The 143885-nt window shown below is 41.9% G+C and overlaps 2 protein-coding genes across 3 annotated transcripts in view; one reads left to right on the top strand and one right to left on the bottom strand.

Annotated features, from left to right (window-relative positions):
- Positions 1-6920, bottom strand: part of PTGS2 (prostaglandin-endoperoxide synthase 2) — a 7913-nt gene extending 993 nt beyond the window's left edge. The window contains exons 1-10 of the mRNA XM_054212965.1: positions 6754-6920; positions 6171-6287; positions 5902-6045; positions 5305-5448; positions 4742-4923; positions 3825-3908; positions 3390-3636; positions 2139-2425; positions 1830-1977; positions 1-1689 (exon numbers count right to left, since the gene is read on the bottom strand). The exon at positions 1-1689 is cut by the window's left edge and continues 993 nt beyond it. Of these exons, the coding sequence (XP_054068940.1) occupies positions 1283-1689; positions 1830-1977; positions 2139-2425; positions 3390-3636; positions 3825-3908; positions 4742-4923; positions 5305-5448; positions 5902-6045; positions 6171-6287; positions 6754-6844 (1851 nt within the window). The 5' untranslated portion in view covers positions 6845-6920 and the 3' untranslated portion in view covers positions 1-1282. The remainder of the gene's footprint in view (positions 1690-1829; positions 1978-2138; positions 2426-3389; positions 3637-3824; positions 3909-4741; positions 4924-5304; positions 5449-5901; positions 6046-6170; positions 6288-6753) is intronic.
- A 36271-nt stretch (positions 6921-43191) lies between these two features.
- On the top strand, positions 43192-128640 carry PLA2G4A (phospholipase A2 group IVA). Of its 2 annotated transcripts, XM_054211871.1 has the most exons (20): positions 43192-43408; positions 60708-60816; positions 60993-61091; positions 61253-61392; positions 68387-68468; positions 83893-84041; positions 87743-87856; positions 91168-91205; positions 93349-93490; positions 100494-100630; positions 105333-105555; positions 106888-107002; positions 110541-110678; positions 111006-111098; positions 113778-113849; positions 115846-116088; positions 121476-121660; positions 124096-124291; positions 124499-124656; positions 126092-128640. In XM_054211871.1, exons 4-20 carry the CDS (start codon positions 61342-61344, stop codon positions 126221-126223), a joined length of 2268 nt encoding a protein of 755 aa, XP_054067846.1. In that variant the 5' UTR covers positions 43192-43408; positions 60708-60816; positions 60993-61091; positions 61253-61341; the 3' UTR covers positions 126224-128640. The 2 variants fall into 2 exon arrangements, with proteins under 2 accessions (XP_054067846.1, XP_054067845.1); XM_054211870.1 differs by lacking the exon at positions 60708-60816.
- The last annotated feature ends 15245 nt before the right edge of the window (positions 128641-143885 follow it).

The following is a 143885-nucleotide window of genomic DNA, read 5'->3' as shown; positions in this document are numbered from 1 at the left end:
TATTTTGGTACTGGATCAGGACAGGTATGTCCAGGAGATTTTGTGCTAGCTAGCCAGTTTTAATTAAGCTTAAGTCACTTACTTAAAATGCCTCTGTTTATAAGTTAGAAACAAAACATTATCCCTCCTTCCCCCAATAAATAGAACTGTAAGTAACAAGTATGGCTTGTGTACTTAGACAGAGGTTACCTTCAAGTCTCAGAGCCTTGAAGTTTTGCTAGATCTATTCTGTGTTCATTTCTCTACTGTGTCTGTTTACACAGCTTCTCAATTTTCACTATTTCCCCAATAATCTCTGTGTCTTGGGTACACAAAGCTATACTATAGTCACATCCTTAACTAAAGCTATACTGTCCGTTTGTCCTTAAAGTGACAGAGATTAAAGTTATACTATCAAGTAGACCAGAAGATTACAGCTATGAAAACAATACCAGTACTTTGGACTAAGTTTAAGACCTCCCCAAACTTGCACGATAAAACATCTCTATCAAAACACAAGCAGCCTTGTACTGCAGCCTGAGAGTCAGTTATTTCTACACTCAGTACCTTATTATCATCCTTTTATACAAACAATACTTATGTGACATATGCTTCAAAACCAAGTAAGATGCAACAGAAGTTCTACTTTCTTTAAATAATTAAATTAGTAAGTATAATGCCACATGAAAGCAGATTTACACATAAAAAACAAACATAAGTTACTATACAAAGTGCCTTATTTGCAATGAGGGAGAGGTAGTATCAACCACAAATGCAATGCATTTTCTGACCTTAAATAAATGAGTCTCAAGTATAATTTTTTTTTTTTTATAATCTTGGAGTGCTTATACTGAAGTTATAATCTTTTTTGGCAGTTTTCATTACGTCAATTTTTTTGTACTTTTAGTTCAGTTGCCTATTTTCAAGTTTAAGACTTTGCTGAGGCAGTAACTTGCTTTTGTAGTGTTATGTGACCTACCAAGTGAAAACACAGAAAAAAAAAATCCCAAAACACCACCAACACCTTTTGTCAAGTATTAAAACAACATTAAAAAAGAAGTTGGAACCTTTATCCACTTTGGAATACATAGTTCTGTTACAGAAGAATTTTAACAAGGGATTCACCACTGCAGAGCTCAAGCACAGAAAATCCCTTTTGTAAACGGAAGCCTTACTGACTAAGGAATCTAGGGCAAGCCCCACAACGAAGATGCTCAAGTTTTTTTTGTTTGTTTTGAAACACTTTAAGCCATAAATAGAATAAATTATATAGTTAAATAAATAAATGGATTTTTTTTTTTTTTTACAACTCAGCAGATCGCTCTTTCAGTAGTAGTGTGGGGTTGATATCTTCCATTGCTGTTTTTGAGGTACTAACATTAATAGTTGCCTCTGTGGGTTCAGGATTTAAGATGTGGAACGCAGTGAAAGGACAGCCCTTCACATTGTTGCAGATGAGCTTCTGTAAGGAGGCAGTATTGATTATTTCAAAGCCCACTTTTCCACCGAAGGTGCTAGGCTTCCAGTACTCAGGGGAGCAGATCGCGTTTCCCATCAGTCCTTTCAGCGAGAACGGTGCTCCCATCTCCACCATTGTTTCACCAAAGATGGCACCTGGTCGTGGCTTTTCTACGAGAAGGCCTGGGTACAGCTCCATAGCATCAATGTCTCCATACAGCTCTTCCAGTTCAGCTGCCATTTCTTTTTCTCCTGTAATTATTGATGAGTAAAAACTGTAAGTGGAAAAATCTTATTTTCATTGCAAGACTATCCTGTTCAAGCATTGCAGGGCTCCATCAGTTATTTTAAGAAAAGTGTCTTTTTTTGTTAGAAAGGATGAAAGTTGTTACCTGTAAGTTCTTCAAATGATTTGAACGGTTTCAACATGAAGCGTTTCCTGTACTCATTCAAGGACTGGTATCTCATTTGTCTGCTTTGGTCAATCGAAGCCTTTGCTACCTTCTGTACTGCAGCAGGAACGTTTTTCCCACCAGCAACCTATTTAACAGAAGATGAAAAGTAGTAAGAACTCCTGGTAAGAGGCACGAGGAAGTTGTGCCTTTATAATATATGATTAGTTTTGGATAGCTTTATTCTACCTTGTCCCACTCCCCATTTATGTCTCTGCTGGTTCACTAGCAACTTCAGAAAGTACCTACCCTGCCAGCACTTTGCTTGGAGAAAGACTTCACCATATGGGAAAGGCCGTGTTCCAGCATTATGGAGTTGTTGTAGAGGAACTGCTGGAAAGTGTACTCCTGGTCATGTATCTGGAAAGTGTCAGGCAGAAGTGGATGCCAGTGGTAGAGAGTATTGAACTCAGCTGCAATTCGGTTCTGGTATTGAAATCGCTGGTTGAACAGCAGCTCAGGATCAAACTTGAGTTTGAAGTGGTAGCCGCTCAAGTGCTGTACATAGTCCTCAATAACAATCTTGATTGTCTCTCCTGTTGGTGAATGAAACAAGAGAAAATATTGGTACTGGTTCCCTGAGAAACTTTAGATGGTTACCCTGCTCTGAGAGAAAATACCATTTCTGAACTGTTCTAAATAAATACTACAGTGATCAGGATAACAAGCACTTCAACATTCTGTAATCTCCTTTAGAAAATAATTCATATATTTTATGCAACCAAGTGGTGGAACACTACATAAGATCCCAGGAGTTTTTGGCTGTGGTAGAAAAGTGTTTTCTATAGCCTGCTTCCCCCCTCAAGATACGCTTCCTTGTATGATCCACAGAACAGCACACATCGGTATCTACATTGTGTTCATTTATACAACATTCTCTAGGACAGAGGCAGGGGATAATGACAGAAGTTGGTATCTGAAGGGAACTCTCAGTTTCTGAGCCACTTAATACAGTTGTCTTGGTTTCTTGTTTCAGTCAGTTTGGGCAAGGTCTTTTTAAGCATCACCATTTACATAAGATGAAATACCACTGAACAATTAGACAGGAGAAGTATTAAGAATTATGTTTTACGTGGCTTCCTGAACTTTAGACTTAATCACAGCCTCTCTCTTAAAGCATACCTGAACTGACCCAACCCTAGGGGAAAACAACCCCACAAGATCTGAGAGTCTGAGGTCATCCAGCCTCACATGCTTTCTCTCTGAGAAATGAACCTTCGCTTCCTGCCTTTTCACTGCTTTCAGTTGTTTCCCTTAGATAAGGGAATTAAATATCACTTAGCTCGGTTTTCTTTAGTTCTGTCTTTAACACAGCTGGGAGGAAGCTGTATCTCAATACAATCTCAGTGGCAGGCCACAAAGGCTCAGATGTACACCCTCACACGCCAATTTAAGTAATAGCTTTCCCTCTTACTACACCTACTGCAACTGCAGCAGATAAAGGGTAGAAGCGTCACACTCAAGAGGAGGTTAGAGCTGCATGTAGTAGAAGTGACTCACCTATCAATATGAGTCTAGTAGTTTGGAACAGCTGCTCATCATCCCACTCTGGATGCTCCTGTTTCAGGACGTCACAGACCCGGTTGTGTTCCCTCAGCCATATTGTAGCGTACATCATCAAACCCGGGACCAAACCAAACACCTCCTGCCCAACAGAGAACTGCAAGTGTTCAGGTATGTGAGGAGGGTAGATCATCTCTGCCTGAGTGTCCTTCACTGTTGGTGGATACATTTCTCCATCAATCATCTGCCGGGGTAGGGAGAAAGATATAAAGAACAAAAGTCATAAGCTATGATGCTTATGAGTTAAGCTGCATTGACTTTAGTACTGACTTTAGGCTTACACTTTAGATCAACTACACTATGCACAGAACACTAGTTTTAAGAAGTATGTGTCATCCAATAAGAAGGCAGGAATTTTGAGATAAGACATGCCTGGTATTTTAGCTTTCCATCTTTCAGAAGTCTCAGTTTAAGTTGTCTCTCCAGAGTCTCTCCATAAATATGGTTCAAGTCAACCTGTAAAATAAAAGCATTTGGAACATGAAGCCAACTTGCATTTTTTGCTATTTTAGGATATGTCCTACTGCTATGAATAGTTCAGCCCTTAGATGTTTACCTTTTAATCATATTATTGTTACCTTGTAAGTATCATGCACTGATATTTAAAGATGAAGCCAAATTATTTCCTGGCACCTGGAGCCATCTCTACACAAAAGCAAGTTGTTAAATTGACCAGCAATTTACAAGGACCCTGTTTAAAGCACCGGCAGCTTTCTATTATGCAGATGGCTCTTTGTAGATACAAATACATTTTATAGCTTTGGTTTAGACATACACATTACACTTCTATTGAAGAACTCTTTGTCCAAAGGCTGCTCGTTTTGTAGATAAATATCCTAAATCCAAGTCTGCTTTTGAATTTCTTTTTAAACCTAAGTCTCTTCAATTAGCAGCACATAAAATACTTTACAGGGCTGGATACAGCTCTTTGCAACTGACAGAAAGAGTCCACAGAAGTTCCAGATACTCGCTAAACTAACATGCTTTAGATGAAAGTAGGTTCTTGGCAATAATAATAAAAAAAATTAGAGATCACTGTGCAGATATTTTAAACAGAACCACATACTTTGCAGAAGCGGTTCTGACCCAGGAAGAGATGCTATTGAGTGCTGGAATTTTGCCTCAAGAGAAGTTACAGAAGGGGTAAGCCCATCAGTTTGTGGCAAACAGTGCTGCACAGTATGTGCACCACGTTTGTGTACCCTGACAACCTGTAAGATACCATTCTAGCTGCTAAGTAGCTCCTCAGAACTAAACGCTGTATTCAAGTTACAGAGCTAACATCATACCCCATGGCCAAGAGCTTTGATGAAGCCAGGTCCTTTCTTGTGGTCCGTCTTGAAGAACTGATGAGTGAAGTGTTGGGCAAAGAACGTGAACATCACATTTGTGCCTTGTGGGTCAGGAATAAATTTTTTCCTTAGCAAAAACTTCTCCACAATCAGTTTTGAATCTGGGAGCTCTTTCTTACCTGTGAGAGAAAGAAATAGTGAGATATTCAAGACAACTATGTTTACGCAACACTTAATTTTGTTCCTAACAACAAAAAGGCTTAACACTTTCGATGTATTATTGAAGTATAGCAGCATACAAATAAGGGGAATTATCTGCTTTTCTATGCTTGCTTTCTTGATTTTACTAGGAACTTCTGAATTCCCTGTTTTTAGCATGTAACTCAATGAGAACCAGAATAGTTATCTTTTAGGTCTTTACACAGTGTATCCAAGACATGGCTATTCTTAAAGCCAACTACACTGAAAAGAAGTTACAGACAAGCAGCTTTCGTGGCATTTTATAAGAGGATAAGTAGAAATTCCTAGAATTATGCATTACACATTTGATTTAATCCTACCTTTAACACCCATTGGTGTTGGGCAGTCAAGTCCTACTGGTGGAAGACTTCTTGTGTAATAAGAAAGATTGGAATAAGCTTCCCAGCTTTTGTAATGATAATCGCTATTGTAAGTTGGTGGGCTGTCAATCAAGTGTGATCTTGCTGAAAAAGAATAGCATATTTGTGGGGTTTTTTTAACTGTACATTTTAGTCTCAAAAAGTAAATCACAAGGCCAGATCTCTTCCATATATTTTGGCAGCAGTCGCGTTCACAAATTCCACTCATATCAGCTACTGATATTAAATGGGATTACAGTTACTGAATAACAGGATTATCAACTGGATCCAACTATTAACATGAGCAATTTGGTGCAAAGTTTATGGTAGCAAAATCTTGGATTCTATTAGAAATTAGAGCAAAATGCATTTCCATTTCAAAGCATGTTTCATAGAAGTCTGCACCATGCAGAAATCTTAAGTTTTGGTTAGAGTGTTTTTACCTTAGTGCATTTTAGCTTGCTAACTTTATATATGCACCAATCAAGTGCAATATTCTGGTGTCCTACAAGTAACTTCTGCCAATTAAGAGGACTAGATGAGAGAACTCATACTTACACATTAATACATATCTCATAATAGTATCTCGTAAGAAGGGAATGTTGTTGACAATATTCCAGGCTCCTTTGAAGTGGGTGAGGATGTAGTGGACAGTATTTGGCGAAGGTTTCAATGTTAGCTTCAGCCACGTGAAGAATTCCGCTGTGAGCATCAATGGAAAGATTGTTGTAAATTAGCTATTGAGAGTAGTCTGCAATCCCGGAACTGAATTCTCAAATTTCATTTCCATGTAAAAAAAAACCAACCCAGAGATTTAAGATACTTACGTGTCGTACAGTTTTCCCCATAATATCCTGTCCTTGTGCAGTCACATTCGTACTGATTAAATCCTGTCGTCATGCATACTCCTCTGTTCTGACACGGGTTTGAGCAGCAAGGGTTGGCTAGAACGAACGCGAACACTCCGATTACCATCTTACACAGCTACAGTGGCATTCTCATCTCACTACGCTGGCTTTTCAAACTTAAGTAGACAATCCCCTGAAGTTTAATGCTTATCAGGAAGACAGAGAGCGAGTTATCTGGTCACACGAGCCTTTGGGCTACTATAGGTAGGAATTACTAAGAAAAGCACAGGGACTTGTCTGTGTCTCCTGGCAGCCACGACCCTCCTCAGAGAGGCTGGATGACCTCACGCAGCCCCAGGGAGGCCTGACACCTTTTTTACCATACATCAGCTATTCGAGAAATCACAAGAGAACACAGAACACGAAAAAAATAGTAATAATAACGAATTAATCCATTCCGCATCGGAAAAGAAGAGAGAAGAAACCCCCACGCGTGGTGCGACTGGCGTCCACCGGCGGCGGGACGCGCTCCTGCCGCCGTGAGAGGCCGGAGGGGACTCACCTGCGTGGCCGGCAGCCAGCAGAGCGGCCAGCAGGGCGCAGGGCAGGATCATGGCCCGGCGGGGCTGTGCGGGGCTCTCGCTGCAGCTCATGCTCGGAGGGTACTCGGCGCCGAGAACCCAATGCCGCTCCCAGGTAGGCGCCCGCCTATTTATTCCTGGCGCCGTCAGTGACTCACCCCCGTCTCCGCCCGCCGCCGGAAGCTATCACGAAATGGGGGATTTCACTTTGCTTTCGCGCCGGCCCGCCCCTCCGCCGCTCCCACCTGCCGGGGGCCGCGGCCCTCCGCCCGCCCCCGGCTGCCGTCACGCTGCGGCGGGGGGCGTGAGGTGGCGGCGGGCAAGCGGCGGGGCCGCGGCTCTTCCCGCCGGGAGCCCCGGGGGGCGGGCGCTGAGGGGAGCACCCGCCCGGGGTGGTGGGGGTGGGATGGGGGGGCTGCGGGGACCCCCGTCCCGTTGGAGGCCCCCCCCGGCGGCCTCGGGGAAGCGGAGGCGGAGGAGGGCCTCGCAGCGCCCGGGCTCGTCCCGTTCCCCTCGGCGCCTCCTCAGGTCCGGGAGCCTCCCCGGGGCCTCTTGGCGGCGGCCCGTTGCGCCGAGGGAAGCCGGCGTGTGGGGGCTAGAGAGGGGCAAAAATTACACACACACCCCCCCGAGCTTTCTGACCCCCCCAAACTACCCGTTTTCCAATTGATTTTCTCAAAATGCAGCTCGTTCCTGCACCTGCCTGCCCTGGGGCTCTGCCGCCGTGGAAAACGCGCTTTTCTGACTGAAAAAGCATCATGAAAACTCGGCAGGAGTTTTCCTCTCTGCCCGGCCGAACAAATGAAATTAACCGGGCGCAAAGCGCGGTACTATTTGTGCCCTGCTGGCCCTGGGTTCCCCCCTTTGTCCCACACAGCACTGAGCGATGCTGGGAACGGGGGTTTGAGGTTGTTAATGTGGTCATTTTAATACGTTCATTGAAGAAGTAGTTGGAGAAATTTTTTCCTCCGCATGTGCGAAAGGGGGCTCACTGCACAGCACGTGTGTCGCAAGAGAATGTGCACAGAGAGGAGAAATGAATACTGAGCATATTTAGTTGTATTTCTGTACACTGGTGTTTCTGATGAGACCAAATCCTGTTATTAGGCATCATATTTTGACATGACCGGTGACTTTTCCCCAGTGCTTTTGCTTTAAAATGCCCCCCATGGCTCTGCATAGTGCCTTTGTAAACAAATCTTTTGCTCATTTCCTTGCAGCACAGATTTTGCCATTTGGGGGATGCTTTATCTTTTTGTCATAGATTTATTTATTTTTAAATCAGTACGGTGTACTACTATTTTTAAGCTTCGTTGCGTGTGGAAAATGTATTATGAAACAAGTAGGATGTAAAACAGTTGTGCAACTCTCTTGCAGCGTGATGCTGGGGGCTTGCTGCAGTCGGCCCCTCGCTTGCCCTTGATGTCAGCATTAAACACAAAACGGGGAGGGGGGGAATCCACTGCCCTTTCAATAAAAGTATCTTGTGAGGTTCAGTGCTGGCCACCCTTAAATTGCGAATCAGTGACTCTCCAGAAAGTGGATTTGGTCCAGTTTAAACAAAATCTTATTTTTGTCCCAGAAGAATTGCATTGTGGTGAGTGAATAATTTGTATACATCAGCAGTAGGTCATCCTACTGATGTTTTAGGGAATGTTTTACGGAATGGTGCATGAAAGTCTGTAATCGCGTGATTCTTCCAGCATAGGAAAAGGCATATATTATATAGTTACGTATTTGCACAGATATGCGTAAAGAAACGACTGGGTTGAAGCGGCAGATGGCTGTTGAGGGCGTGATGCTGCGTGAACCATGGGTCACGGCAGGTTGTGGCTACCTGCAAGGCTTGTAGCTGTCATTCAGCCTTACCAGGTGTGAAAGGGGGATGTTTTGTTCCCGCATTACGAGCTGTCATGAGCCAAATGGACTAATTATGAAGCACTGGTAATGTCCAGCAAAACAGGGTATAGAAAGGGATGCATGGTACACACAATGCTGTAGGTCAAGGCTCTGTCTTCATAGGTTTTATATGTCCATTTTACACCGATCTTATTCTGTCTCACAAAGCTTTTATTGATGCTATGAGATAGTAAGACTTTACTGAAAACACTAGGCGAGCGAGATGTTACATTTTAATAAGGTACACAGGAAAATGTAAACCCAGAAAATGTTTCTAGGGTGTAGAACCAGCAACGTTAAGGGGAAGACTGAACTAATTGTGTGCAGCTAGAGAATCACCCCTAACATGATAATATGAAGCTAACTATGCTGTGATTTGGAGGACCCTGGGGATATAGGTAGCTGATATTGCTTCAAGTTTTCAATTCTTATAAATAACCAACGTGCAAACTGAGCAACAGGGCAGAACTTCAGCCTTGGCAGAGGACGCTTCTCCTTGGGAACCTACTCCCATGTTTGCACTGACTCCTGAAAATCCAGGGCAAATGCTATTGTTCTAATAATAATGATTTTTCTGAGATGGCATTTCTGTGGAAGGGAGATTGGGGCTTTTGCAGCTGAAAAAACAGTCAGCACGCTTCACCTTCCACCCTACCCTACGTGTGGTGTGATGGGAGCTCTCTGTGAGTCTGTTTTCAGCTGGGGAAAGTCACTTGCGTGCCTGATAACTGTGCTATAACGGAAAGGATTCTTCAGCTTTCCAAGATGATGGAAAATCAGGGAGATACGATAGTGCTGTTTTTTCTGAAGGATGCCCTTCCCCACTTGTTGTTTTGGGATTGTCTATAATAAAGAACTGGTTATATGTTGGAACGGGAATTTTTCCTAAAATAGTTTGCTGTGGCAGGATTCGCCACCAGGTGGAGATTTTATGCACCAACTAACAAGTGTTCTGTCTTTTTCTTTTTTCTTTTCTTTTCTTTTCTTTTCTTTTCTTTTCTTTTCTTTTCTTTTCTTTTCTTTTCTTTTCTTTTCTTTTCTTTTCTTTTCTTTTCTTTTCTTTTCTTTTCTTTCATATAAACAGTCTTTGTAAAAAAAAAAAATAGTATTATTTTTACTTCTGCGATAGTTATTTTGAGTACCCTTTGGTCCAGATGAAAGCAGCCTGTGAAACAAAGCAGCTTCCTCAACCTCGACATTTTTACATTGGCTGAAATTTCTGGAGGAGTTGATTCCCTGAAAGCTGTTTGTTCCTGTTTCTGTTCACCTGTTCCAATGGCATGCAGGTTTAATGGCATATGAAAAGCTACATATAGAATATATATATCAACTTCACACCTCTTTGCTGAGGTCAGGTTAGTGTTTCCCTAAAGCAAGGTTTCAGCACGGTATTGGCAGAAGATACAGCAATCTGTAACGACCAATGTGCTTCAGTAATGCCACGAAAAGAAGGGGACTAAAGAGACTAAAAGAAAGTGATGGAGACTAAAGGAAAGACTAACGAAAATGTTGTCCCCCAGCACTGGTGCTACTCCCATTTTTGCCCTGAAAATCCAAGGCAAATTGCTATTGTTCTTACAATAATGATTTTTCTGAGGTGGCATTTCTATGGAAGGGAGATTGAGGCTTTGCAAAGTCCATCGCATGTCTTCCTTGTCAGGCATGTACAGCCTTTAAGAACAGTTTTCAAAGCAACAAAATCTTTCCAGCAAATGCATTCCCCTCCCCCCCCCCCGGATTATTTTCATTCATTTTATCTGTAGCTGTGGTTCAATGGGAAGAATAGTAAATTCTTCAATTCTCATAGGGAATATTTGCACCCCTGAAGTGAAATTCGTCTCTGCCATTCTGTGACGTTTCTTAACAACTGCACGTGGAAATTAAGTCATACTTCTGTACAGAGTGGAATATAAGCTGTCCCGATAGTAGGTAGAACCCTACATGACCCGCTTTTGACAACTTTTAAGGAAGCAGAGAGTGTCTGAACACAGAAGGATTCACTGAGTATTACTGCCCTCTTTTGCTGGGTGTTTGTTTCTTATTGTATGACATGGTAAATGATGATAGGCAGCTCATTTTTGCTCTTCTTACTGTTTAGATGATACCCTATTTGAGAATAAGCTCTGTTAATTTAATAACTTACAAACAGTGAGGAGATGATGAGCAGTATTAAATAAAGGCACGTTTCTATTCGTAGTTACAAAGATCCACATCAGAGCCTTGCCAGGTTTATGTTTGCCACAAGCTCAGAGGTGTAACACGCCGTGCATGTATCTACCACAGCTGCTCCAGAGGAAACGCAGCGTTTGTGATACACATACAGAGACGTGGGTGAAATATTTATAGGTAGTCTATAAAGCAGAATGAAAGAAAACACATTTTTTCCCTATCCATTGTTTGCATTTACAGGTTTCTATTAAAACAGAAAAATCGTCCAGCCAATAGATTGTATGAGCTACGTGAAAAGAACATTGGTAAAGCAAAGAATCCTCGGATCAGCTAGTTCAAAGGAGCAAATGTTATTGAAATCAGTGGGGTTGCTTGCACTTAATCTAGTAGTGAATTTATCTTTGAGCCTTTTCAATATGCTTCCAGTGCTTTCCCTTCCTTTTGTGATTGTGGGAATCTCATCGTCATGTTTAATTCCCTGGCAAGCGAGCCAGTTTTATTTCTTCAGTCTGTACTTTTCTGCTCTTTTATTGCAAAATGTGCTCAATCGGAAGTTTGCTATCACAGAAAGTTTTAATACGTTGCATCCGGAGCAAAAACACACTCCGAGGCTGATGGGTACAAAGATATGGTAAAAATTCGGGATGTTCTGAAAACGTTCTTGAAAATCTAAGGACCTTAGGAGGAAGCTGATGCCTTTAAGCTTCTTTTGCTGCCTTCTCCTAATCAGAAATGTGTTAACAGAGGTGTTTGGTTATTGCTTTAAACTTTCAGGTAATCACCCCCTGGTTTGTCTGGCCAGGTGGGGCCAGGCAACTGGGCTGTCAGTTCTCCATCTCTTTATTCTGTGTCCTCATGGAGCTCTCCGGTCACTTGGGTCCCAATTTCATTGGCTCCCCGAGGTTCTGCTGGGAAACAAAAATACACCGTTACCTGGATTTAAAAACAAGGCAGGTTTATTTACTTTTCCAGGAAAATCACAGTAAAAAGATGCCTCATTTGTGGAGTTTATCTAGACTACTTATTGTTGTCTGGAACACAAAACAAATTTATTCTAGTCAAAAAATGTATGAATATAGAGTAAGTGAGATCTGGGAACTGGACTGCCTTGCACTCAACAGAAATACCATGGGCAGCGATTGGCAAAACGCTTGTGCACAGGCTCTGGCTGCTTACACAGACCTCTCAGAGAGACGAGGAGCATGAGGCTGAGGTGGGAGGTGAGTGAAATGGGGTAACTATGGGCATTGACCATTGCTTAGGAAAGTGGGAGCATACCTTATTATCCAAACCATTTTGGGTTCTTGTTTGTGGTTTTGGTTTTTTTTTCCTCCTGGAATTATGCAAAAAAAAAAGTGTACAAAACATAGGCAGATGGCACGAAAAGCTACAGCTGATTTAGGTAAGACCTGAGCGAGTTTGAGCGCCTTTTTTTTTTCTTCCCCTTTTCAAAGGAGCTTACCTTTGCACTCCAGCTGCTGAAGACGACACATAAATCCACTGCTTGTGTTTTATTTGGAAGCCAACAGGAGTTTTGGGGGATGCTTTCTGAGATGGAAGATTGTAATTTCTATCATTAACATCTGCTTGGACTAAATCCCATTCAAGTAACCCTTTCCGTGCTTCTGTTTTCATTTATGTCTCTGAGTTCTTGTTTTAATCCTCCGACATTATTTACAGATTCAGTTGAGAGTCAGAAGCTGGAGTGAACTAAGGCAAAAAGAGCGACTTTACGTCAAATTTAACTATTGAGACCAGATGTGAAATGAGACACCTGTACACCTGAAGACTTCATCTTCGTTGTTCTGCATCATGGCCAGGTTTCTCCCAGGTAGGCCTGTTTGCTTTGCAAATTCTTTGCCAGTTACCTCTGTTATAATGTGGCGATAGGGCATCTACACACTTCATGGTACAGGTTAAACATTGTGTTGTCACAAAACTAGAGAGAAAAAGAACACAATTGCTCATTAATAACAGCTAAAATGTGAATCTCCGCCTTATCCAAGGTGAGGTTGAGCTCTTTGATTTGGGAGGTGACTAGACAGTGAATTCATGTTGTTTTAAATGAAAGTTAATGAATGAAGCCTCAGCAGAATGGCTTCCAGAACCATGTGTTTTGTTTATCGGATGAAATGTATTAGACAATATTATTCTTTTCCTCATTTGCAAACTTGGTAGTCACAAATTCAGTCCTGCCTGACTAGTTCCTGAAAAACAAGCCCTAAATGACTTAAATTCAGTTTGAAGCACTCTAGGACAAACTTCTTCCAAGGCATGTAGATGTATGGAGTATGAAACACAACATTTTTATCCCATATGATAGTTTGAGGCAGAGGCAGAGGCTGACTCTGAAAATTTCATCCTAGCTAGTATCTGTCCCATTATTTTTGCACAGCAAGACTTTTAATTGCTTTATATGGTGAATTTAAAGGAAAAGGACACAAACATAAGCTACTAGTTTTTGGCAGCCACACTCTGGGTCAGATCTATGGATTTCTTTTTTTAATTTCAAATAATTTTTCAGAGACATCGGTTGGATGCACTCATCTATGGGCTTTGCTTCTTATTTGAACGCAAAATATTTTTTATTGTTATTTGAATTAAGAAACGCAAATCTTCTTTATCGGCAGTCAGCTACTGAACTTAAACTGTGAACTTCTTTGCTATTGTGATTCAGTTCTCTGGGTTTTTTTTTAGCAAAGCCCCTGTTTTTTTCTCCATGCAGCCTCAATATGCTTTGTATTTCCTATGTAGACATTTGATCACAGTTAGCTCTGAAAAATACGTCATCAGGTTTTGTAACTCCCTTACATAAAGAAGCATCAGCTGACATTTTATCTGCTTTTTGTCATCTCCCAGAACGGCTGTAACTCATATTAGGGTAATTACTTCTCTAATGCCATTTATAGTAAGCATTGTATATCAAAACAATCAAAAGGCTTTCTTTCTGTGGAAAACCTCCACAGAAAATCCATCCATAGTGAGAAGATTTGCAAATATTTTGTGCCTCATTGCAGATGCTGGAATTTTCTCTTACCTACTTCCTGCTTAACTTTTTAGTAAATTCTTTCATCCAGTCTCACGCTCTTTTGTTGTGCAGCTGAAAGCTGGTCTGTTGTTATGCAGCGGATAACATACTTTGTAATTTTCCATCGCTTTCCAGCACACTGACATTAAACTGGATGAAGGAAACTAGTAGGTTTGACTGAGTAGAAAATTGTTTCAGCGTAATGTTTTTTTTACATAAAACATCTCTTTGGGTAATAAAGTTTATTTAGTTTTATTCATTAGTCCCTTTTCTCATTCAGTTTACAGAAAGTAAACATTTCTGCAGCGAAGATGTTTTTTTCTTTTCCTGCAAGAGCATTTACCAGATCAATTTACAACAGTGTAAAAACTGCTGTTCCATCTAGTAACCTCTGCTCTGCACGATTTTGTAAGGTTTTTCTGCGAATTCATAGTTTCATAAGGTGAGCTGCCTTTAGTCACTGAAAGAAGTCCCCAGATCCTGTAGATATGATATTCATAGGTGTGTACATCAAATACAAGAGCTGAACCCAGGATGCAATACAAATGCTCCTTTGTCATGTAGCTGAAACCCAGTCTTTTGTTGTGGAGACGTATATTGCATCTCTGGTAGAATCACTTGCCAAAGGAGAAAAAAGCAGCAGCATTTTAGCATAAACTGCATAAAACAAACCATGGTAGGGTTAACTGAATAGAAGACTGAACCTAACTCTATTTAAAATGTTTATCCACATACATAACTATATACACTACATATAGTCCACATATATAACTATGGATACAACTATATATAACTATAAATCACCTGCATTCACAGAGTATTATCATCAAGCACTCAAAAAAAAAAATAGCACTGCCTAAGTGTGGCTCATGTACTTCTTCTAATGTGGCCATTTGTCTGATGGGATGCTGAATTTTGTCCTGGAAGGCGTTGGTGCGTGAGGTGATGCAGAGCGATACAGCTTTGTGGGCATTTCCAGTCTATAAAGGTACGTGATTGCCAGTGACTGTGCAGAGATGGATTTATTAACTCAGTTCATTGTAAACTTCTGTCCTTAAAGCAACGCTTAATAGAAATATTGGGATATTTTACAGTCTTAAGTACATGAGTGTAATATCTCATAAGGATTTTCCACTCTCTTAGCTATGGATGAGTTTTTACCCAGGTCTAATATATGGCAATGAATTTTCTATATGTGAAGCTCACATGTGAATAACAATTGTTAAAGCTTATGTGTACAGCGCAGTAAGACTATTTTTTAGAGCGTTAACATTTTCAATACACGATGGGACTTTGGAGATCAACAGCAGAATATCACGAGGTGGATACACCCAGAGTGCGTATTCACCCACACCCATGTTCAGTGGAGATTTATTTCGGTGCGAGCCTGTGGAAGCATGAACTGTCCTCAGCGTGTCCTCCGCTTTTCAACCACTGCCCTGCAAGTATTGCAAAGGCTGCTGTGAGGCTGCTGTACTTGCTGTGATCAGCAAATTAATTTTAAAGTAACTCCATTGGGGGTTGTAGTCTGATCAAACAGGGCTTGTTAAATAATGACATTCAGTGCTTTGAGAAGGAGGCAGCTCCACACTGCAACTTCTTGTGAGCCTTCACTCAGCGCCCACAGAAGATGCCATTGAGGTATATTTTTCATTGAGGACTAGTCGTGGATTAAAATGCTGATATTAAGACGCTGAGTTCATTAAAACTGACTCTAGCGCTTCACAACTGTGAGGCTGGAGCAGTCATCTGATGTCAGACAAACAAAAATGTTCCATGACACAAACCTCTTTGGGACGGACAGTGGACCGTGCCCGCACAAATTATGGTAATAGCTTGCACCAGGGTGGGGAGGTTCCTGGAGCCAGTTGTGCCCAGTGCAGGCTACCCAAACTCCCAAGTCTCCTTTCTAGTTATCTCCATTTCCAGAATTAAATTGGCAGTGTTTTCCAATATTTTTGAAATGGCTTGTCACTTTGCCTCACGTCCAATGTACTCTTACAATTAAAAAAATAGGAAGAAATTAAGAAATAAAAGGGCTGAAATGATATTAAATGAGCTGCTTACTTGTGAGAGAAGCGGACTGAGAGACCAGATAAAAATTGTTCCCCTTGATCGTCTTCCTTAAAAGGCCTTTAGAAACTCAGGCAAGTGGGTAACTTGCTGTAATTATTCATAGTTAGCAGTGGGAATTGAAGGCACTTTTAAGAAATATTGTGAGTTAAACTACTTAGGTTGGAACAAGAGTTTTAATCCAGGAAGATTCTGCCAAGAAAATGCATGGCTCAGGAGAGAAAATCTGGAGAAAGTCCTGCCTTTTTCAAAGCGAAATTAGTGATTGTGAAGTAGACATCACATCATGTTATGTCTTGCCAAGACATATGACTCTAAGCAAAGGCAAATAATTTAGAAATTGTTCAAATGCTTTTATGCCTTTTGAGACAGCCAATTATGTCATGGCATAAACCGGCTGGCTTGCTGCACTTAACAGCAAGGCTCTGGGGGAAGTAATGCGATTGCGATACTCATCAGGAAATAAAGTCTCAGGTTTTTTAATTTCTTTTCCCTAGATTTTTCAATTAGGGAAAACTTATAATGATAAAAAATATAAAAATAGAAAATAATTAAGGAGATACAAACACTGCGGTGGCTGTAGGAGACCAGACCCACAGCCCATCTGGTTTAGTATCTGCCAGGGAAAACACTGAACGTTTCCTTTCGGTGCTTAAGCTGTTACAGGTTTCAGCCGATGTGCCCCGAAAGGAACGTTGTCCGCTTATGGTTTCTATTTGTGTATGTTAGTGAACCAGAACCCAGCAAACTACACCGCTGCAGAGCACCTTGTGCCTGTAGGAATGCCCCTTCACAAAAACCAAAGCGAGGGAATGCCTCCTGGAAGGATGTTTTCTCAGAAATGGGTATGTGTCTTACTTGTTCCAGATACTGAATTGTCAGCATACAGGTCAAAGGATTAACTCATGTCTAGCTGAACAGCTCATTACTGTGTCTAAGAGTAATACCTTTGATCTTGTGAACAGCTTTCATTATTGTACTCCACACAATTCATCCTATATCATGAGTTTGGATGGTGTTTGTTTGTGGAGCAATTGTAAATTTGGTTTAATACATGACTCTCTTCCACTAGTTTTCTGTTTACCCAGAGGAGGTCTCAAAAATATTTTTGGATTTATTTCTCATCCTAACCCTCAGTAAAGAGAAGATAACTCAGACAAAACCAACTGAAAACATTCCAGCTTGTCTTGTTCAGTTGTTTCCACCAGCTGTGGAAATTGTGTGCTGGTGCCACTCTGTGCCTTGCTGTGTGCTCCTTAGAGGTAGTTCATTAAGTAAATGAGGGCTTTGCAATGTGTTTTGGCAATGCATGCTATTTTTGGTTTTTATTTCACATGGCAGTTTTCCTAGGATTGTTTTGGAGAGAGTTGCCAGAGACCTCAGGGCAGTCAGCCCTCGGCTTTGGCTTGAGGCCAGGTTTGGATGGGAATAGCAAGGGTATATTTCACCATTATAGAGTTCTGTCTGGGGAGCTAATTTTATGCTGGTGCCCCTGCGGAGTCATTGCTTCTTTGAGCCGCCACCAGTTCCTTTGAAGTGACTGGTTCCAGACCATTGCAAAGGCTCTCACCATCTTGTGATAGGCCTTCAGCAGTTCCTAGGTCAGCAGATGGTGGCAGGGCCAATGGGGATTACCGTTCTCAGCTCTTGCTGGGAAAAAAACGCCTGGCACTCTGCAGCGTGTGCCCTTCCTCTCTGCTTGATGTTTGTAGGGAAGGGCCGTAGCTCCTATGCAAATAGCTCCCCCGCGGCTCGCTGTAACCACAAACGTGACTCCCGAAAAGCTCCTCCACCCTCTCTCCTGGACTCAGTGAACTCAGATGATTCTGGGTCAGGCCCCTGGGCATCTCGGGGTAGTTGCTAATGGAAGCGTGGATGTGGCAAGGAAGACCTTGTGAACTTCCTCTCGGTGAACTCATTTGAAATAGCTGGCACCCCTGCCTGTATCAATTAAATACCGAGTGTTTTCACGCAAAGTGGTTCTTAGGTGTTGTAACTTAGCTCTTGGGGATTTTGAAATGTTTGTAGACTTTCCAGAGGGCAGGAAAGAGGAGAAATATTTATGCGTAGAACATTTTGTCGTTTCACTTTGCTGGTAAGAATGATTAGCCCCCTTGCCCAAGGCTCCTTATCCCTCGCTCTTTAACACTAATGAATGTAAATGACATAAAGGCAGTACTGTGAGAAGCCATTTGTTATTGTCACACTATGAGCAATACTGAATGGGGAAGAAAAAACCCTAACAAAGGCAAAGCACTTTGCAGAGCAGGAATTACTAGGTAATCTGGATAACAGCCTTTTCCTATTTGCTGCACTTCACTGCCCATACAGTATTATGGTATCAGTTGATTTCTTACCCACTCCCAAACAAGCCTCTGCAGCTCCAAGGAGATTTACATTGCAATGTTTTGGATACTCTACAAGTCTTATCTTGGGGATGGAATATTTTAGTGTTTGCCAATTACCTGGGAGTCCTCCTCAGCACAAGGCAGCGTAAGATTAATGTGAAATAAAGAATTTATGCTCAAGATCAAAATTTGGACAGTTAAAATCTTTGTGGCAAGCAGGAGTGAAACGAGCCTGTATGCAGAACTCCGTCTTCGAGTCCAAAAGGTTTCTTACACTGCTACCACCAGCCCATCAGCGAGATAACACTTACCTGACCATGTAACTGGGGAACCAGTTCCTATGCAAAAACTATGACTTTAGGCTTGCAGTCATCAAAAATAGTGTTGGTTGGGATAATGTGTTTCATTTTGATACCCTAAGCCTGTTTGGATTTCATCCAGGTGAAAAATCTCAAAATCTCCCCTTCCCAGGGTGTTCTGATTCCAACTTAATTAGGAGGGTAATTTTAATTTTTCATCTTGCTAAACTTTTCCTTTTTGCTCAGATGCTGAACTAAAATATTAATAAATTTTTAACCCGTGGCTTAAAAAGAGGCTTTCCCACCTGGCATAGCTATGTCCTTGTCTTAAGGTGAATCTTTTTCTCTCGTTTTGAATTTCACATTTCATATAACCATTTTTAACCATCTTTTTAAATTACCAGTGTCTGGGGATGATTTTGGGATGGAGTCCTCAGCCCTGAGCTCTAATCACAGTCGTGCCTAAGGTCAGGCACTCAAAAACAGGAACACTGCTGGGAAAGGTACAGAACACGTCTGTAAATGTAGTGATCCCTGCCATATCCGTATTCGTATCCAAGTCTAAAAGGGTATATTTGAAGCTTGTGGCAAACCGTGTATTCCACATTTGCATAATTTTTGTTAAAAATACAGCACCTTGCTTTTTCCTGAGTATACACAAATTGCTTTGTTTTGACAAGAGCTGAAAGTATTTCAGTCCAGTCCGGAACACGGACTTGCCCTCTGCCTCATTCCATGCATCTGTCCTAGATTAGAAGTGTGGCTCCCTAGAGAAGTTTTTTATGAGGATGGCCTATGTTTTTTTCATTGTTTGAATCGATGCTGGAAGACAACAGGCACTTTGGAAAACATGAAAAGCAGAAGCTGGGCAAACAGTTTTGCATGAAAACTTGCTGTATTTTCTGTCCAAGAGCAGATCTAGAGCAGAACTATCATGATACAGTAGTGCTGCATGGTTTTTCAGATACAAGATGAACTGTGGCTGAAAAGCATCCAAACTGGCTTTCATGGATTTGTTTAAGGACCCACATAAAGCATTTCATTATGTTTTGCCCTCGACACAGAGTATTTGGGTGATTCCTCTCCTGTGCTCACAAAAGTTATGGAACAGAATATTTGATGCTAATTTGTGCCCGATTCAGTTGATGGATTTCATCAAGAGCTGGATTTATTTGCTGAACTAAATATCTCTTCAAAAGTAACTCTCTGTTCTTGGTAATTGGAGAATGAGTCATCATTTTGTTGATATCTGTACAAAAAGGAGTAGATAACCATAATCTCCTTTTCTCCCAACCTTCTAGCTTGTACCCTCATCTTTTTCCAGTGAGAACAAAGCTGAAAATGCCTGTTTTGAGAGCTAGTATACCTGCTGAGTATTGCAGCTAAGAGGGAAGATACATATAAAAACCTCTGGGGAGGAAAAAAAAAAAAAGGAAACAAACTTTATTTTGCTAACTTGAAAAATAAAAGATAATAATTAACATTAAGGTAAACAACAGTAACAGAAAGAAATGTTTTGTTTAGTTACTGAATAAAGCACCATTAGGCAAATTAGAGTGCAAATTTGAATTGACGTGCAAATTGTACGGGGAATTCATCCTAAAATAATCCATACAAATTTTGCGGTAGTGGTAGCCACCCTTCTTGTTCTTTGAATTCACACCACCTCCTTTTGTCCGTATGACGTGTGCCATGGTTCGGGAGCTGTGTGAGAGAGGAGTGTTTGCCTTCTCTAGTTACACGAACTGTTTGGGTTGTCAAAACCCCCACCTCTTGAAAAGCCTAGGGATTATGGTGAGCTGAAGGCTCCGCAAGACCAGGTTATTCCAGCGTAGCTGGGATGGTGTCTTCAGTTCAGACACTGGAATTAATAAATAATGGGCATGACTAGTTGATAATTTTTGTCTTGCTGTTCTTTTGTCAGTTTGACAGCCCAGACAATAAGGGTAAAAACTTAGCAAGACTGAAAATGATCAGCTGCTTGTCGCTTCTCCTCCCCTGTGTTCCCATTTCCTCTTCGAAAAGGAAAAATGTTGGCTTTCAAAATATTTGCAAACTGCAAATGCGCAGCAGGTTGCTGTTGGCTGGGTGTGCGCATGAATATGATTCAGGTCCCTTTTTGCTGAAGTTCGTGAGAGTGTACAATTCATGAAGAGCAACATACATATGTGCCCTCTTCTATCTCCTCTCTGTGGTTCTGATCTCAACATTCGCCTTGCCAGGTTTCCAGTTTTTCATATTTTATGAACTCTACTAGATAAATACACGTAAGGCTTAATAAAGTATATCGAAGCACAGGAAATTAAAAGTAATTGTAAAAAAAAAAGTAACAAAAAGAAATAATATCAAACAAATTAACATTTTTTGGGAGAGGACACAAAAGTTTATCCACACAGCTGAGAGCTCCCAAAGAGACTACTGATTTGCTTGCCAGGGAATACAATTAGAGAGGGCTAATTTGAGTAGGGTCTAACTACATGCAGGTCACTGCAGTCCACTTGAGTGGACTGTAGGAACTCGAGCAGTGTAATTTAAACTGAGATAGAGTTTTACATTTTTCATACTCATTTTAGATATAAGTAAAAAAAAATGTACGTTTTTCCTTTGGCATACTTGTGCTTTTAGTCGACGATGACATTTGATAAAGGATCAAGTGTGGATAGTTGGGGATCGACTATACAGGTATGATTTGTAACCACACTTTTTTGGGTATAGCTAGGCGTATTTCTGCATAATTTTCTATAAATACGGGCTTGAGTTTAAAAATGTTAACACCTAGTCTAACAAGTCATAAAGAGCATATACGCATCTGTGTATAGCTTTTTGGGGCAACCAGATTGAGAGGAAAATGTCTGAGCAAATGATAAAGGTTCACAGCTATTTGGCATGATGGGGACTCATTACCATCAGTTCCCAAAGGTACAGAAGACACAGCCAAAAACCAGCACAGCCCCATCAACATCAGATGAACAGAGGAGCTACAATTAAGACTTGATAGCCATCCTCTCTTTTCTTTTGTGTCTGTCATGGGTTGGGCCAGACTGGTCACTGAGATGAACGACATAAAATTGGTTCTGTTTTACCTTGAACCAGGACAGTGTCATTGAAGGAAACCTGACCACACAACCTTCAAAACACCTTCTTGGTTAGTGAATGCTGATCGGCCTGCTCCGACACACACATCCTAGTGCTTGCGATCCCGTGGGTATGAGAGTGTGCGTATGAGTAAATGAAATCAGCTTTGCTTTAAAACAAAGTCACCTTCCCCTTCTATAAGCTCTTACACTGAGCTTTGATCCATTGTTACTCTAATGTTATTCCACACTTTGTTTTTCCAAAGGCAGCAGCAGTTTTTCATGCCTATTATTTGGGTGACTTGGGCTTTATTAGGCTTTAACTTTGTCAGAAAAAAAATGTTTTAGGTACCAGTTTTTCAGTGACGAAGTTATTATTCATTTTACTTCTCCAGGCCGTTAAATGCCTTTCAAAAAGCTTCTGTGAACTAATGGTTCTCTTTGTGCTGTCTCGTTACAACTTAAAAATGGGAAAGGTGGAGGTAAAAAAAGGTTGGTCTTGCGAAGGACTTTGATTTAAACACATCCTGTGAATATGTGGCACAACCTTGTCCCCAAGCTTTAGTACACAGAATTATGATGAGGAAAAGTGGTCGGTCATGAATTTGCTATTGTGATGATGTGTGCAGTATGTAAGGTCCAGTCCATGAATTTAACACTCCCTTACTGAATTGGATTAATTAATGCTGACTTGAACTGACATACTTCGCTCTAAAGAGCCATGTGTCTCTATAAGGGTAAAAAAAATACAAGGAAAAGCTTTAGAAATAGCTAAACCTGGAGAAAATTTAATGGGAGGTTGTGGGTTTCTTAAACTACTAACACAAATCCCAGAACAAAGATAATGCAGGTGTATGTATTGTTACCGGTTTTTGTGTGATGCTTCTGTTGCTGTTCCAACTTGTAACCCATTCAGTTTAGAGGAGGGTGAAGATCCATCTATGTATTTCCATGCATCAATGGTAGTTATTTATATTCTGTGTTTAAGATTAGAGATAATTACTTAAGGAGATATGTATCCTTAAGAGCAAAAGCATTGCTCCCTTCTATATTACTAACATGCGAACATACGGATCATATGAATGTGCTCAAGTCTTGACTTAATCACAGTCTCAAAGCTTCTGTCATTTGTGACCAAGTGTCTTGCTTATTCTAACAGAATATGTGAAGAAAAATAGGGTTTTATTTAAAAGAAATCATAATATTAGGAAGCGAGTAATTATTTTGTGTTTCTAGTTTGCCACAAATTTCTATGCTTGCCTTTTTATGCAAGGCACTGCATTATTCTGTTAAGCTTTATCCCTGAAGAGATGAACCAGTTCTTCCAGAACCAGAAGAAGGAGGGTGACTTTGAGATTAAAATTAGGGTTTTGCCATTATCTTCATGTGCAACCTGGTGAGAATTGTTCAGGCTCCTGTGTCAAATTCCTAAGTGTAATAGTGGAGGAACAGGACTTATTTGTCACCTTTGCCTTGCTGTCTGGGCAGGGCACTCTTCTGAGTTCCTGTAGAATTTAACATACCTGGTTTCCAGTGTCCGTGGGAGTCTCTGGTGTTATAAATTGTAAATAATCTCCCTAACAAGATGGTCTGAAGGTTTATGATTGTAAACTCTGTGATTTATGCTTATTGGATTGGCCCTCTTTATACCTTTTCAATTAAGGTTGAGAAGGGATCCGCAAACATTATTGTGTTTGGAGAAAATTTTTTGGGAAGTGCTCACATTGTTTAAATTCAAAATGTAGATGAATACTCTACGTGATACATGGCTGTTGTATCTCTACCTTTGGCAGGGGTAGGTGTGATTTAATGACTCAGCTTTCTGCCTAATATGGGGTATTTGTTTTCTATCAGCAGCACTAGGTGGCACACAAGGTACCTCAGAGTACCTCGCTGCAGGAGCTGGGGTTTACCGTCTGCCTTGGATCACCAGTTGAAATGGTTGCGCTGAGCCTGTGGCTCACACTCCAAGGCCTCTTGCTGTCTATTTCAGCTTATTGCAAAATCCAAGAGATGCTGAAGCAGTTCTTGACGACAGCAATGGCCATTCGCCACATCTGGGTGTATTGTGCCGCCTTCCTGCAAGCACAGTTAATTCTACTCAGACTTTAAAATGAAAAATCACCTGAAAGTAAAGCGCACATAGCTGACAAAAAGCAGCCTCAATGTGGAAGTTCATCCATTCTTACTTCCCATAAGTTACAAGGAAGATGGAGGCTTGGTGGTCTGTGGGGTCACTTGGGTGCTGGATGGTTCTTGCAAAGAAGAGAGAGCTCTGCACAGAGTGAATTCCTGCCGTAGCCAAGTCTGTGAGATCAAGGTGAGGTCCTGGTGGGGAAGAGCATCAGTGGGGTACCACAGGTTAACACCACCACTCTGATAGAAGCTCTTTTCTGGTTCTGTTACATGTCATTCGTGTTGTCTTCTTGTACCTTAGCTTACTAGTGCCAATATTGTAGCGTACTTGAAAACATTCAATTTTCGCATTTCTATCAAGTAGCTGGTTTAGTCCTAAAGACTTTTTTTTTTCCTTTTTAGCTTTTTTTAGCTTTGTGAAGATGTGTATATCTTCATTTTATACTGGTTGGTGCTGAGAAACTCGGAAAGAAACTCCCACCCTCAGCCCCCCTCAGTGCAAAAGGGTGATGGGCATGCATCCAACAACTGCCAGCCAGGTTTACTGAGAGCTCTACCTGCTTCAATACTCAGGAACAACAGGATGGACCTAAAGGGGTGAAGAGCGAAAGTTTGCAGTTGTCTTGGTTACTCAGGTCAGTTGAATCTAAAGCTGAATGTAAAGTTGCAAACGGGTTTCTGATTACTGACAGCCTTGGCAAATCTGATGTATGAAATTCAAAGTAACGCATCTAAGGAGAAACTCTTAACTGTGCTGATTCAGTGACGATACTGAAGCAGCCTCCTCTGAGGAGGACACTGTGGAGCTCCCATACTCTGAATATTTGAAGCCATAGGAAAAAATTGAGAGTGTTTTAAAAACTAATGTAAGTGCCTGTATCAGGAACAGTGTGGTGAGCAGGACTGGGGAAGTGATAATCATCCTGCTGTGCTCAGCTCTGGTGAGGGCCCACTTCGAGGGCTATGTCCAGTTTTGGGCCCCTCACCATAAAAAAGACACTGAGGTGCTGGAGCGGGTCCAGAGAAGGGCAACGGAGCTCATGAGGGGTCTGGAGCATGAGTCTGGTGAGGAGCGGCTGAGGGAGCTGGGGGTGTTCAGCCTGGAGAAAAGGAGGCTGAGGGGAGACCTTCTCGCTCTCTACAGCTCCCTGAAAGGAGGGGGTAGCCAGGGGGCATCGGGCTCTTCTCCCAAGTAACAGGTGATGGGACAAGAGGAAACGGCCTCAAGTTGCGCCAGGGGAGGTTTAGGATGGATATTAGTGTCCTGGTTTGGGCCAGGTTGGCCAATGACAAGATGACAGATGCTCTCCCCACCTCTTGCTCTAAGGAAAGGAAGAAGAAAGATAAAGAGATTTATGAGTTTAGAAAAAAAACGAAACTACTTTAATGAAATATTACTAATAAAATAAAAAAAGAAATAATGAAATATATACAAATATACACAAAACCGTATCAAGCGTCCAGGGAGATGGCACTGGGAAAGTTCCAGACAGGACTCGGTGACAAATGGGAACTGGAACACACTGACCAGGATCAAAAGGCAGATGAGCTGACAGGGTCCTCCTCAGATGTCAGCCATTGAAGAAGGTGAGCCATTGAAGAAGCAGTCCATTGGAGAGGAGCCAACCTGAGCCCTTTGCTCCCTCAGCTTTTCTACTGAGCATGGCAGATGGGCTGGAACACCCCACTGGTCAGTTTGGGTCACCTGGCTTTTCCACGCCTCCCCATTGGTGCAACCCCTCCATGGGGTAAGAGCCAAGTCAGCGGACCCTTGGTGGCCATGGCAATAAGCGTGAGCAAGAGCCACTCTCACTGAACGGAAAGTTGTCTCTGCTCCGCTCCAAACCAGGGTGATTAGGAAAAATTTCTTCACCAAAAGGGTTGTCAAGCATTGGAACAGGCTGCCCAGGGCAGTGGTGGAGTCACCATCCCTGGAGGTATTTAAAGGCTGGGCAGATGTGGTGCTGAGTGAGGGACATGGGGTAGTGGTGGGTTTGTCAGTGTTAGGTTGGTGGTTGGACTTGATGATCTTAAAGGTCCCTTCCAACCTAGGCAGTTCTATGATTTCTGTGATATGAAAGTATTATACTAGCATTTGTTTAGGTCCATCTGTGCTCAGCCCCAGCTTGATGTTTTTTCAGACACGAATTCATATGACGTCCCTCCTTCCAGAAGGACTCTGGTTGCTTACCCACATGCTCTCTGCTGCTTAACAAGTTGTTGACTGGGCATGACCTCTGCTTTTTCAGTTCTGGCTCATAGCCAGCACATTTCCATCTGAAGTTGATCCTGATCTTGATACCTAACTATCTACTTACATATGTCTCATTTGCAGCAAATTGTTTAGCTGTATCTTGTATCTCTTCTAGTGAAAAACGCAGTGCAGTCACATTTATGGCTTAGGTACGTGCCTGTCACTATCCAAAAAATCACATTTCCCCAGTCCTTCAGGCAAATGAAGACAAAGGAGTGGCGGAGCAGGATCACAGCTAGGAAGCTATAAAGGCATCAAGATGAGTCAGCAGATAAATCATCTGAGAGAAGAGAAAAAAAATTAAAGCTGATAACCTAGTCAAGCCATCTTTCCACATGGTTAAGAGCTGGACGGGACTGTGTCACGAATTGTGAACAAGGACTCAGCGAATGAGTCAGCTGAGGCGGGAAACTCTTTGTTATACGGAAGAGTGGCTTGGCTGCCAGAGAGTGATGAGTGTCCCGATGGAAAACATCGTTCTTAATCTTCCACCTTCATCAACAACGATTTGTTAAACCCGAGCAGGTCCAGTTGCATAGAGAAAACCTCAGCTGGTAAGTATTTCTCTTTTGGTCTCTTGTATCTTTCTTGGTTGTGGGTAACTGATATTATACACAATGATCCAGATTGTGTTTGCCTTGGGTTTTGTGCGTGTTACTGGCTCATACTGGACAGATGTACTTCAGTAGATACAGAGCGTGTGTGTGTACACATGTAGCACATTCAGCCACATAAACACGTACTTGAGGATTTTCTGAGATTCCAGTGTGAAAAAACAATTTGGTGTGTCTGAAATTCTAGATCTAATTCCAATCTGGATAAGAAATCTATAGTGTGTAACTTCTGAACGGTCTGGCTGTAGATAAAATTTTAGATAAAATGTAGATAAAATCTTTAAATTAACAACTTTTGGAACTTGTGGTCATTTCAATGTAGGTGTAGATTATTTCAAGCTAATAAACTAAGTGATTCACATGGATGCAGAGGCGTTGGTGTGGTGCTGATGATTTCGCAGTGTCACCGTGCTCTGTGGATACCATTTACACCAGGGGCTTGTTGCACTCAAAAAATGGTAAAATTAATGATGGCAGGTCTATTTCCTGGCCTTCCGCCTCATCCCTTCCTCCTGTGTTTCCATCCAGTCACTTCAGCCTGTGGATGAGAAAACGGCACAGGTATTTCTCTAATTTGGGAAGGAAGTTCAAGAATGTGCACTGGGCAGCAGAATCTGAAACACTGCGTAACGCCAATAAAAACATACAGAGCTCTTCTGGCATTGTCAGAGTCGGCATCGATGAGGAACAGTGTACTTTGCTAGAACAAACAGTTCCCTATTAAGACACAGTGCAAACACAGGGATGTCCTCCTTGAGATTCTTTTAGTTCTGGAGAGGTTTTACTGTGGTGCTAAATTTAAATTGGAAATATCTTTTCCATATATTTATTAGGGGAGGAGCAGTTGGATTTTTCTGCTGAATCTTTCCTCGCTGATGACCCTCTGTGTCTGCCGGACTCCTCGGTATTTTCTCTCTGAGTCATTATGCTTGTCTGGCAGATGAATAAAATGTATTGTATATGTAAAAAACGTAAAAATCTAGCTATAATGAGTATTCCTAGTGTGAAGTAAGGGTGATGTGTGGGGAGTAGGAGTTAGTTATTTCTACGCAAGATTCTCCTAAGCTTCAGTAAGCATGTCAGGAAGTTTTAACTGTAGCAATTGTGAGCTTCAAATTCCTGCTTGGTTCTTAGAAACAGTTAAATATCTTGATGTTTTTACACTGAAGAATAAAAGTTTCAAAAGAAAAATGTGTATGGCAAAAGGGTCCAAGATATATATTTAGGACTTAAAAAGTGAATGAAACTTTCAAAACTTCAGCTGTTGGGTTAAAAATGCCACTTCAGACCCAGGAATAGTAATCCGCCCCTCCAAAATTCTAACATTCCTTCTTAAGGCAGTTTTACAAAACTAGTGGCTAAAGAGATGGCAGCAAATTATAAAACAAAGGTTAAGTAAAACATTGTCAAAAGAAATAAAAATGAAATCCTGCCATCTCAAATGCAAAACTACTTGAAATTTCCAGTAGACTCATAATGGGTTCATCAACAGTGAATCAAAGATAATCAACAATAATGGTTTACTGACAGAAGTAAATACAAAGTCAGTTGTTATCAGTAAATTAGTTGATTAAGTGAATACTAGTTAAATTTTGGACATTTGGAAAAAAAATTGTAATGCTTAAACGGCTTTGACAAAGATTATGATTATTTTTAAACTGAGAAACTGGTTACTAGTGGTGGCTTCATAAGACGATATTATGTTCTTTTGATTCAAAAAAAGGGCATAAACCTGAACGATAGAGTAATACTACATTTTATTTTTCTTCGACTGCTGGTTTAAGCTTTAAATGGATGAAGTGTTACAGAGGTCTGTATATGGAGGAACCTGAAATGACACTAAATGGCAGGAAGTTGTCAGGACAGGAAGGCATATAATTAAACATGCAATAACGAGTAGCTGAAGAAATGAAGACAAAAATACACAAACTGAAATTTGGGATGGAAACTGCAAGAATTTGCAACCAAAAGAAAATAATCTGAGAAGTATAGGGAGTAAAAGAGAGAAATAGGGAAAGAATTATGCCGTTGAAATTCTGGTATAACAATTCACAGCAAGTTTGTCACAAACCCCCAAAACAACCCAGTATGATTTTTATGTTGGTCCCATCACATACCAGAGTGGGAGGTAGCAATTTCTAGTGCACTGAGACTCAGAAGGCATTCCCTTCTGAGCAGAAGGCAGCTGGAAGAGGTTCAGAGCAGACCCAGGAATAAAAAAGGCAATAGGCTGGAAGGTTTGGGCTATGAGAGGGTATTAAAGTAGGTAAATATACCGTGTAACTTGGCTAAATGGCAACTCACTGGGCAGCTAGCTATCTATGGACATTGGGAGGGTATATACAGGAGGATGAAAGAAGAGTTTCAGGTGTCTTTAAAAATAGCAGGCAAAGTAATGGAGGAAATATTCGCCTGGGTAAAAGGAAGGGGAACCTTGAAAGTGATGTCCTGCAGACCGTCATGTTCTCTCTCCGGGAAGCGGTGGAGACATCTGACGGTGCTGAACAGCACACAGGGAATGGGGAGGAGGTGGCCTGATAGCGAGAAGCAAAGCAGGCACAAACAAGAGGCAGGAGAGGGGGACGAAAAGAAATGTCCTATTCTCTCCTCTTCCCAACCCTGCTTGGCCAGTCCTCCCGTTACTGCGCTGGAACGGACTTCTGCAGGACAACCATTCTGCTGAGCAGCGGTGGTTTCATCTACTACAGCCTTTCCAGGTCCAGCTTATTTGAACGTTTTATCTCAGCGACTGAGAATTCATTCAGTCCTGCTTAGAATATACATTCCATATGAATGACAGCGGATTTTTAGTTAGCAGCATGCACATTAATTGCCTTTTTTCAAGTGCTTGGTAGCAAGGAGCTCTGATTTTAAGAGAGCCTGAATCCAAGGTTGGCCTGGGACCAGAGGGGATGAATGCCCATCCAGAGTAGTCAGAGCAAGAAATGCCCGTTGCCTACAGTCACACCAACTAATTGGGTAGTCATTTCAGAAATTATTATATTATGTGTCTGTTCTTTCTATTCCTAGTTATGTTGCTAGTGGGCCAACAGAAAAGAAATCAGAAGGCTTGAGAACGTAACTGGAAAGATGGAATATGAGTGGAAAAGGCTTATGGCAGAAGGATTTGTTTGGTGACCTTTACCCATTGGTAACGTTATAATAAATTCTAAGGAAATACACCTAGGAAATTAGTTGTTTGAAACAAATAATGGCCTGGAAGAGCAGTTTGCAGCCTTAGGCAAAGCTTAAAACCAACGACGTAGCAAATTAATCATTAACCACAGTAATGATTTGTTTTCAACAGTTTATTATAAGAAAAGCAGGGGTTTAATGTCATGTCTGAGAATTATTACTCAAGCTTTAGAAATTTCTCCTGGTTGGGCTTACGCATACAGAATGGAGAAAGGATTTTGGCTTGAAAAAATTAATGTGCGAACACAAGAAGTAAACCCCCTGAGGAAAATACAAGATCCCAGAGGGTTTTGAACGAATCTAGAAGGCGGCCATTTATGCCCCATTTCAGACCAGCCTTTAAGCATGCAATTAAATTAAAGCATATGCTTAAATTTCTTAATGTCAATGGGACTTCAACAGGGCTTAAGTGACATCCTGATGAGAGAAGCTTCCGTTACCTCATGCTTCTGCTGATTTAAAACTCGACTGAAACAGAAGTCCTTAAAGCCTATGTGCCCTTTTATCTGGTATTAAAGTTCCACTGGCAAATATGTGCACAATACAGTATTGTGCAGAACCAGAGACAGCTGGATTATTTATTGCAAATTTTTATATGGCTTTTGCACAATTTTCTACACAGGAAGCTTCATCTGGGGACATACAGAAAAGTGTTTCATTAGGAGAGAGGCAGCAGGGAAGAGTTTTACAGTCGTTGAATGAGACGCTGTCCCACCACATGGGAAGGGAGGGAAGAGGTAGCCAGCAAGGAAACAAGGGTTTTATTCTGATAAGCGTAATGCTGGAATAAGCTCTGTGTTCTTGGCATCAAATTAGAGGGAATACTAATGTAAACTGTGCTGAACTTGCTGTCAGGTCCAGTTTGCTGCTTATCAAGAAGAATTCTGCTTGCTGAGATTTGAGTATTGCCAGCACCTGCTGAAGGCTGGTAATGATTTATATTACTTCTGTAGTTTGGAAAAAAAAATTTTTTTTTTTTTGCAGCAAGCAGAACAAAAGAAGAAAGGCTGAAGTCTGTAAACCCAGAAGGGAAGAATGCAACTGCAGTGGAGGTACCTGGTCTATATGCAGGGCATTTTTCACAGATGCAGCTATGCAGAACTATACCAAATAAAAGGTGGGACAAGGAAAAGATAAACTCTGGAAACGCCTCAAGCATAAGAGCTGCTTTGTTCATAGAATCATAGAATAGTTTGGGTTAGAAGGGACCTTCAAGATCATCCAGTGCCACCCCTGTCCTGGGCAGAGACACCTCCCACCAGACCAGGTTGCTCAAAGCCCCGTCCAGCCTGGCCTTGGACACCTCCAGGGATGGGGCAGCCACAGCTTCTCTGGGCAACCTAGTCCAGGGGCTCACCACCCTCACAGGAAAGAATTTCTTCCCAATATCTAATCTAAATCTCCCCTCTTTCAGTTTAAAACCATTACCCCTTGTCCTATCGCATCTCTACTATTTCTAATAACTTGCATGCTTGGGTTCCTGTTACCATATAATTCTTCGCTTTATGAAAGTGCCAATATAGTCTGTCTACTGCATTCCTAACGTGTTTCATTCACTTGACTGATCCTCCAAGTATCCTGACACAAGACTATGACCTTCTGCCAGTAACGGGCAGGTTTGTCTTACTGAAACAGTCCACTGTCACATATTAACAAAAATATAGTTTATACTTCAATCTGTAATTATTTTTTCTTTAGCTGCTTTACTTGGCAGCTTCGCAGGAGTAAGCCCTGTTGTACTGATAGGGAGTTACGTCCCTTAAGAGAATTTAATTTGGACATATCCAGGAATATAAAGAAGCATAATCATTGAGAACTAAGCTGTTGCACCCGTTTAGTCATTAATAAAAGGGATTACGCTCTATCAAATAAGAATAACATCGCCTACTAATTAATGTGTAAGGCTTATTTGGCAAACTGCTGTATATTCTGTTCCAGTAGATAGCGATGCTTGCAAGGGGCAAATAGATTAAGCATGAAGCTAAAGGGTGTTTCAAAAATTGCCACACCAACCTCTGATATATTTAGGCTGTACTTACTGAAAGGGGGGTTTGCAGCCTGTTCTTTTCCAGGCAAGAAAGCTGGGATTTTTTGGTCTTCTGCAATCTGATCTTTGGTTCTCCCCCGAGGCAGTGGGTAAGCAAGACTTGCAGTTTAACGGAGGGATTATGGCAGGAGGCCCTCCTTGGAGGGCGAGAGACGCTGCCTGCTGGGGAGGAAGCCACCACATTTGATGAGATGGTCACGCCTTCGTTCACTGCCACCTTGTTGGTGTTGGTCAGTAGCGTACGCCAGAGAAAAGGAAATAAGAAAAGGTCAAATATCCTGTCCAACATTCAGCAAGCAAGGGTTTAAGAACTTACTAAGGCTGAGCTAATACCGGTAACATTGCGTTTAATGGCTGCACGTGGATGTATCCTTCATGTATTTCTTTCAGCTCTGAGTTCACTTAGTTGTGTCTTTTTTTATCAAGATATTCCCAAGCCCCAGATTCTGAGACATGAAAAGCAGGGTTTTTTTCTGCTATATTGCATTGCCCAGGTTTGTCTGTAGGGTTATAAAAAAATATTTCTGACTGCATCACGTGTTTATCAGCTCTTCTGTCTTGTTCTCTGCATTGGTTGCTTTGGATATTTCCAGGTTTTACTTCTGTTTCTTAACTTCTACTTGCAAAGTTGGTCTTCAGTTTGTTATTTTGAGGAGAGTGACGGATTGCTGCTGAGTGGGGGGATGTTGGTGGTTTTTGTTTGGATTTAATGTTTTCCAGCCAATTCTGGGAGCAGATGTCTTTAATCATTAGAGCACTTCACTTCAGAAATAAATAACGGAAGTGTCCTGCCGGGATCAATTTAATAAGTAACAGCAACTCAAAAATTCAGCTTTCAAATAGTGATAAGTCTTCAAGTTTACTCTTATTCTGGAGTGCCTTTGTCCATTTATAAGATAGAGAAAGGATTTCATAGTTTCTCCGCAAGAGATGTGTAAGTCTTTATAGTCTCTGAGAAACAGCTGGCTCCTGATTTTCTTTTTTTCATTTGTATATTAAGGCAAACATTTGAGACATGTTTAAATTCCAGATGATCTACTCCTTATAGCGCAAAACAAAAAAAGCCAGAAAAAGATACAATTTTCTCATTCTGCAAATGTAAAAATTGTTCACTTCGGTGTGTATTCTGCAAATTTGGACTCAGATCTTCCCAAGCTTTAAAAATTGCAGGTTGAGAGATTGTTCTATACAAGACACTAGTTTTTATTATTAGATGCTTGGTGACGGGTAGCATTTGTACATTGAGGTTCAGCTGTTCTTAGAAGTATTTTGAAAATTCGAATTCAGCCTCAACACACCAAAATGTCTTGGTTTCCTTGTAGCAGAAAAGGACAATGGGCCCATAACTCTTACTGGTAGAACTTCCTATTTGGCTTTAGCTTGTTTTTCAGAGTGTTTCTTTGCGGTTTGAGAATATTTTTATGTGCTTTGCTTTTGTCATAATAATATTGTAGGTTTAGGGCATTAGGGAATAAGGTTTCCTGATACTCAAAGACTCTTTAATGGTATCTAGGAACTTCACTGAACATTAGAACATATTAAAAAATAAAGCCACCTCTCTGCCTAGTGTAGTTTCTCATAGTTGTCTTTGGTGTAGGTTTTTTATGTCTAATTTAGTTTATGGACATGAGACAAACAACATAACATTCAGGAGAATGAAGACAAAATAACCCGGAGAGATTAAAGGAGAATTTATCAGCAGAAGATCCAATACCCAGCAAACGCCTTTCTCAAGATCTTCATCCATCACACCTGGATTCCTGGGTGGTGAGAACTCCCTGGAGAATTCCCTGCTCTCGAGCAGCAGGCGGCACTCTTTGGAAATAGTACCTGAGATTGGAAAATACTCCCAGGTTTCCATTATAATTTCTGATATGGGTGTCAAGTCTCAAAAAAATCCCTTTAGCATACAGGATAAATTGGAAGTCTGGGCTTAAGTAACAAAGACAGCAGAGGAGACAGGAGTCGAAATGTTCATTGACAGGGATGCAGCTGAAAAAACACTTGACCTTCTTATTGTCATGCATTTTCACTGTCTTAACTGCCTGAGCAAAGAGCTCCACTACAAACAGAATTCTACAAATCTGGATAAGAAAGACATTTCTGGAGTATTTTAAATGTTTAATTGAAACAGACTTCTTCACTGCAAAAGAAGAAAGACTTAAAAAAAGAAAAATTAGTGCCAGAATGAGACATTGGAAGTTTGCTTACAGTGGCAAGTAGGTTTTGTCGTAAATAATACAATGAGAATCTTTGCCATCACACACACACACACACACACACAAAGGGACATTATAACAGAAATGCACTCATTTAAGAGAGGAAATGTGCAAGTTACCCTTGAACTGTGGTGTTGCCTTTGAAGAACCGGAATACCTGAATGAAGTATGCAGAAAACCAGTGACCCGTGATGTTAATAACAGCGTGTCAAGAGAATGTTTATTATGCAATAATTCTCAAAAGGGCAAACAAGGTTGTCCAAACACTACCTTCAGCTTTTTAACAGAAATATTTTGTCTCTTGAAAAGTGTCTCTCAAATACAAACTATGGGTTCCTTTCAGTTTTCTTGTGATACTTGTGTGAGTTCTTTGCAGAAAACATCATTTGTTTAATTGAAACCATGGCCCTCTCCAGGACTATACACTCAAGCATAGCAAGTGTTTGAGCTGATCCATAACATCAATGATAGAAACTTGTTTCTAATAATCCCCCTTTTTTTTTTAATCATGCTGTTTTCCGTAAGTCTCTCTGCTCACAAAAGGCTTGCGAAAAATAGAATAAGCACTGAGCCCTGCAAATACACAAATTCCCAAGAGTAGTAACATTTTCTTTATTTGCACAACTTCCATGAGAAAAGGTTTGTCAGAAGGAAGACGACTGTAAAGGACGGGACATGATGAAGTCCCTGAATGCCCTGTATTCATATTCTTGTTATTGCTGTGATGAAGAGAGTACAGTCCCAATGTGTACTTCTCTGCTTTTCACTGACGTGGCCTTCCAAGCGCCTGGATATTTTGCTTTGTATATTTTGAACCACTCTACTGCTTAGTAGTGGGGTTGACTTAACTTCCTTGGAACTTCTGTGTTGCCGCAGTTTTTGTTGACGCAATCATGAAGGCTTCATTAGTTATTGATTTTTCGTTTGAATTTCAAGCTGAAGTGTATTTCATATAGTTTTCTCTTTACACTGTCTTTTCTATTCATTTAGATGCATGCAAGGTGTAACAGGAGCACTCAAGGATGATAGCAAATTGTAGGCAATCTAAATAAATTTAATGCCTCCATCCTCCATAGAGCAGAAGTCAATGAGATTCCCACAGGGAATGTGAATGGGGTTAGAATGAAAGTCTTAGTAAAAAAAATTTGGGACATACTGATGACACAAATGTAAGCATAGCTCATTTAGCAAAATTCTGAACTGCAAATTTTGATGTGTGCAACCTATCACTCGATTCAGTTCCACTGCCAGCCAGTAGCTGGTGTACGACTGACTTTTTTAATGATGGTTTAAGGGCAGAGCTGAGATTTCCAGACCAGTGGGTTCTTACTCCTTCCCAGACAATATGAAATTATATCTATAAATGCGTGATAACAACATAATTCTTTCAAGGGGAAATCATGCCTCACAATTCCACTTTGAAGATGTCAACCACCCTTTAGAGGAAGGTGATCCAATCTGATAAACTGGGATTTTTGAAAAAGAAGGTAAAATATCCACAGTCCTCTCAGGGATTAATAACTGGTTAAAAGAGGGGGGAAAGGGATGAGAAGGAGTGTTCAGTTTTTGTAACTGAGAGAGATAACCAGCGGAATCTCTTGCTGGAGCCTGTGTTATTTAATATATTCTTTCAGGAAAGAAAAGGTTTAATAGGGAAGGAACCGTCTTTGTAGCTAGCAGAGTTATTCTGTGTAGCCAGAACTGCAGAACATATACACCGATGTCGATCCAAATTCAGGATTACTGTTTAGGAAGGAGAGGTGGTCCATACTGTGGCTAACGCAGCAGTCAGCAAAAGGCAAGTAGGAAGTTAAAAATAGTTAGGAAGAAACAGAAAATAAGCCAAACCAATGTTACCACATGAACTCACAGTTAGCCCATGCTTTCAGTGACGCATGTCATTGTACTCAGCTGTCTCACGAGGAATATAGAAGACAGAAACTGTAAATGAAAGACCGGTGACTTACACTCCTCAAGAAAAAACTAAATAAACACGGATTCTTCAGCTTGGAAAAGCGGTGACTGACAAAAGTCTATAAGTGATTGGTGATTTGGAAAAGGTATACAGGAAATTACTTGCTGTTGCATACAACATGAAAACCCAGCTTCAGACCAACCGGTAGACAAACAAACAAACAAAGGAAAGTAAGTTTTCTATAAGCTCAAATTGTGGAATTTCTAGACATAGAAAGGTACAGAGACTGAGGATATTCCATCAAAAACATTAGACAGATATGATAAAAGTGATGTCCACAGATAGTTGTTTAAAAATCATGGTCCTGGTGCAGCCCCAGGGGAGGAAATCCATAGTCTGCACGTTGCTGGTGGGGAAAGGAGCATGTTACACCCTTTCTGGTTTCTGCGTTTTTTCCTTAAGTCCCACCACTGGTGACAGTTGGAGACAATATACTGGGCAAGAGGGAAGGTGAGAAATTACAGTGCGGACAGCAGATCTTCAGAATAATAAACTCCATACCATTCATGTTGTTAAAATGATTTTTTTTGTGTCCATTGCTTCTTTTTGCGACTGATTTTTGTTTAGACCGAGGCAACTTTATTTACTTCTATAATGTAAATGGTACTCCAGGGTATAATTTAATAAAATATTTGGTCCTGTGCTCATCTTTAAAATGAATGCTTTTAAGTGGTTGTAGTATAAATAAGATCAGCCTTAGTGTATAATTATTCTAATTTGTTGAAAAGTCACATGATTTTCCTGTCAAGCATGTGGCAAAGGAGCTGGGAATACCGTGTATGAGTTTTAAACACAGTAAAACTGCCTTGAAACATCAGCTGCCATGAGATTACTTAAACTGAACTGGTGGTTCACAAAGGGGCTGCGCAGAGCTTTCAGCTGGCCCTTCGGGCTGCACCAATTTGGAGGGAAACCAAGTGATGTGGTGCTCTGTGATAGACACATCTGTTCACCAGTTCAGGATCCGATGAGAAGCAGAACGGCTCTGCCTCCAGGGAGGGGATCAGGAGAGGGAGACCTTAGATGATGGGCATGAGTTGAAAGAAGAAGGGTATAGAATGGATCTAAAGAGGAACTTTTCTCCACAATGACAGTCCAGCCATGGCACAGGCTGCCCAGAGAGGCTGTGCCATCTCTGTCCTCAGAGGTTTTCAAGTTTCCACTGGATCAAGCCCTGGGCAACCTGGTCTGACCCCAGAGCTGCCCCTGCTTTGAGCAGAAGGTTGGACCAGAGACCTCCTGAGATCCCTCCCAGCCTAAATGATCCTACGTCCTATCATTTCACGGGGTCAGACATAATAGATATAGTAGCAGACAATTACAGAGACTAACTTCTTCCTTAATATGAAGGTTTCACCTGCCGTGCTGTACTTCAAGCTCTCAGCTGATATTTCAGGATCGCCGGATTGTGTCTGAAACCTGCTGTTATTTTAGTCCTTCATGTTTGTTTCCATGACTGCCAGGGGTGACTTGGCCACAACCCCAGAAAACCACTGTGTAGGTGGAAGGAGGGACAGAAAGAAGGGGTCTGCCGAGGAATTAGACACCTGAGCAGAATTCCCTTCGAGTGCAAATTTTCCTCATTCGCAATGGAAAGTCCTCCAGAGGGATTTGTTATTTTTCAAGTGATAGGGGAAATGTTAGCATGTGGACGTGGGGGAGTAAGTGCAGAGGCAAACTGGCTTAGAGAGAATTTCGGTTTTCTGCTGTACCGATGTCTGATAAATCATCTTAGAGGAGCAACCTGGAAATTCAGAGTGCATTTATTCTGCCCAGTGTCAATGATAAGAGGCACTTGGATTGCTGCTGCTAGCTGAGAATCCAGCCTTAGGCAGGAACCCAGACAGGCTATTTCAGGTTATCCGATTGATGAGCAAATGGCTATTTTTCACTAGAAACAATCTTAAAAGCAAGATTTACAGTTTTCCCCCCTGTGGTGTTACATACAATGGATGAAATTATTTTCTCCACAGAAAGAGAGATATTTTATCTTGACAAGAGCAAAAGCCTCAGGCCTGGTGGAGGCCTCAGGAATGTGGAGCAGGAGGTGGTCCTCTATGGAATAGCTGGGCTTTGGAAGCGTCATGAAAGAAGGGTTTTTTTTTTTCTGGTACATCCTGAAGTGTCTGTGCTTAACGATGACTGGAAGAAAATACTGGGTTTGTGTTGAGCATCTAACAAAATACCCAGTTTTGTTTACTTAGTTGCTTGTTTGTCCTGTTATACCCAGCCTCGCTTTTCCATGGTCTGCCTAAAGTTGTGTCTGAGCTTTGGTGCTCTCGAGCCGCACACTACAATGGCCTCTGTAATTTGTCATCGCTTCCCTTACAAGGCTGCTTCAGAAGGGACCTTCATCTGCTTTGAACTTCACAATGCTGTTTCTCACACCCTCTAATTGCCTCACCGCAGCCGTGGCTTGTTTCCACTGTGCACCAGCCACTGTCAGGGAGAAAAGTTAAGGAGGCAGCTCGTGGTCTGGGGGCTTTGGCAGATCAAAACATATACAGTATGTGTCCATCAGTGGAGGTCTGAAGTGACATCTCACACTGTGGGGTACTGCAGAATGAACAGCAGCAGCAGGTGGTTGTTAGTGGGTTGAAATCATCTGAAATAAAACCCAAACCTTCGCATCAAAGAGAAAGGAAGGAGGTTTCTTAACCCATATCATTCAGAGATCAGTTGATGAGGCACCCCACAAAACCTTAACACGGGTGAGGTGAGCAAGTTCGCTGATGATACCAAACTGGGAGGGGTGGCTGACACTCCGGAGGGCCATGCTGCCATCCAGCGTGACCTGGACAGGCTGGAGAGCTGGGCAGAGAAGAACCTAATGAGGTTCAACAAAAGCAAGTGCAACGTCCTCCACCTGGGGAGGAAGAATGCTAAGCACCAGTATAGGTTAGGGGTGGACCTGCTGGGAAGTAGTTCTGAGGAGAAGGATCTGGGGGTCCTGGTAGACAGTAAATTATCCATGAGCCAACAATGTGCCCTTGTTGCCAAAAAGGCCAATGGAATCCTGGGCTGCATAGGGAAGAGTGTGGCCAGCAGGTCGAAGGAGGTCATTCTCCCCCTCTACTCTGCACTGGTGAGGCCACAACTGGAATACTGCATCCAGTTTTGGGCTCCCCAGTTCAAGAGGGACAAGGAACTGCTGGAGCGGGTCCAGCGTAGGGCAACTAAGATGATTGAGGGACTGGAGCACCTCCCTTATGAGGAAAGGCTGAGAGAGCTGGGACTCTTTAGCCTGGAGAAGAGAAGGCTGAGGGGAGACCTTATTATGGCATATAAGTATCTAAAGGGAGGGTTGAAGGAGGATGGTGCCACACTCTTTTCATTGGTTCCCAGTGACAGGACGAGGGGCAATGGGCACAAGCTAGAACATAGGAAGTTCCGTTCAAATACACGGAAAAACTTCTTTACAGTGAGGGTGACAGAGCACTGGAACAGGCTGCCCAGGGAGGTTGTGGAGTCCCCTTCTCTGGAGATTTTCAAGACTCGCCTGGGTGCAGTCCTGAGGGATGTGCTCTAGGCAATCCTGCTTTAGCAGGGGAGTTGGACTAGATGATCTCTAGAGGTCCTTCCAACTCTGAAGTTTCTGTGATTCTGTGATTCTGTGAGTAAGGAGCTGCAATGTGTGTGGAAAAGGCATCTGCTAAACTTGTTTTGTCAAAGGAAAAAAATATCATGAAACCCTACCCGTCATTTTCTTGAAGAAATAGGATTAAGACCAAAAATAACTTTCATAATATTATATGAAATAACAGGAACAGTCATAATGTAAAAGAAAGCTTTGCATTTCTTCTTGCATCAAAAGAAAGGAAGAGGAATTTTTTGCTCTGCTAGTTAGTCAGCTCCTTATCAAGAGTCTGCGTTATTTCCTTGAACAGGGAGAACTCTGAGTTTTGCCACTCAGAACTAAGCCAGGGAGTTTTGACGGAAATACTGGAGTTCCCCTATTTGCTGGGTTTTGTGTTTTCACATTTTCTATCTGTAAAACCACAAAAAATATAGCCAAAGCCATGCCCTGGGAACTGTGTTTTGCATAAATCTAAAATACCAAGAGAGAGAGTTGGTGATTAGGCCTCGGTCTGCAGATAACCCTCCCTTGGCACAGTTCAGGGACAGATAATCAAGCCCGTCAGCAACGCGTGGCTCCGCAGAAGTTCGTATGTGGCTGGAGCAGGACTGTGCCAGGGTGGAGATGCCTGGGAGAAAATCCAGCAACAAGATCCTGAGGAACACAGCTTGTACCGGCACTGGCGCAGCGGGAGCTCATGGTCACCTCTGAGACATATGCAGCTTCTGGAAACTCTGCCTCTCCAGCGCTCGGCAGTATGTGGTACCTGTCTTGTGTGCTTCAAAATAAGAAAATTTGGGGAGTTTAGAGCACAGGAAAGATGATCATACCCTCAGCCTTGCCAACCAATCAACTGTCAAAGGGAAGAAAGTAACGGACTTGCTAAGAGCAATCATATCCATGCCTGTTGTCATTTCTACGTGTCTCAAGACCATTACTGAGCTCTTCTGACACATTTTGAAAAGTCCTTTCCTACCAAAAAAGACGAGTTGATGGTGATCCTCAGACAGTAGTTGACGTGGAAGTCAAAAGGACCTGAATAATGCCGCCAGTGTGGTTTTACTGCATTTTTCTGGTTAATGTTCCCTCAAATAGGCACGATGAGGAACTGGGTGAAGAGGCTGTCCACATCACACAGGTGCTTTCTGAGCTGGCAGTCCTTGTCTGCTTTCTAAACATAAACTTGCCCTTCTTTGTCACAGCACTTACAGGCCAGCACTTTCCTACCATGCCTTTTTTCCTTACAAGATGAGACAGAAAATTAGGTTAAAAGTAGTGGCCGGGGTTGCTCAGCTTTTGCAGTGCATCATAGCAGGAGACTGGTAAGAGGATGGAGAAAATGAGGTTTCTGGCTTGCATTGCTTTGGACTGAGGAGTGGCTTGCTGTCCTCTAATTGTGGCTAGCAGTTTACTGCACGTTTAGGAACCTTGTTAACAGAATGTGAATGCCACTTATTTTCACTTGTGGAAGCGTACCCTTTGGTTTTCTGCACTTTGAGGAGGTCCTGGTTTAGTCATTGAAGCAATTTTTTTCTTTTATCTCTGCTTTTTTACAGCCACATTTTTCAAAGCAGCGAGTTCCTCTTTTGGTGCTAAGTGTGTGCAATGCCCCAGCAAATTCCAACGTAAAACTTAAAACTGGGTGTTTGGAAAGAGCTTGACGTCAGCATCAAAGTGAAACTCTGTCTCATCTTTTGGTGTATCTAGAGAAGAATTGGCTTCTTTGAGATCTGTTACGGTGAGAGCATTAGTTATGGGCGAGCAGCAGCTGAGGTTCAAGCCTGTCAGGTCTTCCCACTGACTCACTGCAAAGTCCACAAACCCAGGGGGAAAATATTTTTTTGGGTGTTAATGATGCAGCAAATAATACAATACTTAGATTTATAACTATCCTTAAGTGCATTTCAAAATACTTCAATTTTAAATCCTTTAAAGCAAAACAGAAAAAATGTGGAAGGGAGCTTTAAGGCCACCTTAAATCTTCACAAAGGACAAAAGTGATAGAATTAATAAAAATGAAATTAATAGAATTAATAAAAATAAAATTGCCACTAGAAACAACCAAAATGAGCCAGCTGCTGCCCTTAATCCCCTCCTTCCCACTTCCTCCTGGAAAGACCGTTGCACACAGCCAAAATGAGCAACTTTTAACTTCGTGTATGCCAGATGAGGAGCCAGTGGCGTAATTTGAGTAAGGCGTGATGGGGGTGCGGTCCAGACTGAAATCTTTACCGGTGCTGAAGTGGGAGGGGACGTAGCTGCCTGAGAGTGAAGAGACTTTCGGTGACAAGGGATGACTTCCATGTGTGCGTAAACTCAGCTGCTTTGCGTTCGTAAGCCTTAGGGTGGTAAAATACCAACTTGAAAGGCAGGTTCTGCGGTGCAGGGACTTTCTTCTCGCTGAGTTGAAGGGTTTCTGTGTGGACCAGGGCGCAGAGACCTCGCAGGTGGCCAGCAAGCCTGTGTGCGTGGCTCAGAGCACAGCCGTGCACGTAGCCATGGGTATGGGGCACTGACCCCAAACTCCGTGTGTCCCCGTGTCCCTGGTTGTCAGCGTACACTGCCGGTGTGGAGCCTACGGAGCCAAACTGCCTGTTTACTGACTTACCATGTCTTTAAGTTTACTGACGTACAATTTAGGTCTCTCTGCGTCAAAGTGGGCATAATTTCATTCCCTCAGTCTCCCGCTTTGATGCCTTTTTTCTGTAATGTAGGTCCATGAAAGGGAGGGGAAGCATCACCTGACAATTTTAGAAGCAGATTGTGGTAAATGTTGTATTTAATGGACAGAATTGCCATTCCCGTCCATGGCTCTGAGGATTTTGGATGCTTTTTGAGTCCTGAGAAGCCCATGATAAGTGCAAGGCCCAAAGCGTGCTGCTGGGTCCCGGACCAAAGGGCTGGTGCTCGGAATTCCACCGGCACCGGGAAGCACTCAGAGGCTGAGGCCAGGTCAGGAGAGTCCCACGGGTGACAGATGGCACTGGGGCCCATCACCCTCCCAGGTGCTGCCGAGGATGGTATCGGTGCCCAGACACACCGGGGACGGGCTGCGGGACAGGGGCTTGGCCTCCATGAGCAGCTTCTCCCCCCTTTCCCACAGCACCCACCACCGCGCTGCTGCAGCCCCGCAGGGAGCACAGAAACGCAGTATCCAATATTAGAGTATTGAATATGAATGAATGAATATCCACAGGTTATGACTGCAGCAATGAAAAGACATGCATTCTTTTTTTAAAGTTATTTTAATGCAGACTTCGATTTAGCCGCCTGCTGGATTGTTGAATTTTTTTTTATTTTTTTTTTTTTGTCACAGTCTACCTCGGTGCTTTCTACGGCTTCAACTCCGCGCCGGTCGGGGGCAGGCCCCGCGGAGGGCCGGCACCTCCCGCCGTGCCCGCCCGGCTGCCGCCGCCCCTCTCCTCAGGGCGGTGCGGGCGCGCCCCTCGGGCGGGCAGCTCGCCCTTCAGGCTGCCCACTGCTCCTCCGGCTGCCTATCCTCCGCCGAGCCTGCCCCCGGAGCGCCCGACGGCAGAAAACCGCCCCGAAGCCCCGTTGTTCTCCCCCAGACCGGCTGGCCGGCGCCTCACGCCTCCTTAAGAGGCGACGGTCAGCTGACGGCTGGCGCCTCCCCCGCCGCGCGGTGAAAAGCGCCGTATGCCCGCAATGGGGAGCGGGAGCCTGCCCCAGCCGACAGGGACGGCCGAGCCCGCGGGACCTCAGGCGACCGTAAGCGCGGTGCCTCCTTCTTACGCGCTCAACTAAGCGGCTCCTCTGCGGGGTGGGAACGGAGGGCTGGTAGCGCGGAGGGGTGCGCGGCTGCCAGGCCCGGGACGGGCCGAGGCGGTTGGAGAGGGGCGGGCCGGAGCGCGGGGATGAGGAGCGGAGCCGGCAGCCCTCCCCTGCGGCGGGGCAGGCGGCTGGTGGGGTCCCCTGCTGTAAGGGGCGCTGGGAAGGGCGGCCGGGGCCGGGGGAGCGCCGGGCGGCGCGGGGTAGCGGCTTCCCTCGGGCGCCGCCTCAGGCACCTGCCGCCCGGACGGCCCTGCCCGCGGCCGTCGGGGCAGGCGCACCGTCCGCTCGCCTCTCGGTCAGGAGCGCCGCCGCCGCACGGCGTCCGCCTTCCCCAAGCGCATAACGCGCGTAAACCGAATTTTTCATGAGGTAAAAAGAAGGCAGCGAGGGGGCAAAAAGCCTTGGCAGCGCTCGCCCTGTGTGCCGGAGCGCGGCAGCGGGAGGTACGGGGGGGCGGCCTGTGGCGATCGCGCAGCAAGTGGGGAGAGGAGCCGCGAAAGTTACATAAACTGCGTTATTCGTTACCAGATCCGGGGTGGTAGGCTTGTGCTTGCCTTTGGCCCGTGAGGCTGGAACCCATTTTTGGCAACCGTGCAAACTCTGCCACCTCATTCACTTATCCCCCGCGTAGTATGTGTGATGAAGCAATCCATTTTGAAATTTATAGGGAAGTAAAAAAAAATAAAATATATATATATATATATATCTGTTAAGGAAAAATTCCGCAAGGTGTCTGTGATGGCAGCTTTTCTTTTGGGTCTGATATGAAAAAAAAAATGTGCTTAAGAGTTCCTGTTTGTGACTTGCAGCAGGAATCTGTTAGCATATATTAGAAGTATGATCACAGACCGTAATCCCCTTTTTTTTGTGGGGTTACGTGTTCCTCTTTAGGAGCAAACTTGCACGCTTTTACTGTTATAGGCCAGTTCGTTGCCCTGGCTGACCTCTGGTCAGTCCTGCACCGTTTGGAGAAGCTGCTGGCTCAGCGGTGTGACCAGTTCCTGTGCTGGGGGTGGTGCTTCCCCCCCCGCCCCCGAGCTTAGTGGCTTGCAGTGGTACGAGGTCAGTCATCTTCCCTCGAGCAGCCTCTGAAAGTGACTTTGAAATAGCTTGCTGGGCTGAGAAGCAGAGCTGCTGAGGCTCCAGCATCCGCTGGCTGCGTCACCCCTGCGGAGCTGCTCAGAGCTTGTCTGTCGGCACCTTGTGTCACACCTTTGGGCAAAAATCCCTTTGGTCACCTCAGCTGGGGAGTGGGAAACTTCCCATTTGGAGGCTCCTTGCAAATGAAGACGTGGGAACTCCGAAACTAGATAAAGATCTTATCCCAAGTGAATTGCAATTCTGGGAGTAGGGCTTTTAATGGAGTGGATATTGCTAACAGGAAGATGGCTTTCTGCACCTCGGTAGGCTCAGACACTTACTGTGTGAAACAGTTGTTTCATAGGAGCGGCTTCTTGGTGCTTACCAAGAATTGTTCAGTATACTAAGACTTTCAGAGAGAAAACATGAACCTAAAACTGATGTGCTTATTTTGTTTTCTTAGGGGGAAGGTTTTGAATGCACAGCCTGGAACAGGCTGCCCAGGGAAGCGGTGGAATTGCCATCCCTGGGGGGTATTTAAAAGACGGGTAGACATAGTGCTTAGAGACATGGTTTAGTGATGTTTTTTGTCAGAGTTAGGCTGATGGTTGGACTTGATGACCTGAAAGATCCCTTCCAACCTAGACGATTCTGTGACTCTACAGTGTAGAGTTCAGTTCTCTGCTGTTGTTGTCTCTCAAAATCTCTACCTTGTCCCTTTATGACCACCTTTCTGCACTCTCTTGTTCTGCTATGGCAGGGATACATAAAAAAAGAGAAATGGAAATACTTATTTATGCCTGAATGACATAATTTAATATCTTCTGTGTGGCCAGTTAATTTGCGCTGGAAAAATACGAGTTTGACTCTTGGCACCTAGTGCTGTTGATGACTTTTTTTTCTTAAAAGAATTAGACAAAAAGGAAAAAAAAGCCAATGCTGTTGCTTCACTGAGATTGCATACTTGATTTCATTTTAACTTGAATGTGTCTTATTGAACGTTGTTACCGTCTTTAGCAGTCTGATCTAGTTAAAGATGTCCCCGCTTACTGCAGCGGGGTTGGACTGGATGACCTTTAGAGGTCCCTTCCAACCCAACACAGTCTATGATTCTATGATCATAAGGTGCCCTTCTTGGAATTTTTGTGATACCCTGAATAGATCACTTTTGTCAGCTGGCCTAAAATAGCCAGAATAGGAAATGTTTCAGCCAACCTGTTTTTGCCTTAGTGTACTCAAGTGTGTAGCTTTTAGTCATACATAGGGGAAAAATAACGAGTATGGAGTGAGCCTTGACTATTTCTTTCAGAGGTATTTCTGCAAAGCCATTGAACAGGCTTCACAGGCATTTTGGGTAACCTCTACTCTCTTCCTTGACATGTTATCCTGACAGTGCCAAGGGACTGAATCCAGTGCAATGTAGCAATGACTTTCCAGGTGCATGGCACTTCATCAGTAATAGGAAATGGCTCAGTTTGAGTCTATTTTAATTGACATGCAATATTCAGGTATGTGGCAACTTCTGTGGCTTGCATATAGGTTGGAAGAGGACAGCATTGGCAGTAGAACTGAAGCTGTTCTAGATACTTGGGAACTGTGAATTCAAATTGAATTGTGTTAATTGACCAGCTGGGGCTGGTTAGACTTGCATAGCAGCCAGAGAAGGAGGTGTCTCATGCTTGTACCCAGACATTCAAGTGTATGAAAACTGACTACAAAATATGAGAAAATATTTAGTTTTGCATGGAAACTTTCCAGCACAACAGGTAGAAGCTCAGTGTACTGTATGGCCCATGGTTAGTGTGTGGAGTGGAGAGATGGGAGGTTAAGTTCGAATTTATTCTTTACCAGATACAAAATACTGATGTGGATCAAAGTCTCCTTATCCTTCATGTGGCAGTATCCTAAGAAGGGGAGTCACCTTGAGCGAGCAAAACTGAATTTTTAACTAATTGTTTACTTGATATTGATGGGGATGCCCACGTTTCAGTGGTTGCTCTAAAGACAAGTACATGTCACAAATATCTGTGATTTGTAGCCTGGAGGAGGTTTAACCAATAAAATCAAGTACTTCCCTACAGATCTGGTCCAGCTGGTGTTTCAGCTCCCAGCTAAAGCCTGAGGGACCAGTCATGAGACACACACTTTTAAACTGAGTTTGCAACTGGTCTGTTTTTGTTTCATTTGCCTCTTTCTAAACAGAAGCTCTGTGTGTACTGTGGAAGGATTTGTCTTTGACTTCACGGGCAGTGGCAGCAGAATTGGCTGTCATCTTCCTGAGAGGTGATGAACTCTCTTGTGTGTGTTTGCCATGCCTCAGCGATACAACTGCGTCTTTCGCGCTAGTCTGAAAAACAGATCCCAGACCTTGTCTTAGTAATGGAAATGATCTCGTCACTGCCCTAGGTTATAATAACATGATGTAGTAACAGCATACTTTCAAAAGAACTCTCTTTAAAAAAAAAAAAAAAAACAACCCAGAAAAACACCCCCCCACAAAAAACAACACAAACCCAACACTGGTATTCAGACTTTCCTGAGGGCTTTCATTTACTGTTTACCTCAGAGAAATGATATGAATTTTGTGACTGTACCAATTCCCAGCAGCCTGTGTGTCAGTGTCTGGAGCAGCATTACTCAGCCCATGCTACAGGGATGGGAGGTGGTCTCTAGGACACGTGAAAGTGGTCCATGAAGCAGGAGCAAACAAAGCACCAAGAAACTCCACAAAGTTTTTGGGTTTTTCTTGGTTGTGGGTTTTTTGTTTTGTGTGTGTTTGTTTGTTTTTAAACAGATTGTAGGAAAAGGAGAACTAACTGATGAACACTTAAATTTTACCCCAGTTTATTTAAAGTGGAAAGTGTTGTGGCAATACTGCAAGAGAGAACTGGTGGACTTTCCTGGAAAGATCAATTAGTTCTTTAGCTTAAAAGTATTGCATAGAATGAGATGATTTCTGGAAAAAAAAAAAAAAGACAGTGTACAGATCTCATTAATTTTCTCTAACGTTCATAATGAAATCCATGCGCTGTTGTCAGTGGTAACTCTGAAGCCTGTGTTGGTCCTGTGTCAGTTGGCAGGGCATGGACACTGCAGTTTTTCTTCCAATACGTTTTCCTTTCCCAGAAAGACGGTTGCTGAGATGACACTTCCCGTCTCAGCTCATGCTTTTGCCGCATGCTGCGGCTTCCAAGACTCAACATGTGTAGTGACGGGAGCTTTTGGGATCTGGACTGCAAGTACAGATGTTCTAGAAGTCAATGCCTGAGTGAGCTGCCCAGACTCTTCAAGTAATCCCTAGAGGAAAAACAGGAGCTTCTAGGATAAAATTAGTGTGATCCAACAGACCATGTAAATTATGTGCTAGGAGTACCTCTTTCTCTCTGATAGCTAAGCACAATGGAGATTTTTACATGGTAGGTGTTTGAATTTAAGTGAGGTGAATCCTACCTCTGGACTCTGTCTTCTGGGCAGACTGCACAGCTCTGGTTTTAAGTTAAAAGTTAAAAATCATTCTTTCTAAGTTTTGAGATGCAATCTCCTTTCAAATGAGTGGTAGCATTGGTAATGGTGCATCCTAAGGCTGAGCACAGAGAATATAGTGCTTCTTTTTGTCTGCTGATAACAAAATTACTTCAGCAGGCGTTTATGGGCTTAATTACTAAATTAAATGTTTCTCATTGTTATACTTTGAGCATCCTAAGGTGATGATAGTTATTTTTTGAAATACAAAGTAGGCTGTTTGCAAACAAGAATCCTTGTCTCTCCATCATTCCAGCTTCCATCCCTAAATATGCATATTTAGGAAGGAGAAGAAAATATAGGGTAAAAAGCTTCCACATACTCAAGTTCAGAACTATGCATGATTTGACTCGGTCACATTTGTGTTTTTTGTGGTTATCTGATAGTAAAGCCATTAAACTGACTCATCTTTGATATTTATCTAAAATTTTCCTTAAGATGATCTCAGCATAAATGAATAAAACTCTTAGTTCTTTTCCTACTAGTATTGTCAGCTATAACAGTACTTAATATCCTCAGCCAAGATCTGTAGGAATGTGTGCTTTTAAAATAAATTGCCCTTTTATATTCACAGTGACTATCAATTTATACACTTAATTTGCACACACATACGCAGAGTTTATAGTGAGATCTGTACAAAAGTGTATTTATTGTAAGAAGTGGCAGTCCCAACCCACAAGGGGTGGTGTTTTAGAAGACGTGAATGATGAACAAGACTGGTGAGGGGGATGTTGGGGTAGATGGAGATGATTGCTTAAGAAGCACAGTGAATGCATTTGTATGGGCTGTCTCATCTGTTAAGTGTGGAGCTTTCTTTTGGTTTGTTTGTTTTGGTTTTTTTCTCCCTATTACCATGTCTGTGGCTCCAGGATATAGTTTGTGCATGGGGCTTAACTACTAGAACTGTATTTCTCATGCTTTTAACTTGGTGTATTGTCAATTGTTGGCTAAAAGTAAGTGCCCCCAAGTAGCATATTCATTTTGGCCTGTTCCAAAACCTATTAACGTCAGTGGGAAAACAAACAACACTTGTGGGCATATACCTTGTACCAGACATGGAGAAGCTCTCACTGTGACCCGAACCATTACTTTGCATGCTCTGGCGGAAAAATCGTGCCTTTGTACTCAACATGCAAAAGTGTAACTCTATGCAAAATCAGTAGCCGCTGCCTAAGGCTGCAGTCCTGTTAGGGGGGGAAAGAAAAAACCCAACAAAAAACCCGACAGCAAAACCCCCCAAACAACAGGAACAACAAATCATTTTGGGGAGAACATGACTGTGTATATGCTTGGAATGTAACTAATTAGAAATTTTCTGGCTGTTACCCTTGTGTACCATCTTTTAAAAATAACCTATAATGGAGAATTGTAAGAGATCATGCACTTTTGAGGCACTTCTGTTCTTAAAAGCTTTATAAATATGGATGTCTGCTTAAATGAATATCTGGGTTAATGATGATATCTTAACCTGGTCAATTTCTATAAAATATGAAACTAACTATTCTTATGTTACTCTCTTGTTTGAATCCTTTTTCCTCCTAATCCAAGTAGAATTGTTAACGATTTTCTAACTGTAGGACTAAGTGCAACACCCCTTTATCTTTTGATAAAGGCGTGAACCTGCTAAGTTTTCACAGACGTGGTGTTTTTGGACTGTTGTCTTGCTGGGAAAAATAGTTCTTATTCATGTAACAAGAACCCTGCAACTATGAATCAAGGACGGCGCTAGTGAAAAACCTCAAGACAGAGACTGTGAGCTTGTACAACATCTAACAGGAAGATGCTAGGAAGCAAGTCCTAGCTTTTCTTATAACCAGTTTATTTTTATGGGTTTGGGTGTGTTCAGTGATGATACTTGCAGACTTTTTTATCTTTTTTTTACCAAGCGGTTTAAGGTTCCTGTAGGAAGTTGGTGTGATGTCTGTGCTGACAGTAATGAAAACCAGGATTTTCTAATTGCAAAATCTGCCAACATCTTGCATTGCTCTGGCATTTTCCACTTTGAGTAGCTCAGGCAGTCCTTCCTGGTAAGTGACTGATTACATTTAACTATGACATACTCCCAAGTATTACTTTGGTTTTTTAAACTTAAATTCCTTTTTCTGAGAACCCCAAATTTATTAGTTTAATGAGCTCTTCAACTCTTCTGCAGCCTAGTGAATATGGATTTAATTTTTATAAGGGTATTTTTGATAAAGAGAAATTAAATAGCTTCTTCCTAGTCATTAAGTCAAACCTGAATCAAAACTACCTATAAAAACCTGATACTGTGTCTCATAGTCTTACCTTACACCTTCTCCCCTCCCAAATCCACAGTGTTGTGAAAAAACAGCCACTATAATCATAATTTTAAAAGGTATTGTTGTCTGAAAAAAAACCCTAAGATGTGAGGTTTTGTGGGTTTTTTGGGCTTATCTTCTATGTGCTTCTGATAATTATCTCTTGTAATGAGGAACTGAAATAATGCAAGCATGAAAAAGATGCTTGATATGGCTAAAGCAGAAGGAAAACAGGTTTTGTTGCTTGTAAAACTTTTTTTTCACCAGTGAATGCAAAGGAAAGAGGATCATATGAACTGAGCCTGGCTTCTCCCTCCAGTTTCTTCTTCTCTTTAAAATCACTGTTTTCCATAGGTCTATTTATGATCAGCTGTGACACTATATAAATGTTTCTGAAATAAGCTCAGAAAAAATGATGGTGCTGAGTAGAGCAGAACCAGTGGTGCTGGCAAACACACTGCTGTGTGCAGGAGGAGAGCAATCTCCAGCCTGTTTTCTGCATAGTTCAGATGAAGAATTTGATCCTGATTTTCTTTCCGTGCTAGAACAGAATATATGTTTGGTTGTGGGACAGTCCTGCTTCTTGGTATCACTTGCTATGCATAAATAGAGGGCCGGAGAAAGAACGAGCATTGGGGATGAGGGAGACCAAAATTCACATGCCTGCTCTGAACTGGATAATGTGGGAAGGGAGCATCAATCTCCCCCACCTGAGAGTGACCTGGACACGTACAGGGTGGCTATTTTGAATTAACATCAGTTTTGAGTGTAGGTGTGATAAACTCTCCCCAAAAGAGTTTTATTAAAACTGATGTAGTTCTCTAATGACAGCTTTTTTGCTTTGGCAAATAGACATTTTTCTGAATAAAAACTCTTGTTGAAAAGCGCTTGAACATCTCTACTGGCTATTCATCTGGCCTGCATTATGAATCAGTCATTTCCCTTTCAGTACAGAGCAGGCACATCAAACGGTGTTTTTAATATGCTGAGGGAGAGTTTGAGTTGGCAAGGGAGGTAGTAAGCCCTTGGTGTCTTAAGAAATAGTTAAAAGCTTAGACAGTTTGGTAAGAGAGTAGTCATAGTTTACCTAAGTTTTGCTGAACTTTCTCTGGCTGACCAATGCCCTATGCCTCAGAGAAGAGCATGAAAGTCCCCCTTGTGTCCCTAATTTTGTAAAGCCATTTTAAAAACGGGATATGCAAATTTGGTGTTTCTTCCTGACTTTGACTGCTGTCCATTTATTTGTTCAGTCATCGTTTGTGACTCTGTAGTGATTTACATTGTGTATTGCATTCCTGAAGGCCACAGTTAAGGTCTGAGTTGCTGGCAGTTACTGCTTTTTTTGTTAGTTTTGTGGGTTTTGTTTTCTTTGTGTAACCATTGGCGTAGCTAATCTTTTGTTTTTGGCAGAATTACAGTAAAGTTTAACATATTTTCTGGCTTATGATGAATAGAATATTTTCCATTAATTGTATTAAATCAAAATGTTACTTTCATTTTTAACCCATGTCCAGTGCCTTAGTTGGTAACATTATGCATCCGTTAATAGTGGCTTAGATCCTTCCCCTCATCCTCTCAGGGCTTGGCTTTTGTTGTTAACTTGAGATAGTTGGCTAAAAATGAAACCAGCATTACCCGATTCAAAACTTTCTTCCTAAATCAGCAGAGAGATTGCACTAGAGCTCTTGCATCAGCTTGGCATTTTTGCTGTCATTACTCTGAACTCAGTAGAAATGGTGGCGCAGAAAATCCAGGCCCTTTTGATGCTGCCACTGTAGCCCCAGGAAAAGAGCAGCTGCAGGGCCTTGTTGGTTGGAGCAAGGATGGCAGAGATGATGAGGGAAACAGCTTCAGAGGAGTCATGAGAGGCACGGTAAAAAAAGAGGAAGTTCAAGAAGAGGCAGAGTAACGTTCTACTCCCTTGTGCCGTTGCTGAGCTGTGGAAGGTGGCTTGCTGCGTACCCTCTCCAACTGGGACATGAGGGCTGGGGAGGAGCCGCAACAAAGCCTTACTGAAATTTGTAGAGAAAAATCAAAACCCCTGAGTAAATGCTTTGCTGATGTAAGTTTGACCTGGAGCACAAGTTGGTAACTTGGGAGTTTTTTTGTAATTGCTCAAAGCCTGGAGTGAAGGTCTCTTCGGGTAGAGGCTTGGCTGGGCGGGTCAGGCAGGCTTTGCCCAAACTGTTGGGCTTTGGGTGGAAGGCGGCTGCTAGACGGAAGATGAAGACCACTGGTATTAATATGCTTTCTATTGCAAAAGTGTCCAACTGCAGACCTCTCAAGAAAATGGAGAGGGTGGTTGGGTCTGTCCTGCTAGGTCTAGTATTTATTTGTTAAATCAGTTGATTATAAAATTATTTATATATGAAAAATGTGAAGAAATCTTTCATAGTGTAAGTTTACCACTTAATGTCTCCCCTCAAGCATATATTGTATGCAGTAGGGATGTCTATATTTGCCTTTGTCTGTGTGTATGTGTGTAAAACACACATTTATATTACTTAAACTCCTGTTTGGCAATAGCCATAAAATATTTCCATATAGATTTTACATCATTTGAAAGAGGCTGTAAAATCTCGGAGTCAGAAGTTTCTTCATGACTACTTTTACTAGAAAGCCCTGACAAATTTCCTTGAGTCACTGTAACTACTTTGTCATGCTTTTAATGTTATGACCATACAGACTGAAGGAAGTGCAGCACAACTGTCCCCTTTATTGCAGACAGTGACCACAGCTCATATTTTGGGTGAATAGTCCAAACCAAGAACATGAAAGTTGTAATGCTGAGTCATGTACAGACACTGAGTGTAAGATGACAAAACACACCTTTTTGTGTGCAGTCCTTTCTCCATCCCTGCCGCGCCAGCATGACAGTAGCCTGGGTGTGCTGCCTGGTGTTGTCTCTGAAATGCCAGGAAGTTCAGGGAGGAAAAAAAGAGCAGTTTGGATAACTTGCTCTGGATACTAATTGAATTGAAAAAGAATTTACAAAGTTAATTAAAGGAAATGTTTGCTTAACTTTCAGATAAACTCGTTTTATTGTTGACATACGTTACTTAAACAAAAGCCAGCTGTTAATTTCACCGTCTCCTTGCATTTTTAGCTATTATTGTGGCTGTTCTTTTTTTTGTTTAACCACTGTGTAAGAAATGCAGGGGGATTGTCATCTGCAATTGAAGCCTGAGAGCATCAGGCAGCTTTGATGCATTGCGGCAGCTTGTCCCTTCCCCTAAAAGACAAACATAAATACTTAGGGGAAAATATTAGAATAATTTAAAATAAAAAAAACTTTAAATAAAAAATAATCCTAATTTTACGGCAGGGAAGCAAAAGAAGGAGTGAAGGCATAGATAAGATAAAGATATGTAAGAACCAAACTCCCATTATTTTAATAAAATTTTTAAAAGGCATTGGCCCAGTAATATTTGGAAGTTGGATGACATTGCTGTCTTCACCAAGGGGGAGTGAGAGATTTGGATTGAGATCCTTGGAGTCTAAATCTAGCACCCTAAACCATAGCAGTTCTTTCTACAGTACCAATGAGGCTTCTTAAAGGAGGTTTTGACAGGCCACAGCTCTCAACCAGTGTGCTGCAGCACGGTAAAGGAAATGGAAAGTTTTGCCAAAGATGCTGATAAGGATGAAATATGGGGGAGTGTTTTTTTCTTTTCTTCCCTTCACCTAAGTTTTAAAGGGATATATTCATTAAACAGCTCTCTCCAGTCAAGCGTTACACTCCAGATACATATCACTTAATTTTAGAAGTTATTATTTAAGTGTTTGCATTTTTGGCAACACTTTAAAAGCTGCCACTGGTTTTGAGTTTTTTCCGTTTTGGGGAGCCTGTCTTGCCATCTCAAACATGCTAGGGACTTGGGGCACCCGTGGAAGTGTGACGCTTTTGTTCTCTGCTGCCTTAGGATGGGCTTCCAAAAGTAAGAATGCCCTTAAACGAATAACTGTCATACATAAAAAGTTTTTGTGGAATAACTGAAATCAAAACCCTAATGTACAGAAATGCTGGGCGTTTTTAATCTTGCTTTTTCTGAACTGCAGCATGCATATAGCAAATTGTATGCATAGACGATCTCCTTGAAATGATTTAAATAATAGGTAGACTTGACTTTTGTACCAGACTTGGTGTTATGGGGAATATATCCTAATATTTCTTCTTTTTCATGGAACCTCCATGAGATTTTTCACATTCTTCTTTGGTTTTTGGCTGCCTTGCTGGAAAACCAAGTTAGCTGCTTCCCACATAAGCCTGCAGGGAGCCTGACCTGTACACAGCGGGGATTACTGATCTTATGCTTGAGGATTTCTGACAAACTTTTGAGACTGCCATCTAAAGTATCTGTCTTGTGGCTTGGATTTCTGTAGAAAAAGACAGTGATCTTTGCCATTTTTAAAGAATATTCTTGGAGTCCCTTGGCTGAGATTTTCTTTTTTTTTTTTTTACATTCAAGGATGTTTTTTATTTCTAGTGCAATTTCAGTTGAAGTAAAATATAAGACACTGGAGGGAAGTGTAACATGAAGGTACTGACTCAAGGAACTCTCTCATTCTCAGAATAGAATTAACTCCTTACTTTGAATTTACTCAGTTCCACTTTCTAATATTTCTTTAAGTTCACTGTACAGTAAAACCATGTATGATGTCATGGCTTTATTCTCATAACCTCTAGCAAACTGCTGCAGTGAGTGTTCCTTGTTAGCTCTCCTTCGTGTAAGCAGTGTAATTGTAAGATAAGCCATCATGCCCTCTATCAGTTGCCTCTTCCTTCAGGCCTGTAGTTAGTGTTCACGGTGAAAATGCAGCACTTGACTGGATAGGAACTGTACTAGGAACTTCCTTGACTGATGTGAAATAGGCGCAGTATTCATGCAGAAATGCTTCCAGCTTCTTGAATGTTTCTGTTGGTAAGATCATTCCTTGCAGAATATAAGACAGGGCTTTTTTTATCCTCTTGGAATAAGTCCAGCTTAGTAAATTTATTACGAGAACATGTCTTATGTCCCCTGACTCATCAAGTCTTGCCTCCTGTCGCAGGAGGTTACTGTAACATGGAGTGAGTTCCCCAGGAGGTGCTGGACAGCTGTATGCAGAGAACTGGCCTGATCGTATCACCACTTCTGTCTTCCTTGCTTTTGGCCTCTAAAGTAGCCTCCAGCACTAGATAAGGTGTAAATTTACTTAAGATTTCTGTGACATTTCCAGAGTTTTATCTCTGCGCCATGTCCTGCCCTCAGGAAAGGGGCGGGGGGGGTAAGTGACTTCAGATTTGTAAATCCCCAACAGCGTGGACTAAGGTGAGATAAATCTCAAGGCCTGTATACAAACATCTATTAGCTTTCCAAAATGATTAGTATAGGTCTTAACAAGTCCAGGATAATTGCTTACATATATAACAAATTACGGGGAATGGTGAGGTATGGATTGTGTTACTTAACAACAGGTATAGGACAACTCATGGCAACCGGTACTTAATGTTATGTAACAACTCTAAGAGAAAAGGGAAACCGAGGCATAGAGAAAGGAAAAGATAGAGAAAAAGAGATAGAGATCACTGGTCCTGGTTCCAGCATCTTTTTTCAGGGAATCTTCCCAGTCATAATCTTCTTTCATGGAAAAATCTTTCCAGGTCCAGTCTTCTTGTGAAAAATTTTCCCAGGCACGATCATCTTTGTTTCTCTCTCTAGGAGCACTTATTTTCCCCTTTTATGTTTGCTGAATTAGCATGGTCCACCCCCCTTGCCAGGGACAGCCTCATCTCGGGCTTTCTCCCTTCTCACAGGTGACATGTAGCATGATTTGGTGGAGAGATGACTGCCATAGTCCAACATGTTTAGCATGATCTCTGTAATCTTCATTGGCGTATGCAGGGTATGTGCTTTCATACGCATTTCGTGGATAACGAAGCAAAGGTCCCTTACCGGACACAGTGGCCTCGAGAACAGAGAACTAGCAAGCTCACCACATGAGTGGCAGAACTATCTTGTCTTCACAAGACAGTCCTCCCACACTTCTAAGTGTTAGCTTTATCAGTCCTGTGAACATTAGGCCTGCATTATTTATTTCCTTGTGAGTGTTTGAGGCGCTTCATCGAAGGCTTGGAGGTCCTTCTGCCCTTTGTCAGGGAACTTACACCCTGCTGGTATATTTTATTGCTCTCCCTTTCCACTGAAAGGAAATCTTAGTTACTCTGTGTCACCTGTAGCTTCAGGAATTGCTTACAGGCTGACAGGTCATCTTTCAGAAGGAGATTCACGATCTTTTCATCTGTTACGCCGTCTCTAGCAGGAAGCCAAATGTTGTTTCCCAATCTTCAAGTCTCCTGTCTAGCTATTTATGCTGCGTCAACTTCCTTGCCAAAATTCACCCCAGAGCATCCTCCAGAAATGTGGCACAAAGGTCGAGCTTTTTGCTTTTCTGCTCGGAATCCTTCCTTCTACCCATGCTCTCTTAGTGAGGCATGGGAAGAATGGCCATTGCATGTCAGCAAAGCATGTACTTTTTCGTTAGTGATGAAAATTGAGTGATGGGTGCTCTACGCAGGGTAAGAGGTAAACCTTTCTTGTGTGGGAAGACCTAAATTAAGAAATAACATTACAGTGATTTTCCAGGATGCTAGGCAAAATCATGTAGAAACAGATTATTTGTTTTATCTGTTATACAATCACAGGATCAATCTGTAACCAAACAAAATTATGTAATCTGATTTGATAAAAGTGGATGGTGACATTCATACCGAAAGCCTAAGTCAATACTTACCTTATTCTATACCCCGTACTCTTATCATATTAGATTGAGCATTAATGACTGTACTGGTAAGTCGCACTTACTTATTTTTTTTAATTGTCTGTGTCTTTAATTTTTAAGAACTGTTGGCTAACTTTATATAAACAATCTGTCTTTTATGATTTTGCTTACAATCTTGAGGACGTATTCTGGTGGTGCTATTACACTGTGTTGCACTTTACTCAGTTTTCAGAGCTTTTCTGCTCGGTGAGACTAACTGTGGAGTAAGCTCCTACTCAGCATGAAATGATAAAACCTTATTATTCTTCTTGTCTCTTGTCCCCAGCATATCCGGTGAAACTGAATTATCTGTGGGAATTTACTGGATGAACACTGAGAATGAAAACATTGCAGTAACAACCTGCGTGTGTGTAACCTTTTTGTGTAATTGCTCTGTTATTGTTGGTCTTCAGAGCCAATAATCCCTTATCTGTTTCAGTCTGTCACCTCAAGTGAAAATCAGCTGAGATCACTGAAGAGTCTTGATTTTAAACAGCGATCCACCTGTACACTAATAGCTTGTTATTTTTGATGTCTGAAACCGTGCCTAAGAATTAAATGCTCTTGAGCTGACGAAAGTAGAGTTCACTTTTGGGTGGAAGTGAGATTTAGGAAGTTTGCAGGAAGCTGTCTCTGCCTTACATGGCCAAGCTAAGCTGTGGCCTGTTCGAGAGGTTATGTTTGCTGTGGTATTTAGTAAAGTTGGATACTTGTCAGTAAAACATCAAGAAATATATTGTTAATCAGCCTGGCCAGTTTAGGTAATTTTAGTGATACTGTATGAATCGGCAGGGCTTGTGCTTTTGCTGTGGCAGAGGCACTGCCTGCATGGTGCTTTGCTAGTCTTTTGGGGAGGAATGCTGTCAGTCCTGGGAACGTTATGGTTCACAGACAATGTGATACCACCAGATATCAGGGAGCCAAAACAATACATGTTAATAATATTAAAGTGTTCTTGAAGATCTGCTGAGAGGTGATACTTCCCCTGCAATCTGTTAAGGGTTGGCCTGCCACCAGCTTCAACTTGAGTTCAGTTCTTTGTGTGTGCTTGGGATACAGTCCTTAATTACTTGATGTGTTTTCCATTAGGCTTTGTGGGATGGACAGCATATGGTGGCAGCGTTAAGTGAGATAATTTGGGGATCACAGCTCTATTTACTGCAGATGTTTACTTTAAACATCCTTGAAGACTTCCTTTGTGGCTCTTGATGAGCGTAATAGATAGCTTCTGTTTAGTGCTGTATTTTGGCTCCTCTGCCACACTAAGATTTTAGATATAGAAATATATTAGTTCGCATAACCCAAACTCCATTGATAATGTAGTACAAGCTTGCAAAGGGTGCGGTATAATTATATCGGGGTCAATTAACTCTGATTTGGATTAAATCCACTGGTAAAGGACGTAAGTATTCAAGTCGCTTAAACGCAGATGTCTGATACCATTTCAGATGTCCTGCTGACTTGTGGCAATGCATGGATCCATCTGCCAGCCCCAGGTGCCTCAGGCACATCCTTGTGTCTGAAAAGGATGCCTGTCTTTGGGTACCTGCTTCTGTTTATCACATCCTGAAAGACCGTCATGAAGACGGCAAACCAAGAGCTGCAATTTGCAGTAATGCCAGCATGACTAGGGCTGGGATCTGTTGTGCTGTTGGTTGGAGCTGGATGGAAACCCTGGATGTTAGGCTTGGCATATCACATCAGGGTCTACTTGCTCCTTGGCCCTTTTCTCCGTATTCAGAGCCTCTGCCTGTATATCTTTTAGCTCACAGTTTGTGCGTGTGTGTTTGTGATACAGTTATTAATTATGGGATTGCATATTTGTCTGCGTGGCCCTTGCGTCACTCAACATGGAGGACAGATGGTGCTCAGGGATTCATTATGGCTGTGTAGTCAAAGAGATTGTTGTTTGCAGGATCACAAATGTGTTTCCTGCAGATGTTGAAACAGATGAGGCAGGGGGTTATAGGAAAAGAGAGGATGATCTCATGTCTAAGCCAGTTGAGTGATGATCTGGAGAACTGGAACTCTGCCTCTAGGATGCTAAACAAATAACTCAAACCAGGCTTTCTGTCCTAGGCCTAACCCATTTTCTTACTTCCGCAGATAGAGCAGCATCCTCAGCTTGGTTTCATGTATCCTGTCAAAATGAGTGTGGTAACTCATTGGTAGTTGGCTGTGCAGTTAGGGGAAATAGTGTATTTTCTGTTTTATGACTTGCAAATTTCTTCTTTGTTACAGTGATCGGATAGCCCTCACTGTTCCCTTTTCTTGACTGCCCTGGAAGTTTGCAACAGTTCCTCAAAAACTGACATGGCAGGGCTTGTTTGTTTACCAAGGTTCTTCAGTGTCCTCCTTTAAGCAGGACCCAAGGTTAAATAAACTAGAATATAACAAACCAGCTAGACAATATGCCTGTAAACATAGTGCTGCTTCTCTCTCATCTGCCTCTTTATGCCACTGCTGAATTTGGCTGATAGAATTTAAAAAAAAAAAAGGTCTTTGCAATTATTATTACAGGAGGAGAAATAATAGTGGATTTGTGTGTCTTCCTCTAATTCTGAAAAGCTACTTGCTTTCTGTGCTAAAGATGGCTTGTTCTTTTGCCCTGGCATTGAGCTGCCTTGAATGAAAGCTCTGAACTGAATGTATGTTAGTCTTTCCTATTCAGACTTAGATTAAAAACAAATAAATAAACCCAGGGTAATTTCTAACCTCAAGCTATTGTTAGGGCTGGCAGGATCAGAGAAGGGATATTGTAATGTTCTAGTGATCGTAATGAAACAACATTTTTATGGAAATGCCTGCATATAAGTTGCTCAAGAGCAAGGGTTTGGGAGTGACATAAATCACCATTTTTTTTAAGACTTATTCTGACCTTTCAAATTGGGGATTAGGAATCATTTCCTTGAGACCACATGGTGCTTTTTATTGTTTTCCTTTTGAATCTGAAGCATGTACTGATAGTTCATGTCTGACTGAATCCGAGAACTGATCCTGTCTGGCAGTTCCCCTGTGTTTTTAGAGATGCAGAACGGAATAACCTCTCCTAATGTACTTTGATGGTTGGAAGTGGTTCTGAAGTTTAGGGCCTCTGGTGGCCCCTGATTTCAGTAGAAATCTTCAAAGTGTTCAGAAAATGTTGGCCTATGAAGAACCTGCATAAATCCTGCCAGCTGGTGTGCAATTTGTCCTGCAAAGCCTCTTGCAGGTCTCTGCAGACAACTGAGTTGGCCAAGGACTTCAGTTGGAATTCCCTTCCTGGGTTTGCAGAGGGCACTATTGCTGCTCATTTATGGTTAAATGAGTAGCTGCCAAATGAACTCTCCTGCGCTCTTGCTGTAAATTAGATGCTGGAATTCATTTTCTGTTATTTTCTTTAGATGCAGTTAGGTGCAACTTCGGGAATTTACTGTTTACAGGAGAAGCTTTCAAAGTGAAGTTGGTGTGAAAAGCTGCATTAAAATGACTAAACAGACCCTTACTTCAAAGGTTTGTGGTTGTCTGGAGCAAGTTGCTGATTGTTGTGTTTGTGCTCTCAACTGTCTTTTCAGTTCTAAAATTCACGTACCTTGGTATGAATGCAGGGCATACCCTCATACCTCACCTTGTACAGGGAGGAAGATACAAAGAGGAACTTAATCTCTGTCCTGCCCTGACCATGTGAGCGTCTTAATATAGAAGCAAAGCATGGGAACCAAGAATTTGTCACTACAGCAAAAAGGCTATTAACTAAACACAGATTTATTTTTAATACTAGGATTGTAATGCATGGAAGTATATACATTTGAATATGTAACAGATTAATATATTTGCTCTATTCTTTTGTTTATCTGTAGAGCTGCTAGAAACACTTGGATGACTGGAATTCAAGATATTTGGTTCATGCTTTTACTCTGATGTACAGGAAATAATACGAAGAAATTTCTCTTGTTCAGGCAAGTAAACATCTATACCTCCATAGTTTATATAAAATTAAGTTCTTGGTAAACAAATTGTGGGAACCTTCCTAAAACAGAGGAGCTAATTTGCTGTGTTACAAAATGCAGTTTAAAAGGAACATAAGAATTTTAATTAATTCTTTTTCTTTATTTAATAGTTAAAAGATCTGTCATCCTGAACTTGCTTTGAAAAACTGGGAAGCCTCTTCTGTGTAGAATTGAAATAGACATTTGACAGTTGTCTTGAATGAAAATTAACGCAAAAATGTCAGTCATAGATCCTTATCAACACATTGTGGTAAGTAGCTTTAAATATTCTATGTATACTTGTATAATATGCATGTCTATGCCTTGTGTAATATATACTGGCTCATATAATATATCCTATTAGAAGCTACTCTAGATAAGTACAGAGCATGAGAGTTATCATTAATTACTTAAAAAAAAAAATGGTAAGTGTGGCTAGAGCAAACTTCTTCAGAAATTTATTTTAATGGAATTTGAAAGATTCAAGTTAGCTTTTGGAAATCACATCATGGCTTTGAGTGTAGTTGCTCATGTGTAAGTCAAAATGGAATATGGGCTCCGAAGAACCTCATGGGTATGGTGTCATAGGGTATCCCTCTGAAGGACTTGCTTGTTCAAAGTGTTTCACCAAAGCGCCTGTAGCTGACTTTTTCATACAAGTTTGTCCATGTGTTGATTGACAAGCTGAACTGTAGTCTACAAAACTAACATCATGCATCTTTCTCTCTTACAATACAATTTTTTTTGTACTTCTGTACAAAACTGTAGTTAGTACAAAACTGTACTAACTGTAATTTCAGTTACCAAATAACTCTTTTCCCTTTTCATCAGTATGTATAGAGGCATAAGTTGGCAGGTTTTTATATTTAGATCTTAAACTAGTGTGTTTCAGTGACTTTGATTCAAAGAGAATCTTCAAAATACAGCCTGCAAACGCTAGGTAAAGGTCAGTGAAATGATCTGTGCCACTAAACACCACACTGCTGCCAAAAGCTCCTGTTCCCTCTTTTCTGCTTTATTCCAGTGTTCCTGCTGTATCCCTTGTACCAGCTGTCAATGGCATCTGACCAGAGTGAGCCAAATGATCTTGCTGAATTGGCAGAAAGTCAGTTCAAAGTGAAAGATTATTTCTCTGCTGTCAGAGCTGGGCCAAGGGAAGGGTACAACCATGTGGGCACAACCTGTATCAGTAGAGAAGTAGCGCCAAGGGAAGGAGGAGGTGGGAAATAGGAGCAGAACTGCCCTTTGTATGGTAAACCAGTGGAGTGGGTCAGCAGCTTCGTGAATGCTGACTTTTGGCTGTAATGTTGACTCGTGTCTCTCTGCTTGAGTGACTTTCCAAAGTAAACACTGAAATTGCAATTCCTTCTCAAACTGAAATCTGGAAACAAGCTGGGTGTGTTCATATCAAGCACTTTTAGTAATAGTCCCAGAACCTCATGTCAGGAAAGGCGATACATACTCAAAGATAGTTACCATACACTTCTCATGATGTTGAACTTTTACATTGCTAAAAATATAGCGTATACTTCCTTGAAATGATCTCTTATCAATTATGTGGTTTCTACCCCACGCAGTCACATCCTTTACATGAGTTTGCAGCCAGCAGATGTCAAACTAGTGTTTCACTAGCTCCGTAGTGCTGTGAACACTGCTGTAAAGACAAGTTTCAGGTTGATGTTTGTATTCAACGGTGTTAAAACAATACACTGACTTTCTCCTTTCTGCATCACTGCCCTCTCCTGGATGGAATGCTTGATCTAATCTGTGTACCTTTACGGAAGAAGTTTCTGAGGCACTCAGTTGTATTTCATTGAATCATTCATATAAAAGATCTCTTTTGATACCAATTTTTATACCATAATGAGCAAAATGCAGCCTTAGAATTGTACGTAGTTACAGTCCTCTGGCAGTGCTGAACTGTTGCTGGAAGAGTGTTGCTAATGCAGGAAGGAACACTGTTAGTGGAAGAGCTGATCCTATAATTGCTTTGAAAGTGAATGTAAATCTTTGAGGTTTCTTAATTTGAAAATTGAAATTGCGTGGGAAGTTTTACTAAAACTTAGAACAGTCAAGGGCAGCAGGCTCATAGCAATGCAACAATCTTGAATTTTAATGATATTTGACATTAAAGGACTCAAAACAATTCTGCATTTTCCAGAAGTCCTTCTGTTAACTACTGTGTGTTTTCCGTTCTCTTTTTCTTTTTTTTTCTTCTTTTGTGAAAGACTTGGAGGAATAAAATAAGGCATTCACAAAGTTACTGCAGGTACAGACAGAACTGATTGTATCAAAAGTGCTTTTAGATTCAGAATAAAGAATTCACACATAATACATCTTTAGTTACATTTATAAGGGGGATAAGTATTAATAAGGAAAATCACTTCAAGGTAAAATTTGTGTGTGTGTATGCACAAATGTTTGTCTTAATTGTAATACTCTGTGAAAGAAGAGCATGGACTTTACAAAAATCTGTTACTTCAGAAAACAGACAAACATTTTCATTTGTCCAGCCCAGTCATCAGCTCAAGCATCCTTAATCTTAAGGAAGTAAAAGTAATAAATACTTATTACACAATCTATCCATACCAGAGCTTCCTGACTGGTATTTTGTGTGCAAGTATGTCTCCTGATTGAGTTCCGTTCTCTGACTCAGCATTCTGGAATATGAAAAGTAGTATACTCAATGCATGCAAATCCCTGGCTTTCTCAGTAAGTGCAGGAAGTTTGTAGGTAAAACCCGATGGTGTTACAGGAGATCTTAGCATATTGTTCTGTTTCCAGTCCCAGATTAGGAAGGTAATGGTGTTTATGTACATACAAATACAGTGATATGTAAAACAGAGGAAATCGGATAATGAGGGAAGCTTTACTGTGGCAGGAAAAAAACCAGCCAAATGTGGGAGAAGAAAAAAGGAGGCAGGAGGAGGAGTTAGAAGAGATGGAGAGCTGTAGTGTGAGAACAGGAGATGCTGAACCATGGCTGTGCAGGACACTTGTGGACTGAATCAGTAGAGAGTGGATACTGTCCACAGGAGCTTCCATGATTCAGAAAATCCATGTTCAGAGAGGGTGTATAGAAAACTCTTTTCCTCCTCTCTTCTCTAAATTTATGGAGAAAGAGGAAGTGAAATGAAACAGCTATGACAAATTTAAGTCACTTTGGATGAAAGAATTTAGGGGTTTGAATTAATTGTGAACATCTGAAATTTTTAACCTGGTTTAGATTTTTAAAGGTATGCAGATGTTGCTCCACTCAAGTGTTGCAACATTTGAAGTGATTTATATACCATCGTCTGTTTTTCAGAAGTAATTCAGGAGTTGACAATGTACAGATTTTTATCAAGACTTAAGATGAACATCTGTCACTTTAGAAAATGCAGCTTAGTCATCTAAACTACCAAGGGCTGGATTTATAAAGGTATTCAGTGTCAGTATGTTTCTGGTGGTATTTTTGGGGGCATCTAACTTTATAACTCGGTCTTTCCAAAAACTAACCAAAAAAGTTTCTGAAAGTTATGTTAGCTGTTAATAGGGACATTTAGGCCTCTTAATACCCTTAGAAACTGGATCCTAAGTGGAAAACTGCCTTAATTTCCGATTGCACTTAAGTTTCATGAAAAACATTTACTTTGGGTTATGAAAAGATCTAGGCTTTTGAGCTTCCTGTGTGTATCTGTGTATTTTTTTTTAACTAAGAGGGAGATGGTTTACTTCAGTAGTTGCAATTTCTTCCAAGCGTGTGATTATGGCCAAATATTAATAACTCTATAATTATAAGCTTCAGTGTGTTATTTTGGGTGAGGCGCAGGGAAAGAAGATAATGGGTTTTTTGTTTTGCCAGGCCTCTGTATGTTTGCATTCATTTCGGAGGCTACCAGTTGGAATGATGGAGCTTGCTGCTTAGGTCAATAAAAAGCAGTTCTTAACGATAGTATTAGTAAAACAGTTATCGACTTGTAAAAAAAAAAAAAGTAAAGTAGTGACGATCTCTGTACTGCTGTAATGAGAATACACTACGAAGTGGTGGTTTGACCTTGGTTTGGTGGTAGGCATTTTTATTTAGGCATGTGTTTCCTGAGTAGGACCAGGAGATGCAAGAAAACTACTTTACAGAAGTGCTTTTTGTCAGTGAGCATCTTGCAGTATCCCCTTTTACAGACAGGACTCTGGTGCACCAGAATGGCAGATGAGTTGCACAGAGCAGCTGAGAACTAAATCCAGCACACCCATGGCCCATACTTGTAACTTAATTATAACTCCATCCTCCTCTTTGTTGCTAAATGTTTAGTGATCTCTGATCTGTGGTCTCCGGTGAGGACAGGCTCTTTCTTAACAGCTAAGAATAAGGAGAAGGGTGGTGTGTTTGTACTTTGGGCTGTTTCTCTTAATTATAAGGTTGTATGTGACGAAGGAACTACATCAGCCTGTGTGAACAAACTCTGAGGCCAGTGCCGCATTGTGAAACCAACACTTCAGCAATCTGACATGCGTGCGAACGTGGCACACGCTGATAAAACAGCTTCAAACAACTTCAAGAGGCAAACTGAAAACAAGGAACCATGAGAGCTATTTTCTGGAGATTCACAGATTGTAAAAATTCTTGAAGCAGGGTAAATAGGAGAGCTGCGGTAACCTTATGTAGCTGTGCTCACAGTAGTACTGGCTGTTCCCAGGTACCCATTAAAATCCCTGTTTACCCTGCTATGGTGAAAAACTCTGAACTTTTTTTTGCCACATGGCAGAGGCAGAAGTTTGATCAGTTTGTTCAGAAGTCCCATCCTCCTTCCCACTCTTCCATCTGTTCTTGAAAGCTGTGATGTAAAAGGTGATGAATGTCACAAAATCATGTCAGCATGATGCAGGTTGTTACATAGGTGTTGCTCTTAACAACGTTGAATTCCCACATCTGAACCATTTCTCTGGGTTTGATGCTTTTGAGGTGAGATAACAGTCCCAGTTGGGAGAATCGGTTAGAGTCTAGATTCCATTTTTACTGCGGTTGGTGAACCACTTGCTGTGTAATGATGATTTCAGTACACCATTTCTAAGGCAATAGTTTACATTGCCACAGTCTTACCCTGCCTGCCTGCTTGTTCTTTGAACCAGACAACTACAGCTTACAAGCGAAAAATTACAGAGTTGAACTTACTGCTGGGCAGACTATCACAAAATGAGCCTTCAGCAGTTGTCACAACATGTGGGTGATTACAGCCTTAATAAAGATGCAACGACTCAGTGTCTGGGTCAGCCAGCGTCTGCAGTGGAGTCATAACCTCAGGATCACGGTGGGCATTTTCTCCTAGATCCATGGTGATGTGGCTGTGCCTTTGCAGACCCCGACAGACTTGTGGAGGAGTTTGTGTTGGTATCACTTGCATTGTTTTTTAATGCGTCCTGACTCAACTGTTACTTAAGCGTTCACAAGCCACTTTTGCTGTCATTAGAAAACTGGTTTTGGCTTTTTTCTTTTTTGTTGAGAAAATGATATATAATCTATAAAAAAAGTCATATTTTTTTTGTTTATTTGTGTCAAAGAGATCCAGTTTGCTTCCAGCCTTTGGGTGTGTGTTGTAGATGTGAAATAATGAGGCTTTGCTGAAACAACCTGTTCTGAAATAGTAATGAGAACCACCTGAAGGCCCTTATAAAGTCTAACAGTTGAAGCAGCAGTAGCTTAAGTGGAGGCAAGTGCCACTATTGAAAACTAAGTCATGTATTGTTTGCTTATTTGTTTCTTCCTTTTTTTTTTTAAAAAAAAAGTAGTATCCAGATGGAAAACATAGCAAGAAAGCACCAGGCACAGGCTGAATAAGTGTGTCCCATATTAAGGGTATTGTTTATCGCTTTAAATAAACGTAATTTCATTTTGTGATTCTTGTACTTCCGCCTTTTCCTTTTGATTGGAATATGTTGTAAGCCCTTTAATACTTGGTTAGTTCTTTAGGTCCTAATGACTGATATGCAGTGTTTATTTTAATGTAGTTTACAAAGTTAATGGCTATTTAGGCAAAGAAAGAAAATATCACTGTTTCAGTTTTGTAAATGGAAACCTGAGGTAGGGGTGTATCACTGTACATAACAGGCATCTGTTATAGGTCCCACAGGAGGTGTGCTTTTGATGAGTGGCTTGAGCTGTAAGAGCCAGGCAGCTTGGACCTGCTGCCCTCTGTAGAGGCAGAGCTCGGGCGTGAGGTGGTCCCCTCCCACCCAAGTGACCGGGTTTCAGTTCCAGGAGAGCAATCTGGCTCCCCCCCAGGCCCTACCAGTGGGGTGAGTCAGTGTCTGGGCACTGCAGGCAAGCAGACAGTTTGGGTGTCTTAAGACTGGCCTTAAGATAGCAGTGTAGATGTAAGCACTGAGCGGTGGTTGCGTGAGACCTGATCCTGGCCCTAATACATGAAACTTGCCCACAAGCTCTGCGCTGTGTCCCTGTAACCGCCAATGTTGTCTGCCTTGTGATATGCAGTGGTGATCCCCACAATGGTATTCAATAGGTTGGTCAAACTTCTGGCTATGTAGATACAGTAAAAATAGATCTGAGTTATTGACCGCTTTTCATAAAGTAAACTTTTGGTTTCTTAATTTCATGCCTCTCTACTTCCCTATTTTGTTCAGGATAGACCTGCTCTTAGAAAGGCAGCTCCTGCTGTGTGCTTGGGCTTTGCAGGAAACAGGAAGCTCCAGAAACCGCATGAAATTTGCTTGTGAATGTTTTAACAGCTTGCTTTTCACCTTCCCTCCATTGTCTTAAGGATACTTGCACTTTGAATATTGATACATACTAAAAAGGTATATTCTGTGCATTGCTACCTGTATCCCTTGCATGTGTAGCATGCATTTATCTGTTCCAGAACATACACTTTGGAATAATTGCCCCCATTCTTTTTACTGGGGGAAGGTAATTATAAGGGCAGTCACACTGTTAAGTAGCCCCCCCTGTTTTTTGTTTCCTAACTGTACCAAGTTGTCCCAGACTGACTAAATACCTTAAAGCAAAGCAAGTTCTGTAGAGAGGAGGAGTGTTATGCATTGAGATTAGTAGGTGTGGCTGCAGGGAAATCAAGCAACTGTGGTATAAGGTCTCACCTTTCAGTAAAGCTCCAGGGTGCAGTTCAGCTTTGAGATGCTCTATCCAGTATGAGTTTCACTTACATTTTGACTCTCTGATTTCTCTGTCTCAGTTCCTGGACAAAATGAAACCCATTTTGATTGGTGGTTTTTTGGTTCTGGAGCTTAATCGCCTCTAACTCTCTGACTTCCAGGTGGAACACCAGTACTCACACATATTCACTGTGACAGTAAGGAAAGCCACAAATGTCACAAAAGGAGCGATTGGTGACATGCGTGAGTATTTCTATTTTGCCTCTTTCTTTTAGCAGACCATTGCCATAGGCAGGGGGAGATGACAATCAAGCTTGTTGTGCATTAAGTGGTTGCTAGTGGGTTGGTGGGTTTTTTCTGTCTTGCTTATTAAAGCCAGGGCAATGTATCCATTTCATTGCTCACCCGCTCTAACTCAGAAAGCAGATTTGCCGCTCCTTCTTTCCATTGATCAAAAAAAGCTGAGTGAGTTGTAAACAATTTGCCTACAAGCAAGCAACACCTACACTTAGTTTTTTGGCTCAGTTGGAAGTGCGGCTCTCAGACGAGTGAAACTGGCAATTGCTGTATCTTCAAAAGGCTGTGGTTTGGTGGTGGGAACACTTAAAAAGAAAGCACCACAGAGCTCTGAGTCAATGCAGCAAGAAGAAAAAAAGAAAATAATCCAAAATGGAAAAGCAGATCTTGTGGTGGAGAGCTATATAAGACACCAGTGCTTCTTCCCCTTTCTGTTAGGCTTCTGCGCCTCTGGACTTAGTATCTGAACAGGAAACCGCTAGGAAGAATGACCAATGAAAACTCTCGTCTGCTCTTACGGGGGGAGGAGGGAGAGAATAATATATTGGCTGAATCTGTAAAAAGAATATTCCCGCTTCCTTGATTATGACTGTTTTGCTCTCGGGTCTTCTCTCCCTTTCCCTGGCACTTCATCCAGAGCGTTGTGTAGCCCAAGACCTGCAGGCTGGGGCTGGGAGGATGAGTGTGGTGTCTTGTTCTTGCTCTCTTATCAGGCTCGTTTGACATGCAGTTGTTTTTCTCCCAGCATATTCCTGGAAACTGCTTTCCTGTCAAACTCCAGCAGCTGCTCTGACACACAGCTTTGCTTCAGTGGGTTAACGGTTTTTTTTTTTTTTTTCATAGTGTCTACCTTTGATATTAAACTTGGTGGGTAAGCGGGAGGGAGAGTTGGAAGGGAAATGTTCAAGAGCCCCAAATATGAGGGGAGAGAGGGGAGCCCTGGAAGAAGGAACTGGGAATCTATTTGGTATCTACTGTGGGGCGAAGGAAAGGAGCACACAGAAAAATGCAATGGGGTGCTATCCTGGTGGCCTCCAAGAGGGTCTTTATATAAGAAGACCTCAGGAAAAGTGCTGTAAAGAGTAGAACAAGGGGGCCACAGGTTTGCATGTATAAGGAGATGGGTTAAATGGAAAGACACAGGTTCTTGGGCAGAGGTCTCTGGCATGAGACAGTGTGGGGAACATGGGAAGGGAGGAAAGGGGATTGAAATGGGGACCCCATGATATGATATTAAAGGGAGTGAAGGGTGAAGAAAGCCAGAAGACCATGGCATTATTTCCACCCTCCCACCTCAGGACAAGTATGGTCCTGTAATATAACTTCCAAATGTTATCCATCAATATAATTGGATTTTTTTTCCATACAAAACTCTTATCGTACCAAATGATCAAAACCAGAAAGTTACTTAGGAGGAATCTTTTATTTTGCTAAAACCTGACAGAACTATGCTCAAGGGCCACTGAAACCTGCTTGGTTTCCTGTGAGGCAGCTACAAGTGCTCTGTAGCCTGAGGCACCTGCAGTCTGGGGCATCTCGGGGTGAGCTTCCAAGTTCCCGGGGCTTGTTCTTGAAGGCCTGGCAAATCCCCTGAAGTAAAAAAAAAAAACCACCATATCGTTGCTTCTGGTTTTATTTTGAGAAAATGAAAAATGTTTTTATTTCCCTTGTGTATATATAAAGCTTGGTGTGTTGGAGCCTGGAAGCTATTTGATTGAATCAGGAATCACGTTAATTAAGATGCATGAAGCTGTGAGTGGTGGAGGATCTTTACAGCTGATTGTGCCAGCCTATATATATAAATTTTTTTTAATTTGATTTGACAAAACTGTAACTTGTTGAAGGCATTTCTGAACTTCTACGTTGGGTTTCTGATCTCAAGGTTGTAGGATTCACTATCAGGGAGGGTGGCTGTGGTACATAATATGAGGTGCCTTGGTTGGGATGGGTACCTGAATGTTGCTCTCCCATGATGGACACTACCAAGCTGTTGACTCTTCTGGTGGGTTTCTTCGGATTTATTCTGTTGGGTTTGCTCCATTAAGTGTAGACAGTGACTGTTCTGTGGGCAAGAGATAATTTTTACACTGTGGTGGTGATGGAGGCCCTGGGGAATATGAGATTATTTGTATCTTTTGCTCTTCTTTCTTCCATATCAGTTTTTCCAAGACTTTCTGGAACAGCTATGAAAGATCAGAGTACATTTAATTTTATTAAATATGTGGAAGTCCTTATAATTATGTTGTTTGTGTGATATATTTCATCTTAAGGATTTGAAGTCTACCTCTGCTTGAGGAGTTTTAGATTATGTGTCTGGGGTGCATGGTGCCCCAGCTGTGGGTGGGCATGGAGGGCCTGTCTTCTCTGGCATAGTTATCCACACCTCTGTTTCCTCAAGCCCAGGCTGGGAAGATATGCAGTATTGTAAGCAATTTTTTCAAGGTTTTTTGACCTGTCCATTAATGGGGAGCGTAAATGGTTGTGCCATCCTTAAAACGAGGTAATAGATGCCTACCACATTGTAACCTCCACAGGCAATGTGTTTCCTCGAGTGAAGAGTTCACACACACAGCACTGCAGGTTCAAGACATATTTTTAGTGTCCTGGCTGATGTGGGTGGCTGGAACAACAGAGAAAGCTGGAGCTAGGATAGCTTCCAGTCCTACTGTACTATTTTTATTTGGCTGAGATTTCCCATTGTCTCTGTAAGCTTTAAATTTTTTGTAGAGTGATCTGACAAAGACAAGCAATCAAATCTAAATCTGGGTCATACCAGGATCTGAGTAGCTAGGCTACAGTAGCTGCTTTTGTTTCTCACTGATAAAGCACATAAAAATAAAGGAAAAGGCAATAATTGCATCATAGAAACTTTTCATGCAAATGGTTTTCATATATGAAGGAAGACAGTTTATTTTCACCAGTTTGTCAATCTGTGAATGTGTGTGGATGATAAGAATGTATGACCCAGAATGTTTGGGAAGGGGAGAAGAAAAGTTTTGAGAGCAGATTCCCTCTTTTCCAGGAGTTCATTCAGGTCCTTATTTTAGGTATCTGCCCATTTACTGTTGCCTTCGTATAGGAGTATTTCCTTTACTGATTTCACTTGTTCTAATTTTGTGGTATCCCTTTCAAGGTGGCTCTCACACTCTAGATATTGTCCTATCAATATTCAACCAATGCAGCTCTATCTCTACAAAATATTTAGATTCTCTCTTAGTGACTGCTGCTCTAATAGCTGTGCTCAGCTCTTCTGGCTAAGTCTTTTTACAGGCTGGAAGATTTATGAGATGAGCACCTGCAGTGGATGTGTGGTGGGTTGACCTTGGCTGGCCACCAGGTGCCCACCAAGCCACTCTATTGCTCCCCTTCCATCAACAGGTTGGAGGGAGGAAATAAGATGAAAAGCTCTTGCAGATCGAGATGAGGACAGGGGGATCGCTTACCTATTATCATCACAAGCAAAAAGACTCAGTTGGAGGAAATTACTTTAATTTATTGCCAATTGATTGTAATGGAGTAGGTTAGTTAGAGATAAAACTAAAAACACCTTCTTCCCTACACCTCCCTTCTTCCCAGGCTCAACTTCACTCCCGGCTCTTCTACATCCTCCTTCCAGGCAATGCAGAGGAATGGGGTTTTGGTCAGTTTGTACTGTGTTGTCTTGGCAGCTGCTCCTTTCTTCATGTTTTTCCCCTGCTCCAGGGTGGGCTCCCTCCCACAGCATAAATTCCTTCATAACCTTCTCCAATGTGGGCCCTTCCCATGGGCTTCAAGAACTGCTCCACCATAGGCCCTTTCTGTGGGGTACAGTCCTTCAGGAATGTACTGTTCCAGCAAGGGTCCCCATGAGCCACAGTTCCTCTCAGAAAATCTGCTCCTGTGTGGGCTGTACATGGGCTGTGGCTTCCTTCAGGGCACATCTGCCCGCTCCAGCGTGGGATCCTCCACAGACTTCAGTGTGGGTCTCTACTCCACCACGGTCCTCCATGGGCTGCAAGTGGACAGCCTGCATCAGTATGGGGGAATCTCTGCTCTGGCACCTGGAGCATCTCCTCCCGATCCTTCTTCACTGATTTGGTAACTTCATAGTTGCTTCTGTCACATTTTCTTCTTCTTCTCTCACAGCTGCTGCACAGTATTTTTTACCCTTTAAGTACGTTATCGCAGGGGTACCACCAGTGCTGCTGATGGGCTCAGCTTTGGCTAGCAGCTGGTCTGTCTTGGAGTCAGCTAAAACTGGCTCTGTCTGATATGGGGCAGATTCTGGTATCTTCTCACAGAAGCCCCTCCTGCCCCCGGGCTGCCCCAACCTGCCACAGAAGCCCAAAACAAGATGAGATATGTCAAAATCTGCATGTTTTTGGTGAGGATTTAATTACCCTAATTGGTTAGCATTCTGCTTGTTGCCGGCATCAATAGACCTTGTAAAATCACTTTGACTGGAGCTTTTGGAAGAGGCTCCAAGGCCTTGTCTCCAGTCCAGTGAGGTTTTTATATACTGGATGTTTAGTTTTGAATCTACTCCAGATACCACACCATACTGTAGAGCCTTTCCTTACTGCCATGAAAGTACCAGAATTCGTAGAAAAGACCAGCAACTGCATCATTCTGGAACAGAAACACTTGCAAACCGTGGTGGTTCTTTCTATAGGATCTATCCCCTTCTGGATTTTCAAAGGGCTTGGTGGAAAACTGGGCCAAAGGAAGCATCATAAAATTTGTCTTACATCTTTAAAGATCCATGTTTGTTTAAGTATACCGGCTTTCAAAACAATTCATAGCATCTACAAAGGAAACCAGTTGTATGACTGTTAATAATCACTAATCTTGCTTAATCCTGTTTTCAATTTGCAGACTTTATTTGCTTCATCTTCTTATGTTACGGTAATAAACAGTGTAATTCTGGGCATTTTTAAGGAAAAAGTCTTTTCTTAAAAACATTAAAAGTTAGGATAGCTTGTGGCACTGGTACTCAGCTTCTATCCCAGTTTCTGTCCACCCAGTTGGAATTAAGGATTCATTTCCACTGTAGTTAGACTGCTCAGATAAACAAGTTAAAGTATTGGGAGCACTCCTGTCAACAGAGCTAAACCCCTGCTTGCAAAACTTGCTAGCACGGAGGTGGAAAGCAGCTTCTACAAGTGGCTCTTGGCACAGTTAGCATATGCTGCTGCAACCAGCAAGAGACATCCCCTGCAAGTCTAGGAGATGTTCCTTGGCTGGGCCAGTGCCACTGACCTGCCTCCTGGCTCTCCAAAGGAAAAGTGGAGCTGTCGCGTTATGTGGGAGGAGTGTGTACCTTTCCCTGCCTGCAGCACCAGCCTGGTCCTGGCTGTGGGATCTGCTTCAGCAATGTGGATGGGAGGAGGAGGTGATGTCCACACATCTTTACCCTGGGGCTGTGTTCTCTTTCAGCCGTAGCTCTTGGGGTTGGAGCTGGCTCATTTAAAGCTGGAGTCACAGTAGCCTCGTGCAGTTTAGGCATACATATGCAGTGTTTTCAATTTGAGCTTGCTGAAAGGGAAGGAATTGGAGACTTGCCTGCTTGTGTTAGGGCAGGGACAGAATAGTCTGTGTTACAGCAGCTCATCCAGGATGAATCTAGCTGTTCTCTGTGTCACAGCTGGCTGGTCTTGCACCTTGACTTAGATACAGTATACTTGACTTAACTGTTGCAATGTCATCAGATAATGCTCTTCCTGCAAGGCCATTAGGCAGGCCCTGATTTTTGCAAGAGAACTTCAAGAGAAAAACAAGCCAAACTCCTCCGCTTTGCCAGCCTAACAGCCTGGAAAAAGTAGGTCAGAGTTGGCCAATCTTCCAGGTCCTACAGGCTGCACATGCAGATCTTCACGTGGCCGGGAGCCATAAGATGTACTACATGCTTAACAGAGAGCAAAGCAGAGGAGGGATGCTGGAAGTATCTTGCAGGAAGGAGACAGAGAAGTTGTGCTAGGGTGCCCTGGATGGGCAACTGAGTCCCAGGATGACTAAGCTCTGGGCTTCAGTTTGATTTGACTCTCTCTGACAGCCTTGGTACCAGCCCTACTTTTGGTTGTGTTCTGTAGCGGTCCCTACTCCATTGCCAGCCATAGCAGCTGACTGGCTCTCAAGCCATAGGCTGGTACTGAAATATGTATCCTTAAAAAATGTGTATCTTCAAAAATGAACAACACTTGTAAGAACTGCTCGTGAAATGTCTACTGCAGATCTCGATCTAATGTTGAGGCAACCGTAGACTAGATTTCAGTTTCCTTGACATGGGCAATATTTTAGCCAGAAGCAGTGCTGGGAGGTGAAAGTTGTGTTAGAAACAGGCTTGTGTGTTCCACAGTGAAACTGATCCAGAAAACGCTGATCTTTTCAGTTGCAAAAAGACTTTTTTGATGAGAACCAAATTTTGTCTCTGAACACTTAACCACGTAGTTATTGAGGCAGGAACTGTTTCTGGAAAAGGTTAGTGAAAATTTGTTTTTGTCTTAGAGGAAGGCTCTCCTGTTACTCGGTTACACCGTAGTGATAATGTCAAAGCAGTGATGCTGGCTTAGACCAAGGATCCATCTTGCTTGATATTCTGCTTGAAGGACCTCCTTGTCTCCCTGCCCTTGCCATGCTATCACCAGCTGCAGCCTCAGGAGAAGGGAGCTTGACAGTGACTGGGAGCTCTTTCGCTTTCATGTGCCGTCCTGTCTCCAGGCAGAACTCCTTCAGGGAGCTGCGGACACCACTCTTTCTCAAGTTTGAGCCTTTCACTCCCTCCATTTACAAGGGTTCTCCCTCCTTTTATTCCATTTGTTCTCTGTAATAATTTGATTTTTTTTTTCAAGCTTTCTTTTCTCTCTCGTCGCCCTTCCCATGGAGGGCTTTGAAGTTGTGTTAAGAGTTTGGCTAATGCCTGATCCTAGAGGAGAATCAGGAAGAACATCAGTCACAGTCAGATACAAAGGAAAAATCCAAACAGGGTAAGCGTGTGACACTTTCCTCTGATCCTCGCCAAGCACTCAGCTGCCTTCAGTAAGGGACTCCCTGAGCTGGATGTACTTTTGATGTAATTAGTAGCCCTTGCTGAGTTTTTCTTGCATAAACTTCACTGGTTTTCCTTCAGTCCACATAAGTCTTCTCATCCACAGCTTCTTTGATAACGAGTTCTGCAGGTTGCTATCTACTGCATGGAGAAGACGTTAATTTGTTTGTAAAATGGGCTTTTGAAAGTGTGATTTGAAGCACCCTCTGGTTACTTGCATTTTGCAGGATGCTAACCGCCCCACGTATGGGTCTGTACCAAAGAAAAATCCTTACACATACATAAATGTGCTAATTTATATATTTGTGACTGAATGTATTCTGAAAGGGAGGGGGAAAAAAGTCATTTAACCTTCATCGCTACAGAAAGAAACACTTTTGTAAGACCTGTAACTAAAAACTGCTCTGTCAAAGCATCCGGCCAACAGCCTTGTAGCACAGGTGAAATACAGGGAATGTCTGCTTACTGCTAGGTTTTGCCAGGCTTAGTTGGCCAGATGAACTCACACGCACAATCATACCTTTCCCTCTGTGGACCTGTTAACGTCAGCGTGCGTGTGCTGTTCTGACTAAGCGCTTTGTAATCCATTCATTCAGTAAATGAAATGCCTGTAATAACCTGACCGAGCAGCGAGGTTGGGGCAGACACGATTCACAGGTGTCACTTTTAATTTTGAATTTCCTGTAATTGCTTGCAGTAGCAAGGATGATGGTTTTACTTAGATGTGATGTTTATGTAGCCAACCTGAGCTTACACTTCGCTGCGGTTCTGCCCAGTTAAGACAGCTCCAGGTTTTTAAAACCTTCCTGACAATTGTCTGAATTAAAGAGCCTCATCTCACTCAAAGACATGCAGGCTGCACTTCAGCAATATAGTAAGTCAAGCTCTAGGGCTGCTGGTAGAGGACCAAAACCTCTAAAGCCTCATGATACCAAACACAGATCCAGTGTAAACTTGTTCTGCGGATTCAGAAAACATTGCCAGTTTAAATTTGTATTAGTGGACTTTATGCCAGACTGGAATAATCTGTACTCCATCAGCTAACATAGATCTGGAGTAAAAGTCGTATTGTGGGTTTTGAGCAATTTTCCAGGAATGTGATGATGTGCCTAAACCTACTCTAGACCAAATTATCACTGCCCAGATCTGGGCAGTGGACCCACAGTCATAGCTGAACAAGGCAGCCATGCCGCCTCTTCCTTCTCTCCTGCTTGTGTCTTTGTTGGCAGAGTGGAAAGTTTCACACTAAAAAAGCTCTTAAGAACTAGGCATTTCAATTCATTAAAAAAACAAAGACAAAAAACCCTAAATCCCTTAGATTCTGGCATACCACTAGAAAACCAGATTTTTCTCTGGGCTATTGCAGGGTAATGTTTTAGTCATTTTTCACTGCTGTCTGTCTGTAAAGGGAATGGTACAGATAACCTAGAGAAGTAGTCCAAGCACAATCAAAAGAGACTTCAGGGCCTTGGGATGGCTGGTAAGGGAGTCTGGAGCACAGGATATTTTTTCCTCTCTCTTCCCAGTTGTGGGCAGCAACATTGGAAGATGGGCCCAGTCTACTAATACATGGTTCTGGGGCTCAAAAACACTGAGACCTGCACACCACAGCTGGCTATATTAATCCTGTGTCGCTCAACCAGGAACAGGGGCTTTTAAGAAACTCGGGGACAAACTTTTTAGCAGGGCATGTTGCAATAGGAGAAGAGGCAATGGCTTTAAACTAAAAGAGGGAAGATTCAGACTAGGTAGAAGGAAGAGATTGTTTACTTTGAGGGTGGTGAGACACTGGCCCGGGTTGCCCAGAGAAGTGGTAGATGCCCCATCCGTGGAGACGTTCCAGGCCAGGTTGGACGGGGCTCTGAGCAACCTGGTCTAGTTGGAGATGTCCCTGCCCATGGCAGGGGGTTGGACTAGATGACCTTTAAAGGTCCCTTCCAACCCAAACTATTCTATGGTTCTAAGAGAATATTTTTTTGGTCTTGGCACTTCTACAAATTTGCTTTGAACCTTCAGCGAAACTGATAGTGGTCTCCTACCCCAGTAAACTGGGTGGTGGTGCACAGCCTGTGCTGGGACTTCAGGTCTTCCTCTTGCTTGAGTAACACCAGAGATGAAAGGCAGTGTAATACAAGGCACTAATAATCCCTAATAAGCATATTACCCAATGACAGGATATCTCATAGCATAGCTGCTGCTCCGGGAGCTGCCTTACTTCACTTGTTGTCACCTTCCGCTCACGAAATCTTGCACTGCATCATCCCTTTTGCAAAATTTCCCTTGAAGATGAAGGCAAAAAGCCCTGGCGTTCCCTATGACACCTTAGACAACCTGTCACCTCCTCTTTGAGAGCGCTTACTGTTAATCTCTGTGTATTCCTGGATATTTTAGGTTCCCTGTGGCCTTCTGGCCTTCAGTCTAGCATCTGTATTAACTGTTAGACTATGAATTTCTTTGAAGACTCTCAGAAGTTTCTGCTCCCAGCGAATGGGAGGCCTGAATTTATAGCGGACTCAGCTACAGTCCTCTTTGAAAACAGAAAGTCAGAACAGAGATCAAAAGTTTGGCCGTGTTGCTGTCAGCTGCTGCAGCGTTTGATGGTATTGGATGGGGAGCTTGTGCTGGTGGGGCTGGGGTGGTTTTTTAACACCAAGTTTACCTAAGAGAGTGATGAGATAGATGAGTGTGCATGGGGCAGCCGGAGCCCGCCAGTGCTGCTCCTGGCATTCCTGGGCTCCACCTCTTCAGGCGGGAGAAGAACTTCTTGGTTTCCAAAATCACACCCCCAGCCTCCACCGCAAAGACTCCACATACTAATTTGTTGCCTGTGAATTGGCCGGGGAGGCAGGGGGTGAAACCAAGCCGATGTCTTCCCCTGAGCACCCAGTATCCTGATAGGACTGGTTACCACTCCCTCCACCCTGTTACCCAGCCAGGTGCCATTGCTGGCTGCTCTACAGGGGACCTTGCTGCTCTGCCTTTTTTCCGTTCCTCCTTGCCCATCTGATACTGAATTAATTAATCAGTTACTGGTGCCTAAGCTCTGAACAGAGGAGACATCTTTTTTTAGGCCCTTGTGTTAGGCTGTCCTTTTACTAGTGTGCAGCAGAGAAAGAGTGAGCCAAATTTAATAGTTCATATATTTGTTAATATGTTGTTTGGGAAGTGTTAATTATTTGACAATTATTGATATTTGACAGTTATTGATAAGTACTGTTTTTAAGAATTCCCTTTTCAAAAACTGGAAAATCACATTAAAGTGGGGAAAAAAATGTGATTTTAAAATTCGTTACATTTTCACCTGACTGTGGCAGAGAGATCAAATCATATTTCCATGCCGCTGCGAAGCATATTGTCTCGTGAGCCCCGTAAAATGCACTATTTGAATAAAAATTTGGTCATTATTTTTAAACACACGTCAAAACTATCTTTCTGGCCTAGGAAGAAACTCACGTAGCTCACACCGTGCTGGTTTACTGGCATCAATACTAGTTACCATTCAACCCGTTGAAAACACCTTTGTGCCCCCTGCTTTGGGTTTCTCTAGGGAAATGGTAGGTTTGATAACTTCCATAAAATTCCGAGGAGCCCTGCAGCCAGACAGCAGTGGGCATGTGCTGCAGTAAGCCAAAAAAATGGTGGAAAGTAGACAAAAATGGTCATTCGGGTCCTAGTAAGACTTTCTGAATGGGGTTGCACTTCATGGTGGAGGATGTTGGTTAATCAGAAGACAAAAAACTCCAACGAACCAAAGTAACGTAGTTTTTTAAGGAAGTTCTGCCATGTACATGCTGTAATACTCCTGTAACTGTGTAAACGTGGTGTCTGGAGATCATGAGTCCAAAAAATCTGGATCCAGATTTACTGTCTATAATGGTGATGGATATATTAACTGAAATGGAAGTTAATATAGCTTTATTTAATATCCATTATGATCGCGAGTGTTTATGATATCCTCATGTGGGGAAAAAAAATGCAAATTCTTATGGTGCAGATTTTTTTTTTTTTTTGTAGCAAGCCAGATTTTGGAATACTTCAAGAACTTTGAATTTCTTTCAACTTTTGATGGACAAATTAGATAAATTTTAATGTATGATGATATTGGCTTCATCCTTGGTGCTTTATATTTGAATAGGCTTTCTGTAGTTTCTTTGTGTCTATTATGCTATTGAAATAATTGAAATTGGAATGACTGAAATATAAATTATGTCTGAAATATTAATTATATTAATATGAGAGCCTGATGACAGTCATCTCGCCAAATTAGTAACATAAGATCGAATGGTTTCCAGTCATTGTAGAAAATTTTACAGGTTTCTTTAATAGATTGCTTAAAGCATTACTCATTTTTAATGTGAAAATGATTGATCCTAATTACTGTCCATTGTGTGTTTCACTTCATGATTCACAATGTAATTTAGAGATAGGATTCTATAGCAATTACTTAACCTGGAGATAAATCAGACAAGGAAAAGTCATGGAATCCTTACTTCCTACCTCTCAGCCATTTCTTAAGCCGGTGTGTTTAAAAATAACACCCTGTCTTCAACCCCTGAAGATTTGGTGGGTGCTGGAAATCTTAAAAAATTATGACAATGAACATTTTGTTAATTACCTTTATAATTCATCTAGTTATAAGCTGCGAATTGCAGGACCCTCTGTGAGTTCCATCAACATCGATGCAGAAACTCTTGATTTTATTTTTTAGTGTGAAGGTGGGGTTTGAGTTACACTTGTACCTAATTGTCAGGTCATATTTTGTTTTTCCTGAGCGATACTAAAGGTGCCTGGTCCCTCTATTTCAGAGCGACTTCTATGCCTTCATGTGTGAAGCTCTTTGATGCTGGGAGAAGTGTGGTGGTTTAGTGGCATGGACATGTTGAGGCACTTACTGTAAACAGTGAGAGTGTCAGGAGGAGAGGAAAACAGAATCATACCATTATGGCGGTGCATGCGTCTATTTGCAAATCTTCCAAGTTTTCCGTTTGCAAACCTCACCAACTTTACCTACATTAAAAAGTTGAGGTGCATTGCAGGTAGCCAGCCTGCAGATTCTGAAGGAGTCATGCGAATGCTTGAGCAAAGAATAGGAGGCTCCGAAAAAAAACTTCCTGTGTCCTGAGGAAGAAATACAAACTCTTACAGGTTGTTCTTTTGAAAAGTCTGTGGTTGGTATTTCAAGTAGGCTGCTAACATAAAGGCAATTCCACGACAGCATTGTCTGTACATAGATAATTCTCTCATATTGATTACACTCACAAAACATCAGCTTTTGACCCATAAACCATTTCATAAAGATGCTTCCTTCTAAAATCAAAATATAAACAGTAGCAGTGATCAAGCTACTTTTCACTTACATTTTCAAATTAGTTTTTTTGAAAAACCTACCTGGCAAATCAACTAGCAAAACCACAGACAGGAGCAAATACATCAAAGCAAAAGGATATAGACTTTATCTGTTTGATAACCTTAATGTTTTGAAATACATTAAGTGAATACTTTTGTGTTACTTGCCAGATTGCTGGTAGCTAATTCTTGCTCCCCGACCAATAATAGGGAGTAAGGTTTTGATTAATAGAGTATAGCTTATAGCAATAGCTTAGAGCACACAGTCTTCCAGTATTTTTCCTCTTCATCTGAAGAAGCAAGTTATAAAAGAACAGATTTTCATTTTTGTAATTGAAAGTAGCACAAAATAAACTTTCAAACATGAAAGGGCGGATGATTAACTCTTTGCCTCGGGTTAAAAAAGGCAATAAAGGCAGGGAGTGGGGGGGCGGGCTTGGCAAAGCTGAGTAACGACGACTGATTTTTCTAAGTTTAGTTGTTCTTTGCCTTGGGTTTAGTTTCTGTTTCGACACTTGGTTGGAGTCGGCCTGTGAGGAAGTTAGTAATGGCATCTGTGTGCCAGCTGTGTGGTGGGACAGGGTTTCCACAGCCTTTGGGATTTTAATCACAGATAGGAAACCATTTGTTGTTTGTGTTTAAAATCAAAAATTAGAGTTTTGTAACTTATAGCTAGGGCCGATCACATAAAAAATTGAACGCAACGGGAAGCACTGATGTTTTGCCCAGGACACTCTTCAGCACCGGTGTTTTGGTTAAAACCCCAGCTTTTGCAGTTAAGTTCAGCCTCTTGGCAGAGCAAGTCTGTAGGGTTTACTGCCAAAGTTGTGCTCTGTATACAGACTTCCCGGATGAGATCTTGTCACTTCTGATTTTGGTAGATATTTTGCTCCTCAGTTTCAAGGGGCCTTGACTCCTTTCTGGCAAAATTTTGTGTAGTAGTTCAAGGGAGCTGATGTATTGACCTTTAAAGGTCCCTTCCAACCCAACACGTTCTATGATTCTATTCAGTAGAAGCTGGCAATTAGTTACATCTGCCAGTGGGAAAACAGATTTAAAGAACACTTGGGGGTTGATCCTCATCTCCTGACTTTAAATGAGAGACAAGATCAGACATAACGTCTTAGGAGCTAATAAAGATTGCTATATCAGGCTTTCCACACTGATCCCCAACTTTAAATAGCTGCTTGTTAATTTTCCAGGTAGCAGCATGACCTGCCAAATGGTAGCAATTAGCTAAGCCCTACAGACATGGAGCGTAGTGTAAAACTCCATAAGGAGTTTTAGGGAGTGTTGTGGCAGTCCAAGGAAATCCTCACATGGTGAAATCTTTGAATCACAAAGTCTGTTTACATACAAAACTGTAATTGAGGGAGCCTGAGTCCAGGATAAGATTTGTTTGCTGTCCCTAAAGTTTCCCTAGCTAGAAGAATACTTAATTCAAAGTATAACCCTTGCACGTTATTCTGCATCTCCAGAGAAACTGGAAGTACTTTGAGGGTGAGTTCAGTATCTTTTATTTACAGCAATGGCATCAGAAGGCACATTGGGTCTGGCCTACGTTCCCTACTTGAATTGCCAGGAGGCCAAATGTTAGGAGTTTGGATTCCTTTCTGCCCTGGTACACATACAGAACCTCCTAAGTGGTTTCAGAAAGCCTTTTTTTGTTGTTGTTTTGTTGGTTTTTATCCAAAAGACAATTTATTCCCATTTGAAAGTATCAACCTTTTTTTATTTTATTTTGCCTTTTTCTTCCTTTTCCCAGATGAAATGACCATGTGGTTCTGGACCTCTCCATCTCACTGATAATGTTATATTGAGATCCAAGAGTACCTAAAAACATTTGGCTTTGTTGGAAAAAAAGTATCTTTAGACTTAAATGGTGTAGAAGGAGGAATGTTCAGCCCCATTTTACCTAGTAACGGGTTTTAATCTCTTTCAATAAGAGACCTTTAAGGAAAGGATTCGTGTTTGTGGTGGGTATTGCATTTGCTTGAAAATTTGTCACTAAAGCAGAGGACAAACTTTAAAGAGAGGATGCTGGAAACCACAGCAGAGCAGGTAGCTTTTCATGATCACCAAACCCACAGAAATAGCTTCCCATGCTCTCCCGTGAAGCATCTGAGCAATGTTTCTGAGAAATCTGTAAAGGACTATATCAGCCTTGGCCCAATTTGACAGAAAAAAAAATATCTATTGGATAGAAAAAACCTCACTGGACAGAAAAAAAATCACATGCTTTAACCGGTTGGAGAGGTAGAATTTTTACAGCTGTCAACAATGCATTCTTTGCTCTCAGGAGTGGCTATTGTTAGACACGAGATGAGTTTTATCAATGTCTGTTTGTTTTTTCCCAGTGCTAATTCTGATTAGCTATAGTTGGCATATGTTTCTTATTTTTGGTTAGTGTTCTGCACAGGTGTTATTCGAATATCCTGTGTAAATAAGCTCTTGGTTCTGTAGTGACCTTCCCGAAGCTCTGGTGACCAGAGTGGCTTCAGAGGTGAAGACCCGTCCTTACGTTGTGGTTTAGCAGTGACTGGTTCCCTTTGGGACTGCCAAACTAGCAAAGGTGAAAGAGGATCCAGAACTGTATACCAAGCTGCTGCTTTTCATTAACTGAAGACTGCTTTTGGGGAATACTTACTTCTGTGACACAAGCCAAAGTAATTAAAGGCTAGAAAGAGAGGAAGGGGTAAAAGGTCTTAAAAATAATTACCACTGCCGGGTAGAAGTATACATATTTCCGATCAGCTTCAATCAGTCCCACTGCCATTCTGTTTGTTCAAGGCTTTTCTCCTCCACTCTTAAAAGCATAATGTCGTCTTCTTTTTGGGTTAATATCATTGTATCATTCATGTCATTATATTGATGTAATTTATATAATTGAATATTTTTCTGTCGTAGACCATGAGGTGGTCTGTGGTTTCACATAATTGCATTGACTATTACAACCCAAACTTGAGTTTTGCATACTTAAACATCTGTTTTGCTCTGCAGTTGACACTCCAGATCCCTATGTGGAGCTGTTCATCCCATCCGCCCCTGATTGCAGGAAGAGAACGAAACATTTCAATAATGATGTGAATCCTGTGTGGAACGAGACCTTTGAGTTCATTTTGGACCCCAACCAAGAGAATGTTCTTGAGGTAAATCGTAGAATCATAGAATGGTTAGAGTTGGAAGGGACCTTAAAGATCATCCAGTTCCAACCCCCTGCCCTGGGCAGGGACACCTCCCACCAGACCAGGTTGCTCAAAGCCCCGTACAGCCTGGCCTTGAACACCTCCAGGGATGGGGCAGCCACAGCTTCTCTGGGCAACCTGGTCCAGTGCCTCACCACCCTCACAGGAAAGAATTTCTTCCCAGTATCTAATCTAAATCTCCCCTCTTTCAGTTCAAAACTGTTCCCCCTCATGCTATTGCTCCACTTCCTGATCAAGAGTCCCTCCCCATCTCTCCTGTAGGCCCTCTTTAGGGACTGGAAGGCTGCTGTAAGGTCTCCCTGGAGCCTTCTCTTCTCCAGACAATTACATGGCTGAGCTGCATCTGTGAAAATTGAAGTTGTACAATGTCTGTAAGGTTAAAATAACAGTAGCTTGTATGTGTATGACATCTGCTGTCTCAAGATTACAACTTTATTTTAAACATTAAAGGCCGGTTTTTGCCTTTAGGTGTGGTGCTAAGCAAGAGGTGTTGTACAAATTGTATTATTCAAGGAGTAGCCTTGAGAGTCATTTTAAGATATGCCTCTGAGTCATCTCTTAGACTGCTGCTGAGGGCTAGTAGGTTACAATTATTCACATCAGCCATAAATTATTTTCTCCTTGCTTCCTATACTGATTGAACTGTTATGGGCAGTGAACAGGCAGGGACAAAGTCAAGTCTCTGCCCATTCCTTGCTTCTCCCTGAGGAGACGGAAAGCAGAAGCATGGTTGTGTCTCCTCTATGCCTGGAGCTAAGGGCTGAGCAGCCCACCCAGTGATGTTTTGGGTACTCTTACTTCGTGTGCAGGCTTGTTGACTAAATCACCATTAAGTCTCAGTGTGTTAAGCCTTTCTGGATTGTGTACAAAGGGTGAGTGTTAAGTGTAACTATTTTATAAGTGGGCATGGCAAGCATTTAAGGTAATCTATAGTCCTTTGTTAGCTTGGTTCTTCATAGGGGATGGCCCTAATATGTGAAGTCTTCTCACCCAAGTTTACAGAGAGCCTGTCTAAATTGGCCAACTGGGACAGAGGCTAAAGCTTATGAAGCTTTTCATTGAGGTAGGAACCATAATCTCTTGATGCTAAACTGTTCAAGGTCTGAAAATTGAATTGTGCTTCCTGCAAGGCTCCCTGTGTTCCAGGGGAGAGGAGTAGGTTCTACAGCTCGGGGAGGAAGAATCCTATGATTAGCTCAATGGAGCATGAAGAACTGTCGTATGCATCCTGCATAAGAGAGAACAATACTAGGGAATTCACAACGACTTCACTACAGCTTTGCAGGAAGCAGATGACCCAAAATAGTTTCCACCAGCTGGTCAGGTGCAACAGTCATCTGGGTTGATTCTTGCTAAATGTTTCGGTTGTAGACATGCAAACCGGCCATAGGAAACTTGAGAAAAGTTTGAAATCTCTCACTTAGTACTTGAATTATAATAGCAAGTCAGGCAAATCGGCGTCAGGAATTAGAAAGAGGAATGGAGTGATTCTGGCTTCTTTGCGAGAGAGCATTTGTGGAAACAGGAAGAAGTAAAGAAGAACTTGGTTCATCAACCTGCTGTTGTTGCAGTATGGGAAATAAAAAATGTTTCGATTTCACCTGATAAAATCTTTGTGGATTCTAACAGAAGTCCTGGGGCACAGAGTTTTACCCATCTGTTTGCAGATCCTGTGCTCTTTTGGAAGATCTGCAAGAGCTACAGCTGGCTAAATAATTGATGTGATGTGTTGTAGCTCTCATGGTCTTCAAAAGATGAGCATATTGGTAAACTGAGGAATAGGAAATGATAGTTAAAATGTGTTAAATAATATGTTAAAATGTGAAGAGGTTGAGTGGCAAGCCATTGATTTCTTACTGTTCCATGCTCTCAAGTATTTTTGACCATGTGGAGGCCTGGGTCATTCCCTTCCTTCTGTGGTAACAATGCAACTAGCTCATTCCCCACCAGGGTGGGAACCCCCAGTTACTAAAACATACTTTGTAATTTCGCTAACACTTTGTAAGGTGTTTCTCAGTTTTTAGCATGGTTTTATCCAGTCATTATAAAGTACAGGATTTTATGAGCTCGCATGCTGTGGATTTCCAGCACAGCATGGCCATAGCGTACTGCCAGGTTCTGCGAGTCTCTGTCTCCTCCAACAGAACACAACAAGACTGATTATAAGTAGAATTTGTAAATGTATCTTTACAATAAGTAAAGGCTGCTGGTGGTTTCTGAGACACCTGCTATAAAATTCCATGAAAAATGCCTGCAAAGAACCTGTGATACCATGTAATAATGTGGTATCCATTGTTAATTGTGGACCTGGTTGATATATATATTTGAATACACATATATGTGTTGTTCATCGGAAACATTCTTTTTGACATGAAAGGTATAGTCTTTAGGTTAAAACTGATACTTGCCTTCTGCCATTGTTGTGTATACACAGTCATGCAGTGTCCAGCAGAGCCTTTCGATTCCGCATGGTGCCATGTCAGAATTCACATCTGTGAAACCACCTCCCAACCCAAAACCTCTTTGAATTCCCAAGATCACACAGACTCCACCATCCTCTCGACTCCTCAGATTATTTTAATCTAAATCTTTAACTCTGTCCCAAGTGCAGTTGTCAAGTTTGCACTCTGAAGTGTAAGCAGCTCTCCAAAATCCCATTAAGAAGTTTTTGCTATTGCTGTTGGTTTTAAAAAACAGCCTGCAGAGATTACAGTAATGGTCATAAAGTTCTGCAAGGAAACAGAACGTAGATGCCATTAAAATTATGAGTTCTGTCCTAAAATACAGTTCATGATTTCAAAGGGTTGCTTGTGGCACAGGATGAAGAAGATTCTTTATAGCTGAGAAGAGGCTGAACCCAGATGTAGCAACTATTTATTCAAGTGATTCTATCTTGATTCCATTTGTTTCATGCAAAAGATATAGTCCAAGCCACAAACATATGATATTTTAAAAGATACAGTTCCACAAAGTGGAAAAAAATCGTAAGCCAAATGAGTTTGGAGAACAACACAAACAGAAAACCATGCAAATGGTAATTTGAAATTCATTCTGAAGATCTTACTTGAGAATTGGAAGGCTGCCACTGAGAAAAAAGCCTACTTGATGTAGACACACATGGATTAGAGCAAAAGCATTGGACAGTGTTCTGCGGTATCCACATACATCTTTGGATAGTATCACATTTTGAAAAAGTACATGCTCTAACATGGAGAGTATGAGAAGAGACTTGAAGATCTGGCTGGATACAGGGAAAAGCTTTGTATAATGTGGAATGCTGCACATTTTGCCAAATCGTTGCTATAAAAATCTTGGTCTGTAGGTACAAGACTAGGATGTATGGATTCTGCCTTCACTGAAAAGTTGCTATACGTTTTTTGGCATATCACATTTAAAACTAAGTGTGGTGTGGTGGGTTGACCTTGGCTGGACACCAGGTGCCCACCAAAGCTGGTCTTTCACTGCCTCTCCTCAACTGGACAGGGGAGAGAAAATAAAACATGTCTGTTGGCATTGGGCGTTGACTAGATTGGGTTAGGCCTATTCCTGTTCCTTTTTTTTTTTTTTTTACTTTAGGCATACTCTGTATGGAATTAAAAAGGGATTTATCAAAGTAGAATTGAATACATGTGTATCTTTTCTAGGTTACTTTGATGGATGCCAACTATGTTATGGATGAGACTCTTGGCACATCCACATTTCCGATATCTTCTCTGAAACTGGGAGAGAAGAGGGAGGTCCAGTTAACTTTCAATGATGTAAGTTGCAATATTCATTGCCTTTGGTGCAGCTTTGAACATGATGGAAAGCTCTTAAAAGAGCACCTGAGCTGAGAGACCCAAACTATTGTGTAGACCAGGACACACCACATCTCCTTTGTCAGGTGTCTGAATTCTATCTGTGCCATGTTCTGCTTGGATAAAGCTTCTTCACAAATCACTAGAGGATGGTGCTTATAAAGGCTAAGTGATGTGTCCTAAGGACTCATGGAGTCTGCAGTTACTTGAGTATTCCCTCAGACACTTTATAGAATCATAGAATTGCCTAGGCGGCAAGGGACCTTTCAGATCATCGAGTCCATCAACCTCACTCTGACAAAAACCATCACTGAACCATATCTCTAAGCACTATGTCTGCCCGACTTTTAAATATCTCAATGTCTTTTTTGTGGGGAGAGGCCCAAAACTGGATACAGCACTTGAGGTGGGGCCTCACCAGTGCGGAGTACAGGGGGATGGTCACTGCCCCAGTCCTGCTGGCCACACTGTTCCTGATACAGGCCAGGTTGCTGGTGGCCTTCTTGGCCACCTGGGCTTTTGTTGAAGCATAAGAAAAACATTTGGCCTGCTCTTAATGCCCCTCAGAAGTAGATGTTCCTGGATGAAAGGAAATCCCAGACTATTTCTGATCCCTCAGGACCACCTCAGGACTATGTATGGATGTGTTTTCTTAATATAGAGCTAAGTTTTGCATTCAAGAAGGGGTTAGAATATATCACGGAGGGAGTAAGGGTGGCAGCCTTTCAGTCAGGGAAGAGCTGAATATCTGGGGGCAGGGGACGCGGTATCTCAGGTGGGGACTGGTCTCTGCATACCCTGCTCTGAAGTTCGTTTTCTAAGTATTCACTGTTGCCCGTGGTTAAACACAGAGTTCTGGCCTAAAAGCACTGTATTTATCTTCTTGCAGTCCTGCTGAGAGGACAATTAAGAAAAACAGTGCCACCGAATGCCTTACTGTCCCTTCTGAGAGAATCCTCTTTAAAAATCTAGTTTCAAACTTCCTCTTGTTAAACCAGTTTCTGCACTACTTGATTCAATTAACTTTAAAGGTCTTTGTTAGCGTGAGAGGTTGTGCAGAGTTTGCTGGTCAGTGTGTTACCTCTGATACTGATGCCTGTGGCTTCCGAAAAGCTAACAGGAATTCTTTTATTATTATATGTTTCACTTTCAATGACCGGCTTGTTGGAACACAGCTCTAGTTAACATGCAATAATGCAGTAATTGGGTTATTCTCTTTAAACGTGTATACAGACCAGATGGAGTTAGTTTAACAGGGATTGTCTGCCTGCACGGTAACTCCTGGAAATTGTTGTTAAATCTGTGTGTAACTGAGCTCATTCTGCACGTATTAAATACTAGAGTAACATATCACAAGCCATTCTGAACATAATTCAGTACTTGTAGTTATATCCATCACATCTGGTTATCTTTATATTTATCGTATGCATATACCATAGGTATAAATGCTGTCTGCAGTTCTGTTTTGGGATATGGTTTATTATACGATGAGAAGTCTTGATTTGTGACTGCTCTGCTCTTTTCCATGTGGTGTAACTTTAAAAGTGTGGTTATAGCACGTGACTGGTTAAGGCCTATTCATTGGAAATCAGAGTGTTTCATATGTAATATTTAGCATTTAATCAGGCGTAGGCTTATGGCAGTTGGAATTTTGAGATGGTCTTTTTTTTTTTTTAAGTTACTGCATTTTTTTAAATTTTCTGCATATTTATTTCACTAAGTGCTTCAGTAGCTCTTGGGCTTCCACAGCGTGGGCTGACTGCAGATACCTGATTTTGCCAGGCACGAGGTGAGGTAGTGAGAAAGACCTGATGAATACATTTTGAAAACGCAGTTTACAAAGCTCATGCCAATAATATAAGGCCATACCAAGTTACAGATATGCTTTAATGTCTCCTCAGCACTCAGCAAAGCTCGGTAGAGAACATAGGGGAAAAAAAAATCTGAAACTTATAAGCAGATGGTAAGGGAACAGCAAGTCAGGTTGAGCCCAGTGTAGACAATTTGTACACAATGAGTATTCCTGAGATTTCTGTGGCAATCTGTGTAAGGTATAGAAAATGTCATGCTAATTCCCTATTGGAACATTTCACTTCAAGCATTTATTTAATACTTTTTTTTTTTTTTTTTCAAACATTGGATCACTGCATGGTTTCTGAAGTGCTTTCTAAATTAATAATATGTCAGGTGCTGGAATAATCTAATTACTACCCTGTTATTTCTTTGCCTTTTCTTTCTCTCACAACCCTGTTAATACGCTTAATACACTGTTAATATGCCAGAATGGTATTGGCCTTCTTGGTCCCCTGGGCACACTGCTGGCTCGTATTCAGCCAGCTGTCGACCAACAACCCCAGGTCCTTTTCCACCAGGTAGCTCTCCAGCCACTCTGCCCCCACCCTGGAGTGTTCATGGGGTTGGTGTGACCCAAGTGCAGGACCCGGCACTTGGCCTTGTTGAACCTCATACCATTGGCTGTCCATTCTGTCTTAATTCTAGCAACTTGGTACTCTTGGATTTTGCCTAACACCCAGTTGGTGCTTTAAGCATCACTTTTTAACTTTTTGCCTGCATGCTACCCCATGAATATTCTCTGAAAGGCTGAGGTGACCAAGCCATAGCTGATGGGTCAGGTAGTTCCATGGGGTCTGCAAGTGAAACCACTACATGGGGACATTAATTAGTTTACTTGACTCTTTGAGAAACTTGTAAGCAATCACTCTTCCTGTTTGATAATTTGAGCGTATTTAACTCTGGAAAGACCCTTGGGGTGGCTCATGTGGAACACAGAGCAGTCCTTCCCTTACAAGACTTCGTTTCAGGTACCAGTTGAGTACGATGTTTACCCGGTGAACTGGGAAGCAAATAGCAGATATACTGTGGCTGGCAGGAGAAACAAAGGACCATAAATGTGTGAAGACAATTGGATCCCTTCAGGCCAAAGATGAATAACACTGTCAAAAAGGGATTGTTGGTGGAAGAAAGCCAAGACAGTGGGATCTGATGAATGAATTAGATGAATGAAAGTCAGGACCTAGCAGCGGTTTCCTGTGTGTTCAGTGCTAGGGGTGTATTTTGGAATTGCATTGTGTGCTTTTATTAAAAAAGTTCTGTAGAAAAGAAACTCATTCGTGTATTTCAGAGATGTCCTCCTTTTTAGAAATAGTAATTTAAAGAAAAATTGTGGCAGTAATAGTTAATGTCCCAGGTGTGTTTGTGGTTTTTTTCCCCTCCGTAAGTGGTGTAACCATATTTAAATATTCCTTGTTTAGGTCACAGAAATGACTTTGGAGTTGTCTCTTGAAGTATGGTAAGTATCTCATATTTTAAAAAAAAAAAAAGGTGGAAAACGTATTAGCAGCAAGGTATTTTTTATTTTACTCTGTTTGTTAGCATTTTCTTAAAAAGATGTCAAGTGGAGTGCAAAAAATCCTTGTTTTGAGATAGAAATACCAAGTACAGTAAAGCCATGAGACTTTAAAATTGAAGATTATTTTCACATTATAATTCTAGCATTGACTTAAACACCATTACTTGTGCTAATAGGTGTTCACTTTCCAAATGTTTGCAGGAACGAGGCCATCATAAATGAATTTCTCATCCTGGTTTATCTTAAGTGCTTTCCTTTTCAAGGGCTTTTTCCTCTAATAAACTCATAGCCGTCGGGTTCAGCTGTTGTCATTATTTTACCTTCTCTGGTGGTGCCTCCATCTCACGTTAACTTTCAGCATATACGGATACTTATTACAAAGCTGTCCCTGGGGTGTATTTGAATGGTAATAGCATGCTGAAGTCAAAGGTGAAGTAGGGCCAGGATTTCACCATGTGTAAAGCGAAGTATATGCCTACCGGGTTTTCTTTCCTTTTTTTTTTTTTTTTTTCTTCTAGATTTCTTTCTCCCTCTTTCTTAGCCTATCTAGGTGAAAGACCAAAAATCACCTTGAGGCATAATCAGAAAAATATCTTTTAAGTCTGAAAATGAATTACTGAGAACAAGGCATTTAAAGAGTCTTTTTTTTTTTTTTCCTGTAACTATCAATAGCAGTGCTGAGCACTGTAACTGTAAATTTAGAACTCTCTCATAATGACTCTGGAGACTGACAAACATCCCCCAGGGATAATTTCTGCTCACCGTTTTGTCCTAGTAGGCTCGCGTGTGTGGGTGGTCCTTGAGACCACCCCTAAAGGTTCCGGGGCTTGTACATTAGAAGTATTCCCTATTGCTGGCACCACATGAAGAGGAGACGCTTGGTTCTGCCTTGCTGCTCTTAGGCAGCAGGCACTGAAATACGTTAAACTGGAGGATCTGATCCAGTTCTGCTCTCTGGACATGTAGATTTTGGATTCTGCATGGACCTGTTGTTCATGGCATCCTATATATATATTTTTTCATGGAATGTTCCTTCTACGCAGTCTTTTTTTCCCCTTTTTCTGAATCACATTATTTTATTACATAATAGTTTTTAAAAAAATCTGAAGAATTAGTATCTGTGCCTAAATAGATCCTTTTCACTATTGTATGCTTTTCATAAGGACTCTTGAAAATGCTGCCTTGGAACCAACATGTCGAAGTATCCACAAACATTTTTAGCTCATCCTTGTAAATTGGGAATATAGTGTGGCAGGTAGCAGAATGAATCTGGGTGCTGCTCCTCGCTGCTGCCGGCTCGAGGCAGTGCTGCTGGGAGGTTCAAGGCTCAAACCCTGGGAACGACATCCAGGCTCAGGGAGTGATCTAGGCCAAATTCTTCATCCTGCCTTGATACCTGAAATGAGAAAGGGAAGCTGAAGTTGTAGCTTTTATTTAAGGCATTGAGGTCGTTCTGCAGCCCTATGTACAGTTTTGAGCACACAATGTGGAGGGAAAAGCTAGAGAAAAAAGCTTTTTTTCTGTGGCCAGCCAGTACAATTTGTGATGAGATCTATACGGTTTTTGATTGTGAGACTGAATGGATACAGAGATAAAGTTACCCTTTCCTCCCTTAACATGAACCTCTGACTTAAGAAGAGTATATGGTGGTAGGAATGGGTGAAAATGATTCATTGCAGTTCTTTGTTCAGTGGATAAGCAGAGAATTCAAATTTCTAGACTGTAAATTTTTACTGTATGTGAGTGGTGAACTCACTCTATTTTAATTTATTTATTTTTTTTTAAGACCACATAATACACCACTAGAAGCTGCATATTTTGTGTTTGGTTTTCACTAGTGTGAACAATCAGGTTTTTACATCAAATGCACGTCTTAAAAGATGCAGCATGCCGTTGTTCTTTGCGTCCATCACTCCATGAAATCAGCTGATGCAACTGTGTCGCATGACTAATCGTCATTTTATTTTATTTTATTTCATCCTTTGTAAGTTAATGAGAAATTTACTCTTATTTCCATTCATTTCCCTGGGTGATACTTTTAATTCTGGTTTGAATTATGCCTTTTGTCTGTTTTGCAATATAGCTCTTCAACCGATCTCCGGTTCAGCATGGCTCTGTGTGATGAGGAGAAGAAATTTCGGCAACAGCGAAAAGATAATATCATGCACAGTATGAAATCATTTCTGGGAGAGGAAAACAGCAAGAACTTGACCACTTCCCGTGATGTAAGTTTGGAGAGTTCACATCAAGATTAGTATCACCTTTGGAGTCCTGCCTTTGTCTCTCAAAGGAATGAATCAGATGTATGAGGTAGAAGGGTTCCATGTAAAGGCAGATGGCAGAAGCAAAAAAAAAAAATGCTTTTTCCTCTACGCGTATGCTATATTTAGGCTGGAGAATAATTTTTCTTGTGCTCTAGATTTCTAAAGTTTAAGGAGACAAAATCTGTGCCAAAATGAAGCTGTGCTTAAATAAGATAAACCCATTATGTGCAAAGGGACGATACTGTGTGAATCCCATTGTGGTATAGAAATCACAGCTTTTCATTTGCACCTTAAACAAACTGCTGTAACTTTTACCTGGTTCTTTATTGTTTTAATCCTTAGCAGGGTGTGCCTAGGTTAAAACTGGGCAAAGGAGATAAATCCCTGCTCTTTTCATTTTGCTCTGATTCTGAGTTCTGTGCTTTGTGCAGGTGTTGGTTCTGAGCTGAGAATGGCCTTGGCCTTCGTGTCTCAAAGATTAGGCAGGAAACGAGCTGGTTTAATGTTAGAGTCAGCTTAGAAATTATTTTCTTTCTTTCCTTTCTTCTTTTCCTTTAGCCTATTTTATAGGATTAGTATTGGGAAGCTTATTTCTTGGAGAATGTGAGAAACGGCAGCTTTCATTGACTCGCTGGTGCTCTGTGCCGAGCCAGCGGAATGTTAAGCCAACAGATCCGGATGGAGCGATGGTGGGTTGGGTTCCATCAAAGTGAGGAAGGCTGCTGAACCGTATTGACCTTTTCAGTGATTTCATAAAACACTGCATTACTTGGAGTTAATTAAGGATACGCTTGGTACAGCTCCACTTGTTTTGTAGTAGCTTTTCCATCCTCCTCTTTCTTCCTTGCTTGTTCCCTATCTTGTTCTGCTCCTAGAACTGTGACAGGAAGATTGTCATGTATGTGGGGACTGTCAAACAATGAACAGAGGCAAGAGGCAATGAATTAGTTTGGGTCGGTTAATTTATTGATAATGATTCCTTTTGTGCGTTTTTAGTAGAAGCAGAAAGTGACAGTCTTTTCCAGAAACTGAGAATTCCTTCTAAATTTCTATGAAGTTTTGAGCAGGTGGTAAGTGTGTTACTGTTGTAAACTTTAGAACTCTCTCTTGTATCGTAAAATGTGCTTGTGCAGCTTTTTGAGGAAGAGGAAGGAATTTGACAAGTGTCGTACGTATTTTATTTGTAGTGATATAAATTGTGCATATTGTGAAGGAACACTTTCAAGGTTCTTTAATTTCCTGTTCAATTAGTTTAATCTTAATACATGCGAACCTTATGAGAGTCGATACTTGTGAATGTGGCATTGGTCTGATCTTCTGCAGCAGAACAAAGTCTTTCCCAGCAAGGATGCGGATATTCTGCCAAGATCCAGTTAGAACTGGAGTGATACTCAGCGCCTGAAGTGTCAGTTCTATGCAGGTGGTATGTGTGCATGACTTATTGTAAACGCTGGCTAAGATTTCATATTCTTTTTGTTGTCATCTTCCTTTGCTATCCCTCGCTGTCTCAAATACTGAAATTTTATCAGTTAAACTGCATCTTCCAAGACCAGACAGTAATCTCTAATTGTGGGCTTATCAACCCTAGTAAGGACTGAGGTAATGTGATCCTCCCCTTTTTTGTGTGCCAAGTGTGTATTTCTAAGCTGACTTGTCGAAATTTTTAGCTGCTTCTAGCCATGAAAAAAAAACCCTTTTTGTTCAAATTAAAATCTAGTTTTGTCCTTCTAGCCTGTTATTTCTACTTTTATTGCTACAGATGGAAGATAACAGGAGCAGGAGGATTTATAGGATGTTTGTAGCCTTAACGTGGCATCAGAAGTTGGGAGACATAATGAGTATTCTTAGCTGCCTATGAGTCATTGTTTAATCTTAAACAAGTCACTTTCTCAAAGTTCACCTAAGTTTCTTCAGCTGCGAATAACAGCACATGTGCCTTGCAGGGATGCTGAGAGACTTTAATACCTGTGAAATAATTGCACATCCCTGCATGGGGAAGTGACTACTTCCAGATTTCCTTACTTAATCTTGAGGCACATTCTGAAAACGCAGAGGATGAGATTTCTCATATCTGTGTTATTGCTCAGGTTATTTTTATAATTTTTGTTGCTTTAAACAAGTTTCTAAAAGTACCATAGTCAATTAAAGAAAGCATATAGTTCTCTAAAACGAGATTTGCAGAACAATTTTTTGATAATCCCCTGTGTAGCTCCTGGCAATTTTTTTTCCCAACAGAGGTATTCTTGTCCAGATCTTGTGCACCGTGTTTCTAGGGCATTTGATTAAAACCATCTGCACCACTCATTCCCAAACCAAGATTTAATATGTTTTTGCTTTTTTTGCCAGATTACTGGAAAATATGATTGAATTGCCTTTTTCAGAGCTCGATTTTCATAGAATCATAGAATTGCTTAGGTTGGAAGGGACCTTTCGGATCATCTAGTCTAACCATCAACCTAACTCTGACCCTGTTTTTTCTTAAACATATCTTATTTCCCAAATCCTTTTCGTTTTTGTGCCTGGCTTGGAGATGAAGCAATTAGTGCTTGTTGAGATGAGGTGCCCGTTGATCGAAGTGGAACTGTGTGATGCTGAGCTGCTCTACACCATCCATGGGTCCTAGAAACAGTACAGATGTATTGACTAAAGGCTTCACCAGCGTTGTTCAGTCCTGTTGAGTGGAGTTTGTTTGGATGATACCTAAACTGGTTTGTTCAAAACTAGCTTGGGTCCCCCAGCATTGTGCCGTGCAGACCAACCATAGGAAAAAGGAAGCTATGCTGGCACGGCCTTTTGGTTGTTCAGAGCAAAACTACAGAATTCAATTCACATTTTTGCTGTTGACTCACCGCATCACTTTCTTGTGAGTCACTTACCCTTTTGGTCTAAGTTTACTAAGCCGCTGGAATGGCTTTAGTACCTCTGCCCCAGTTTTACTGGTTGCGTATGAAGGAGTTGGGGTTCAGAGTGCCTCAGAGAGTGGCGTGCGTCAGTACACAGAGGAGTGTGCCTGCCTTGATATCCTATCTTTTCTCCATTCGTTCTCAGTCCTGAGGTGGCTTCTTGGTTCTTTTCCCTTTGTACTCTGTCTGCAGCTACTCCCCCCTGCCTCTGCCCTGTATATCCCAGAGGGCAACTTGTGAGGTGATGGGTGTATGTTAACTTCAAATTTTATCATGTCTTACCCTTAAGTGTTTTGGAAAATGAATTGCAGCTAAAAAAACTGCTTAAACAAACCTACCTACTTGTAAGTGTGCTTTACCTTCCTCTGCAAAGCAGGAAAGGGCTCTTAACCTCCGTCATCTGACTTATGCCTACAAGTCAACTTCTGTTCAGTTGGCTGAAATAAATGAATGGAAGTGTGCAGTAGATGCTTCTCTTCAGTTATTTTTTTCACCATTTAAAAGCTTTATTTGCTGTGGGAAGCTTACTTAAGCTGCTGCCCTCTGCTCCAGAGCTCCTTAGTGGAATTTCATTTCTGGCAATAAAGTAGTGATTGCAGCTCTTCGTACTTGGCTTTAGTATTGAGTGGAAATGAAGATATACTATACATCAACCTACCTCTTGGTGTACCCACCCTCCCCGAGAGCAGGAATCTGTGAGTCCCAGAATCCCTGTGGATTAAGGATAGAGGCAGCGTTTGCAGTCAGGATGGTAGTGACTCTTCTTGACATTCTTTGTTGAGTGTCCTTATGGATTTCTGTGTGTCCTGAAGAAAACTCAGATTTTCCCTTGTGCTCATGCCACTTCACCGATGAATAGATTTGTTGAATAGTGGTGCTTTGGAAGCATTCTTGCATACTTTTTCCAGGCTTGCACCTGCAAACCACTGTCTTCATCCTGTTGGGATTTGCCTGTGTAGGTTAATTAGGTAGTGTTTGTAAAGAGCTTTCAAAGCCTAATGTACATTATTAAATTTGTGATTAGTAATACGGCTCTTCTCTTCAAAGCAACTGCTCCGTTATTGGGGTGTTGGCGTAACACAATAGGCATGTGCTAAATCTTTACCTTTGTTTTGTCATTTTTTGATAGATAGCTATCTCTGGAGGTGCATGACGAATGCTGATGCCAGTAAATACCTGTGGTTTCTATTACTAAAGCTTAACGCTTAGGAAGAAGATAATCAAATAGTCTTACAGCATCAAGAATTAGAATTTTTTGTGGAATGGAAGCCTCGAGAAACGTCTGGACTGACTTGGTCATTGTGCATGGCCATGTCCCTGTGGTGGTGCGTTCTCAGTCCCCAGAGCAGTTTAGCGGCTTGGACCGTGGAGTCTGCAGAAAGCAACTGAGCTCGGTAGTCATGTGGCTCCTTTTCTTATAATTAATCCCATCTATTGGCACCTTAAATTGTGTTTCAGTGAAATTTTTGACTGATGACCAGTTTGATCAGATAGGGGCTTTCTGCACAACCCTGTCATTCTTTTTACACTCAGTAACAACCGAGAGGTTGTTACCTTATCACCACTGAACAGTGGAAAATTCTTCCAGGTTTTGGAAACTGGGAGCCAGATGGGACCTGTGCTTAGGCTAAAACACTTGATGGGTAGCAAGTAAATTTAACTTCTGTTTGTTCTTATTTATTTATTTTTATCTTGTGTTCTTTCTAGATACTTGGGGAAACTATGCAGTGGAAGGAAACAGCTTTGAAGTCAGGGCTGGGAAGGCTGGGAAGTAAGAAGCAAAGAAATATAAAATAAACGCCCTGCAGATACATTTCAGTATAGTGTCACCTGTAACTGGGTCTGCTTTTGCTCGCTTTGCTGTCTCTTGGAGCTGAGTAGGTGTGCAGATACGCATATAAAGTCTCTTTACCTCTCCTGTCATTTTTGCAAGGTAGTTGTAAATTTGAGACTGTTGACATGCTATGTAACATCAGATGTTTTTATTATAAAATGTGTTTTTAAAGCCCTAGCCAAAATATTATTTGTCTCTCTTCTGTTTCTGATTAGTAACTTACGCTGCTCTTGGCTTTGTCACAAAGATACAGTTTGGATTAAAGCTGGTGTTTGGATTGCTTTAAAAATTTCTGTGGTCTTGTAACTAAATAGTTTATTTAATAACTAAATTTCATATCATCTCTATTTTGGATTATGGGGAAGAAGGACAGACATTATAAAATTCTGAGTATATTTTTATTTAGAAATCTTGCTACAAGTGGAGACTTCTTCAAATAAATTCTAATTCTTCAGATACCAGGCAATTAGAATTCTAAGTATCAGGGCATTGTGGCTCTGATACAACTCACTAATGCTGAGACCTGACCTGGTTTATTCACCCAATCTGCAGACTTACTGGTTGTATTTTAATGTCTGAAGCTGTGCCACAAATCTGTGCGAGGGAACTGACCTTGAAATTCTATACGTTATTTCAGTAGACAGGAAGCTAAGGAGGGTCATAATGATAGTATTTGACTTTCACTATATATATGTATTTTACTACTCAACCTGAAGGATCAGGAAAACCAGCCATTACCTTTTGTACCATGCATTCCTCCTGCATTTGCAACATTTGCAGCCTTTGCTCACTTAGGTCCCCTCTCATTGAAGTTAGTCTAAAGTCTTTCTCATTAAATTAGCAATTCTACTCATGAAGGTGCCCCTCGCTCAGTTGGTCAGGTGGGTTCTTTGTTTTTCTATGGACTATCTTCACAAGCAAGCAAGGCTTCATGTTCAAAAAGCCAAGGTTCTCACTAGTGACACCTCCTGAGCAGCCTGATAGCATCTGCTTGAGCCATTCTTACAGACTGTAAATATCAAGTCGACAGGCAACAGCCCCAGGTGCCTGTGCCCTTCATTCTTGCTCCAAGAGGGGGCAAAGCACCTCTCATCTCCTCAGGGTTTCCTCTGCTTCTGTCACTGTTGCCTGTGTGGATGAGTAGTGAGGAGTACCATCTGGAAGGCCAGGTGAGACTCAGCCATTTCTCCATGCCGTCATGGATCTGGAGTCTGGGCAAGCAGCAAACCTCCCTAAACAATCACTCTGGCTGGCAGGTTGGCCTGTGCCCCATAGAAGAGGGAGTCATCAGCTGCTGTCACTTGTCACTTTCTTATCTGGTAACCTACGATGTCTGGTACGAAAATCCTTCCTGAGAGCATTTGTTCCTTCTCTCTCTGTTCCTTCTCTGTTCCTTCCTTCTGGCTCTGAAGCGCGGTAAAGAGCTGCAACTGGAAAGGGAGACTTCTCTCACTGCTAGAAGGAGCAAGCTTCCAGCTCCCCCTCTGCTGGGAGCTCGTGCTTTCTTCCTGCCTTTGTATCGCCTCAGCCATACCTTCCTTCTTGCCCACGCGGCAGCTAGGCACATTTAACTTCCCTTTATAGCCCTGTGTGCCAGGTGCTTTCTTACACGGCATCTGTTTGCACCTCCTGGTTGCTAATGGTCCCTAGGTACAAGATAATAGGAAGGAAGCCTGCCCTGCCCCTCTCTGAAATTTCCACCTTGGCAGACAGAACCTCTCATGCTGCTGGCTGGTTCCTGGCTTCCCTCGCTTGTGATGGGCAGTGCTCTCCTCCCGTGCTGCAGTCCAAAAGGACTTCTGCCATCCAGATCTTTGGGAAGCAGAAGGGACCGAGTAAATGACATACCAATATTGTACATCACTCTTGGACCCAGAGAACCTAAGAGGGACAGGTAACTTCATGGGTGGGATTATGCTACTGCCCCACTCTATACACAGTGTTTGAAAGTTGTATCTCAGAGTGCTTTATTAAAGTATTTTGTCATTCTTTTACACATGTACCACTGAGAGACTGCAGAATACCTGCTTTTTGGTTTGTTAAACTTTTGTGCACGGGTTTAGAAAAGCATTGGTTTCTTCTCTGCTCTGAGGATCTCTGGATGGTGACCTATTAATTGCACAAGGCTGGCGTGTTTGTCCAGTGGTTGATGAATAAAGTTTATTTGGTACTTTCAAGTCTTTATCAGAATTAATGTGATGATATGCTGCTGTTCTTATCTATGCAGGTGCCAGTGATAGCGATACTGGGTTCAGGAGGTGGATTTCGTGCCATGGTGGGGTTTGCTGGCGTCATGAAAGCACTTTACGAATCAGGAATTTTAGACTGTGCGACTTACATTGCTGGTCTCTCAGGATCCACGTGGTAAGGGGTTTTTCCTTTGTTTTTCTTTTGTTTTTCTTCAGTTTTTCAAGAATTTTCTTGAGCGTTGACTTATTTCTAACGTTATAATTTACAGCAAACTTTATGCATTACACTATTAGTAGAGAAAAGACACACAGAGCCAGCAGTCTTGCAGCAAAGCAGGTCAGTGGAGCAACTCTGCTGGTGGAGGTGTTTCCCAATGCCTGGAAGGGTGAGACCAGCTCAATCTCCAGGTGACCTGCCCAGGAACTTTCATAGCAGGCATGGATGGAAAGAGGTGTTACACACCTGCACCCATGTTTCTGTATCAACAGTTGATGCTGTACATACTCAGGGACTGTAACAGGTTCTTTCATCTTGATAACCAAAAAATGAAGAATTCAAGCTGTTGGTATAAATCCAAAGTATTTTTTATGTTGCTTTATTTTTCTGATGAAATGGAAAAAAACCCCAAAAAATCCTTGCGATTTGAAGGTGATGACTCATTCAACCCAAAATGGATTGTATACTCTTGGGACACTTTTCAGAGATTCTCAAAATCACGGCAATATCTTTTGCTCTGTTTTAGACTCAGTAGTCCCCGTCTCAGTGGGTTTGCTGGGGATGTCTAGGACCTGTTCACTGATTCTTTCTTAGCATAAGCCAATTTGAGCAGATGTGTTTCAGCTTGTAGGAAAGAATACACTGACTGCCATGCTGCAGGGCTTCCTGCTATGGATTGCCACTCTTTAATTTAGAATCACAGAACGGTTTGAGTTGGAAAGGACCTTAAAGATCATATAGTTCCTCCCACCAGACCAGGTTGCTCAAAGCCCTGTCCAACCTGGCCTTGAACACTTCCAGGTTCCACAACTTCTCTGGAAATTACATCGCTTCTTAAAATAATTTGTTAGTCAGATCAGATGGGAGGAAAGATCTTCCCAGATGTCTCAATTAGAAAGCCCTCATCAGGTTAGTTATGATGTCGTCCTGTCTGACTCAATGAATTCTTCAGCCCATTAACAGAAACGTCACCAGGAGAAAATCAGCCTGATGTCACTGTGTGAAAGGCACTTTCTGGGTGTTACGAGCTCAGGGCTCCGGAGGCAGCAGAATGCTTTGAAGCCCAGTATTATGTCTGCCTCAACCACTCTTCTGAATGAGAGTTTTCTCTTCTCCCTGACCAGTGCTATGAACCTGCAGCCTTTTGTTGTCTTGGCTTTTGTAAAAATTGTCCCAAATTACACTTATTGCAAATGTTGAAACTATTTGTTTTGATGTGTCTTAAATGAAATGCTGCAACGTATTTAAAAGCTGTGTAACTTTCATCAAAGACATCTGACAAATTCAGTCAAAATTTCCTAACTGTTTGGGCTCCTTAACACTGCATTTTTTTCATTAAGTGAAAAATTGCAGACTTTTTGTGGTCTAACTTTAAAACTTGGGTTTAATGGTCAACGGATCAGGTTGCAGTAGAGGATGTTACATCTTAAGAAACTTTTTAACTTTTCAAGGGAGTATCCCAAATGTCACAAAATACGATTTTATCATAACCAGAATTTATTTGTGTACCAGTTTGAATACTGGAGCTGCATCTGAATCCAGTTTAGGGCCACCTAGTATGAGAAAGGTGTTGACAAAGTGGATTAATTCCATCAGAGTACTTCCGCAGCAAGCAGGGGACTGGAGCAGATGAGACAGTGAGGCAGTTCCATTCATTTAGCCTTGAGGAGTAGGCAAAGGTGGTGGTGGTGAGAGATCTTACTGTTATCTTCAGCTGCCTAACGGGTAGCTGCAAAGAAAGCGTTCTTTTTGGAGACACACAGAGGAAGGACAAGGGTTAATGGCCGTAAGTAACAGCAAGACAAATTTGATGAGCTATTAGGAAAATTGTTTTGCAGTGAGAGTGGCCAAGCAGTGGAGTGTATTGCCGCATCTTTATTTGATTGGACTGGGTAGAATCATAGAATCATCTAGGTTGGAAAAGACCTTTAAGATCATCGAGTCCAACCATAAACCCAGCACTGCCAAGTCCACCACTAACCCATGTCCCTCAGCACCACGTCTGCCCGTCTTTTAAATACCTCCAGGGATGGTGACTCCACCACTTCCCTGGGCAGCCCATTCCAATGCTTGACAACCCTTTTAGTGAAGAAATTTTTCCTAATATCCAATTTAAACTTCCCCTGGCACAACTTGAGGCCGTTTCCTCTTGTCCCATCACCTGTTCCCTTGGGAGAAGAGCCCGACCTCCCCTGGCTACCCCCTCCTTTCAGGGAGCTGTAGAGAGTGAGAAGGTCTCCCCTCAGCCTCCTTTTCTCCAGGCTGAACACCCCCAGCTCCCTCAGCCACTCCTCACCAGACTCGTGCTCCAGACCCCTCACCAGCTCCGTTGCCCTTCTCTGGGCCCACTACAGCACCTCAATGTCTTTTTTTTTATGGTGAGGGTCCCAAAACCAGACACAACACCTGAGGTGGGGCCTCACCAGTGCCCAGTACGGGGGCACAATCATTTACCTAGTCCTGCTGCCCACACTATTTCTGATACAAGGTGGGGTGCTGTTGGATAAGGTGCCATCCTCTCTATCTGACTCAGTACATGCTTTGTGCGAAAGTAGAACTTGACTGAACAAAGACCTGAGCAACCTGATCTGACTTTTAAGTTGGCTCTGCATTGAGCAGGAGGTGGGAATAGAGACCTCGAAGTTCCTTCCAATCTAAATTACAAGTTTATATTAATGTCTTAGTTCTTCGAGAGTAAGGGAAAAAGACTTTTTTGGAATAGCTAAATATAAATCAGCATGGAATCTGCCTGGGATGAGTTTTATTCCCTGGTTTAGCTCTAAGGAAGCAGATGAATTTTGGTTCTGCACATTCTAAGGAAATACTCTAATACCAAAGTTGTTAACTCTTTTGGAATAGATAATGATCCGTTCTGTTCCATGTGGGTTTTTTTTTTTTCAATTATTTTTCACTTGCGTGAAGCTTCTTCCCCTCTCCCAGCCTGGATAGAAAGCTTTCAGAATGCCAGAAGGTTTTGAAATGCTGGAAGTGTGTATGAACTAGAGTAAGTTTCTTTTTCAGATTGAACTATGAAAGGTTCTCGTCCCTGGAACATACGGGTTTTGTCACTAGAGGTTGGGGGGGCAGATTTATCACTCTCTATTGAGAGACCTGGATGTACTTTTATCAAATTTGCGAAAAGTGGAAGATATCTGTCTGGATGAAGAGCAATTGAATAGTGCAATGCAGTGTGAAAAAAATGTAGCCCACGTTCTGAAAAGATGTCGGTCAGCTGGCCACAAGGCCCTTTTTTGGAAACCCCAGGTGTGAATACATAGTTGATGTAGTGTAAACCTATACAATCTGTATTAAAATAGCAAGATTATCTGAACTGATTCGATCAGAAACGTATGTTGGAAAGATTTGTATTTAAACAAATTTGCTTTTGCTGTCTTGGTGGTGTCACCTATTCAGACGTTCCTTGCTTGATGAATAACTAAGTTGACACTTTGGCACTCCCTTCCTTTTCTTTTTTTTTTTTTTTTTCCATGCAGTCTATTACTTGAGAATAATGCTGCTTTCTTTTTTCTTTTTCTGAAGGGTGGAGAATTCCTTCTCTGGAGGGAGAGGCAGGTTTTCACTTGTTCACTCAGATGCATACCTAACCTCGGAGCAATGCATTTACCTCCCGGATTGTTTCTGTTGTCTTGCTTCAACCTTGTACTGAATTCTTCATCCTGCATTTTCCCTTCTCTGCTCACGTGGGAGCTTGCTGCTGTGTGTGTTCCACCCGCGGCCTGACGTGCACGCTAAGCTTTAGAGGCTGCGCAAGGACTAATGAATCAAGTTCTTACATCATGCGTGTGACAGAGTTCACCATGCTGTCAAGTAAATTGCTGGGCAGTGATCTCAGGGCCAGGCTCAAACAGTGTGTATGTGCAGAATTATGCCTGCAGCGTGGTATGTATACCTGAGCCAGCTAATTGAATAAATAACAGTGAAATGAGCGGCCAGTAGATTACGACGGCCTATCTTGCGTCTTCACCCATAGTGCTACTTAAGCCAGCCAAGTGCAAACCACAGTTGTCTGCATGCGCGTCTGAACTCTGTTTTGAGTAAACAAAACTTCCGTTTCCAGAGTTACTCAGTGACAAAATCAAGATTTGCCTGATAGGCCTCTTCTGAATCCTCGGAGTCAATTAGATCTCTGCACAGGTTGCACTTATTGTGCTTCATCTTCCTATGAAAACATCTAGATCCTGGAAAGCATGCTATATACTAATATATTTTAGGAATTTTTGAATAGTGATAATGAAATGGAGAGTGACAGAGAGCGAAAGAACTGCATGTATATGCTTACAGGGCCTCCTGTCTGCCACATTTATGTATGCTGTGACAACTCGAGAAGCTGTATTTTCAGCTTATGGTGATTCTGTGCATTGTCCCTTGAACAGATAAATGAGCAACACTTTAATCTTCTACATCATACGCATTATGGAAATGTATATTGAGTGTTAGATTGTATGCTTACACTTAGAACAAACTGCTTAGCTTTCTGTGCCTTGAGAAAAAAGAAATGACAATTTACTGTATAAACGGTGAGTAGATTAATCCGATTTAATCAGTAATCGTATCAAATGATTTATGAGCTTATTGTGCGTTTCAGGCAGCTGACATCGAACACGGCTTTGATACTTACAGAGCCTGTTTTCTATTGCAGGTACATGTCAACTTTGTATTCGCACCCAGATTTTCCAGAAAAAGGACCAAAGGAGATCAATGAAGAATTGATGAACTCTGTGAGTCACAACCCACTCTTGCTGCTCACTCCTCAGAAAGTCAAACGCTACATTGAAGCGCTGTGGAATAAGAAAAGCTCAGGACAGCCTGTCACCTTCACAGATATCTTTGGAATGCTAATAGGTGAAACACTTATCCATAATGTGAGTTCATTTTTTTATGATTATTAGAGTTGTGAAACTATTGCGTAATAACCACTGTTGCTAGGGTTTTTTGAGATGACCTTGGTAACATTTAACAAGTCATGTTTAGCAATAGGAATATTTAAGATTATAGCTGTGCAGATACTGGATAAGAAACTTGTAAAATGCTTTCCTTGCTCTGGGACGTGTTTCTGAATGGTGCTCATTTCTTTAAGAGCTAGGAAAGCATAATGCGTTCATATGCAATGGAAATAAACTCAACCGCTGGGTACTTGCAGCAAGCTCTTAGCATCCTGTATCATCTGTCAAAATTACTGCTCAAGCAGTTTGAACAAAAAAAATCTGAAATGCTGTAACCTCTGCATGCACGTTTCGCTATAAGAAGAGCAGCATTTACTTAACCAAATACTGATTTCAACATGTGAGATCCACATCTCTTTCTATTATTGGTTGTTTTTCTGAGAAATGAGACAACAGCAGGGCTTCATATTGTTGTATTTTATTATTGACAAATCCGAATGGACTGAATCAGGCACACAGACTTCAAATGAGTCAGGTGAGCAGAATTTGGATTAGATCTTATCATAAGATTGAAATGTGTTAATAGATGTGCAGATGTGTTTTATACACTGCCATCTTTCACGGACATACGTTGCCATTAGGTTTTAAACACTCAAAATACTGAAAAACAGTCAACACAGCTTTCGGTAACTGTGATATACAGGGTAAGTTTCTGACAGTGAAGGGATATTAATGATCCTGTGATGCTGGTTACAAGTCCCTCTTTACTAAGGAGTTAAACACATGCAGATGTTTAGCTTAAATCTGAACCTGACACAATCGGTGAAAACTGGAAATAAGGCTCTTGGTTATTCACAGAAAATGAATTGAAACAGCATTGTTTCAATTCATCAAACATCATAAACAGCATTGAAAAACACTGAAATTGAAAAACATTGCATGATCGTTAGTGGTGATTCTGCCTAAGAGGTTTTTCCTCGTTTTCATCTTTTACAGAAGCAGGCGGAAAGAACTTGCTTTGTCCAGCAATACTCTTTTCTTTTTGGCCAGTTATTTTGGATTCTACAACACATGCTTATTTCATCTTCCCATCATGTCTTCTCCCACTCCTTCCTTCCTGAGCAGTGCAGTTAAAAGGCATTCAGGCAGATTAATTCCTTTTACAAAGTCGTCTTTGTTCTGTTTTTCTTGGAAATAACAGAGTTGGTTCATTTTCCTTCTCTTTGAGGACTTCAGGGAATGAGTAGCCTCTCGAATACCAGCAGGCCTTCATAGGATCTGTTTGGACATAACGTCTTTCTTTTCATGCAGAGAATGGACAGCACTTTGAGCAACATGAAAGAGAAAATCAATAATGCGCAGTGTGCTCTCCCACTCTTTACATGTCTTCATGTCAAACCAGATGTCTCAGAGCTTATGTTTGCAGGTATGTTGTCAATCTCTGTATTGAGTCGCTTGTGGAAAGAAGATAAAACACGTGGCTGACAAAAGAAGCCTATTTTTTTTAATACTTCTGAGAATAATTTTACCCTGCCTTGGTACATGTATTATTTAAATTATTAGTCTTATGGCAAGGGTTAGGAAAGAATTTGCCATGATACGAAATGTTCTTCGGGTCTTAACAAAATTTGTGTTGTTACGAACTGAGTACAGGGAGATTTTAATTTAAAAAAAGAATAGGAAGTTGTGATGTTGAAGAATTTACCAAACAGGCTCATCATAAGGTCTGTTCTTCTGGGTTTTAAAAGCTGATTGGGAAATGGACGCGTTTGTGTTCAGCAGCTTCTGGGAAACAGACAGTAGAGTCTGATAACAAGAAATTACTCACTAATAAGTGATCACATAATTAGGTAGGTGGATACTTACCCGATTGGTGCAGTATTTGCACCCAGATTACAGGAGAATGGGACGAATTCCTCAGGGCATACCATGGAGCCGAGCCTTTTCTTGGCTTTTCGGATGCGTCTTTTCCTGTCCTTAGAAATACAGACTATTTTAGTTCAAAAGCCTTTTATTTCTTTGTCATTCTTGGCTTTGGAGACTTATTCTTAGACCATTTTGTAACCATTGATTTTTTTTTTTTTTTTTTTAACCTGAAATTAAGTTTTAACACCGTAAAAGCCTCTTTAGGTTTCTGTAAAATACTAAGTGGCAGCCAAGTTTTGTTCTCTATGTGTTACAAAATAGTGATTTGGTGTCAATTGAAAAGAATATTTCTTATGCCTGAAGTAGCTAAGTACACTGCAGGAGTCAAGACAGAAAGAAAGCTAGTGTTTCATGAACAGCAGAAAGCTGCTTACCATAGTGTGTCGAACAGGGAAAGGGAAGCGTCATACAGGATTATTCCTCTTTCGAAGAACAGTGAAATTAGAATTGAGCAAACAAATTTACTACCTCTTGTTATTTCTTGCACAGTGTAAAGTACTGTTGGTAACCCAAAAGGGCTTTTGCTTTTATTTATTTCAGAGATTTTAATCCCATCTAGTAGCCTTAGTTCAGAGTGGGTCCAATTGTGCTAGATGCTGTGTAAAGAAAAGGATATCTATGTATTGATCAATCAATCTATCTGTCTGCCTATCTGGTTATATCTAAGACTTCCCCAGGGTTCATCAGGCAGATGTATCCACATATCCTAAAAAGATTAAACTTTGTTTGTAATGGAAAATGAGGGTGTATTGTAGGTTAAATTTTTCATGGGAGAATTGTCTACTTTCCTCCTTAGGGAACGGAAACCTTTTTCTTTGCAAATAAAAGTGTTTTGTTTTTTGATGAGCTTTTGTTGTCTGAGAAATTTCATTTGGATTACTTATTTACCGTTTTAAAAACAATGTCTTTAGTTAATAATGGCCTTCTCTAAGCAAGACCCGAAGCACCTGAAGGCCGATCTAGTCTCTCTAGCTTTACCCGTTGGTCTGAAAAAGGTATTGCCTCTGCCAGTGGATCTTGGGTTTTTTTTTTTGAGGCTACCATCTATATCATTACATAGGATGCTAGATCTTGATCGTTTCTATTGTAAGCTTTTTTTTTTTAATCTTTTTGGAGCTGAACAGCTATTTTTGATGTGAAGTATACAGTAAGTTTTGAACAGAAATATTTATGCTTTCTTATTTATTGGATTATAGATGTAGGTGAGATCTTTCGTGTTGTTTCAAGTTGAAATGCAGTAATTATCTAAGATAAAATTCCTTCCGGGAGCGATGGTGCAAGATTTCATGCAGCTGCTCCTAGGTTTCGTGCCCCAGGCTCTGCATGTTTTCCTACCGCTGGCATTTCTCACCCAGGTGGCACCAGCCGTACCCAAAAGTGCAGTAATCATTTTAACCAAGCATAATTACAGGATACGTCCGAAATGCAGTGAATGCAACTGAGAGGTTTGACTTTAGTACGTTTTGGATCAAGCCAAAGCCAAGGAACTAACCCAGTTTACTGGGATATAAACACGAAGTATTTCTCTTGGTATAGAGTTCTTGTCTTTTGAGTCCTACTCATTTAAATGACCACTGTCTCAAGGAGCTTCTGGAATGGCAGAAGCTAATGCTGAAGCCCTTTAATTTTAAGGTAGAAATCTTCTTTCCCTAAGCAGGATATGCAATTTGAGAAATGTTCTTCTTCAGTGCAAATACAAAAATGGATGTGGAATATCACAGATTAAATTAATTGTAATTCTAAATTTAGTTTTGCTGTCAACACGGTTCTGAAATACATATCTGCCCATTCCTGTTTATGTATGTAAAGGGAAATAGCATTAAATTCCTCGATTGGATCTTCAAAGGAATTTCCTTCTGCTCCAATAAATGTAAAGGTTGTGGGTGGTTTATTTGGAAAATAGGCTGTTGTATTTGACTTAGCACAGATAAACATTGCCCCATGAAACAGAACTGTCAGCGGTCGTGATGAAATCTTTCCTTTTCAGGATGAGTCGTTCGTCTTACACTTAACTTTTCACCAGAAACACTCAATATCTTCAGGAGCATATGGCAATCCTGTGGGGCGTGGGGAATTTTCAAGGCTGTTCCTTTTGCCTTTCTATTTCCGAATTATTTCTGATTTCTTCACAGCATCAGTCAAATCAATCACTACTAAAAATTTGGAAGGTAAAATAGACGAATGGATGAAATACTAAAAATATAGGGTATTTTTTGTTGTTTGTTGTTCCCTTTTTGAAATGAATTCTCTGGTGTAAGCAACTCCACTGGTATCAAAGAAAATACTTCAAAATCAGCTAAAATCCATTTTCAAAAAAGGCATACAGCATAGAATGTAAATCCCTTTTGAAATTTTCTGTTAAGATCAGAAAATGCATTTGAACATTTTATTCCATATTTTTATTGAGCTCTCTATTCAATCAAATGGCATCTACTTTTAAAAATATGTTTTGCATCATTTAGTATTAATACGTTTCTCAGCTGCCTCTCAGCTTTGCCTTTTCATGTTGGATTTCACTGGAAACCGTAGGTTTTTGTGGAGTCCAGGTGCGTCTCCTAGAATCTTTCACAACTTGCGTGATAGTAAAGATTTTTTCTGCCACCTTTGTCACTGCCCTGCGGGTTTTTGGTAGGATCACAGGGAAAGAAAAGAAACTTGGAGCCTTGACCCACGTTGCATTTCATGCGACAGGGAACCGTAGTGAAGCGTGAGCTGAAAACCAGCTGGCATCTTGTTTTTCTCAGCCCTGATCGCTACCTTTGTACTTCTGTTTTTACAACCTGATATTTTTTCCCCAAAGTTTGCTGTGATAAGAGAGAATGAGAATAGCTTCTCTGCTGCAGCATTAGACCGTCCTTCATTTGAAATCAAAGTTTTGACTTCTACACAACCAGAGAGATTCCTGTCAGTTAGTTAACTTTCCATTTAACTCAAATTTATTTACTTGCACAGAATTTTCATTCGTTTCTGTATATTCATCCTGTTTCTATTCAGGTCGAGGTCGCTAATTAAGCGCAATTTTGTTTCTTATTTTGCAGACTGGGTGGAATTCAGTCCGTATGAGATTGGCATGGCCAAGTATGGCACTTTTATGTCTCCTGATTTGTTTGGAAGCAAATTTTTTATGGGGACAGTGGTGAAGAAGTATAATGAAAATCCCTTGCATTTCTTGATGGGTGAGTATGTGATGGAAAGAGACTCTAAAGTAAAACTAATTTCAGTAGTTCATGGACAAGAGCTTTTAAATGCAAACAAAGAAAGTGTGAGACAAGAAGTAAGAGTTCTCAATTTGTTGGGAAACAGCCATTTGAAAGATTTCAGAGATGTGGATTGGCATTTCCTGATTTTTTTGTTTCTGATACATACATCTGAGCTTATTATTTAGCATATTCCAAAATCAGAGGTGTGCTCAGAAAGCAAGCAACTGCTTAAATAGTGCAATATATGGCGTGGTTTTTTTTCTTCTACCGGCCTCCATTCATTATTTACTTTTTCCCTTTCAGGTGTCTGGGGCAGCGCATTTTCTATATTATTTAACAGAGTGCTTGGCGTCTCCAATTCTCAAAATAAAGGTCCCACCATGGAAGAGGAATTAGGTAATAGTAAATAATTCTTCTACTACGAAAATAATTACTAGGCTGATCAGTGCACTCCTGGTGTGTGGGAGGGCGGCACTCTGCTGGTGGGCATTTTAAGAATGTGGAATTCAAGTAACTTTAATTGCTGACGTTGCTAGATGCTGATGGGGTCGGGGAAAGAGGGTTAGGAATTTTCTTTCCTTTTTATTTCTGATCAGTATCAGAGGTACTGAAAGTCACGTGCATATATCCACCTATTTTCATGAAGTTAAAAGAATCCAGCTCCCTCTTTTATGTTGTTTCGCTAGTTTTTGGAGATCAGAAGCCGACAAATACTTAATAGCTACTTGTGTAGTCTCTTGACACTGGACTGTATTATTTAAGGGGTTAATAAGGTAAAAGCAAATTTTATCATCTCTGGGTTGTTAGATTGTTGCATTCTAACCACAGCTCCCCTGTCAGGATCTCACCCTTTGCTTACTAATTTAATGATTTCACTTTCACTCCTAATGGAGAAATGGTAGCTTAGTTTGGATAGACTTGGATAGACTTATTGTATTTTATTTGAGAATGCAGCTTTTTGCGCTTTTTTTACTATTCGGAGGACAGCATTACAGGGAAATATATAACCAATAAATGAATTGTACTAGACAGCCACATTTTTCTGAAGAACGTGGAGAGAAAATGCAGATTGAGTTGACTTAAAAAAAAAAAACCAAAACAATAAAACCCCAAGCCCCTTAGCTGTCTCTGTCTCCTAAGAGCTGGTATTCAGCCTCTCTGATAATGTACTTATTTATGGAGGAAAAGGAGACCTGTGCCTCCAGCTTCATAATTCTGATACACCTCAGGAGAATCTTTGTCAATAAATTTGACAGTGGCAAAGCCTGTGTTACCACTTTTTAAGATGTTGAGAGACAGAATGTTTTCTCGCATCCGTGGCTTATTTCACGTATAGTTTAAAAAATGTGCTTTGAAGTCCGATAAGATGGGAAGATACTAGTGTGACTTGAACCCCAATCTATTAAGCAGAGCTGAGGATGTCCCAGTGAAACCTTGGTGCCCCCAGAGGGAATGTCAAAATGCCAGTGGACATCACAAGAGCCAGAGCATGTATAAATCACAGCTAGAAGCAGTAAATAATAAATTTTGCATGGGGGTTGCTTTAAAGAAATGATTTGATGTCCAAAAATTGCATTTCTTGTTTTTCTTAGCTTCCTTTTTTGCTCATTAATTTTTATTTTGACCTACCTGCTGTGTAATCTCTCAAGAATTTGTACATGTTTGTCTTTGGTGTGTGTTTGTCCATTGATGGTATTTGAGTGGTGATTGAGGACCCACTGAGTATTAAAAAGTATTTAAGGAAAAATTCGTGATGACTAAGTTCTTAAGTGTCTGTGGGGATTTTTACAGTGTTGTAAGTCAGTCTAAGTGGGCATAATGCACAAAAAAGCACAAAGTGGAAATTGCCATTGTTTTGATAACTGCATTTGGTAGAAATTACAGCGTTTGTTGGAAATTACAACCCGAAGCAGGGGTACGTCACCAGAGACCAACGTCTGCATCTTCTGTGAGAAAAAGCAGATGTTATTTTATTTTCATTTTTTTAATGGAAAAAAATAATCAGTTGTTAATATGTTCAAGTTCATTAGGGAACAACCGTCTTTCAGTTTATTTTAACTGGCTTCAAATTTCAATTAGAGATGATTCCTAGCATACGTTATTTTAGGAAATAAAGGGTTTTAGTTTTCAAAAGTCTTCTCGTGGATACAGCTGCACCACTGGACTTCAGCCTCTGTCTCTAGTCTCTGTAGGTGATAAGCTTATGAGGCTGTTCATAAAACATTGCAAATCTATTGTATCTCAAGAAAAGCTTCCCTCCGTAATTAGTGAAAATAATGTTGTCAGCCTATAATCCACTTGCACGTGAATTCGTCTCCGCTATAGACCTTACCTGAGGAGCGGAATGTGTTGCTTTTTCAGTACTTGTTTTGTCTCCGAAATAATGCCCTGAGATAGTAATGAACAGTGAACCACAACTTTGGGGTTGTTCTGGAAACAAAGCTGTTAACCCTAACAAAATGCAGATTTTTGCCAGAGAACTTCGCTCGTTTCTGTTTTTATTTCTCTCACTGAATGTTATGAGATGAAAACCATTGTCTTTTCTACCTGCGTAACTGCACTGGCCTTTATTTTTCACACACACTCCAGTGAAATTTCATAACTATCTTGGCTTTGGTTTTTCCCCCCCTATTTTTAAGGGTACCCATTCATATAGGTATGAATGAGGTTAAGTGTGCCTCTCTTTAAAAATTAGCTGGTAATTAACAGAAATTGAGATTGTCTTCCTAGTTCATTAGGAGTTATTGAGAGGACAGAAGCTATACGTCTGCATTTTAATCAAGGTGAAGGAAATCTGTCAGATCCGTGGTACGGAGGTGAGTGGTAGGTACCACTTTAGGATTACATTTTGTTTCCCCAGCCCTTTGGCTAATTTGCTTAGTGCAGGAGCTTTTCAAAAAGTGCAGGCTAAAGCCAATATATTCCCATCAGATTCGCAACATATCGATGTCCACAGCAGATCACATCTCTTCAGCTGTATCTCCTATTACAAAAACTCAAATTGTTTTGAAATTCTTAGCTGTTCTGGTAATTAAACCCTAGCAGTTTAAAGTCATTTTATATTTCTTTCAACAGAAAATATTAGGCTAAAGCACCTTGTAAGCAATGACAGTTCAGACAGTGAAGATGAATCACAGCAACCAAAAGGTAAGGAAATCCTCACATTTTACTTCACAGTTTACGTTTTTCACCAGCTTTTGCATAGCATGGTCAAGTTCGTGGATGGTGGTAATTAGCCATAGCTGGTTTTCCTTAGTCTGAACAATAGTCTCGTATCTGAGTGCTCTGTTGTTATTTACACCAATGATAAACCTTAATTGCCTGTAAGGATCTTAAAGGAGCCTGGGGCTCAGCAAAAGAAAAGTTCAGCAAGAGACCTCAGGAGGGCCTTTGGCTTGACTTCATGCCTCCTGCTCAAGCTGATATCAAGTGAGTCTCTCACAGATCTTCAGTCTTGGCACCAGCCCAGCAGGGCTTCACAGAGGCTGCAGTTTGACCTGCCTCCAGATACTGGACTTGCTGAGCCTCATCTCCAGAAGTCTCTTCCCAACAAGCTCCTGAGCTCAGAGGCATGTTATGATTGTTACCGGCCCAGCAAACTAACACCATCCATTGTTTTTAAGGGTTCCTTGATGAAGTATTAGTTTGTGTTTCCAGTACTCATGGATGTCTTCTAGCACCTTTACCAATGACATCTGATACAGGAGATTCCTAGTGCTGGGCACAGTGTTTTAAACAATGCCCAAATCCACTTTCCCAGAAGGGGCACAGCTACGAGGGGGACACTGTGGGGAAGAACAGATCCTGTTGAAGATTATCCCTAGGTGCCTAAACCACCTGGGGATTTCTGTGATTTTAGTCTCTGTCTCACCCCAATAATGCTTTCTGTATTTGATGATACTCTTGGGGACAGCAGTGACTTTCACCTGAAGAAATCGATTATGTTTTTAACAACTAAAGCAAAGGTGGGAACACGGCTTTTTGTAACATTAGGATCTACAGGAAGAAGAGAAAATCGTGTGCGATGAGACAGTGAATTATGTCATGAGCTCAGTTAAATGATGACTTCTTCAGTTCCCCTTATGTGTAAAATAATAGGGAGAGGGTGATACTGCATTTTGTGTTTATTTGTGGATTTCCTGTTAAAGCACTTTAGCTGGCACAAAACACTACATTTCTCTCATAGTTTGTAGACGTAGTGGTCTGTGGGTCAACCTACAGATCTGTGATTTGTAAACACTTTGTAATCCCTCTGCTTCTATAGAATGTTATTGCACAGATGTTGGACCTCTAAACTGTGGTGTTTGATGCTTGTTTTTCTCTCTACTATCAAAATCAGCTCCTTTAAAGCCTGGATTAGAGGGGCACATTTCAGTGCTGCACTTAAAGTATCAAGCCTGAGCCTGAAGTATGTCCTTATACAAAACACCTCAAAAAGTCAAAGTTTTGACAATACAAGTGCAAGGTTATGCCAGTGCAAGTCATTTTTTCTGTGACGTCTAGCTGTAGACATCTAAGTCTGGATGTTTCATTTTACTTTTAAGTTAATTAAAACCAGATATTGATTATAGTCTACAGTTTACTGAAAGGATATTTTTAGATATTTTAGAGTTCCCACCCCCTAGCATTCTCTTTTATGCAGACTGACTTTGCCTTCTTAAGGAATCTGGGTTTCTAGAAGTCAGCAAAGGATGGAGAAGGGTACGCGTCCAGGTGAATTCAAGTCTACATAAAGTATGGATCTTGGTGACTCAGGTCTGACACCTGAGGCCAGGAGAGTTTGCGTTTTGGGTGCTAGCGCAGATAAAGCCATACTGTTGTTTCCCTTGCCATCCAAGCTAATTAAGTCTGTATCAGGTCATCTAACACGTTCTCAGTCTATTTTCCTAATGGACGCATCCACGCTACTACACTGCAGATGAGAAGTTTCACTGGCCTGTGCAGTTAAGAGGACGGTTTCTCTCCATTCCTCTGAAATTATTGCAGCAAAGCTCCTTCATTCAGTCCACGGCTCCTTGAAAGAAGGCGGTGACCAGTTCCTTTTATTTTAATAGGGCTTTTATTTCAGTAGACCCAGAAATCTTGGGTTTATACTTCATACGTTAACTGTCTCACCACTGATGATTTTCATTTTCCTCTACAGGCACTGAAAATGCTGAGGCACATCAAGAATATCAGAACAGCAGCCAAGAAAGCTGGGTGCAGAGAATGCTGATGGCCTTGGTTGGTGATAGCGCCCTTTTCAACACAAGGGAAGGGCGTGCTGGGAAGGTCCACAACTTCATGCTGGGATTGAACCTCAACAGCTGTTACCCGCTCTCTCCTCTGGCAGACCTTCTCACTCAGGAGTCTGTGGAGGAAGATGAACTAGATGCAGCTGTTGCAGGTTAGTTCGCAGAAAGCCTCTGTTGCTGCCTGTTCATTAGTAAAAACCAGAAACAGCGAGTTCTCAGGGTGGTAACATCAAACTCTGAGGCTTACAACAGCACACACCTGCAGGCAGGAGAATGTCATGAGCATTGGTCAGCAGCAGAGGTTATGAGGTCACTGGGTGTCACAGAGGGCACCACACAGTGACTTCTGTCTGCCTTCCTGTGTCCCCTCCAGAGTGTGCAGAACTGTTGGTACCTTTTGGAGGCAAAGTGTCTCTTTGTTTGGAAGGAATTGCTGGCAGAGGTGACCAGGCTGCTTTTGTGTATGGTGCCCTTCATTAAGGCCACTTTCATAGAATTGCCTGGGTTGGAAGGGACCTTTTGGATCATCGAGTCCAGCCATCAACCCAACACTGACAAAAACCACCACTAAACCATGTCCCTCAGCACTATGTCTGCCCGGCTTTTAAATACCTCCAGGGAAGGTGCTCAACCACTTCCCTGGGCAGCCTGTTCCAATGCTTAATAACCCTTTCAGTGTAAAAATTTTTCCTAATATCCAATCTAAACCTCCCCTGGTGCAACTTGAGGCATCTCTTACTCTCTTGGACTTCTCCCAAGGGTTATCTTGTGTTGTTCCCTTTCTCTTATTGCTGCTGAGCCTTTTGATGGAAATAAAAGGGCTTCCCTGTTCCAAAAAACTTGTAGCTCTTCTGCTGTCTTTGTCTTCCTCTGAAAACCCTGTGGAGGCAGCACGCTTTACTTGCAGGTTCTCGCTTTCCTGACACAGTGTTCTTCCCAGCGCGACCCATCTAGCCGGTGCATTCACATTTGAGGTGTGACTGATGCATAGATGCATCCACACGTCACGTTGGCAGAAGCAGGAAGCAGGAATGCGGACGGAAGATTAGAATTTCAGAAAAATGCTAATTTGCAAAAGAAGTTCAGTGTTTTGCCCCACTCCGTGAAGGATATCAGAGTATTAGGAATCACATTCAATTAGTATTTTGAAGATTTGCTATAGACAAGTGTTCATTACAACCTTCTTAATGAGAGCCAATGAATTTCTTAGTATTCTTCCGGCACTGGTGCTTTTCTTTAATTCCTCAATAGGCAACAGAGCACTGAGTTAGGGATGTGAGCTTCCCTCTGGAAAAGTTACGTTGCGGTGAAGATGCACACTTGGTGGAGCCTCCACGTACAGCTTCTGTGATACAGACTGTAATGCTTTTGGATTATTATGGATTATTACTGATATCCATCAAGCCGAGGAACTGGAAATCTCTGAAAGTGGTGTTTCTTCCATGTTCTTGTGTAGTGGCCCAGCTCTGCCAACCATCCCTCGTCATAATAGCGGTCACTTCAGCCCGTAGGTCCTGTTCCGAGGCCAGAGATTGTCCTGGCTGGGCATTATGCAATAGTAAATACCAGATGTCGTTTAAAAGCTTAAGTAGCAGACATGCTCTAATGTGTATTTCTTGTTGTAACAAATCCCTTTCAGTGGTTGTATAGTAATTTCCATCTGTACTCCACTTTCTAAATATTTTTATCATCTCAGAGGTGTTTACAACTGGGTAATCTTAATATTTATAGTAGCTGGAAAAGCGGCAGGAAAGCGAGTAGTAAATGTATGGTTGGAAAAAATGAGAGTTGATGGGAATTTTGCATAATTAAGATGTGGATAATCTTCAGAATCAACTATCAACTTCCTGGATTTTAATTTCAATTGAACTAAAACGCTAGTTTGACAGAATGAGCCTCCGCCTCTGAGACAATTACTTTTGAGTGCCTGAAATTTTTGTCTAAAACATCTAGTAAAAGTTTGACGTAACTGTGATTTTTTTTTTTTTTTTTAAGGGTTAGCTGAAGCCCACACTCATAAACCTGAATTGACAACTCAAATCTAACAGCTGTGAGGTAGTCGCAATATTATGGTCAAGAATAGTGAAAAACACCTTGAAATTTCTGTAGTTAATATAAAATTTAATCATTCAGTATGATTAAATTAAACACAGATTTTAGTGCTGTGAATTTTGCTAGTATGTGTAAGAGCCTAGAAGCCCCAAGGAGCTGACAGAAAGGAAACTTTGGTGTAAATTTTGAATATTGTATATTGCCAAGGCACTGGGTGTATTTAAGCTTTGCATATTTATTCCTACCACTAGCAGTTTACCAGTCAGCTTGAGTACAGAGAGAGCTCTGAACCGCTTTAGGACTTACTTCCTCTTTATTAACAGACGCTCCAAAGGAGAAATGAGTGAATTGAAAAGGATATAAATAATACTCTGCATCTCCAGTTGTCTCAGACCTTCTGTAGACCCTCTGAGTTGCCCCAAGAGGATGAGCTGTGGCAGACCTAAGCTGATGTTACAGTCACTACTGAGGGCTGAATTTTCGGTCTGCAGTGCACACGGCGGAGATCCCAGCTTCTGAGCTGAGAGTAAAATGCTTCGCTTTGCTATGGATTCTATTTATGTGGAGCAGTTTCTTGATTGATCTCAAATACGCTTTAAAACTTTACAGCCCTTGAATGATTCCATTGCGAACTCAGAGTCGTTCTGTTGCTGTGCCTTGATATTACAACACACCGAAATCACTTCAGAAAGTGCCAAGTGAATAACAATAGGGAAAAAATAACTCATAATCTCGGCTTCCTTATTTAAGTATTTATGGAAACTCTGTTATAGTGGACGCACGTCAGTGGCAAATGGCCTTTTCATCTACCATACTTCATTGAAGCTGCCAACTGTGACAAAGTTTGGTCTCTAGAACATGCTCTCTTTTTTATTTCCAGCCAATTCTTACTATCCGTTTGTGTATCCACCTACTGCAAATCAGATACGTATGCTGTGCTGGTTTCACATGGAGCTGTACTCATAGCCATCTTGGGCTTCTCCCACTTTGCTGTTTGATGGACTGAAAGCATCTCGTAATATGGATCTAGATTTCATCAAAGCTACCCACATGGACTGAAAATTGATGTCCCAAGGCTCTCGGAGCATAAATACTCCATTCAGCCTTCATGCTATTTAATGAATGATGATGGATTGACTCACCAGGGCCGCTAGAGTATATAGAACGATTGTCCTGGATTTGTGTGTTGTGACATAGAAAAAGAACAAAGGTTTCTCACCCAGTGCAGGCTATAGGTGAGGCTGTGCTTCTTCTAGCATCAGGGATGCTTATGGTACATCCACCATCTCCCAGGAGCAATTGTGGGCTCCCCTGGGGTGTCCTGACCCACAGTTGTCTCCCTGCTGCCTTGTCTCGCTGGGGCCCTGTGTGCTGTTCCTGGCCTCTGCCTCCACACCCTGCCTAAACCAAATCAAATGGCAGTCCGAGCCTGCTCTTAAAGTCATGTCATTAAAGTAACGCTGCATTATTTTCATTGCTTTTTGAATTCTGACCCCATAGCATGGACATAAGTTACACTTTGCAATTTGTCTTCGCAGGTCAAAGATTAGAAATGTACTTCTAAAATGAATCATAATAAAAAGAAATACCTTTAAGGTGAATTTCTCCTGTAATCCCAGAAGACCACGACTAATGAAACCAATCTATGTGGTCATTATAAATTTATTGATGGCATTATGATGTTTTATTATTTAAAAGACCATAAAATTGTTATGATAAATTACATGATAGAGTCATAGGTTCTTCAGCCTTTTTCGTTGGAGGTTTGTCTATGTAGTAACGCTCCCATCAAAAACATTATTATGGGTGGTAGAAGTCTTGTTTCAAGGATCCCTGTGACTTTCAAATGAAAATTTTGTAAAATAAGATAATACAAAGCTTGAACAAAAAACATTTCTGCGATTTTGAGAAATTCTATTGAGAACAAGGGTTAAATTATGTTTGAAATGTTTTCTTTAAAAAGGAAGGGGAAGACAAGGCTGGTTTACGTGTGCTAGAAGGATCTGCGGTAATTGTATTTTTTTACCAGTGTTTTTCTAGTTACGATGAATTTGATAAACACTAATATATTTTCATTGATTTGTGATAATTCATTGTTATGAAATATATCTGGTTCTAATATAACTCTATAAACACACATAGCCCTTTAGCAATAGGCAATGATTTGAAAACGTTTCCTCCCTAGAAAACAAGGTGAATATTAGGAAACTGGTGCCTCATTACTTAGCAAAGTGCCTCTAATAAATAACAGAAATAAAAAGTCAGAATATCTGTTCTGAGATTTTTCTTGCTCCTCATAACAATAATTTTTTTTCTCGTGGATCCTGAAATGATAGGAACTAGAGTTTGAATTATTTTGATGGATTATCCTCATATTAAAATATCTTTTTTCAGATTACTTCCATTGCCAATATGTAAGTCTAGGAAATTTAATTATACAGGAAATAATTATATTACTCTATTTAGCATTCCTTAGATTACACTGCCGTCTACAGATAGGAGCATTAATTTTTAGTCAAAAGGCAAAAACATGCATTTTTAAGATCTAGAGCAAGAAAAGACTGTCAGGAGAACAGTTTGAGTACTGCAGGGATCATTTAGCAGCATCCCGAGACTTGGACAGATGCAAAAACACTTAAGAAAAATTGCTTGTTTCTTCCTGAACTGCACCCAGGGAATATTGGAGTTAAAGGGAAGACATCATCTCGTTCAGCTCTCAGTTTGGGCATTAGATATAGGGGACTATTTCATACTGTACCGTGACGGTAGTAGCGGCAAGTGGCTCACATGTAATTCTGCTTAAATTTCAGAATGGATATGGGTTACCATTTCTTTTTGTTCCCAGTGTAGTAGTGAGTAGGAGGTGATGAGACTTGGTGTAGGTTGAAAAGGAAGTGATTTGTCTTGGTAGTCCTAACTCTAATGACCAGAAACAGACCAGCATCACACAAGAGGGGAGCCACATTAAGGCTTTTTAGGCAAATTTGAGTTATTTGGAGAAGAGGAGCTGGGAAGCACAGGGGATTTGGGAGGGAATCTGGGGGCAGGTGTTTGGGCAAGGATTGTAGAACACTGAGGGGATGGACATTAGGACTCTGGCTCTTAACGTCCCATAAACACTTCCCTTTCTGTATGGGTTGTTCGGGCTGAAGGGGTGAAGCTGGGAAGGGTGGGGTCAAAGCTGGGCATTTGTCCCCTCCCGTTTTGCCTCAAGCCACCTCTGCTTCTGCCCTGGGACAGGGTGTTGGTGTACTTCACCTACTGAGGTCCCTGCCAGGTCTGGTTTCTTTCCCTGCATTCTCCAGTTGTTAAGACAAGAGTTAAGGTCACACAGGAGTTCATGTTATGCTTAGCTGGGATACTGTAAATTTTGAATTCTGGGGAATCTTCAGTACTTGGGGAAACCCTTGAAAGCCCATCACAATTTCAGTTCTTAACTGGTGTGTTCGGGTTCTGTTTTTGTTTTGTTTTCATTTGTTCTGCGCAGATCCTGATGAGTTTGAGAGGATATATGAGCCACTAGACGTGAAGAGCAAAAAGATTCACATAGTGGACAGTGGGCTTACGTTTAACCTGCCATACCCGCTTATCTTAAGACCTCAAAGAGGTGTTGATCTCATCATCTCTTTTGATTTTTCAGCGAGGCCAAGTGATTCCAGTCCTCCTTTCAAAGTAAGTAAGATCAGACGTTCCTTTCTTTGTGTTAGTAAGTTTGACTCAGTTGTATTCCTCCAGTGGGGTTGGTTGCGCATTTCATGGTTCCAGAAGGCCTTAGTGCTATTGTATTGACAACGTCGGAGAAATTTGTTTCCACATCAAGGCAGAACATTGCACTCTGCCTCAGTTCCTGTTTGCATGACTCACATGAGACAACTGGCACAAAGAAGGCTAATTAATATAATCCATTTGTAGTAGTAGCTCTGTTGTTTTTATGGAAGTCTTGCCTTCGCACTGAATTGCAGAACCTTTATTTTATGTCAGTATTAAAGAATTTAGCCATTTCCTATGGTGCTGGCGCTCTAGCTCTGTACGGCTATTCTCTGCGACACTATGATGTAAATGAATGGTTTTCTGTCATCATCATGCAAAAAAATGTGTCTCAGTCACTCTGGTATTGCGAAATATGTAACATTTTGGAAGTGGCGCTAACTGTTCCTTTACATCTCACCAGGATAATCCCAGTACTGCTTTGAGAAGGATTCCTAAATCCATTCAGGCCAGAGCAAAACAACACCAAAAAAATCCAGATAAAATGCCATGGCTGTTTTCTGTAGCAGGTGTGGAAAGCAGAGCTTTCAGTCTGTACCGCCCACGCATCCAGACAGCTCCAAAAGGCTTAATGTTGGATCGTTTTGGTAGCTGACACAGAAAAAGCAGCAGTTATGAGACTACTGTGAGGTACTCAAAAAAAGAAGCGATAAATATTTGAAACCCAAGTGGATTTTTAAAAATTATTTTGAAGGATCTCAAGAGAACCTGCCTGTTTGAGAAACAACTGGCATTCTTTGGTGCTTTACAGACAAATTTCAATTAAAGCAAACAAAGTATGTTTTTTCTTTCCTCTTGCTATCAAGGGACAAAATCCCCCAAACAACACTAGAAAATAACAGCAGTAGCAAAATGGACTTTAAATCAGTGTTGTCAAATGCAAAGAAAAGCGAGCTTCAGGAGAATAAAAAGGAGTAACTTCTGTAATCTCTAGTTCTGTTGGGGACTACTCAGAAGAATCGAGCACTGAGATGACTCTTACTCGTGCTGAAATCCTTCATTTTTCCTTAATAGACTGAATCCCACGGTCTGTTTCTTCCTTTAATTTTCAATTTGTTTAAGAATTTGTCTCCTTTTTTGTCGTGAAGGAGGATTTTCCCCATCAGCTAAATTTACTGACACAGCACTGTCATCTCCTCTGAAACATCCCCTTCTTCCTCCCTGTGGTGATGTTCTGCACATGGAGTCTGTGCGAAAGACTGTCTCGCCTCTCTGTTGGCCTTTGCATTGAGCTTTCTGTCTCCATCAGCTGCAATTTTTGGGCCCATTTTGGGGAACATAAAATGGAGAGATTGACTGGAAGTCAGGTCGCGTCCTGAAGGTTTTTCTGTAAACTCTTGATTTCAAAAAGGCAAGAAAAACTGTTGGGATAATTAAACGGTGCCTTAGGTTTTCATGGAGCCACCATTGAAGGGAAAGGTTCCTTATTTCTGAAGCACAAATACGTGTGTAATAAGAAGAGTGACGTGCCTCCAGCTAATACCCAGGTGTAGTGCCCAGCAGCGGCTGCGTGCTTGTGGGCTGAAGGACAGGAACCAGTTTTGTATACTGGCGGTGCAATCCCATGGGTTCTGCGTGCACCACAAAGAGCAAATGTGGGTTCAAGAGCTGGCCTGTACGCATGGTAGCACTCTAATATACTTTTACTACTCCAACAGCCAGGGAAATCAGCCAGCTGAAGTCAGTGACTCTGCTCTTGTTTTATCCTTTTACACCCACTATCTTTTAATCTCTTGCGTATCCAAAACAGTTGCCCTGAGAAGGGTCCTATTTCATTCAAAACCAAGATTAAAGATGTTGACCTTCCCTCTCCTCCCTCTCACACACCCTCATTACACGCTTTTGAGTCATTATTTACAAATTATTTTGTTTACTGAGTTGTCACAAGGAAAAAAAGCCTGTTTTCCAGACTGATGACTTTACTTAGCATGCTTTCAAACGCTGTTCGGTGCTGTGATGTGACTCGGAACATAACAACGCATGGATCGGTGTTTATTAACTCTCCTTGGTTTCCATAGCACCAATACTCCGTTTGCAAGTAGAATTACGAATTTTTTTTTCTAGCTGTCAGCTCTGTAAATTCACCCAGAGATTTGTGTGACAGACCAGCTCTTTCCTTCCTGTGAATCATCGCAGGTGGTGAAGGTCGACAGGCAGAATTAGGCACTCGGTTGGCCATACTGGCTTGTCTGGGCAAAGACTGGCTTGACCAGTGCCCCTGTAAAGAACACCAGTTGATAAAACTGCTTCTAGTAACCAATTTGGCCTGTGTCTCTCTACATAAAACCTCACTTTGCAGTGGATGCTGATATGCAGCTGCGTCTTTGTGATCTTTTCAGGAGATTTTACTTGCTGAAAAATGGGCCAAAATGAACAAGCTGCCTTTCCCAAAAATAGACCCGAACGTGTTTGATCGAGAGGGCATGAAGGAGTGCTATGTTTTCAAACCAAAGGATACCTCTTCGGAGAAAGACTGTCCAACTATAATCCATTTTGTTTTGGCGAACATCAACTTCCGCAAGTACAAAGCTCCAGGTGAGCACACATTTGCTGATGCTAAATCTCGCTGTTCCTTTGAAGCTTTATAATGACGTGGTGATTATACACTGGAAATGTTTTGTCTCTGAAATAACTCTTTTAAAGTCTATCTGTAGTAGTTTGGTATTTCAAAAGAGCCATTAAGAAATAAGATGGCGAGTCCTCAGACCTAGCGTTCACATTGGATTTTTGCTCTGTATGCAGGCGTTCCAAGAGAAACACAGGAAGAGAAGGATTTTGCAGACTTTGACATTTTTGATGATCCAAATACCCCATTCTCTACCTTCAACTTCCAGTATCCCAATGAGGCTTTCAAAAGGCTTCACGATCTCATGGAGTTCAATACCCTCAATAACATAGACGTATGTATGCCAGTGTGGAGGGGATTAAAGGGTCTCGATTCTTAAATGGGAAAGTAGGTGATGCCAATAAAGCTGTAAATCTGCCATACAGAAGGGACAGAGGTTTCCTTCAGTGTTTGCCTGATTGTTATGACACACAAAGTGCTTCCTGCATTTAGCTGTGCCCCTTACTGTTCTCAGAGTTGAGGCTGGATCAAAGCCCGTTATAGCTAGTAGAAAAAAACCTGCTTGATTTTAACGAGGGCTGGAGTCTACCTGAGGTAGGTTCTTCACGAGCTCATGTAGAAGTGTGCGCAAGCTGTGGCATCTTGCATCCTTTCAGCACGGGAAGGAAAGAAGAGTCCAGTCACTGTAGGGTAACACAGCGGCTGGAGTGACCTGAAGAGAATTGGATGAGATACACAGTGAGAATTAAAAGAGAATTCGGTCTTTTCACTTGAGTTCTATTTCTGAAGTACTGAAAGATCAGTGTTATAGGAAGTATGACCATATCTGATCCTCTGTCAGTAATAAACCACTAAGCAAATACGCTTCTGAAAAGGCCAGAGGTTCTTTCTGGTGGGGAAAAAGTCTAAACAGAATTTCTGGGGCTTAGAAGATGGATGTGATATTGTGGCCATCTTCCAAATGGAGCAAGTATTGGAGTGTAGGCTGTGTGTTTTTCATAATGCTTGAGCTGGTGCTTCTTGGGATCCATTGCAGTTCATATCCTTTTCTAATTTGGTTCCTGGGTTGTTTTTGCCATTTTACCATCAAAAGCAAAGATGACTGTGTTGGATGGAAACATTACGTTCAGGATTTTATGCTCAGTTCTTTATGTATGAGGATTTTCTAACTGGAAGAAAAGGAAATTGGAAGTTTCTGTAAAGATCTCTGGAAGTTTCTTTATCAACTTGCTCAGTAATAATTCTTTTTAATGATGCTAGGTATAATGTGACACCATGATCCCAGCATCTGTAGAGTAACTTGCCATATTCACAAGTGTAAATGATCATCCCAGATAAAGAAATGACAGTTTTTCTCTATATAGTAAAGAAATCTTGTTGCTTCAGGACAAAGGAAGCAAAAATAAAGGTTTAATCTTTCTCAAGATAATAATAATTTCCTGTAACCTTAAGTATGGATTTTCTCAATGTTTTGATTTACCCTTCAGAACTTCACTGGGACTTGGTTTAAATGGTGTACGTTCCCATGTGACTACTTTGGTGTTGGTAGTATCCCGTCATATCTTTATTAACTACATTAAAATCAGTGTTTTATTCAATTGAGAAATAGTATTGATAATAATACTCGGCAACCACTTTGCTCACTGATGGAGCAACATTAAAAGTAGGAACAAGAGTTATTAACATCTGAAGGGTTTTTTTCTACCAGTTAATAATTCATTAAAATGTTAGTTATCTCCCCAAATGACACATTGTTCACTGTTTTCCAGGTGATCAAGCAAGCTATGATGGAGAGCATCGAGTACAGAAAAGAGAATCCATCTCGCTGCTCTGTGTCCCTCAGCAGTGTTGAAGCGAGGAGATTCTTTAATAAGAACAATCTGAACAACAACCATACGTGAAGGCGGTCTTGTAGGTCCCACTCCTTCAAGAAACTGGTTCTCTTTGTATAACTGGAGTCAAAAAGACATTATCAGAGCATCACTGCTCCTGAACAGGACTGTGCAAAACTCCTGAAAACATTTTCTTGTGAATTTTCAAGTTTCAATACAATTTTGTACTACTATTTTTTTTTAAACCAAAAACGTTGGAAACATTTCGGTATGCTGATATCCTTATTTTAAAAACTATGGAATTAGTTTATTTTAACTATGGTCAGTGGGTTCAGTGTGTGGGTTTTTTTTCCCCCTTATAAAATTGTAAACACTGGTTTCTTGTACGGGGGCGATTGTCTGAGTTTTTAACTGACAGAAACTGGGCATATCTCGAAACGTAAGATGGAATTAGAAGCACGATAGAACGGAACTTTAGTAACGGAGACAATGTAATACCTGGGCTTGGGCCCCAATTACACTCTGCTTTGTGTCTGTGTGAAGATTTCCTCAGACTTTGGTTTGAAAAGTCCATAACTGCTGACTCCTGCTGGGCACCAGCAGCTCCCAGTTTATTAACTCACTTGGCTGCTTACTAGCTCTGCTGAGGTTGGTCTCTCACACCGGCAGGGGTTTTGCTCACTAATGACTGCTGATACATTGGCCTTACCAAAGCTCCCTCATCGGGCTGTGTTTCACATTTTGCTTTTCTGGCACAAGTGGAGTCTCTCAAACAGCAAACAGATATGAAAGAAAGGGGGTTTATATGTCTTTGATGTTCTGAGTAGGATCCTCAGCTGGTTATTAATGCTAGAAGAGCTTTTATAACTGATGTCAAGAAGGATTTGCTCTTGAATCTCTTAATCTCAAATATTTTCACAAAAATTGAAGTCTGCTTTACTACTGTTTAAGAATGTGCTTACCCACTTGGCAAAAAAATCTTAACCTTTTACATTTTCTTTTTCTCTTTTCGTCCCCAAAATGACATTGCTTGAATTCTTGAGCTAGTAGCACCTGTGTGTTAAATTATTATTAGTTCATGTATTTCTGACCAAAACATCTATAGAGAAATTAAAAGGGATTTTGCGTTTGATCATGATTAAAGGCATCGTGTTTCGGCAAAGGGACAGACGCAATGTTTACTGGGGATGGGTGAAACGTTCCTGGTTAAGAACATAAAGTAGTTAATGGGCTGTTCTTAAAAATATATTTTTAGTACATTGAATAATGAAAGACTGTGCATAGACGTAGATCATTTTGGTACCATCTCAACACGTGTCGAGATAACTGCAAATGCACAGAAAAAATGCAGTCGCACCTCCCAAAACTGCCGACCTCCTTGGACATAATGCAATGGGCGAGTGTGTGATGTGGGAAAGAGCCGAAGGAGATGAGGGGGTCACTGGTGGCCTCCCACTGCGTGCCTCATCTAGGAGTGAAATGGTTTTGGGGCGCTTGGCTGGTGGGTTTCATTGTTTTAAAGTTCATGGGATTAGCTCTCAGCAAATGGACGTGGCAGCCCTGGCAGTCGGTCCTCAGCGGCTCTCCTCTGGAGTTTGACGAACATGGCAGGGGCTCGGTAGTTTAGTTGAGGGGGAGCTGCTGTCTCCGAGAGGTGACACAAAAGGACATAAACTGGTGTTTGCAGAGGTGGGAGCAGGAAAAGCTCATCCCAGCTGCCTCCCAGGTTGCCCAGGGAAGCAGCTGAGGCACCACCCCTGGAGGTATTTAAAAGGTGGGCAGGCGTGGTGCTGAGGGACGTGGGGTGGCGATGGTTTTGTCAGTGACAGATTGGACTGGATGATCTGAAAAGTCCCTTCCAACCTAAACCGTTCTGTGGGATGCCACCACCAGAGACCAGGGTCCCAGGGAATGCCACCAGCTCCTGCATACACTGTTCCCAGCACAACTAGCTCTTGTCTGAGAGTTTTCTGACAATTTTTGCAACAACCGCTCGTCGGTCAGGGTTTGTGGCTAATTCAGTGGCTGTTCCTTTTGTTGTGAATGATTGAGCTGCTTTTCATTGCTGAAATCTGTAAGGCCGTAGGAAGGGGAGTAATTATAATGCATTTCTTTTAGCAGTCACTGCATCACCCCTCCTTAAATCCACATGCAATGTTATGCGATTAATAATATTTTCTGTATTGATTAATAGGTTTTATTTCTGTTTGAGTTAGCGCACGTTTAAAATCAAGCGAGAAAATAAAAGTAACTTATCTTAGTGCTGCATAATTTAAACATAATCAATAAACTTTGGGATACAGGAAGAAACTGGTACAGTTATTGTAATATTTTTCTTTTAAATGTTTTTTTCCTTTTGTTAATATTTTTAATTTTTATTTTATAATATGTACCTACTCTTATGAAGTGTTTTATCATGCTTTATATGGTTTATATTATCACAGTGTTATCGGACAATAAAAAATAAAACTTAACTATATTTGGCACTTGCTGTTTTCCGACAGTTTCTTTGGACTGGTGATGTGACACTTTCCTGTTCATTGCGGAGGCAGCTTAGGGGCCTGTGGAACCATCTGGGGCAGCTCACAAGCAGGAAATCCAAGGTTTTGCTTTTTAGTCTTTTTATTTTAGGTGTTAGAACTACACCTTTTTCTGAGAAGGTCCATGTGTGTGGGGACATCACGTGCAGCCATTACTTTTTTTTTTTTTTTTATTCCTTATTATTTGGTCTCGGCACTCTGCTGGATACTTTGTGCTGTTCTGTTTGGAGCTACTGCCGCGGGTGTTGGGTCTCTGCTGCCTTTGGTCCCGGGTTTCTTAAGAAGCAGGTCAAGGAGGGAAGTTCCTCTGAACCTGTTCCCATTAATTTGCTGCTGGCCTGTTGCTTCTCTTCAATAGAAACCCATCTGTCGTTTGCAGATACTTCAAAACGCCAAGGGCAGCATTCCAATGATAGAAAATGTCTATTTTTCTGCCGCTACTGTATGGGGAATAAGGGTAAGAGTCAGCTATGGGCAATAGGTCAAAGAGTTAAAATAGTCGAGGTGTGAAAAGCTTGTGGTCTGCAATGTCTCTGGAGGAAGCAACGAGCGTCTCAATACGCACCAGACTGAGCTGACACTGCTGGGACCTGCCCATGCTGTGGGTACAGGTTTTCTCTCTGCCAGGGCAGGGGTCCCTCTTCCTCTGCTAAAATCAAATTTGCCATAAAAAAAAAAAACCCTACTTCTAACTTTTCCAAACATTTGAAGCATCTTGGGCTCCCCAGAAGCTTGTTGGTAAGTTCCTGTCATTTCACTACAGTCTCGAACAAAAAAACCTCTCTTAGTTCTGTGTCCATAAGCTTCCAGTGGAAAAATCCATCTTGGTGTGATCAGAAACTTAAGAAATTGAAACCTTATTTCAGTTCAGCTGTGGAGCAGAAGACTAAGACTATAAAAGTCTTAGTCACATGCTATATTAACAGTTCCGCCAAAGGAGAATAAGGATGCAAAAATCCCCTGTTCCGCTTCTGGCAACTAATGGGAAACCAAGAACATTTTTTCCTTAGTCTAAAAACTCGCCCCTTGTTTCTCATTTTCCCTTTCCTTCAACCCCCGGCTCATCTGGTTTATGCCTGCAGTATTGTTTTCCAGCCGCATGTAGGTGTACCTAGAGGACGGTAAGAGGTGGGTTTAGAGAATGAATTGTTTCGGGTGTCAGGAGTTATTTCAGGCGGTGCCTGCAGGGTATGGGAGTGCCGCCCAGCCCGGGGTGACAGCCCAGAGCTGGGCCCTGCGGGTCAGCAGGGCTCCCAGGAGCAGACGTGGGCAATGGGTCTGTGCCACCACGGGGGACCCTGGCACTGAGCCTGTCCCCGGGGCCACGCTTCTCCTCCGTGGGGCCTCTGGGCCGGCAGCTGGGATCTGCGCTGGCTGCTTTCCTTTAGCAGCCAAAGCGAACACCCAGAATAAAATCCCATCGGCCTGGAAAGCGTGAGAGCCTTGACCTCGAGAGCGTTTGCATCGGGGAGAAGAAAACTTGTTTTGGCAGGGAAAGGGGGCTGCCCCCAGCGCTCTCGCGGGTTTGACCTGGTGTGGTTTTTTTGTCTGCAGGGTGAAACCTGATAAGTGGGTGTCAACGGGCCACGCTCTTCTCTTCGACAGGGCCTGGGTCGCCCCCAGCTCTCTGCTTCCAGGTGGGCTTGTTTAGAGCGGCTCAGCCCCGCTGAGGGACCAGTGACATGGAGGAGCCAGTTCTGCAGCCGCAGGCACTGAGAGGACGTGTGTTTGCTCCGACGCTCGCTCAAAGCAAAAAGCACTGAGAGGCTTCCTGAAGCTGCCAATTCACTCGTCACTCTTACTGCTTCTGCGCTCTGCAGATGGGCCGGATCTGTGCGCTGCTGTGACTCAGACACTGAGATGACACACGCGGGCCCTTCGCACGCTAGGTAAGCAGTAAAGACCATCCCCGTGCACAGGCCAGAAATTCCCCAGGACAACAAAAACACCAGACGGTTTTGCACGCGAAGAACAGGTGCTGCGGCAACGAAGTTGACAGAGCAACTTCTTAACTTTTAAACTAAGCAAAAAAAAATGCAATATTCTGTTCAACAGGAATATTCCTGTTGAACATTCCTTATGTGACTATTTAACCCACGAGTGCCAAGCCACATGAGCTTGGCTAAAGCAGAAATTTGGGAGCAAAGCCCAAGCCAAAAGGCTCCCGTTCTCTTTAGGGTTTGCCAGAAGATGTGTGGGAATAGAAGAGCAGATCTGAAGCAGGCAGCCGTGAGGGGGAACCTCAGCCTGGGAGGGGACGCCTGGCCCTTGGGGGTGCCACAAATACAGATGGGTCCCAGGAATAAGTAGGGGCAAATGGGGCGCTGAACAGGAAACCCCGGCCATGGTGGGACCACCAGGCGCCCAGGCAGGGGCTGGGGCGGGGGAGATGCCTGACGCCTGCGGAGGGGACGGTCTGCCGGCACCTCAGGCTCCCCCACGGCTCCATCTGTGCCTGGAGCTATCATCCCCATCCATGAAGTCCTCCCAGACCCTCCTCTGAAACCTCTGGGAACTGAATGTTGACCCAACTTTACGCTTAAAAAATATTTTGCCTTTAATCAGAGCAACACTCTTCCAGTGTTTCCTCCTCAAAGCCTGTGGCCAAGCTGGAAGCAGAAGCCTGAGCATTTGGGATGGTTTTGGTCTTTGTGTTCCCCTCTAATTCTCAGCCAGATGTAGCTTTTTAGGTGAGTCAAAAGTGAGTGGGGGAAAAATAGGTGTCTCTGTTCTTACTCAGGTGTGAAACGATAAATTCTGCCATTGCAGAGCAAGCTACGCAGGTGAAGTTATACAATTCCTTTGTTACCATTTTCTAATTTGTCCTCATATCTGCTCCTCGTCCAACTCTCTGGATGGGGTCACGGGGCCGGAGGGATGGGGCGAGCGCACAGGAGATGGAAACTCGCCTCTTCTGTGGGGCAGGTCATGAAGTGCCTCAGATAAGGAGGCTCCTGTAGGAGACATGTTCCGCACCCAGCTTGTGCTAAACACACGTTACAGACATCTTTTTGCCAACATGTTGTTTAGGGCGTGTTCTGGAAAATATGAAACGGGATTAATGTGATGACATTAAAAGAAATTGAGGGAAGTATTTTGCCAGTGTGTTTGGGAACCAGGAATGCTGATACTTTGCAGCTGTGGATTTGATACAAAATCCTTCCTTCTGGTCCCGTTTTGCTAAACTCCAGGGATTTGCTACAGGGTGTTTTTGTATTATGGTCGAACACTGTTTATGACACGAACTGATCCACACGAGCTCTCAGCAGAAGCAGACTCAGCCTGAGCAGCTGAGAGGGCATCAGGGTGCTGGCAGACATGGATGGGGTTTAGTGATGGTTTTTGTCAGGGTTTGGTCGATGGTTGGACCTGATGATCTGAAAGGTCCCTTCCAGCCTGGGCAGTTGATGTTATGTGGACTGTGGGAATGTGACAGCTGCCAGAGAGCTGACACTGGGGGGTTGCCTTCATTGGCTCCCCACCGTAACCTGGTCAACAGGCAATGCATGTGTCATCTAAACAACATCCACCAGACATTGTTTTACTTTTTTTTTTTTCTTAAACAGAAATTAACAGGAAGGAGAGAACATAAAAAAGTCAAGCTGTAAACCCAGCGGCTCTTTCCGTGCGTGTGGCTGGACGGGTGAGGCCAAAGTTCTTCTTGCAAAAATATATAGTGGTGGCCAAGCTGGAGAAACACGCACAGAGAACTGCGCACAGAAAAGCTGCTGACTTGAACCTTGCGTATAGACCTGAAGAGAATTTGCTATTTTAAATTTGGTTTCCTTTCAAATCAGAACGAGCAGTTGGAGTCCCGTAGCTGAACTGCTTCTAAACAGCTCGCTTTGGTAAAGTTTTAGCATTTCACTGCAATGTAAAAATTCAACATTTACATTCTACAGTGTGATGAAAGCCGACTTTTTGGCTATGTTGTGTAATGCAATAAATGTCAGATTGAAAAACTTTCAATGTAATTGAAATGTCTTTTTATAATTGCCCGTGATGTTGTAAGATGCACTTAGCAAAAATGTGTTGACTTAATGGATGCAACTGAATCACAGTTTTCTGATGGCAAGCCACCATAGTGGAAAACAAACAGCCTTTGCTAATATTTTCCTACTTCCCTGTGTGGCAGGACACTAAGGAAAGCTCTTGCGAAACACAAAACTTTGTCTTAAGAATCTACAGGTAATACCCAAGTGATGGTCTTTTGCCTTCTAAGTAAACACGGGTTGTTTAGGAAAAGTAAAAATAATTTAAAAATCAGGCCTTCAGCTCCTGGTAGAAGGAGGAAATGGCACTCAAGTGCCTCCTGAACTTTAGGTTTGGCTTCTCAGTGTTTGCATCACCACTGCAACCTGCTGTAGCTGATGGTTTTCAGCAGAACAATGTAACCCAGTGTGGTAAGGACTGTCCGGGGTGCGATATGCTGTTCCCCGGAAAGCCTGGGAAAGCTCAAGCCTTGCTTATCCCCCAGAGGTGACCAAGCCCTTCCCCAAGACAGAACAAGGTGCTACATGTTGTGATGTATTAGCTCAGTAAATGGGGGCTTAATGATTCATGAGGTTTCTCCTCAATGTGCCAACGCACTTTTTGCAGGACATTAACAGTAAGTGCCTCTGAGCAATGTGGTCGCTGTCAGGTGAGGAAGATGCAACCTGCTGTACCCAAACGAGTGTGACTACAGTCTACAGTACTGTGACTACAGTACCCTCCTGTGACTACAGAACAGGCCACCACAGAATCAGTCCGTCAAGCTGCAAAAAACTTAATTAACCTTGGAACAGAAATTATTTCAGTGTAAAATTGAAGAGGTTTCAGTCTTCCTTTACCATAGGGCATATTCACCAATTTGTCATGAGATTTTTTTTCAGCAATCTTATCCCAAAATGTTTTTTACTTCTCAGTAGTATCGCAACAAAAATAATTGTACTACTAATTTTTTTTTGCAGTAGAATTATGTATATAGATAGGAGACACTAATGAATGAAGTGTTGGAACGGCTTTGTGTTTCGTGGAGTCTGTAGTAAAGTAAACATGGAGAAGACATTGTTAGTGCCTCCATGCACTGAGCTCTGAGCTTACCCTGGTTCCCTCCACCTGTAAATGCTGTCCGAGACTGTTAGATTAGTTAGTTAGTAAAAATATGGTTATTTGCCAAGGAATTTACTTTCACTCAACCTGCTTCATAGCAGTCTGTAGCTATAAAAACCCCTTGCCATCCTGTAAGTCATGTTATGAACATGGACAACTGTGCGTAAAAATAAGAACAGAACAAATCTCAGCTTCTAAAAGTAGGAAAGTTCAAATTTCCAACGGTTTTGCAGTGGTGCCAAATCAACAAGGAGCTGCTGGGCCTCTCTCTTATCTATTGGGAATGGCAATGAGTCGGTGTCCGTGCAGGAAAGCAGCCTTGGCTGTGCTCCTGATAACCTCAACACGCCTCCTCTGCCAGGGCCATCGCCGTACATGGGTCTTAGTTTCCTGCCATATCTGCGTGTTCGTCACTGGAGGACAGTCACGTCCTCAGGAGTTTCGGCTTGTGTTTTACGTCTAACAAGCTCCTATGCCACTGTCATGTTACAAACGGGTTGGCAGTAGTTTAGGGTGAATTTCAGCCATAAGCAAAAAAAAAGAAAAAAAAAAAGAAAACATCTATGCACCAAGTGAGTCCACTGCTGTGATCCATCCCTGCCAAGGATTTGGTCTTAGAAGTCACGAACGGAAGGCAAACCCGTGGGGAACAGGGTTTCTTTCACAGGCTCGCTAATATTTTGCTTTGTGCCTTATTTTTATTCTGGCCTTTGCGTATTTTCAGCTGTAACGGACCGCAGAGATCGGTTGCTGCTGGATGATTGTGTATCATCTCTGGCCTGAGCAGGCAAGAGCGAAACCAGGCCCACAGTCCTGTTTGTGGGTGAGGCAGGGCCGGCCTCCTGCCCGGGGAGAGGCCCCCTGCGCATGCTCGTTGCTGTGGCAACCAGGGTCAGCTGACCCGGGTCACACCAGTGGGCAGGTCAGGTGACCCAAACTGGCCAATCAGGTGTTCCAGCCCATCCGCCATGCTCAGGAGAAGAGCTGAGGGAGCAAAGGGTCGGGTTGGCTCCTCTCCGATGGACTGCCGCTCCGACGGCTCCCTGTCTTCAGCGGCTGATGTCTGAGGAGGACCCCGTCAGCTCATCTGCTGTTTGATCCCGGTCAGTGTGTTCCCGCTCCCATTTATCACTGCGTCCAGCCTGGAACTTTCCCAGTGCCATCTCCCTGGGAGCTTGATAGGGTTTTGTGTGTATTTGTATCTATTTCATTATTTGCTTTTTTATTTTATTAGTAATATTTCATTAAAGTAGTTTAGTTTTTTCTAAACTCACAGATCTCTTTATCTCTCGTCTTCCTCTCCTTAGAGAGGCCAGCCTGGCCCAAACCATGACAGACTCTGTAATTGGACTTAATTTTCACACATAAGAATTTTATATGTACGTACATACATGCATACATATATTTATAGCAGATGATCTTTAGGAGCAACAGATTCGACATAACATTACAAACATGTTGTATTTAACATCACGTGGTGGAGGAACCCCCAGCTTTGGGGGCTCTGGGTTGTGACTGGGGCAGTGCCTTCTGGGTGTGCTCTGCTGCAGGTTGTCACAGCTTCAGCTGCTGTCATTGGCATACCAGACTTTCATACGTAAAATCTGTTGGTTAGCTGCTTGAAAAGAAATTAGGTTGATCGAGATGTAGTGTAGGGTATTTGTATGTGCTGATAATATGATGGGAGGTTTGATCTCAAATTCTAATTTTTACCAGTAGCAAAAATTCCTGCCGCTTTTCCTAAACTTGCTTGGTCTTATCTCCCATCTTCATTTTTCTCTGCCTCTGATCCTGTTTAGCCTGTAAGTGTTGAATATACCACCTCTGGGACTTTTTTGCATTTTGTAATCAGTAGGTGAAAATCTCTGATTAAGCATATACTTTATCAGAATTTCATAGTGAGCAGCGTCACACAGACGCGGGGTGGGGGAAGAGCAAGAGGGACGGAGGTCAAGCAAGCAAAAGAGAATAAATTTCCTCATGTCTTCCCCACACATAGCCATGAGTATCTCTAACAGCTGGACATCTGTCAAAAGAGTAATGAAAGTCTTCCTGCGCTTTTTTTTCCTAGTTGCTAGCTAGTAATGCTTGCAAACTTCCTGAGTCTTCAGCCAAACAGGAGTACTAATTAGCTGTCATGTTTTTCCCAGGTGTGTACAGCATTGTTTTAAGTCTCCAACCCAGAACTAAACAAACTTTTAGTTCCTTCTTAGTTAATATTTACCTGTTCAGATAAGGCTGTGATTATTTCACAGGTTGTCTTGTAATAGTTACCTGTTGTATTTTCTCTTGCTGACAACGAATTGCAAAATCCTGAGACTGGAAGACAACTAAAATGTTGTATCAAACTCCAGGTCATATTCATCTAAATTTCTGCTTCAGGACAATTGCACTAGGATCTATACTTTCATCCAAAATATTTGCTGTGCAGTTAATAGCTAAATTTGTTTTGGAATTCACCAAGTAAGTCCATAATGAGAGCTGTTTCAGAATTTGAGGAAACTTTCAGAATTGTGTAAATACTACTAGAAATGTCTCTAAAGGTCATGAATCTTGTAAGGGTGAGAAATTTTAACAATTACTTTAACAGTTTCTTATTTTAGAATTGATACAGGATAATTTTACTTGATGTACAAAGAAAAAAAGAGATTCCAGAGAAAATTTTGTTGGTTCAGAAAGGTTAATTTTAAATTCTGTTTCTGGAAAGTCTTAGTTCCATGTAATGTTCCTTGGTAAGAGTTTGAACTGGTTAGGCAGTTGAGGGTAAGACTTGGTGCTGAAATCCCACGTGGTTAAGGTTCTGCAAACACTTAACCGCAGTGATGACCATTGAAGGAATAACAATGTATTAAAGTCTTCCCTGAGTTACTTTTATAGACCCTTGACTTGAAGATGAAGCTCGTTCAGCCACATGGCCTCCTGCTGTTATTGCAGGGAAGGTGTTAAAGTCAGTTTTTGCTCTAAAATGGATGTAAATGCAAAATTGCATCTTGCCTCCACCCAATAGAGGAGAAACCAAGTAGCATTTCTGCAGGTGTTGGTTGCTTGCAGGGGCCTGTCTGCGTATGTAGATCTCTGGAGAAGACCAGTTCCCAACTGAGAACTGGTCCTCTCATCACTAAGAAGCCAACACTGGTTATTGACTGTTTGGCATCTGGCTGCAAAAATAGGGTTGTTTCATGGGGAGCTGGATATGATCCTGGTTGGCAAAGAAGTCACTGTGCTTCTTTTGTGTGGTGGTGCATTGTTTGCCATGGCTGTTGACGATGGAGCAAGAGAGCAGTAGGGCCAGACCCACGCCAGGCTTCAGGCTGTGCCGGGTGTCTCGTGAGCTGAGAGCTGCTGCGTTAGTGCTGAGCTAAGCCCCAAAACATTACCTCTTTCAGGCTGCCTGGCGTCACTGGTGCTAATGTGAAGGCAACCCGTACCATATATGAAACCCTTGTTGGTCCATCCACGAGGATGCGAAGTCTATCTAGTGGCACAGAAGTCCATTTTTTCACTGTTTCTCCTTTGTTAGATCCTGTGTTTGCAGCAATGCTCAAATTTTGCTACTCGTCCTCTCAAACAAAATGATTCAGCCATACCACATTAGTTCCTTGAAGGTCCATCCAGTTGACCCTTCCAAAAAGTGTTCAGTCTGGCTTCTGTATGTTATCCTCTAAATCAGAATGATAGGAAAGATAAAGCAGACGCAGTAATACAGGGGGAGTGGGAAATATGTCATTCCAGGCACCGTAAAGACTTTTCATTTTGGTAGGTGAAGTGTTTAAATTCAAATGTAATTTTTGTGAGCACTTTGAAGAAATTTGTTTATCTGTTACACTGCTTGGCACTCATGGTAAATGTTGTAAATAAATACAGAGCACGCGCTATGTTGGATAAGAGTTTAATTTTCTCGTGCTTGAAAAATCTCATAGTGAAGATGGAGAGTGCTCTTCTAAAGTAATTTATGCTTAAGAGAAAAAAAATGTAGAAGGCAGGAAAAGAGGTAGAGTTTTCCACTGATTGCTTGCTAGTAAGAAGATCAAGCAAATTACAAAGGCAGCTGGAGGTGACTTTAGACCTAAGTCAAAAAAACCCATTCTATAAGGAATGGAGGAACAGAATAGGCTTTTGCCGCATTAATATATGCATGAAAGATTCCTCTTTTAAGTGAAATAATTCAACCATATCGTTAAGCTCCATGGGGAGAATAATATTTTCCAGTTTGCAGAATTTCCAGTTAAATCAGCACCTTGCTGGCAAACTAGCTACGTATATCTGTGTTGGTTTTTACTGTCGTTGCATGAAGGTTGCCCATTGCGCTAATGGGTTTTGAGCCTGTTGTCATCCCGCTATTAGGTGGCGAGCAATCGAAGGGGAAAAAGAAGCAAAAAAATTGTACGCTGTACTGTTAGAGAAAAAGCCTGAGCCACAGGATGAAAAGCAACACATAGGCTTTGCAGGAATTATGTGTAAAGGAAAGAAGACCATGTGGCTGTTTACTGCGTTGTTGTGTTGCTATTATGCCATCAAAATTGTTTAATTAAAACACTTAGAGCACTCCAGATGGATCATGGCTTTAAAGCAGGTGTACATACAGCGTGAAGCATACAGCGTGAAACCTCCAGAGCTGCTTTTCCCTCTTCAAGAGATAGAAGAGGGTCCGTTGGGTTCAGTGCAGAATGAAATGTCTGAGTTTTCCCAAAAGCATGTCTAAATATTGGCAGCCTTCCCCCTGCTTCCCCGTCCACCCACCCTTTTTTTCCTTTTTTGTCAAGCAACAGCTATGAAGAAGACTATGAAGTGAGGCAAACACCTTTTAATAAAGTTGCTAAAAGACTGCTTCAGCTCCTTTCCCTTGATAAAATCATGGGGTGGATTTACGGGATGTTTTCCTTGCTGCTAATTGGGGTTAAGCTTGGTGTGTCCTTCATTCGTGTGCAGAAAAGCTTTAATACAAGCAGCTGTGGAAAAATAAGCTTATAACAGTTACAGCTCTTAGTCAGTCACTGAGCACTCTGAAGTACTAGCTTACCAGTCTCTCAAAATCCTGCAAACATTTTGTTTATTTCTATAAAAACCTGGTTTTTAAATGCTTATGTCTTGTTCTCAGTGAATTTCATAGACAAACTTCAACCAGACCCTGCCCTCGTTCTCTTCTCTTTCAATGTATTGCTGATGAACTTGTGTTCATAGCGTGAAAGAGCAAGAAGTGATAGACTTGCACTTTGATTTGTTTAGCTTTATTAATTTCTACACTAAAAGGTTTCTTTTTCTCTATCTGGGAATATACTGAAGCTGCAAGTCAGGCCAGTTTGCTGTCCCTTCACCTCCCCTCTTCAGGGAAACTGAGGCACGTGGTGATGGAGATTTCCCAATGGCTGGCTGGCAGCAGAGACCACAAGGTGACGTTATAGTATGTTTAGTGTTTTCCACCCTCTTACTAATGAATTCTAAATGTTGAACTCTATTTCTGACATTACCTTGAAAGGTTTTTCTTTGTGACAACGTATTTCGTGCATCTACTTTTATTTTATCCTTGAATGCTCCTGTTGGCTGTTTGTCTCTGAACTGGACTATAAGTAAATATATTTTACCTAGCTACATCCATATTGCGACGCTATGGTGTATAGAAATACAAGACTTGTGCCCAAGACATCAGGAGTATTCAAAACTTCAAGGCAGTATAGCCAAATACTTTGAATTGAATCTTTGAACTCTAGAGAGTTGGGCAAAGAGGAAGCTTACGAAATTCAACAAGGGCAAGTGTAGGATCCTGCACCTGGGGAGGAATAACACCATGCACCAGGACAGGTTGGGGGCTGACCTGCTGAAGAGCAGCTCAACTGAAAGAGACCTGGGAGTCCTGGTGGACAACAGGATGACCATGAGCCAGCAATGTGCCCTTGTGGCCAAGAAGGCCAAGGGCATCCTGGGGGACATTAAAAAGATTGTGGCCAGCAGGTGGAGGGAGGTCATCCTCCCCCTCTACTCTGCCCTGGTGGGGCCGCATCTGGAGTACTGTGTCCAGTTCTGGGCTCCCCGGTTCAAGAAAGACAAGAAGCTGCTGGAGAGAGTTCAGTGGAGGGCTACAAAGATGATCAGGGGACTGAGGAAGGGCTGAGAGACCTGGGTCTATTTAGCTTGGGGAAGAGAAGATTGAGAGGGGAATCTCATCAATGTTTATAAATATCTAAAGGGTGGGTGTCAGGAGGATGGGGCCAGATTCTTTTCAGTGGTAGCTGGAGACTGGACAAGGTGCAATGGGCACAAGCTGGAACACAGGAAGTTCCATCTGAACATGAGGAGGAACGTCTTTCCTTTGAGGGTGGCAGAGCCCTGGCACAGGCTGCCCAGAGAGGTGGTGGAGTCTCCGTCTCTGGAGACCTTCCAAACCCGCCTGGATGCGTTCCCGTGCCACCTGCTCTGGGTGACCCTGCTCTGGCAGGGGGTTGTACATGATCTCCAGAGGTCCCTTCCACCCCCAGCCATTCTGTGAGTCTGTGAATCTCCAGTAGTTTGTGCTTAAAATGTGAATATTGGATATTCACTTCTAACTTTAAACCTGAGAAATTTCAGCTTAATGAAACTGGAAAAGGGACTGAAAAAGCCTGTAGGGATTTTTTACTATGAAATTTTGCATTTACTGTGTTCAAATGTCTTGAATAAATCAATCAGCAAAGATGTGGGAAAGGAACAAATTGCTTATTTGGGCTATGCAGGGCTGCAGTAACCGGAGATGTGGGTGCCTGGATGCTGAGGAGTCGGGAAGGCTGCCAAATTGAGGCTGGAAAGGGCTGTTCCTCTTTTAATACACGTTATCAAAAGATCTGCCAGGTTCTGATATTTGTTTTTCACCTGCCCTGATAACCCTGATCCGGGCAGCTCCCCCACCTCAGACCAGTCCCTCGGGCAACATCTGCTGGTTTCTGGGCGCCACCTCTTGGTCGCTGGGGATGGATCATTGCTTCTGCTGGGTTTGTGAAGCTCTTGTTCTCCACACGATCTGTTAATTTCACACTGGGCTTTAAAGAAAATTAATATTAAAATAAATGTAATGCAAATGAGAACCTTACTTTATTCACGACTTGGTTAAAAGCAGAGCAATATTATAACAGTGCTCTACAACGTGGTCTTCAAGTAGGTCATCTCCTGGGAAGACTGGCAGCAAAACTTGGTGGTGTTAGTGAAGGCTGGATCGTGGCTGTATGATTTCAATGCATTTTCCATATCCTGCTCCTGAGCGTCTCTATACAATGCTGAGATTTGGGCGTGGGGTCAGGTCTCTTGGTATTGAACGTTGGGCTGATGGATGCTGGAGCTCCTGCTCGTTGGTGAAGAGAGCATGAACGTGAGAGGCAGTAGCTCACTTGAAACATTCCTGCAGCATCAGCTGGAAGTTTAGTAACATCATGCCAAGGAAATGAGAAAAATCTGCATCTTAAACCAATTCCAAAACTGCCTCTGTAAACCATGCATTTGTGAGCAGAAACGGAATCTAATGTTTTGGATAAGATCAGGTTTGTCTAGTTGTTGTTTTGTTTTGTTTTATTTTTGTTATTTTTGTGGGGTTTTTTAGTCCCTAAGACTAGCCCATGCCAGATCTTTCAAAGAAACCCACCATACCCCATAGGGAGAAAGCAGTCTGATGTGAAAACATGAAAGGATGAGATTCGGCGTGCTTTTTATTAAGTCGTAGAAGCACAGGTGCGGTTCTCCATTGCCTTTCTCTTCATTCATCCAAGCTCTTACATAACTGATTAAAGTTTCAATAATCGATTAAAACAATGGATTTCAGTTCCTTTGTTGTTTTTCTCAGGCAAGCAGACTTTCCCAGCGTGGTATGTGTTGGAGGGTTTTACACAACGGTGTGTGAGCCCCCAGTGGCGTGCGGAGAGAAGACTGAGCAGATGGTGTTGGCTTTCCCGTGGGATCCCGTGTTAACATTGGGATGAAAATCTCATTCGTTAGTTCCTTAACGTTGAGTGCTTGAGTGACTCTTGGGGCATTATCTGAGGAATTGCAAATGAAGGAGGTCTGCATAACCACGGGTGGGATGGAAGGTACGCTTTTTAACTTAAAATGACCCTTTCTGAGATATCTAAGCCATTGCAGTATCTGAGCCCTCCAACATCACCATCTCATCAAACAGGGAGGTTCAGCGTCCCTGCTCTAAAACTAAATGTGCTTTACTGACTAATTAAGGGACTTGTGCCTTCGGGCCACTTTCTACCTTTAAAGGGCAGGAATTGCAGCACTACTAGTGGCGCTAATTAGATAAATAACAGTTTTGTAACCTGCTTCAAGTCCTTGAAAGAGGTGCAGAAAGGGAAGGAGTTAACTGCTGGTGCTTTTTACAGCAGGGATTTGTGCTGCAAAGCTCTGGGAATGACTTGCTGACTTATGGTCTGCCTCTGTTGGCAAGTTTTATGATGCCACCCAGGATTAACTGATTTTGCCATTAAAGGGAGATAAAATGATAAAACTAAAAAGCAGTCTGTAAATTCCAGCAACAAGGGGTGCCAAACTCTGCGTTCTGTAATGGATGGGACTTGGACATTTTTATGTTCCTCTTTATTTGCAGTTTGGCTCTAGCTGGGGGAGACAACATTAATTGCCAGGAGGCAGAGAGAAAACAGTGCAACTAACAACAACGTGAGTTTACAGGACTGTGGGATGGTTTGGAAAAACACGAGGATGTTCCTTCGTATTAGTCTATCTTAATCAGATGTTGCGGAGTCATTAAAACAAGCACTAAAACTTTTTAAAGGAAAGGAGGAAGGCCTACAAATACCTAAAGAGTAACATGGAAAGTCCAGGTAGTGAAGGCAAAGCAAAAAAATAACAGGATTAAGCTGCACTGGTGAAAATCCAGTGTAAATGTCCCCCCCCCCCCCCCCCCCCCCCGCAGTCTTCATTCCTTTCAGAGGTGTGACTTGAGCATCCGTCACGTCTGAGAGCAGCCCCAGGTTTTACAACCAGAAGTGGAATTGCTTTCAGCTCTACAAAAGCTATGGTTGTCTTTCATTGGGGAGGGGCTTGGATAGGCGGCGTTTGTCACAGCAGTGATGTTCAGGCCCAGCAGACCACCATCTGCATGCTCTGGAGAAGACTCGGTGAGCTGATGAGTTCCTCTTGGCACAGCTTGCAGTGACAGCATTGCTTTTTGTGTTGTGGATTTTTTTTCCCCCCTTTCAGAAGACATTTAGTAGAACTCTGCTCACTTATGCCCAGAGTCAGTACTATCATTAAGAAGGAAAGGAATTGGAAATCGGTACACCTCTGACTGGTCAATCATTTACTCTCATTATAGCTTGAATTAAGCAGGACAGCGATACCACTGTGGCAGGAGCAAAACACTGGGGAATAAAGTGCCAGGGTCTGATTATTTTTTTAATTATTTTTTTCCTAAAATGAAAATGGGATTATTTCTGCCCCCTCCCCCATCCTGTGCCCTCCCCAACCAAATAAAGGGCTTTATTTCAAGTGCGTAATGGTGACTGTCAGCTCTACAAAATAGTCTCTTACTCACTATTTTCCGCTGCCCCAGTCATAATTGAAGGGACGAGCTTTGTTCTATAAAAGTAAAACTGTTATGAATGGATTACACTTGGAGTTGAATTTTGAGGTGTGAATTGCAGACTAGTTTTCATCGACAGAAAGGAGCTTGCAGGGATCATTACTCACCTTGGGTAATGTAATATCTTTACTCTTGTAATCTGAGCTAGGTACCAAAGACAAGAGAGTAAGTAACTGCAAAACACTCACGAAAAACTGGCCAGTTCAGCCAGATTATCCTATGGACCACCCCTTAGGATGGATTTAGACATGTGGCGTTGCCTGTTTTCCACGTGGTATCTCAGGGACCTGTATTCTCCTTGTCTGGTACGTGCACAAGTTGGGAGACTCAGGAATCTTCCTCTCTGTGCACCCAGATACTCATAAGGCTTCTAACACTCCAGTATCTTGTTGCTGAGTATTTGATTTTATCCTCGTCCAGCTCCTACGTGGTAAGTAGTAAAACTGTAATTATTCCATCGAATCTCCTTGGTTTTTTTGTTACCTAGAAAAGTGAAGGTTTTCCATAGTGGGGTTGGGGAGGGGGGGTAAGG

Source organism: Rissa tridactyla, chromosome 8 (genome assembly GCF_028500815.1).
Source record: "Rissa tridactyla isolate bRisTri1 chromosome 8, bRisTri1.patW.cur.20221130, whole genome shotgun sequence".
Classification (NCBI taxonomy): Eukaryota; Metazoa; Chordata; class Aves; order Charadriiformes; family Laridae; genus Rissa; species Rissa tridactyla.
Note: the sequence above shows the minus strand (reverse complement) of the source record. Positions and strands in the feature narration are given on the sequence as shown.

Bases quoted from the DNA above. Each gene is read 5' to 3' on its own strand.
- PLA2G4A (XM_054211870.1), top strand. From the start codon at position 61,342: ATGAAAATTAACGCAAAAATGTCAGTCATAGATCCTTATCAACACATT. The intron at 61,393-68,386 runs GTAAGTAGCTTT...TCTGACTTCCAG, and splicing joins ATCCTTATCAACACATTGTG to GTGGAACACCAGTACTCACA. The intron at 84,042-87,742 runs GTAAATCGTAGA...TATCTTTTCTAG, and splicing joins ACCAAGAGAATGTTCTTGAG to GTTACTTTGATGGATGCCAA.